This window comes from Xenopus laevis, chromosome 3L, assembly GCF_017654675.1.
Source record: "Xenopus laevis strain J_2021 chromosome 3L, Xenopus_laevis_v10.1, whole genome shotgun sequence".
NCBI classification, from domain to species: Eukaryota; Metazoa; Chordata; class Amphibia; order Anura; family Pipidae; genus Xenopus; species Xenopus laevis.
The window spans coordinates 92,368,190-92,512,368 of NC_054375.1; the positions used below are offsets into that span (position 1 = coordinate 92,368,190).

General features: G+C 37.3%; 6 protein-coding genes and 1 pseudogene across 13 annotated transcripts in view; 6 read left to right on the forward strand and 1 right to left on the reverse strand.

Annotated features, from left to right (window-relative positions):
• The first annotated feature begins 1,266 nt into the window (after window positions 1–1,266).
• Window positions 1,267–17,234, forward strand: ucn3.L (urocortin 3 L homeolog). Its single transcript, XM_018251715.2, has 2 exons — window positions 1,267–1,349; window positions 16,394–17,234. The coding sequence occupies exon 2, from the start codon at window positions 16,409–16,411 to the stop codon at window positions 16,868–16,870; it is 462 nt and encodes a 153-aa protein (XP_018107204.1). The 5' UTR covers window positions 1,267–1,349; window positions 16,394–16,408; the 3' UTR covers window positions 16,871–17,234.
• A 22,925-nt stretch (window positions 17,235–40,159) lies between these two features.
• On the forward strand, window positions 40,160–59,474 carry LOC108710279 (annotated as a pseudogene).
• mest.L (mesoderm specific transcript L homeolog) lies at window positions 58,702–79,018 on the reverse strand. 3 transcript variants are annotated; one of them, XM_041584786.1, is made up of 13 exons: window positions 79,000–79,018; window positions 78,438–78,495; window positions 74,759–74,913; window positions 73,220–73,299; window positions 72,761–72,838; window positions 72,175–72,311; window positions 71,002–71,060; window positions 70,847–70,887; window positions 68,459–68,529; window positions 66,871–66,972; window positions 65,723–65,799; window positions 63,377–63,440; window positions 58,702–59,963 (listed from the first exon to the last, which is right to left on the reverse strand). In XM_041584786.1, the coding sequence occupies exons 3-13, from the start codon at window positions 74,910–74,912 to the stop codon at window positions 59,846–59,848; spliced, it is 981 nt and encodes a 326-aa protein (XP_041440720.1). In that variant the 5' UTR covers window position 74,913; window positions 78,438–78,495; window positions 79,000–79,018; the 3' UTR covers window positions 58,702–59,845.
• Window positions 78,628–85,558, forward strand: LOC121401523 (small lysine-rich protein 1-like). 3 transcript variants are annotated; one of them, XR_005966314.1, is made up of 4 exons: window positions 78,628–79,187; window positions 81,520–81,578; window positions 84,813–84,914; window positions 85,013–85,151. XR_005966314.1 is itself a non-coding variant. In XM_041586595.1 (4 exons), the coding sequence occupies exons 1-4, from the start codon at window positions 79,111–79,113 to the stop codon at window positions 85,045–85,047; spliced, it is 300 nt and encodes a 99-aa protein (XP_041442529.1). In that variant the 5' UTR covers window positions 78,628–79,110; the 3' UTR covers window positions 85,048–85,151. The 3 variants fall into 3 exon arrangements, 2 of the variants coding, with proteins under 2 accessions (XP_041442529.1, XP_041442530.1); XM_041586595.1 differs by lacking the exon at window positions 81,520–81,578 and adding an exon at window positions 81,619–81,704; XM_041586596.1 differs by lacking the exons at window positions 78,628–79,187; window positions 84,813–84,914 and having other exon boundaries at window positions 81,569–81,704; window positions 85,013–85,558.
• A 13,847-nt stretch (window positions 85,559–99,405) lies between these two features.
• cpa1.L (carboxypeptidase A1 L homeolog) lies at window positions 99,406–111,353 on the forward strand. The gene is made up of 11 exons (NM_001095030.2): window positions 99,406–99,482; window positions 100,041–100,122; window positions 100,672–100,806; window positions 102,626–102,730; window positions 103,135–103,236; window positions 103,910–104,008; window positions 105,076–105,186; window positions 106,682–106,772; window positions 108,148–108,347; window positions 108,836–108,920; window positions 110,952–111,353. The coding sequence occupies exons 1-11, from the start codon at window positions 99,418–99,420 to the stop codon at window positions 111,137–111,139; spliced, it is 1,263 nt and encodes a 420-aa protein (NP_001088499.1). The 5' UTR covers window positions 99,406–99,417; the 3' UTR covers window positions 111,140–111,353.
• Window positions 111,354–116,235: 4,882 nt separating this feature from the next.
• Window positions 116,236–136,357, forward strand: cep41.L (centrosomal protein 41kDa L homeolog). The gene is given in 11 exon segments (NM_001097092.1): window positions 116,236–116,384; window positions 118,932–118,995; window positions 123,318–123,365; window positions 125,569–125,630; window positions 126,033–126,108; window positions 127,786–127,936; window positions 129,268–129,431; window positions 129,643–129,710; window positions 131,261–131,375; window positions 131,736–131,951; window positions 135,436–136,357. Coding segments are annotated over 11 exon segments (1,098 nt in total). The 5' UTR covers window positions 116,236–116,351; the 3' UTR covers window positions 135,537–136,357.
• A 2,170-nt stretch (window positions 136,358–138,527) lies between these two features.
• Window positions 138,528–144,179, forward strand: part of tmem209.L (transmembrane protein 209 L homeolog) — an 18,322-nt gene continuing 12,670 nt past the window's right edge. Inside the window, exons 1-6 of one of the 4 annotated variants that reach the window (XM_041585113.1) lie at window positions 138,528–138,641; window positions 139,394–139,543; window positions 139,658–139,716; window positions 140,239–140,370; window positions 140,952–141,190; window positions 143,036–143,240. In XM_041585113.1, coding sequence (XP_041441047.1) covers window positions 139,404–139,543; window positions 139,658–139,716; window positions 140,239–140,370; window positions 140,952–141,190; window positions 143,036–143,240 — 775 coding nt within the window. In that variant the 5' untranslated portion in view covers window positions 138,528–138,641; window positions 139,394–139,403. 4 annotated transcript variants of the gene reach the window in all.

The following is a 144,179-nucleotide window of genomic DNA, read 5'->3' on the forward strand; positions in this document are numbered from 1 at the left end:
TGGCTCACTAATTACTTTATTTAGACCTCAAATTGGGCATGAAACAAAAAAGTCAGAAAATCATTGCAAAAAAAGGAATATAAGCGGATATTGGTGGTCATGGGAAAGTTGATTTGAAATAAGAGTAGGCTAGGGAGAGTTCCCTGAAGACAGCCAGAAACCTCTGGGTGTCCTTTAAGGAGCTGACAGGGCAGGGCCTTGTGGGCCAAAGGGTATAACCTCACAGAGGATGCCTGTTTCTACCCTAGAAGTTCAACAGGGTGAAATCCTGGGTGTATTGTTGCCCACCTGCTAAGCATTTATGTTTCATTTATTCACCTACAATAGTGCAGACAATTAGCACCTGTTTCAATCAGGCACAGCCCCATTGAATCTTATAGTGGATCTTATAATTTTTTCTGCCTTTCTACCTTTAAAATGGCTGCAGGTCTCTGTGCTCTTTTCGGAGCATTTAGGCAACAATACTCATAGCCCCTACCTATCCACCATGTGTAGCTACCATGCTCCAGCTGATATTGCACTCAGCACTGGATTTTCTTTTCCAGCTTAAATTGCAGAGTGCAGCCATGCAGAGTGATGAAAACTGTTTCCCATTTGCTTGAATGGTATTCTGTCTATGGCAGTTAATGATGTCCCTTTCCTTAAAAATAGCGACTGTCTGGGGATGGAAGTTTTAGTCAATGTTATTCTTGCTGAGGGACCTGCAGTCATCACACATACCCTTATGCCATCAATTGGTTCTCTTTACTACTTGCTGTACTAAAAACGTGCCATTTCATCTTTTGTAGTTCTACCTTTTAGCAGTTAGCGATGAAATCACAGAATCACTTTACTGTTGAATAGAAAGATATAGCCCCAATTCCCGGTGCCCAATTTTAGGATTGACTTTTTGTTAAAGTTAAAAGACAGTAGTAGGTATTGAGACAGAATAAGTGTGTCCAACCTGTTGCTATTCATTTAGCCCCCCTTGTAGTTGTCAGCCCAGACTCTAATTGGAAAGACACCTGTTATCCCTGCCTTGTATGTAAGAGATTCCATATTGCAGCACTTTCTGAATGAACTAGGTATCTTTAATCAATGAGGGACTCTTGCATTTTTTTTTATTTCTTCTGAAATCAAATCAGGTATTTGCTAGGAAATTATTAATAGATCCTGTGATCACTACATTTCCTATGTGTACAAGGGGAGCGTTTCCATAGAGAAAATATCAGAGCCCCCTTCCATAAAGAATGAAGGGGGAGTGAGGGAGGGGGAACAGATTTTCAAGTCAGAAGCAAGCTTCCTGATGCGTTCTTTATCCTAAGAGACACAGAGAAGGGAGCTCCATTCATCAGCACTGCCACATTCAGGTGAGTGTTTACATTACTGCTACTTACTCTTCACACCACCTAGACCCACGTTGCTCCCATTCATAATCCTCTTTCTCACCATAGAATATTGAATAACTTGTATTTTTTTGTATCTCCTAAACCACCTATTTTAAAGTTCTGCAATTTATAAATGTGGGATTTATAAGAGTCTAGAGTACTTAACATCCAACAGAAAACAAAATACAAGTGCACATGAAGTCATTCACAAGCTAATTTTTGATAAGCTCTGAGGTGTTAGTCTAAGGCTGCACTGTGAAATAACATTTTATTCTAATAGATTTCATATTTCCAATATCATTAGCAATTGCTAGTCCAGCAGGCAACATTCTGTAATATAGCCAGATTTGTAATTATAATCACAGCAGATTTTGATGCATAGCCACAAGATAAACTGTAACATAATTCATGATCTGAGCACTGTTTTAAAAATAGGCATTTTGGTTTCACTGGAATTTAGTTTGCATTGCTAGAATGAGAGAATTTGTTGGTGTTTGCAGTTGCATAATAAGTTTATTGATTTTGTAGAACTGCAAAGTAGACAAAATTATTGCAATTTCAACATGACTTTTGCTGGTCAGTAAATCAGTGCAGTTAATGTAATGCCTTGCCAATGGATAGATAACTCTGGAGATAATCCTGTGGGGAATTAGACATCATGTGCAGTAATTAATAGTGACTATGAAAACATTAGCATTAGGGGCCATTTAACATGTTGTAAAGTTATAACTTATACAGGCTGCTAATGAAAATTGAATCTGGGAGATGAATCTCGGTAACAGTATAAATTATTCTTTTTTATTCACTGTTAAACATTAATTTTTCATGCACATATGCACAGAACATACAGTTTACAAATGCTGAAGATCGAGAGCAGTATCTAATATTCTCTAGTGATCACAATATTGTTGCAATGTACGTTTATCTGGTAGTGCACCTAAGTAACCAATGAACATGCCACTATAAATAAACTTCAGGTCAATATATGAATGTGTATTAACCCCCTGCAGCAACTGTACTTATGTACATTAATTTTAGCACTCTATAAATGAGGGGAAATTAAAACAAATGCCAGCACAATTCCATCCAGAGAAACTGCTTACTGGGTGGTTATTGGAATTCCATCACATGGAAGTGAGTCATTTTGGATTTGCATATATAATGAACATCGGTTGAAGAAAACTAAATTGCAATGGCTTTCATTTTTGTTTCGCCAAGTTTAGTTAATCATGTCGTGAATTGAATAAAAATGAAGTACAATATGTGCAAAATGTATAACATATTAGGTCTGCTTACTTTGGGTTGAAATTTGCATTGTCCCAAATGTAAGTGCAGGAAGACTAAGCTGTGTGAAAATGTTATAGTTAAGCAGTAACAATAGGGCTCTCCTCTGCCTTGCAACCTTTAGAGACCCCTTTGTATCTAGGGGTGCAAGGGATCCCAAGTTCCATACATCCTCAGCCTTCACTGAATACACCACTGCCAACTGCAAACACAACAAAAGTTTCTGGGGTGTCTTCAGGGAACCCTCCATGGCCTCCACCAGCATATAGTAAATATTTGAGTAAGGGTTTAACAAGTACCCAAACGTTTCTTGCATATGTCTACATATGCCTTTGATAAATGTAAAAGCACCCCAATTACAGCTTTGGGGCTCTGCCTGCATTTTAAGATGTCACCCAAGGTGCTGGGTGCTTTGTCTATGTTTGCACACACAGTACACACTTACAAATGATGATGTTATCTCTTCAACCAAACTGTTTGTTTTTAGAAGACAGAAGTTAGTATTGGTAACTGCAGATCTATTCTAGTTCCCTGCATTTACCTCACTAGCAAGATAAGAAATTTGTATATGTATACATTTTATAACATGGCTTTTATCTGAACAGTTTTCAATCTGTACATAGACCTTAAGCACTTGAAAAAATAATGGAACAGAGTTCCACAGGAACAAATACGAAAATATGTTGTGTTATAGCTGCAAGCTATGGAAAGATGGACATCAGATAGGTTTAACAGGTGCACAGTCAACAGTATCCCCATAGAAGTGCAAAGGAAGGAAGGTGGGAGTGCTGGGTGTAGAGCATAATATTGATAATAAACATTGTTTTTAGGTTTTATTATTGTTTGCAATAATATTTATGTTGAAATTTCATCTGAGGAAGTGGCTTTTTAATATCAATTTGCAAACTCAAGTAAAAGATCCTGAATCGTAAGAGCATCTATTGACCAGCAAATATGGGTTTAATGTACAGAACAGGTATAGAATGCTCGGGACCTGTGGTTTTCCAGATAAAGGATCTTTCTGTAGTTTGGGTCACCATACCTTAAGTCTGCTAAAAAATAATTTAAACATAAAATTAAATAAATAGGATTGTTTTGCCACCAACATGGATTTATGCAGTTAAGTTACCATGAAGAACGAGATAGTATTTTGAATGCAATTCTATAATTACGCTGCCTTAGTGAGCAAGACTGTACCAAAAAGCAGAATACAGCTGAAGAAGATTGTTGATTTTGTGAATGCCAATATAAATTGCATTGTTCGAGTACAGTGTTGTTTAGAATAATGGATAAGCCTGTTCTAGGTTCATTTAATAAGTACCGATTTCCCTCCAATATTCTGGTGTAAATATAATGATATATAAAATATGATTGTTTTGACTAGGAGAAAGATGAAATCTCTAAAAAGTTTCTAGATGCAGAACAAACTGCATTATTTAGAATTCACTTGCATAAAGCCCCGCCCCGCCTGGCATTGGCCTGGATAAAGCTACTGAGAAGTGTATACAATTACTATATTTCCTTTCATATGATATTGCTCTGTTTACAAATTGTCAAAATAAAACAATTCTACTTTCCACAAACTTCCATGGTTTTTGGGGAAACAGAATCTGAAAATGATATAGTAAAATAGTTTTCCATATTTCAATGTAAATTTAATCCCAGTAGTAAATTGTTAGGAGTTCTATATATTTAAATCCCATTACTTCTTTAAGTAATACAGGCACTAAGCATTTAATATCCTTTGCCAAACTGGAGATAGTGTAAGAGTCTAATTGAATGCTGGCATCTCTCAATCCCATATTTACTCCATCAAGTGCTCACCAGTGATGTTCCACCTAACACATTTCACCTACTGGCTTTTAGAAATTGCCATATTAAAGGAACAGCACACACTCTTTATAACAAGCAGGTGGGAGCTTACCCCATGTATTGTGACCTTATGTGCATGAATAATTTGGTGAGGGATAGCCTCCTTTTGTGCTAACCCTCCAAATGTTGATGCCTGTACTTAAAAGTACTATAATATAGTTTGTGAGGCTTCAGTGAGATTGTTCTTATGTTTTATTGTTATATTCTTAGGTCCCCATATATTCCCCATATATTGTGCAAAGTGCAAGAAACAGACATTTTTGGGGGCAAATTGTGGAAATATCCACAGCCTTGGTGTGCCTGCATAATGTGCTTTGAATTGAATGCCACCTGTTTTATCATTCAAGAGAGGTGGGCTGGGGGGGGGATGGAATGTTGATGACACACACAGCCCACATAAAGGACTTATTCTTATCACCTGCCCTCAGGTGTATCCTGATGCTGCACACTTTACTGAGTGTCAGATTTTTCATCCAGAGCTATGTTCAGAGTGCAGCGTCCAGAGGGTGCAAGAGCTTAGAAAATGAGCACTAATAGGCACGCTCTTGGGCCCCTTAGTGCTCTTACACTTGTGCCCCACCGGGGTCTGAAATGATCCCTCATGTACTCTCCGATTCAACTTCCAATTAAATAATTACATCAATCTAAAGTATAACCCTTAACTTCCTCTCTTTTTCTATGCAGAAGTTGGAGTCAGACACCAATAGACACTTACAGTAGGTCAAATACATTATTGATTTCTGCTGCTTTGCCTGGACAATTTATTAGAGCTAACTCTCAAAGACACAAAGACTGCATGTAGAGAGGCAGATTGCTCAGAAAGTGACTGTAAAGATTAAATTATTTAAATTGAATGGTACAGAATATAATTTTTTGTTTAGAAAACTTTTAAATTTATAAGATGATAGTGATTTTTTATTTTCATAATAGTTCTCAATTGAATGTATTTAGTGAAGAGTGCTGGTGGTTATATTGTGAGTATATTAGACAGAAAGCTGCAATGTACATGTACTTCTCTTACATTCTCTGAAAGACATTGTACAATTTATCTTTATTTGCCTTTCTTTGCCATCACCTGTAAACGAAGTTTATAAACCTGGGAGTGAAAAGTCCCATGTAATAGTAGCCAAGTTATCAATGTATGTTGCATTTAATTTGACAACTATGTTTAATAGACCACACCTCCAATTACTAGAAAGCAAGCAGAAGAGATTAATTCAACACAATCATTCAAAATGATTTAATCTACAGAGGAACAGCTATTCTGAATTTAGTGAAGCCTCATAAACCGTCAGTCCTTCACTCCCTCATAATCATTCTTGCTTTTCTAACTTAAACCTTTATCTGCGAACAAAAAATATTTTCAAATATTTAGATCTATAAATTGTATAGCAATGCATGGTGTGCTTCATCCAAAACAACTTTATTAAACGTCCAATCAAGTTAAAGTTAAGTTAAAGGAGAAGGAAAGGTTAAAACTAAGTAAGCCTTATCAGAAAGGTCCACCTAAATACACCAGTAAACCCTCAAAGTAGTGCTGCTCTGAGTCCCCTGTTCTCAGGGCTGCCAGAAGTACCCGACGGCGCACTCGACGGCGCTGTTTACATTCCCGGCGGTCACAGTGAAGATCCAAGATGGCGGCGCCCATGCTGAACACATGGCTGCAGCGTCGCTGCATGAGGATGTCATCACTAGGATTCAAACTACTTTTGATCCTGGGTTCCTGTCCTGCTTTCTCCCAGCCTTGATTCCTGCTCCCAGCCTTGATTCCTGCTTCCAGCCTTGATTCCTGCCCCCAGCCTTGATTCCTGCCCCCAGCCTTGATTCCTGCCCCCAGCCTTGATTCCTGCTTCCAGCCTTGATTCCTGTTCCCTGCCTGTGATTCCTGTTACCAGCCTGTGTTATTGAACTTTGCCTGGACTCTGGACTTTTGCATCTGATCTGCCTGTCCTCGTTAACTCCTGCCTGTGACCACTACTACTGATTCTCCTTAACCCTTCTGATACCGCGACCTTGCTCCCACTAGAGGGCTTCCTCCTTGATCCAGACTACCTCCCTGGAGGGAGCTCCCCGCTCCCTAACGCCTGTCAAAAGAAACACTGCATTTCTTTCCTTCTATTGTGTACACATGGGTTTCTATATCCGACTGTTTTCCGCTTAAACCTCCTTGCCCTGGGCGTGAGCATGCTCAGTTTGCTCCTCTCCCCCCCCACTTACATTCTCTGCTGTAATCTGAGCCCAGAGCTATAAGTGAGCAGGGAGAGATTCAGGTAGGAAGTGATGTCACACCAAGCTAATACTGCAGCTGCTATCCTAAACAAACAGAGAACTTCTAGAGCTTTTTACTTAGGTATGGTAAAACATTCTACAAAATAAAACAGCATTCTAGCTTGCACTATTGCAGCTAATCTATTGGCAATAAATGCCTCCATAGCTTTCCTTCTCCTTTAAGGACAGTGCAGAACTGTAAATATTTTCTCTCTTAGGTTAGTATATGAGCGCATCTATAGCACATGATATATTTGGAACTTATATGCAGTATTCAAAAATACACAATGTACATCAGTTAATTATCTGCTATGCTATAAATATACTACTTGTTATATCATGTTTATATGTAGTACTGGGTGAATTAATTCCACTCTCATCATATTAGTTTACATGAAGTTGTATCTCATTTGTTATCTAACTTATGAAAACTGTGATTCCAGATGCTCTTAATTAGACCCTATTCCAGGAATGTTTATTGATGCAAAGTATTTAGAGTCCAACGGGGGAATGTAATAAAAATCGCTAACGGAAAAACTATTCGCAATGCGAAAAGTTATGCCTTTGCGCGAACAAATTTTGCTTTGTGCGAATTTAATATAGCTTTTGCGAGCCCGGAAACTGTTTAGCGACCACTTCCGACAGTGAAAGACTGTTTGCGAATTTTATAGTTTGCGCCAATGCGCAGTCAATGTAATAAAACTTCTTACTGAAAAAGTCGTTATGTTTGCTCCAGAAGATTACGACACCTTCAAGCACTTCTTATGAGTGCGCAATTAAAATTCGCAATGCGTAATTAAAATTCGCAATGCGCAATTAAAATTCGCAATGCAATAACAGTTTAAGGAACAATATTACATTGCGAGTTGTGGATTTTTAGTCTTATTGGTGCGAATTATTTTGCTCTTTGCGACTTTTATTACATTCCCCTGCAATTGCTTTATCCATATACTGGTGGGAGTGGGAGCAAAGTGTGCTGGGGGAATTTGAATGTACATGCAGGCAGGGGCAGGCTGTTGGGAGCCTCATCTATATAAATACATTACCAATAAATGGAGAGTTTCTATAATAAATACATTAAAAAGGGTTACAAACTAACTAGTCTGAGTAGTCTGTCCATAAATTAAATTAAATTAAATTGACCAGTTGGTTCTTTCTCAATTTCTGCAGCTTGAACATTACTATCACCCTCTTTATTGAGACAGATATTATGTGGAATGCTTGACACCTGGGGGCACATTTACGTAGGGTCGAATATCAAGGGTTAATTAACCCTCGATATTCGACTGCCGAATTGAAATCCTTCGACTTCGAATATCAAAGTCGAAGGATTTAGCGCAATTCGTTCGATTGAACGATCGAAGGAATAATTTCGAAGGATTTTAATCCATTGATCGAAGGATTATCCTTCGATCAGAAAAACCTTGGAAAGCCTATGGGGACCTTCCCCATAGGCTAACATTGGCCTCGGTAGGTTTTAGGTGGCGAACAAGGGGGTCGAAGTTTTTTTTTAAAGAGACAGTACTTCGATTATCGAATGGTCGAATATTCGAACGATTTTTAGTTCGAATTGTTCGATTCGAAGTCGAAGGTCGTAGTCGAAGGTCGAAGTAGCCAATTCGATGGTCGAAGTAGCCAAAAAAAACATTCGAAAATCGAAGTTTTTTTCCTCTATTTTCCTCTATTCCTTCACTCGAGCTTAGTGAATGGTTTCCCTGGTGTTTTGAGGGTACATGGTCTCTCTGTAATTTGGAGCACTGTTCCTGAGGGCAACTAAAGCATTTAAATATTAAAAAAACACAGAAGGAGTTGTTGTAAATGAGTTGGTTGGTATTGTAAGATTCCCACTACTATATAAGATGTATCATACATGCCTCCCTTTCATACTGCAAATCCACTAATCTAACTACTGCTTGGGGAGGTCTTCAGTAAATAGCGCCCACAGTTTTTCTACATTAATCTACATTCCCTATTGTATGTGCTTACAACAGAATCTATCACTCTCATTTAGCAATTCATCAAAATTTCTACAAAAATGTTATTCCAGTTCCATGTTGGACTGTAAAATAAATGGCTTAATTGTAATCCTTACATGTTTATTAACATGTTTATTAATGGCATGCATCACAGAAATAATCCATTACAATTAACTAATTGTGTCATTTAGTAAGGTGTTTGTTATTTTTTCTACACCAGACTAACGGGAATAACACCATTATTTTACACAACATTAAAATCAATAGGGGAAATAAAATATAGAACAGAAAAATTGTTTGCAATGTGAATAAATATCCGTGTTAAGAACAATTTTGTCTTTGCAAGCTTTTTGCAGAACCTTTTGCCCCCCAAGCCACACTAGGATAGGAATAGCGATTCTTGCGCAGTGTATGTGATAAAACTTCTTACTGAAAAACTTTAAAAGTTTTTCGCCACCCTCAAGCACGTCTTAAAGGTTTGCAATGCACAATGAAGATTTGCAATGCAATTTAAAACTAATGAAGAATATTTCATTACAACATGCAAATTTTCATTCTTATTTGTGCGCAAATTTGTTCCCTTTGTGAACAAATAAATGTTTTTATTACATTTCCCCCCATAGTGAACAATCCAGATGGCAAAGAATTTATGGCATGAAAAGTTATACATAAGGCTATTTAAAAAGTAGTGATGCTCATAGTGGTTTTTTGCTCCTTTATTAACTAACACTTCCATGTGAATTTTCCAGTTGCTTGACGGGTGCACAGGTTACGGATAGTTTAAAGTGGTGATGTAAAAATGTTTCTTTGTCTCTACTGTGAAAGTGACTGTCAAAATATTATGTTCAGGGCCGATTTATTAACTTCTAGCTTGATTTTTGCTATGATCACAGTTTCTTATCCTCAATTGCATTTTTTTCTCCATGACCACATACAGGTATTTAAAAAAATATATATTTTACCAGGTTTTAGGTAGGGAGATTTTGAAAATATGTTAGTTGAAGAAAACTGTGATTCTAATTTCTTTCTGATGATCACAGCAAAACAAAAGGTGGGCATACATAAGCAGATCCACTCATTGGGAGAGGTGGGAGATATGATCCAATCATATCGGGCTTATCCAATCATTGAGCCCTAGGGCCCAACGATCTGATCAGAACACCGCGAATGCAGGTGATCAGAGCAAGGATCACATCTAGGAACCTATGTGGTCCTTGAACCCACAGGCCGATTTCTGCCCAGATATTAGTCAGAGGAGCTTGTCAGAGTTCCCATACACTGTCCAATAAGCTGCCGCCTTGGTCTATTGGTAGCTTTTATTGGCCCATGTATGGCTACCTTAATGTTTTTACATTCTAAGGCATCAATAAAAGGGTTTCAGCTCCAGGCATGTAGGAGCACATTCTGGTTCCATACAAATAAGGAATCCTGGAATTACACCCTACTCAAGGCAAATGTAATGTACAGGATTCCCTGTTCCTTAAAATACACTGTACTTCGCTTCCTATTCTGTAACGCAGGGACAACTAGACAAACAAAAGTACTATTCTACATGGCATTTTTAGTGATCATAAATTCGTTTTTTTTTCTCTTTTGACAGCAGGGCCCGAAATCAGTGGAGTACTGCGGTCAAGGGGCCCATTGGCAAAGGGGGTCCCTGAGATTAAAAAACATTATTCGTGTGTTGCAAAAGGGGAGTGTTGATGGGCAGTGCTTGGGTGATAATGGGGTCCAAAAAGAAAGAAAGTTTTGGTGGTATATATAGGGTAAAAATACTTTGTGTTCAATTACCTTGCAGTTGCTATGTGCTGCCACTTTGTTAAACAGTTTTGGTATTTGGGGGATAATAGGGACTTACCATGAGTGGCCAGGGCAGATGATAGGAATGGCCGTGCATACATGGATAATTTTTCTTCATTATGTCCCCATTTTAATTTTTGTCAGGGCCAACTTCTAGGGGGCCCAGGTGACCAGTGGGCTAAAAATTAAATACTGGCAGCCTTGTTTGAAAGTAAGTTAAATCTACATCTATTTCCCTGAGAACTAATGAAACTAAACCAAGCCAACTAGTGAATCTTCCAAATCCCCAAAACTGTATCAAGTCTATACACACAATTTATTATCATTACCCGAGCACAAACATAAATAACAGACAAACATAAACATAGGGATATATAGTGAGGCATGCCATTTTATATGCCACATATGAGCATATATATAGAGATACAGGTTTATTTGGAGGGGTTACACGTAGTTACATATTTAATTTAGGTTTTAAAAAGACCAAGGTCCATCAAGTTCATCCCCTCCCAATGACCTAGGGGCAGATGACCTAGGGGCAGATTTACATATGGTCGAATATCGAGGGTTAATTAACCCTCGATATTTGACTGCCGAATGTAAATCCGTCGACTTCGAATATCGAAGTCGAAGGATTTACCGCAAATAGTTTGATCAAACGAAAAATCATTCGATCGAACGATTAAATCCTTCGAATCGTTCGATTTGAAGGATTTTAATCCATTGATCGAACGATTTTTCTTCGACCAAAAAATTGCTAGGAAGCATATGGGGACCTTCCCCATAGGCTAACATTGCACCTCGGTAGGTTTTAGGTGGCGAAGTAGGGGGTGGAAGTTTTTTTTAAAGACACAGTACTTCGATTATCGAATGGTCGAATATTTGAACGATTTCTAGTTTGAATCATTCGATTCGAAGTCGAAGTCATAGTCGAAGGTTTTTTTTATTCTATTCCTTGCAAAGTAAAGGCTCCCCTCAAAATGGCCCCTCCATATACTCACATATATAAACTATATATACCTATACTAAATTAAATACTAATTAAAATCACAGTAGCCTTAGATATTATGCCTGTTTAAGAAATCATCCAAGCCACTCTTAAAAACATTAATAGAATTTGCCATAACGTCACTACCTGGCAGTGCATTCCACAACCTCACTGATCTCACCTGGAAGAACCACCTACGCTGCTTTAAATGAAAGTTCTGTTTCTCTAGTCTGAAGGGGTTGCTTTTTGTTTTGTGATCTTTTGTATAGGAAAAAAGATATCATGGTTGAACTTGATATAGTGTTGTCTTTATTAAAAATCAAATTATCTATGTATCTATGAATACAGGGGAGTGTGAATTGTCACAAGCTAACAATCAGTATTAATGAGGACACAGAGTGCAACATTCCCTATATATTCATGAGAAAATCAGGTACAAATAGCCGGACCATACTGCCAAGGGTTATCAGTACTCAGTGTTAGAGAGATGTCAAAGCAATATAACTGAAGAGTGTTGTATTAGCTGAAGCGGACTCAAATAATGGCACTACTCAAGCACCAATTAGACTTATTAGAGATAGTAAGTATCACAACCCACTATCATTTCTTAGCTATTCCGATGAACTTATGCTAATACTTTTAGTAGTAAAGCAGTGTATTCCGGCTTAAAAGAAAGAAGTAATGTAAAGCAATTGTGATAATGATGTGGAGCAAGAGTCACTCACTAGTACACAAATACACAAGAGTTATCTAGCAGAGTTATCGAGTATTTTCTGTACAATACACCCTGCTAAATGGTACTCAGTCATGCCATCAGTTATAATTTGTGCTTAGTGGCTTTACGTGTGTTCCTTAATTGATACTTTTTGTTATATTCTATTAAGGTATATATATACAGAACACTATATACAGAACACTGGGAACTGATAAAATCATCAGTAAATATATGCAATCACTGGAATAATGGTGTGAGTTTAATGCCTGGCATGTGACATCTTAAATGAGTAGCACTTAAGGCATTTTAAAGCACGAATTAAGCACACCGATATTAAATAACCAGACAGATTCGAAATAGATCTATAAAACGATTGCTAGTGTGCCCGTTGGGTTGATTTTTTTGGGTTGAAACAATATTGTCACCTCCAGAGATGCACCTTAATGCAACAATTAGTTTTAGTTATTTAGGAGTAAATCGTTTTGCAAATATATTTGCCCCAACATAAGCACTGCACAGTGCATTGTCTAAACTGCCATAACAATAAATATTAATATATTGACCTTTTTCTTGAGTAATGCAGCTTCCAAAATGCCTAAATAGACAGCTTATAGTTATGACATATGTGGGAGTGCAGTCCCCTATTTTTGGTTTGTGCAGAATGATTTCCAAGCTACACCAGTGTAAAACTGTGTTACATCGCTTTTTGCTTAATTATAGAAAGTATTTTAGTTGTAAGAATGTTTAATCAAAGTCTCTGAATTGAGCGTTTGAAGCCTCCACTCCAGTTGGAGACAGCTATTCCTTAGAGAATTCAGTGTAGAGACAAATACATGAATGAATCTCCTTAGTTACTGAAGCCTAACTTCCACTTGCCCTTTGATTCATTATTCATAATATTCAAAATATATTATAAATCATTCCCACTGGAATAACTTGGTTATCCAGATAAGTGTTGGTTAATATAAAAGGTACAAATTCTGTTTTTTTAACAAATAAAATGTCTGTGGCTTTGCTGTTGTTATCAGTATCAGTTCCAGTTACCAGAGATTAAGTTAGATCAAGGTTACACCACCCCCAAGCCATATTTCTTAGTAAATAGGTTTAAATGTTTAGAAAACCAGTCAAATTAACAGCACAGTATATGGTTTTCATAATTTGATGAAATGTAGGCTGCATATGAATTCCTATAATAATGTTTTCCATTTAATCAAACCCTAGGAAACTCTTCTAATACATTTCTAAACATTCAGTATAGTAACTGAAATATAAAAACCCTACATGCAATATCAAAAAGTGATTAGGTTGAAACAGTGTATAGATATCTTTAGATTGGGATATTGTTCCATTGTTTATATCAGAGACATCCATTTTTAGTTGAGGCAGAAGGCTGAGGATTGCGTTTTTTGATACATTTTGACATCTCTGGCATCTCTGATCTCCTCTAATAAAATCACTAACATCCAAGAGATAGAGAAAGATTTTGCCATCCCTAATCACATATTAAAAGATCCAAAATAGATCCAAGTCACTGACAATATAATCATAACCCTTCAGCCTCATGTATAGAACTATTTAGGGTGCAAAAAAAACTCTCACTCTCTGCCATGGGGGTATATTTATCAAAAAGTGAAGTTAGAGATTGCCACAGTCCTCTAGAGTGAAATTCCTCCACTCTGCATTCATTTCTATTTGATTTTGAAAGGCGTATTTATCAAAAGATGAACTTTCACTTTCACCCATTGATAAATACTCTTTTAAAAAAAAACATAGAAATGATTGGAGAGTGGCTGAATTTCCCTCTAGAGGACTGTGGTGATCTGTAACTTCACTTTTTGATAAATATACCACTTGAATGGTGAACTTTTTAAAAGTGGACTTCAAGTAGGAACAAACAACTATTACCATCTATCTATTACCATTAATCCTATGGATTAAGGAAAATATTGTGCTGCGTTGAGTTGGAATACTTAGGGGGGTTATTTATTAAAGTCTGAATTTGTCTCAGTATTTTCTGCTACAAACTCCTATCCAATCCGCTCGGGTTTTTTACGCTTATTTATTATTACATTTTCCCAAAAATTTGCTTTGCGGGTAAAAATCCGGTTTTCACAATTTTTCGGGATTTTCACCCAAAAATTCGGAAGACTTTGGGGGAATTGCACGAAACCCAGAGCACATCAAAAAATCATTGGGACTTCTCCCATTGACTTATATGCAACCTCGACAGGTCTGAGATGCCGGATTTTCTGATTCAGTCTTTTCTCAGGATTTTCTAATTCAGACTTTTCCTCAGGGTTTAATAAATTCTGAAAAATTCATGATTTTTAAAAAGTCTGATTTTAGAACAAAAAAAATACGATTTTTTCATGATTTTTGCATTTAGAGTTTAGTAAATAACCCCCTTAGTCTACCTGTAAATCCAACATGGAGCTGGAATAACACAGCTCCCACACTGTCATTGTAGACAGAGCAGCAATTAAATTGAAATGAAAGCTATGGAATGCAACTTCAGCATGCAGAGACTACTAGAGCAGGTGCTGTGCGGGTTCCCAACTGGATGGCTTAAAGTAAAGGATATTACAATTCTGTATTACAGCAAGGGGCCGATTCACTTACTTCGAGTGAAGGATTCGAAGTAAAAAAACTTCGAATTTCGAAGTGTTTTTTGGGCTACTTCGACCATCGAATGGGCTACTTCGACCTTCGACTACGACTTCGGCTTCGAATCGAAGGATTCGAACTAAAAATCGTTCAACTATTCGACCATTCGATAATTGAAGTACTGTCTCTTTAAAAAAAACTTCGACCCCCTAGTTCGCCATCTAAAACCTACCGAACTCAATGTTAGCCTATGGGGAAGGTCCCTATAGGCTTTCCTAAGTTTTTTTGATCGAAGGATATTCCTTCGATCGTTGGATTAAAATCCTTCGAATCGAACGATTCGAAGGATTTAATCCAACGATCAAAGGAATAATCCTTAGATTGTACTATCTGCGCTAAATCCTTCGACTTCGATATTCGAAGTCGAAGGATTTTAATTCCCAGTCGAATATCGAGGGTTAATTAACCCTAAGTGTCAACTCACATAATGACACAGCAAAACTGACCGTTCATATATATGAATCACTGAAGTGGTCCACCTCTTATTAACTGAACTGTAGGGGGAAAAAAGTGAAACAGGCATCATTTGCTGCACAATTTAATAAACATTCCTCAAATGATTGCATTTGTTTATATAAATCCTAAATGGCACCAAATGCAATTCAAAAAAGCAATAGCTTTTTTAAAGTAGTATGCTTTACATAAAATATAAATTCATGGACAAGCCAACCTTCATAAAACATTTCACACTATCCAAGAAGAAACATAAAGCACTGCAAATTTAAAAAAAAAAAAATGGAATTGCCCCAAAGATATTTCTAAATAATTTTCTTAAGGTCTATATCATTTTAGAAGCTGTGATATTCTTATTGAAATATTCTCATTAACAGACATTCCAAACACATTCCAATAAAATCCAGGACTTTGGTTGAAAAAAAAACAATTTATTGTTAAACTTACCAACTTAAACCAATATGTCTGTCCTCACAGAGCAGATAATTAAACATGCAAAAAATCAGGACTTTTTGACTGATTTACTAAATAGTTCAGTTACCCGTAGTAACCAATAAGATAGTTTCATTTTTCACTGGTAGGTGATGAATATTATTGTCTGAATTTATAGGTAACTGCATTCATGCAATTTAGCACCTACATGAGTAAATGAATACAGGCAATGTAATAATGCTAATGATAACATTTTATTAAGCGTTACTGCTCCTATAAATGTCTTACCACATTTCAGTGCACAAAATACACCCTAGATGGAGACATTTAGCTATGATTCAGAGATCCAGGCAGATGTATAAATGTGTGTAAATAAATGTAAAAAGATTCTACAATAGGTCAAATTGGGGAACAGAGAGGGATTACCTAGCAGATTGTCTTAACACCTGTCTTAATGGCCAATTCATAAATAAGCATCCTGTTAATGACTAAAATAAAGTGGAATTTTACCTTGTGAAAATAATGAATTTATTTTTTCTGATAAAATGGTAATTGTGTTTTTCTTCTGTTTTAGGTGCAGAGTAGAAGAATGCCTCACACTAGGCTTCTCCTGCTGCTGCTCATGCTGTGTATGGCCAGATCCAGTCTTCATTACAAGTTATACAAAGCAGAATCCATCTTCAGCTGCCTGAAAGAGGCCTTAGAGGAGGCCAAGAGTAGAAATATTGAAAATAACTCAGTTCTTAGCAAAAGGGAATATGAATCTGAGCCACGAGAAATCCTGTCCCAGGAGGAAATGGATGAGGAAGATGAGAAAGAGAAAAGGACATTTCCTCCAGCTGCACGCTACAGATACATTTCCCAGCCACAAGTAAAGGGAAGAGTTTACCAAAACAAGGCAAAAAGTGATAGTCGAACCAAATTCACACTTTCACTTGATGTTCCTACCAAACTTATGAATATCATGTTTGACATTGCTAAAGCTAAGAAGATGAATGCAAAAGCAGCAGCCAATGCCCAACTTATGGCACAGATTGGCAGAAGGAAGTAAGGAAGGCCAGGCCCTGTGTGGGCCCGGAAGGAAAATACACGCATTGGCACAGAACTGGTGCACAGCACAGTGATGTGAGAATCCCTTCCATCTCCACACATGGCCATTTTATGGAACTTTTCTTTGTATAGTAAATTGCTATATTTCAGTTCTTCAGAGCTGCATTTGCTTCCCATTTGTCTGTATCCAAGGGTGAAAGTCGATCCTACTTATTTCACCTTTTTTTCATCTTTTCCCTCTTTATCCATCGAGGCTCCACAGATTTTCGATCATGTCATATTTTCTTTATTTTCCTTTGGTGTTTTCCTTTGCAGGGAGATTTAATTGCACAAAATGAAAAGTATTAAAAAAAAGTTTGCATCTCCCACTGTGAAGTTTTTTTTTTTAATTAAAAAAAAAGTAATTTCTGAAAGTAATTTTCTGCATTGTGCTTTCTGGTCTTTTTCAGCCTGTGGGAGACACGCAAACCATAGAGAATCGGTAAAATCGATAAAATTGCTTACAAAAAAATTATGTAAAATTTGCCCAAGGAGGTTTCACATTAGAAACAAATTGAAGCACAGGAATATGAAATATAAAAATATAGGACACGTAAATCAGCTATTACAGATAAAGTATTACTTTTTATTTTACAGAAGTTTTTATTTTCGTTTTGTAGTTTAATGTAAACAAAATATATGTATATCATTTTAAACCCTTTTATTCTGATTATAAAGTGTTTATTAAGTCAAATTCAAAACTTAAATGGGTTGTTCACCTTCCAAACACTTTTTTTAGTTCATCTGTTTGCAGATTGTTCCCCAGAAATAAAGACTTTTTTCAATTACTTTCCATTATTTCTTTTTTACAGTTTTTCCAGAATCTAAGTTTAAAGTTGAATGTCCCTGTCTCTAGTGTTTGAGTCTGGCAGCTCAGTAATTCAGGTACAGACTCTGAACTGTTGCAATTTTGCAACATTTAGTTGAAACATTTCTCAGCAACATCTCTATTAGCAACTATTATATCAATTCTAACAGCTGCCTGTAATGAAACCTAAAGTTTCTGCTCAGCAGTGACAAAGAAAAGAAATGTATCAACTAAATGTATCAATTTAGAATAGTTTACAGGGTCAGCGACCCCCCTACCAGAGCTGCTTTAGAACGTGAAAAATGACACTTTACACTTCAATATTAGAAAAACAGTGACACATAGAAAATAGAAAGTAATTGGAAAAAGTCGTTATTTCTGGTATCTATCTGAAAACAACTAGTTGTTTGAAGGTGAATAAACCCTTTAAATTATTAGTTGAGGTGATGTGCTGTTTCCAATGCACTCTCTTTTTGGCAGCTGAATTCAGACTCTGTTAATACTATTGCTTTAAAAATGTATAAATGAATAGACTTTAGTAGTAATAATAAAACAATCCACCCAGGAATTAGAGAGCGCCAACATATTCCATAGTGCTGTATAATAAATGGGTTTATATAAGGAACATACAGAAGTACATACTGTACATAGCGACCAGTAACTGATACAAAAGGTGCAGAGCGCCCTGCCCAAAGCTTACAATCTAAAAGGAGAAGGGTTTGAGACACAAGGTGTGGGAATGGGCAAGATCAGAAGTAAGTAATGTGACAGATTCAGCATATGGAATTGCATTAGTAGAAAAACTGAATGAGGGTAAGTTTCTCTAAATAAATGTGTAAATCTCTTGAAAGTGCAGTGGTTGGGAGAAATTCAGAATTAATCAAAAATAAATGGCTGCACTGTAAATCCATGTATTATATAGTTAATCACAATATAAATTGCTCTGAAATAGTGTCACCTAAATTTACACAAATGAAAGCAAATCCAAAAATGTGTCACTAAAAGCACTCAAAAAAACATGAAAGCTAATATGCATTTTCCAATCTAATAAAAGTAAAAAAAAATCCATAATTTAGCTCTAAGGTCTTGCATAGGTATGTTTATCCTACATCTCTACTGGAAGAGGTGGCATACAAATGGGGGCATTTTGACAGATCCAGACAAATTTCCTCATACACCGTTACCTCATACAGGCCTTACTGATTTGGTTTGGTTGAACATTAAGGGGCAGATTTATTAACATGTGAGATTAGAACTCACCACAAAAAAATCTCAATCACTTTCTATTCATTCCTATGGGTTTTTTTTAGAAGTGTATTTATCAAATGGTTAAATCTAACTTTCACCCATTGATAAATATGCTTCTAAAAATCCCCTAGGAATTAATAGAAAGAGGGGTGAGTTTTTTACAATGAGTTGTAATCTCACATTTTGGTAAATCTGCCCCTAAGAATTCAGGTCAGAGTTGAAGTCCATCAGTGGGAATAAAAATAGGAAATCTGCATTTACTATTTGGTCTAACAAAAGAGTCAAATGTTTGTAGTGATTAAAACCAAGGTTTGATTACAAATGATCTAAACAGTAATGTTAACAGGTAAAACATATAAGAAAATAATGGGGTTTTTTTAAATGCTGCTAGATACATATATTTAAACATACTACAATCGAAAGCAAGAGACATTAGAAAGGTGTCAAATTAAAATAGCAAGTATGAAGGAAACAAGAATGTGCAGTGCTAACAAATTTACTAAATTAAGATCTAAGGACCTATTTATGAAGCATTAAAGTAGTAACATTTGCTACTGTGAAAAAAAAAACACATTTCAGTAATTTCAGTAATGATTTACATACTATATTGCATATATACTTGTCACTGAAATTACTAAAATAATGATGTAAGAGTCAGAACTATATAGCATTCACCCAAGAATACACAGAGAATGCATATATAAATATATCATCATCATTTACTTATATATCGCCGACAAGATATGCAGTGCTTCATATATATATATATATATATATAGATAGATAGATAGATAGATAGATAGATAGATAGATAGATAGATAGATAGATAGATAGATAGATAGATAGATAGATAGATAGATAGCCTTCAGAATGGATCAGCACACCAGAAAGGCAGGGTGCAAATGCTATTTTGCAAAAATAGTATTTTTGCAAAATACTATGGTTTTTTGCAAACATACAGATGGTCTAGGGCTAGAGTCAGAGTTAAGATTGAGGTGTCAATGAAGTACATTTGATTTTAAATATATTTATTGAGTTTTTTTTCAATAAAACATGCAGTACTTTTTACCAAGACCAAAAATTTTAGTGATTTCTCTTTATGGTGATACCGAGTTTAAATTCAATCGATACTGGTGCATCGAAGTTTACCTTATATTGCTTATTCTCTCTATTAGTGCACAGGAGGTCTTTTTGCTATTGGATTACTTATAAAATCTAAGGGGCTGAATTATCAAAGGTCGAATGTTAGAGTTTCTGTTTACCTCGAATGATCTCGAAACTCAAATGGTATCTTATTTAAGAAAAAAATGTAACTTTTAAAATTCGAACGAATGTTACCGACCCGAAAACTCAAATCGAATTCGACCACAATTTGAACGCAATTCAAATCAAGTTTTTCTCCGAAAAAATCTCAAATGTCAGGAAGGCTATTAACTTCTTCAAATAGGTCAGCAGACCTCTGCCATTAACATCTACATGAACTTGGCAGGCTTTAGGTGGTGACCTATCGAATTTGAGTTACTTCCAGAGTAGGTGAATGATAAATGTCGTATTCGAATTCAGATTGGAGTTGGTGGTTTTAAACTCGAAATTGTGAGTTTAGACCAAAAAAAACCTCGAAAATTCAAATTTACCATTTGAATCTTAGTAAATCTGCTCCATAATGTAATAAGTTAAAAAGTCTAAGAGGCCCATTTACTAATAATCGAATTTCAATTTTTTCCATGAATCTCTAAAAAAATTTAGGTTTTTCTATATTTCTGTAAAACTCTAAAAATGTGCGATTTATGAAATGTAAAAACCACAAACAACTCAAAAAATACAAAAACAAATCATCAGGTAAAAGTTGTCGACATAGGCGGATTTTCATTAAGGCATCATGTCATCATTTTGCACTGAAAATCCTGTGAGATTTCAGATGGGAAATCTTATGATCTGATCTGTGTGTGCCAATCACAGTAAGGGTATAGGTGAGCCCATGACTAAGTGCCCTAAGTGGGTGCGAAACGCGTAGGGCAGATGGAGATGATACACATTTTTATCTTTGTATAAATAAAAATATTTTTTAACTAATCCTTTCTGGTCCAGTGGATCCGTTTGAGTGCCGGTCAGCCCTGTTCCTACTTATCCGAGACTGAGCTTTACCCAGGATGGTTGTTTGTTCTGGGGATCAGGGCCAAGAGACATAGCAGCTGCTAATCCTCCACCTACCTGTCTAGTATGTGCAACTTACATTGCATCTGAACTCATCCTGGCTAAGTGGTTTTTCAAAGGAGTTATTGAAAGGGGTTATTGCCACAAAGCATAATGATCAATGGTCGTTCCATTGAACTATTCAGGTAGGTGTTAGCTGATACTGGGAAGGGTGATGCAGTTGTTATGGTGCCTCTGTGACCAGATGACACTTTCACAGTGTGTTTCAGACAACACCTAGGAGCACATTTACTATTGGTCGAATATCGGGGGTTAATTAACCCTAGATATTCAACCGTCGAAGTAAAATCCTTCGACTTCAAATAACGATTAAATCCTTTGAATCGAACGATTTTCCTTCAATAAAAAAATACTTAGCAAGCTTATGGGGACCTTCCCCATACCTTAACATTGGTGCTCGTGAAGTTTTAAGGGGGCGAAGTAGGTAGTCAAAGTTTTTTTTAAAGAGACAGTACTTCGACTATCGAATGGTCGAATAGTCGAACGATTCTTAGTTCGAATCATTCGATTCAAAGTCGTAGTCGAAGGTCGAAGTAGCCAAAAAAAACTTCGAAATTCAACGTTTTTTTTCCTTCTAATCCTTCACTTGAGCTAAGTAAATGTGCCCCTTACTGTACATGAATAGTTCAATGGAACCATTGTGATTGGATATTGGTTACTGTCTCCTTAAGTGGTTAAAGGTCTTGTATTCTTAGCTGCCTACCAGATAAATATGCCATTATTTCTTACGGGAGTGCTGCCTTCATTTGTATCATAGCTTACACTGCAACATATATGCCTTTAATGTATTTTCCCCTTCCTTTGGATCAGTTAGCAATATCAGTCAGGCTACTTTCCCTTAGTTTTTTTTCAATCACATCTACTGTTATATAGCATTACTTTGAAACTGCATTAAAACTGCAGCCACTGTTTTTTGCAAGGGGACCATAATATATCTGCATTACTCTCTGCATGTAAGATGTCTTATAAATGACAGAGTTAGCATATACCTGGTGTTTTATGTGAAAGTATATCAATAAACACAGTTTCATGTTAAACAACCCAATCATTAGCCCTGGTGGTTTCCTGTAATGTGGATGAACTGAACTTTTTCTATAGTTTTGAAAAGAAAGTGCTATGAATATTCTTTTCAAAATAGTCTGTACTTCATCCATGGCAAGTGGAAAATGACTTAGTATTTAACCATGCAGTCTGTGGGTCCAGAAGTTAGTAGCTCTTAAAGGGGTGGTTCACCTTTAAATTAACTTTCCATATGTTCTAGAGTGGCTAATTCTAAGCACCCTTTCAATTGACCTTCATTATTTATATCTTTTAAATTATTTGCATTTTGCTTCTGACCCTTTCCAGCTTCCAAAGGGGGTCACTGACCCATCTAAAAACTCCGTAAGGCTACAAATGTATTGACATTGCTACTTTTTATTACTCATCTTTCTATTCAGGTCTCTTCTACTCATATCCCAGTCTTTTCAAATTAATGCAAGGTTGCTAGGGAAATTTGGACCCTAACAACCAGATTGCTGAAATTGCAAACTGCAGAGCCACTGAATAAAAAGCTAAATAACTCAAAAACCACAAAAAATAAAACATTAAAACTAATTGCAAACAATCTCAGAATATGATTCTCTACATCATACTAAAAGTTAACTCAAAGGTGAACAACCCCTTTAAGTCAGACCATGTATGGGACAGAATTCAGACTGTAGTGCATTCCAATCCTTCCAGTGTGCTAAGTAGGGATGCACTTAATTCCCTATTTTGGATTCGGCCGAACCCCCGAATCCTTTGCGAAAGATTCGGCCGAATACCGAACCGAATGCAAAATCCATAATTAATTTGCATATGCAAATTAGGGGTTGGAAGGGGGAAAAATATTTTACTTCCTTGTTTTGACAAAAAGACACGCAATTTCCCTACCCGTCCCTAATTTGCACATGCAAATTAGGATTCGGATTCGGTTCGGCAGGGCAGAAGGATTCGGCCAAATCCAAATCCTGCTGAAAAAGGCCGAATCCTGGCCGAATCCTGAACCGAATCCTGGATTCGGTGCATCCCTAGTGCTAAGACAGGTGAATTACAACTTTTGCCAATGCTTATAATATGGGACTGAATCAGCTGTTATATATCAGCTGTTTCTCCGCCAGTGAAAAATCGCTGGTGAAGAAACTGCTGAAGTAACAGTAGACTTAGGGTTGATCCGACGCGACATGACTGTCGGATGCAGACGCAGTATGCAGCGTCTGCATCCAACAGTCGTGTCGCGTCTGATCAACGATGCGACTTTATCCGACATTTCTATCTCTTACCTTATTTCTGTCACATGCGACTTGACGCAGGCGTTTTGTCGCTGCGTGTTGGATCGCGCCGAAAACGTCCATGTAGTCCTACCCTTAGCCTACCCCCAAAAAAATATCCCCAAATACCCCCCAAAAACCCTCCGCCTATGGTTGTCGAGGTCCTTTAATATTCAATGGGAGCTGCGTTGATCCTGTTAGACCATTTTTAATCAATTTAGACGTTTTCTCTTTTTTTTAGCCAGGAATTGTCTGAAAATTATAATTTTTTAGAGGTTTTAGAGGCATTTGTATATTTTTTTTCAGGTTGTTCGACGCTTTTTTTTAATTCGTGCTTTTTAAATTCGGATATTATAATATATTTTCTGACATTCATGGTTTTTGAGAAAGGGAGTTGAGTCATGGTTTCAAAAACCTCTAAAGCTAATAAAATAAGACTGTTGTTAAATAGACATGTTGTCAGTTATTTTTCTTTTGTACCTTTTTTGTTTCCTCTAAGCGACATTCCGATTTTCTGTACTTTGCTGTTGTAATGCTTTACTAAACTTTTCACCTTGTCCAGAACTTACAAGTGATATGGATATTAAAAGAATTTTAAAATGATTCACCTTATCTTCCTAATAAGCAATTTCCTTCAAAGCAATGCAACCTTGAGCAGCAAGCGTGGCTTTCCCTAGGTGATGACAATTTATTTTAAAGTATTACTTGCAGTAAATGACTATATGTAGATAACAAACAGCATTATTTTCAAGTTGAATTAAAAGATATTTTTCTCCCCAACTTTAGAAGACAAAGAACATATGGCAAACTATGAGGAAAGCATGACTGCACATTACCAAGTGAGGAGCTCATGGCAATTTCTGATTTGTAAAAATCTTACTCTTGGACAGTCTGTACAAGTCAGCCAGCTAATCCAGATTGTCATTTTTAGTTTCAACTGAAAAAATATTGGAATCACTAATAGTAAGTGCAAGCATGCATTGAATTATAACATAATAGAACCAAGCATTTTATTGACTTCTAACAGCTTAACATGAAAATGTTCTAAGTTCACCTCAATACTGGAAATGATCTACAGAGAGAGATCTGCAGTTATCAGAAGGAATTTTTAATAAAAGAAACGCTGACTAGATTGGAAAGATGTGATGTCTTCTCAGAATGAAGTAGTGACACCAATAACCTGCCTTGTTTTTGACTTTAAGAACTTGTAATAGGCATGGCTGCAAGTCCTTACAGATGTCACTGCTGAGTAATTAAAAGTTACATCCATCCAGATTCTCAGATAACAGTTTTGACCCCAGTGGAGCTCAGGTTAATGTTGCTGATTCTATAGTAGAATGTAATTAGTTTCCAATGCATGGAGCTCTAATGTGAAATATTAATGCCATTCTTAAATTGCTGTAGTAATCAAGAAAATCACTGAATAGGGATGTTGCGGACTGTTCGCCGGCGAACTTGTTCGCGCGAACATCGGCTGTTCGCGTCCGCCGCAAGTTCGCGAACGTCGGGCGACGTTCGCCAATAGGCGTTCGCGTCAAAATCGTTCGACCATTCGACCATTCGATCGCTAAAATCGAAGGATTTTCGTTCGAATCGAACGATCGAAGCCATTGGATTGAATGAAATCATTCGATCGAATGGCTTCGATCATTCGATTCGAACGAAAATCCTTCGATCGAACGATTAAAATCCTTCGATCGTTCGAATCGAACGATTTTCGGATGTTCGAAGTTCGCGAACTGTTCGCGAACTGTCCGCATTTTTTGCCGGTGTTCGCGAACGGCGTTCGCGAACACATTATCGACGGTTCGCTACATCCCTATCACTGAATATATATATAACATTAGAAATGAGATTTAGAGAATGAAGGTAATGCTGTATGTGGCCTTTTTTTGACACACTCCCATAGAACAAGATCAGACTCCTAACAATAACTGCTTCCTGTGGAAATTCAGTAGACCTGGACCTCTTTGCTTATAGAAAGTCTACACATGCACCGAGTGGAATGTAAAGCGCCTGTGCGTTCCAGCGCATGTAGAACATGAAGCGTGCACGTGCATACTAACACATTGCGTCATGATACTGACATCCGACGCTTAAAGTGATACTGAGACTAAAAAAAACTACTTTTTAAAATATGAATGTACATTATGGGGCAGATTCATTAAGGGTCGAATTTCGAAGTTAAAAATACTTCGAAATTCGACCCTCGAATTGAAATCCTTCGACTTCGAATATCGAAGTCGAAGGATTTAGCGCTAATCCTGCGATCGATCGATCGAACGATTTTAATCCAACGATCGAAGGAAAATCCTTCGATCAAAAAAAGGTTAGCAAACCTATGGGGACCTTCCCCATAGGCTAACATTGACTTCGGTAGGTTTTATCTGCCGAAGTAGGGGGTCGAAGTTTTTTTTAAAGGGAAAGTACTTCGACTATCGAATGGTCGAATAGTCGAACGATTTTTACTTCGATTCGTTCGATTTAGTTCGAATTCGAACGAATTTAACCAATTCGATGGTCGAAGTACCCAAAAAATACTTCGAAATTCGAATTTTTTTCATTCGAATCCTTCACTCGAAGTTAGTGAATCTGCCCCTAAAAGTTACCTATAGTTCATGTTGATCGTTGAGGTTTGTTATTGTTATTTGAAATTTATAAACCTGACTGTTTTGCCAACCTGACTGTCCCATCTCAGCCTGTCAGTTAAAGGAAAACTATACCCCCAAAATGAATACTTAAGCAACAGATAGTTTACATCATATTAAGTGGCATATTAAAGAATCTTACCAAACTGGAATATATATTTAAGTAAATATTGTCCTTTTATATCTCTTGTCTTGAGCCACCATTTCATGATAGTCTGTGTGCTGCCTCAGAGATCACCTGACCAGAAATACTACAACTCTAAGGGGCAGATTTATTAAGGGTCGAATTTCGAAGTGTAAAATACTTCGAAATTCGACCATCGAATTGAAATACTTTGAATTCGAATATCGAAGTCGAAGTATTTTTCACCGATTAAATCGTTCGAACGATTTTACTCCGATGTGTAAAGACTTAGAAAATGTTTTTTTTAAAGGTCCCCATAGGCTAACAAAGCACTTCGGCAGGTTTAATTTGGCGAAGTATTGAAGTCGAAGTTTTTTTAAAGAGACAGTACTTCTATTATTGAATGGTCGAATATTCAAACTATTTTTACTTCGAATCGAATTCGAAGTAAATTTGAAGTCGTAGTATCCTATTCGATGGTCGAAGTATCCAAAAAATTACTTAGAATTTCAAATTTTTTTACTTGGAAAATTCCCTTGAATTCACTTCGACCCTTGATAAATCTGCTCCTAACTGTAACCGGAAAAAGTGTGGAAGCAAAAGACAGAACTCTGTCTGTTAATTGGCTCATGTGACCTAACAATGTAACTATGTTTTGTTTGGTATGTTTGTGTGCACAGTGAATCGTACGCTGCCAGGGGACAGCCCTTATTTTATAGTATGATAGATGTAAAAAAAAAAGAGTTTAATTTCTGGTGTCAGTATCTCTTTAAAGGGGCCAAGCACTATTTTCAAAACGTTGGTTATTGAGTTTTAACTTGTAACCTGGTGTTCCTGTTTTCTTCTGACCTGCTTGTTGTTGACTACTCTTCTGCATTTTCCTCTGTACCGCAATATTTTGCTCTTCGGCCTCTCTTAACTGCTGTGCTTCCTGTCCTAACCCTTGGGTAAGCCTCCAGCTAGTGTGAGGAGCTTGTGGGTCTTAACTCATCTAAGAACTGGCCTGAGAAGTTCACTAATCCACATCAGTGTTGTCCAACTTCTGTGGTACTGAGGGCCTGAATTTTTCTGGCCTACATGGTGGAATAATACTCACATTAATGGTGGTAGCACACCAAAAAAATAAAATGGTTGGTGCTCACACCAGGGATATCACCCATCACTCATATGTGATAAACGTTTGTCATATTAGGATATACCCTTAAATCCACATGCCTCCTCCAACCCCCAGAACATAATTAAACACCTTGGGACCCCCTAACAAGTATTTCCAATATTTAACACTGCAAAGATTGTGATGATAACAGTGACATATTATTTGTTTGAAAGTGCTGTTGAGTGGAGAGTTTTGAAAGTCAGAACATGGATTTCAAAGGTGATAGTTTGGGTAATGCAGAACCAAATAAAAAGATTTTGGCAGATAGGCCAGTAGTAACTACATATGTGGTATATTTAGCAGCCCCACAAATCTCTCTAAAAATTGTTCAGTTGATCAGTTTATTTGGTTGAAATGCTGAAATTATCTCAGCATGACACAAAAGGGCTCATTTATCACATCAACCACAGTTGTGGTCACATGACAGTAGAAACATTGGTTTGTGTACCAATGCTATTCATTAAAAAGACTTATGTGTGAAAATACTGATGGCACATTCATATAGTTGGTTTGATGTTGGTGCGTCCATCCCACCTCCTGTTCTATCCTATTGATGTAGGGAAGCCCTGGAATTATGGCCTCAAACAATCTGGCAATAGTTTCATTATTCAGACTGTGCCAATAGAGCAGCGTTGTGCCTACAGAATCATGTTCAGATGTCATTTTAATGCCAATCACCAGAATGACACCATGACAGTTTTCGCAGCCACAATTATGCTTGAAGGCATAATTGTGATCTCTGAGGCAGCACACAACTATCATGAAATGGTGGTTCATGGCAAGAGATGTAAAAGGGCAATGTTTACTTAAATATATAGACCAGTTTGGTAAGATTCTTTAATATGCCACTTAATATGATATAAACTATCTGTCGTTTAAGTATTCATTTAGAAGTAAAGTTTTCCTTTAAATTCACTCCTTAATGGCACATTGCACACAAAAAATGTTAACGTTTTTATTCTTGCAAAAAAAAATATGTTTGAGAAATATAGGGAATATTTTTGCAAGACACATGACACGAATAAAAGTTCAAATAAATTGTAGTGTGAGAGAAATTTGAAGATAAAAATGTCATGTTAATTGATTTAGAGCAGATTACAGGTATAAAAACAAACAACACAAAAATGGTTGACACCATGAGGGATGACATTTTAATTATCCAAACTACTTTGTTTACAAAAATAACCTTGTGTCTGCTCTGCTCTCCATTCAAGAGGTGATACATTTGTGAATTAAACAGAAATGTAGTTCCAGACAGTAGGTCTACATTTTAATTAGGAAACTAAGCTGGAGGACAAACAACAGTGTTTAATTGCATGAACACCTTTTGCCTTATATGTGTGTCTATTAGGCTGTCAGAAAGCTCCTTACTAATTTTGACAGTTCCAATATCTATTTTCATATTTGCTGTTAAAGAGAACAGGGGCTTGATGTAGATATAAATTACACTTCCTCTTCAGAGAAAAAACTGTACCTTGAAGCAATTTCTATTATGTCTATGGTAGGACAAGTTGTCTGTCCCTATAAACTTCAAAATTCAATCAATGCACACATTTATTGTGCATTTATTGATAATGTGCGTCGGATCTGTTTGTAGATGTGGTCCCGAGATCCGACCACATATATTGGCAGCACTAGGGCCCACGATCGGATCAGCCCAATATCACCCACCTCAATGTGGGCATATTGGGGAGAGATCCACTTGTATGGCGACAGTGACCCCCATTTGAAAGCTGGAAAAAGTCAGAGGAAGATGGCAAATAATTCAAAAGCTAAAAAAAAAAAAAATGACAACCAATTGAAAAGTTGCTTAGAATTGGCCATTCTCTAACATACTTAAAAGGTAACCCCTTTAAAGGGGTGGATCACCTTTAAGTTAACTTTTAGTATATTCTAGAATGGCTAATTCTAAGCAAATTTTCAATTGGTCTTCATTTTTTCTTTTTTTTTTATAGTTTATAGCTATAGTTTTATAGTAATTTGCCAATTTCTTCTGACTCTTTCCAGCTTTCAAGTGGAGGTCACTGACCCCAAATAAAAACAAATGCTCTGTAAGGATACAACTGTATTGTTATTGCTACTTTTTATTACTCATCTTTTCTATTACTCATATTTTCTATTAAACTTTGTAATTCTAAAATAGTGAGTAATAAAATATTATTGATTGTAAAATTCAGTACAGTGGTATTTACTGTAAGTAAACTTAAATGACTGGAATTAGAGTCCTGCGCGGAACCAATTTGTTAAACCCGAACCGACCTGCAACCCGCACCAGGACCTGCAATTCGCATACTTACCCACTTGAACCCGACCCGCAAGTACTTTATCCGCAACCCAATCCACGACCCGATGACCATCAAGAAACAGGAAGTGACATTATTAGAAGTAGGCGTGATAAAAAAAAAGGAGTAAAACAGGAAGTGACATCATTAGAAGTAGGCGTGATCAGAAAAAAGGAGTAAAATTCGTTATTGAGAAGTACACATATATACCATAAAATGTTATAGATATCCAAACAAATAAAAATTCCAATCCTTTGCAGTACATATTTTGAATATCTAGGGCAACAATATATATGAGCATTATCCCATCAACAAACAGCTGCTTGGATTTTTGAGTTCTTATATAGGCACAGGACGACAGGTGATTACCGGATAAATCCAATCGATTAAACATTCTGTGAGTTGTACTTGTGAAAGGATAATATAAGATCAAATAAGTAAATGTAACTTAACCTAGCTCTATGTTTTTAATGGCTCCAGCAGAGATTACCTAGGGGGTTATTTATCAAAGGTCGAATTTTAGATTTTTTTATACCTTGAATGAACTCACAACTCTAATGGTTTATTATTTAGGAAAAAACTGGAGTGGAATAAAACTCGATTCATTTCATGTTGCGAAACCCAAAAACTCGAACATCACAGAGGCTATTAACATTTTTAATGGTTCAAGGGATCTCTGCCATTGACTCCTACATGACCTTGACAGATTTTAGATGGTGTATTTTCACATTCAATCTATTTCCAGGGTCTGGGTATAATCGATCTCGAAAAATTCACATTTTTTTTTACCCGAAAATGGGAGTTTTGACCAAAAAAATCAATCTGAAAACTCGACTTTCGTGGAAAACACAACTTGAACCTTAAAGGAATTGTTCAGTGTAAAAATAAAAACTGGGTAAATAGATAGGCTGTGCAACATAATAAATGTTTCTAATATAGTTAGTTATCCAAAAATGTAATATATAAAGGCTGGAGTGATTCGATGTATAACATGTCAGTCAGAAACTACTTCCTGCTTTTCAGCTCTCTTGGTTTACACTGACTGGTTACCCTGGTTACCAGGCAGTAACCAATCAGAGACTTGAGGGGGGGGGCACATGGGTCATATCTGTTGCTTTTGAATCTGAGCTGAATGCTGAGGAACAATTACAAACTCACTGAACAGAAATGTACCATGTGGCTCCCCCTTCAAGTCGCTGACTAGCTCAGAGTTATAGAGCTGAAAAGCAGGAAGTAGTGTTCTGACTGACATGTTATACATCAAATCACTCCAGCCTTTATACATTACATTTTTGGCTAACTAACTATATTAGAAACATTTTTTATTTTGCACAGCCTATCTATTTACACAGTTTTTATTTTCACACTGAACTGTTCCTTTAATAAATCACACCCTAATATAGTGATGGACTAAAAACCAGTTAGCTCTGCATGGCAAGCTATAGAGAATTAGTTCCTTGAAGGGTTTACATGTTTTACCATGCAGTATGGCATAGAGTATGTCACGTTATTTTTAAGGTAAAGCATCTCAATAAGCAGTGTGTGCATGTGTTCATTTATTGCATGTTTGATTGTTGTTACAGCCTTGAAGGCCTACAACCTAAATATCTGTCTCAAATGACTATGAAGGTTTTCATTCACCCAGGTCATGGCATATCTAGTATAAGTAATTCTAGAGCAACTGGACTTGCTGAGTAATAACTGAAGACATTTCACTACTCATCTGAGCAGCTTCTTCAGTTCAGCTGAAGGATAAACTGAAGAAACTGCTCTGATGACTAGTGAAACGTCTTCAATTATTACTTAGCAAGTCCAGTTGCTCTAGAATTACTTATACTAGATATCTGCCTCAAATGTTATGTCTAATTGGCCAAAGAGACTGATAAAATACAGGTTGTTGTTTTAGGGGCATGACATTCCTTTTCTTAATGTATGTATGTTCCGGCAGAAATATAAAAGAATAAACATATACTACAGTTTAATAGTAGGCATAGTGAGGACATTAGTCCAGACAATTCAACGCACATATATTTTACACACATTGTCATGGTAACCACGGAGTGCGAATCAAAAATACAATAAGAAATTAAAATGCCTAAAGAAATTACTGCTCAATATATTGAAATATACATACTAGGTTTAAGTTGTACACTGACGAGACTAGTGGGCCACATGTTACAATGCATGGCATGTTTTTTAATTAATGCTGTTTTGATGAATTTTGCTATTTTTATATAACCGTAAATTTAGTACATTTACAGTATTTAAAAGTCATGGATGGCTTATACATGGATATATATCAAAACAACAACTAAAATTGCTTTCTCTGTAGTTAATGTGTTTCTGCTTTATGCTAATATGGATAGGTTTGCTATCCAGTAGTAGATTTTTTCATTGTCTTTTGGTCTATTAATTATAATAGTTACATATACAGTTTAACTAAACAAATTGTTTAGTGACATTTCTCAAATAATAATTGTTTCACCTCTTTTCTATGCAGGGTGAACATTTTGGCACAATGGAAGCCACTGTAGCATTTTTTGCCATGACTGGGATTTCAGTAAAGGGTTGGTTTGATTTTGTATTATATGTAGTACGATCTAGCATTTCCTTTAAGCTGAAGGCTTACGGTTAATTTTATATATATATATATATATATATATATATATATATATATATATATATATATATATATATAGTGAATAAAGTACCCCCTCTTGTAAAATATAAGGATATTATAAGTTACCGAGGAGTTTCATGAACATATAAAAACACGAGGCCGGAGACCGAGTGTTTTTATACAGGTCATGGAACTCCGAGGTAACTTCTAATATCCTCATATTTTGCAACTGGGGATACTTTATTATAATACACAAGTTTTAGGGAGTCATGTGACATAAATGACATCAGAACTCACCGTTTATAACTGATGACATCAGAACTCACCGTTTATAAGGATATTATTTACAACATATTCATGGCTTTTGTGTATTCAGAGCCGGGCCAAGGTAGTTTGGCACCCTAGACAAGGACTTCAATCAGCGCCCCCCCCCCCCATTCTGTAGGACCATTTCCCACCTAATCACTTACAATTTTTTTTAAGAAAGAAACACATTAATTAATTAAACTTTTATTTTATATAAATATGTAATGTTAACAAACAAAAATAAAGTACACTGTACTTTACTGGACCAGTGCCAGCCAGCAGCACCCAAAATATTGCCCCCAATCTGTACCTGTGCCAGCAGCATCCATCCAATATATTGCCCCCAATCTGTACCTGTTGTGTTGTGCCAAACAGCTGCAATACCAGTCACCAGCCAGCCAGTCAGTCAGTCAGGACTCAGAAGAGCAAAGAATGCCGCCCAGACCGGTTATGCCACACCCGCACACTGCCTGGGCTGTCTCCGACTCACCAGGCCAGGTCACCACACAGACGTCACCACGCCTGCCGGCGCGCCGCTTACTACAGGCGCATGAATGTGCAATTGCGCATTTGTTTACGTGCGCTCTGAAGAAGCCAGATCCAGCCAGCCAGGGCAAGTAAGAGGGTCGGGGAGATGGGAAGCAGAAAGGAACTCTGCTGGGGGCCTGGGGCAGCCACATTGGAGAACGAAGGAACAGTGCAAGCAGTTCAATTTCAAAATTAAAGAAATAAAACAAATTAAAAAAAATAAAAAAATTAAATTCTTTCTTTTCAAAATTGCGCCCCCCTATGACTGCACCCTAGGCGGGCGCCTACTCTGCCTACCCCTAGTTCCGGCCCTGTGTGTATTATATATATATATATATATATACTGCGCCCAGGCAAGTTGAACCTAGTGATGAGAGTGCCGACTCCCCCAAAGTTCTTATATATATATATAGCAGTAGGGAGGACCGGCACTCACGATAATGAAGTCTCATATGCCTGGGTGCAGTCCTCGGTGAAGTAAAATCTATGGAGATTAGTGATGGGCGAATTTGCGCCGAAACGGCGAAAAATTCACGAAACGGCGCTGGCGTCTCGTTTTTGACGCCGGCGCCCATTTTTCCGACGCCGGCGCCCGTTTTTGACGCCGGCGTCCGTTTTTTCGAAAAAAAAAAACTTTTGACGCCGGAGAATTTTTTCGGCGAATTTTCGCGGGCGTTTCGCGAATTTATTCGCCTGCCGCGAATCGCGCAAATTCGCCGCGAATTCGCGCCTGGCGAATAAATTCGCCCATCACTAATGGAGATGATAGAGATCGCACTCGCAGGTCTTAGAAGAAATAAATGGATTTTTATTTGTGGACAATCGCTGACGTTTCAGCTGATACAACAGCACCTGCTAGACTACCTACCTAAGTCCCAGATGCTAAGGGTGGTCCGCATTGATAGCAGTTGGCAAAAAAGAAAAGGAAGATCTAATGGTGATGTCTAAGAAATTCCTAGAGAGGGGATAACTATCAAAATTGATACACGAGACTATGCAATGGGCCCTAGAATTGGATAGGGATGAAATGCTGTTGGAGCGAACATATGAAAAAATTGATAAAAAACACACTGACGATATTTATTATGTGAGTTGGTATGATGTAGCAGCAAGCTACAGGCTTAAGTGTGTATTGAAACACTGGCCATTGGTTCTAGCTTCCAGAAATTCAATGCTATCCATATGATATTTCAAGGTTAATCTGACTGGACTTGTCGCACTATTCAACTGTTTAACAAATTTTTCTAAGTCCTCAGTCATACCCAACCATAGAAAAAAGACATCATCAATATAGTGCCGATAAAAAGCGCCAAATTGTCTGAACACAGGGTCACTCAATATCATATCCTGCTCATACACATACATGTAAGCATTTGCATACATTGGGGCCACTTTCAAACCCATTGCTGTCCCTGTACGTTGTAGGTAAAATTGCTTTTAATATTGAAGTAGTTTTTATACAGGATAAAAGTTAGTTTGCCATAACATTGGGCAGAGGCCAAGCATAGTCTTGCAGCGTTCAGATGCATGCCTATTGAGCATGTTCCAGAGAGAATACAGGGAAGTGATTTTGATAAGGCTTTACTCCAGAGGGAAGCCTATTGGACCTATGAGTTAGACCGGTGATCCCCAACCAGTAGCTCGTGAGCAACATGTTGCTCTCCAAGCCCTTGGATGTTGCTCCCAGGGGCCTCAAAGCAGGTGCTTATTTTTGAATTCCAAGCATGGAGGCAAGTTTTGGTTGCATAAAAACCATGTGTACTGCAAAACAGAGCCTCAATGTAGGTTGACAATTCACATAGGGGCTACCAAATTGCCAATCACAGCACTTATTTGGCAGCCCAAGAACATTTTTCATGCATGTGTTGCTCCCCAACACTTTTTACTTCTGAATGTTGCTCACGGGTTCAAAAGGTTGGGGATCCCTGAGTTAGACTGTGTGGCACCAAAAGGGTTAAATGGTCAATTGGTGTTGAGCTGCTTTTTTAATTGAAATTAACCATTTTTCGTGATGTATGGACATAAGTAGAAAAGTCAACAAAGTAAAATGAGTATGGAAATGTCTTTAATAAAAAAAAATGACACATTGTTTGCAACAAAATTGCTTTATTGTGTATCTGTCGCTTCTGATAACAATACAATATATACTTTGTATGGATTTACAGGGTATACATGGAAGGAATCTCTTCAAATGGACTTTTTTATGAACATTCACTTATCCCACTCGTTAGTGTCATCTTGTGGTGAGAATGCTAATTACCTGACACTTTGGATTCAATATGTTTACTAAGCTTATTGACTTAATGAGGTTTGATTCACATGTATGACGTCATATCTAGGCACCTTTTTTTTAAATGGCTATGTGTATAAATATGCACCCTTAACACTTGTAATTTATCCTGGATAGAGGCCCAGGAATGGGCCGAAACGTTGGATGCACAAGTATGAATAAACATTAATTTTCTTCACTGAACATTGGAGTGCGGGTTCCTGTCTAATTGCTATATGCTTGAATTTTTTGCGGGCCCTGGCCCAATTGCACCCCCTGCTCCCCCGGTAGTTCCGCCACTGTTTTATTGTAAATGTAATTTTGTATTTATGTCTGTTTTATACTTCTGATTCGTTCACTAGAATGCACTTGGCCACTTAATTTTTCTATTAATGTATTTTTTATAAGATATTTTATCTTTGTATATTTATATACTTCAATGTTTTATGATAGTAATGTTTTTATAAAGCTAGAAAAAAAAAATTTCAATAATTTTTGCAGGATCACTGACACACTGATGACCCACACTTTGGATGATCCATCATTGGTTGTTGTATAATACTTTATTTGCATATCAAATGCTTTATCTATCATTGGTTGTTGGACAATACTTAATTTGCATATCAAATGCAAATTATATTCACCCTTTGCACTGTGTTCCATATGCTTGAGAAAGGGGCGTGACCCCGAAACGTTGCACTTAGCAATAAACACGCAAGGCAGCTTGCTTGCAATTATCCTGTGTGCCTTGGGATTCTTTCTGCTATATGCTTGAATTTTGACCCAGCTCCCATAGTAATTTAAGACTGGATTAGAGTGCGAGCGTTTACCGGTATATATATATATATATATATATATATATATATATATATGTGTGTGTGTGTGTATATATATATATATATATATATATATATATATCCATTACTTGATCATTTTATTTGTAATCAGAATCATTAATATATTTTATTGTGCTTTAAGGAGAGCTTAACTAAAAAAACACTGGGGGTTTCAAATGTTAGATACCCCCATATAATTATAATTGCTTAACTGCTGCCTGTGCTCCTGTAAGCAGAAAACTGCACTGGTCCAAGGTATTTATTTAGAAGCTCTTCCTCTGCTGCCTTTTTTCTGTCTTCTCTTCTCCCGGCCAGGCAGGCACATGCGTAGCAGAGTGAAAAGCCTGACTTTTTGCGTCTAAGCTCAGCTTTCAGCCCAGATGGAAGAAGCGGAAGAAGATGGTGACAATGGACTTCTATAGGAGTACCCCGGGCCGGTGCAGTTTTTAGTGAACAGAACCACCAACCCAGGGCATTATGTAAGCAGTTATAATCACTGGGGGTGCCTAACATTTTGCCCCCCCAATGATTATACATTTTGTTCCCTTTTAAAGCCTTATTATACAATGTTAGTTTTTTTTAACCTTCAGTGATCATCAAGACAAAACAGCTATGATCAAGTGTGCACCTTTGCTACTGCAGCCAATTTCATCAAACATATAAGTTAAGATAGTTTTTTTTTAGCAAGCTACTTATGGTAGTTACATTTCTAGAAAGTCATAGGGTCATACTTTACATACAGGACTTTAAGGCAAGCCTGTACCTGAATGCTGTCTGTAGAATTTTTTTTTTTAAAACATTCTTTTGACTATTACGTCTTTAAATTCATTCAGACTCATCTTCTGTTACTAGAGTTGTCATTTCATATGCTTGCTCCATTCGGTAACAAGTTTGCTTTTCTGCAATTAGCCTAAAAATGTTTTAACAATGTGCTGTTAATGTGGATGGTATGGTAGTTTTTAAATGATTATGATTTCCGTTTTTTTTGTTTTTTAGCAAACTCTGAGAAGGATGTGCTACCTTACTATCAAGGAAATGGCCAATATCTCTCAAGATGTCATTATAGTCACTAGCAGGTTATCTGGACAGTATAATTTTGGTTTACATTTTTTAACAATACTTTCGTTTTTTTTAAATACTTGAGTATTATAAACTTGAGTTTAGAGATCACCAGATGCAAAAGATTTTGAATCACATTAGTTGAGAAGTGAACTTGTGTTTTGTTGACAGTTCCTCTACTCCAATACTGTGTAATTAAAATCTTAAAGGAGGCTTAAAAGAGACATATTGTATAAAAAACAAGAATGTTCCAGTGCATTATACTCCTCTAGATATAGAAGGAATATGCAAAGAAACGTTGTGTTTCAGGCTGATTTGATTAAAAATGTCTTCATCAACCCTTCCCATGGGTTCCTGCACTTGGGTGTGTGGAGGCACTTGGCTATCCCCTCCTATTGTGCTTCTGGCAAGGAGCCTTAGAACACGCTCAGCACTCATTTAAAACAGGGACAGTAACAGATTTGGGGCAGCCAAAACAACAATGTAATATTTTTCAGGCAAAATTAAAATTGGCAGGAACTTTGGAACAGCACCACAAATTATTTTGACTTAAAAAGCCTTTATTATATGCTTAGGGCATTACAGCAACTTTTTAGGCCATGTAAACTTTTATCAAGGTTGATAAAAGGCAGCATGGCCTGAAACATTGCTGTAATGCCCTAAGCATATAATAAAGGCTTTTTAAGTCAAAATAACTTGTGGTGCTGTTCATGGAGAACGTAAACTACTCTGAGAAGATTATACAATTGTCTTGCTGACTACTTGTTTCTAAATTAAAATTGACAACCATACAGTACTTATTATTGCCTACAAGATTAGGTTTTTTTCAATTATGCTATATGTCTACTGGGCTGTGCTGCCGTGGCCTAAACAAGCAGTGTAACATTAGCTTAAATGTGACATTTAGACAGAACCATTTTTCAAGTGGGTTTCAGATCATGTAATTTTTTTGTTCTGCAGTAATTAGGATATTAGAAGTAAAATAAGAAGAGATGTCCTGAATGCCAAATTTAGTCCGATTTCAAAATTATTTTTTTTATACTATTCTGGAGAAGTTGCTACTGATTTTGTATAGGATATGATTATTTTCATAATTTGGCAAACCCTTTCGAGTGAAAACCCCTGCCGGATCTATATATATATATATATATATATATATATATATATATATATATATATATATATATATATATATATATATATATATATATATATATAATATATATCTCCATCCAAATATTGGTTGGGTACGTGCACAGGCCACTGAATTGTCGACTTGATCTTGAGTCAATGTTGGCTTGTGTGTGGCCAGCTTCAAGTGGCAGTATACTTAGTTTTTGTTTTTTAAGATTAGCTCAATGGATTTGGCTAGTGTTTAACCAACTTTTTGACCGTTGCTTCAATTAAGAAATATGTATTTTTTTCCTTATGAGGTAAACACATTTAGTAGACCGCTTAGAAGCCCTCTGTAAATGAGCTTCTTTTTATCTTAAACCTAACAAAGTTGCGGCTGTGAGAAACAGAGGTCCTAAAGTTTCTTAGAGACAGTAGTGATTCAGGCCTAAAAATAACTGTACAGGAGCTCACCATCTTGTATTTTATTAGGAGTGTCAGTGACACACATGTTCAGTGTGGTTTGGGCAGCTATTGAGAATCTAATATTAGGGTTTGTCACAAATTATCAAGCAGAAAATGAGATTCACATGATATAGATTAGCTAATGCTACAGATCTGATACAAATTACACTGAGTTGCTATGTAATGAGAATTTGAATTAATTACTAATCAGCTTTCTATTTTGACTCTTATATTCTTTAAATGTAGTATATTGTGTGTAGGTCCCTAAACTCAGGTAACTGACAGCAGCACAGAGAATGTGCTGTGAATCAGCAGAAAAGAAGATAGGGAGCTACAAGGGCATCTTCAGGGCACAGCTCTTCACTGCTAAAGAACTATGGCCGCCTTGAACTGGTACAGAATCCCAAAATGTAATATGCAAGTTTCTGGCCTATTTCTTTATTAAACTCTAGTTCCCCTTTAACTGAACAGACATTAAAAACAGGGTTATTCTAACCATATAAGGCTACATTAAACACGTAAAATAATATCCCGGTAGTTCCCATTTAAAACCAAGAACTAGCCTTGAAGTGATATGTCAACAACATAAAGAATAGTGCACCTAAACCAGGCATGTCCAAAGTGCAGCCCATTTTCAAATTTACACCGGCCCTCAGCCTCCATCATGAAATTGATAATAATGAGGCCCCCAGCACAGTGTGATCAGGAATCCCATAGCAGTAATATTTGGGCACATTAGTGAAATGATCTGCCACTTGGTCTATACTTCTGCCTGTGTGCTGAAGGTGTTAGCAATAGACACGTACTGGCACGTAGAGAAGCACTGTTTTCGCATACGTCTTTAGGGCTGAAGGTGTCAATAGACGTACTGACGTGCCAGTACAGTGAACTAAAGACGTATGGTGTTGCTACGTTCCAGTGCGTGTTTATTACTAACACCTTCAGCACATAGGCAGCAGTATAGACCAAGTGGCAGATCATTTCACTAATGTGCCCAAATATTACTGCTACGATTACTCGATTCCTGTAATTTAATGTTAATGGTTCAAAGAATGTCGGGCTGAATGGTCGGCCCCCACACATTTTCACCTCACCAAATCTGGCCCTCGTTGCAAAAAGTTTGGGCACCCTGACCTAAATATTACAACAAATTATGTACTTAAGTATCTTTATATGTTATTACAAAAGATTAAGTTAATCAACTTTGTTGCCACAGGGCAGATTTTGGTGCCCTAAGTATATATTTCTCCAATAAACCAATCATTGTTTTATTGTTAGGTTCAATGCAAGTGAATAAAAATCAGATCTGTTTACATTTGTCATAGACCACAATGCTTCAAGAGATAGAGCGATATATGAAACAAGCCATCGTGGATAAAGTTTCCAGTGTTTCCAGCTCTGCACTGGTATCTTCCTTGGTATGTAAAGCAAAGATCTTTGCTAGCTGCTATATCTTTTGGCAAATAAGAATAATATGTTTACAGGCTAGAGCAGTGAAATTATAGACAATTTGTACAGGCTGAAAATTGTTGATGGTTATTTGTTTATTTTTAATTCCAGCATTTGACAAAAATCAGCTATGATGTAGTAAAACGCTGGATTAATAAGGCTCAAGAAGCAGCATCTAGTGATAACATTATGGTACAATTAGGTTTACTGACTAAACATGACTTGTTTCAGTCACTTGTATTTTTTATTACTAACAAAGTCGGGAATATTGCAAACGAGCTCATCTTTAACTTGGACTCTTGGATGGGCTGTAAATAAACACTGTTGAACTGTGAATATAACAGCCATTTCTTTCTTTATTTGATTTTTACACCAATGATATGACACACAGCTGTATATGTTATGGCGTGATATGACAACATCATTATGTATACTATTGATTTTGATAAAGTTTATTGGAGGCTGGAGTAGATAAAGACACCAGAGATCTCATTTTGCATTTTACTACATATCTGCAAACTAATTACAGTGTTCTCAGAAACTGTTCCGAGGTTCCAGGGAACTAGATGTTATGAGCCTCAAGTTAAAGCAGTAGTTACTAAGGAAATATGGGGAGCATAGATCTTTACTAAACAGTATCTCTAATGCTGAAATATGGCTAAATGGCTTTCTACTGGCTTACACAGTATCATGCCCTGGGACTCCTCTACAACCTAAGGAAGAATGATCGCCTAGCGGTCTCCAAGATGCTAAACAAATTGACTAAATCTGGTGTGAAATCCCCATTTTCTTACTGCATGCTAATCCGCATAGCTAGCCGGCTGCTAGAAGAAGGGTAAGCTAACTTTCTGAGAATTCTTATGTTAAAACTTTTGCTTGTATGTGACTTGTTTTAAATATTTTTCCAGTTTTGCAAATAAGATGATCTTTCCATTATTTCTCAAAACAGTTTTTGATTTTTTTGAACTGCATATTTGTTACATTTTGAGCAATGGCACCCAGGTGAGTTACAGGCTATTTCAATTCTGCAATTTTCTGCCCAGAAATGTGGCCCCAAAGAACCCAAAACATCCTCTGCCGAAGGCTAACCATGAAATCACTTGATGCTCATGTCAGTGCCACGCAGTAATTGCCTGTAAATATGTCTGTACTCTTTGTCAGGCAACTATTGCCACCAACATGCACTGGCACAAGTACTTGTCAATAGATTTCAATATAAATAATAAAAGGTTGCTGTTTTGGGTTATTTTTAGGCTACTTAAAATGCATCATTCCTACAGTATTTATGGTTCGTTAGATCAATGGGACAGCGACCCCCAAGCAGCATCTCAGAATTTTTCAGTACTCTCATGGGATGCCAGAGGCTTTAATCCTAGAATTAGGGGTAAACTCCACAGACAATTTTACCTGCGATACCTTTTGTTCGAACACGATGAGACAACTCACAGGCGTCACGTCGGATGCGCCGAATCTAATGTAAGTAATACAGATGTCGCACATAGAATCGGATTGCATCTGACACGACTGTCGAATTAAGATGCAACATGCAGCGGTCGCATCCGACAGTCGTGTCGGATGCAATCAGCTTCTACGTGCGACATTTTTATTACTTACATTAGATTCGGCGCATCCAACGTGATGCCCGCGATTAGTCTCATTGCGTTAGAACAGAAGGTATCGCAGGTAAAATTGCCTGTGGAGTTCTACCCTTGAGCGCTATGTAATTATGGATCGGGTGCAGACATCATATTGCTTCAAGAGACTCATTTACTTGGCCAGATGGTATTGGCTCTACAGAGGAATTGGGTCTTCACACCTATCATTCAAAATATTCCACCTGTTTAAGATGTGTGGCAAACCAGGTGCAGAAAACTCGTAACTGTAAGCCTGGGAAATCGATCTTTGGTCAATAAGTTAGATATTTTTAAACCTGAAAGCCCAAATAGATGGTACAGCCTATTTGTTTATAAATGTTTTAAATATTATACACAGTCTCATAGTTTGGGCAAAGTCTAACCTTATCATTGGGGGATTTTAATATAGTGCCAGACCAGGAAAAGGTCAGACTGACTCCCATGCTTTTGCACACAGAGTTGAGGTGCCGAGCTTGGTGAAGCCTGGTGCTGGAAACACTTTAGTAGAATGCATGCATGAATATTTCCATTGGTAAAAAACAAAAAGAATAGTCTGCAACTGCTGCTGCTTGGTCTCTAACTCTTTTTTAAAGCTTTGCCTAAAAGTTGCTTTAGCTCTTCTTGTGTGCACTGTATTTTTAGTTTAGTTTGTTTTTCATTTCGGCAGGCATAGCAGCCCTCTGTTCGATTATTGAGAGCTGTCTTCAAAACAAACACGAAATTGTAATTTATGAAGCTGCCTCAGCCATTATCCACCTTCCTAACTGCACAGCAAGAGAGCTGGCCCCTGCTGTATCAGGTAAAAGAGCTGCTGTGTTGCAGTGAAATCCATTGATAATTGACTTTTCATCACACAGTGTTTATTGGAAAAATGTGAATAGTGCTTTTCAAATTACAGGCAAGAAATATTGTATCATCAGCAGTATATCTATGAAGAGTTTCATTTATCCAGGTCATGATATACAGTATGTAGTAAAATTAAGTCTAAAGCAACTGGACTTTCTGAGTTTTGAAGAAAATTAATAAAGTCCAGTTGCTTTAGACTTCATTCTACTAGATATTGTATTATCAGCAGGCTGAAGACTTCCCTAAAGATCAAATAGCAGTAAAAATATGCAGTTTAGATATTACAGAAGAAAAATCTATTCGTAATATTGATATACATTTGAAGGTTTATTAAGTGAAATCAATTTGTATAATGATGACTTTTCTTTTCAGTCCTGCAGCTCTTCTGTAGTTCACCCAAACCTGCCCTGAGGTATGCGGCAGTAAGAACACTTAACAAGGTACATTTTTTAATGGGCTTACTTACGTTCATTTCTTGGCATGCTTCTGTTTTTTTTTCATTGTTATAAGTAAACTCCGTTATTTTAGCGTCATAGAGCCATTTGGCATTTAAATTACTAATGAAACATCCATCTGCAGTTACTGCATGTAACTTGGACCTAGAAAATTTGATCACAGATTCCAACCGCAGCATTGCCACATTAGCCATCACAACTCTGCTGAAAACTGGCAGCGAAAGCAGCGTTGATCGTCTCATGAAACAAATCTCCACCTTTGTCTCTGAGATCTCAGATGAGTTTAAAGTAAGGCTGTTTTGAACACTGACATTTTGACCATAAAATACCTCAAAAAAAGTAATTAAAAATATTTATGCATATAGTAATTGTATTCATTTAGAAAATATGGCCATTTTTTAAATTGACAAAATTTGAAGTCTCCAGAAAAATTTTAAAAGTTTTAAATCTGTCCTAGTATAGAGTGTTAAAATTATAACAACACCTTCTGTGCATAACTGCTCGGAATACTGTCTTTTATAGCTGAGCAAGTTCTGCAGAAACAGCACTTTATATTTGTTAGATTTTGGAATGTTGTACCAACAATAAACTTAAACTTAAAGGGATACTGTCATGGGGAAAAAACATTTTTTCAAAATGAATCCGTTAATAGTGCTGCTCCAGCAGAATTCTGCACTGAAATCCATGACTTGGGGCAGCTGGGAAATTGACAATATGTCTAGCCCCATGTCAGATTTCAAAATTGAATATAAAAAAATCTGTTTAGAAATGGATTTCAGTGCAGAATTCTGCTGGAGCAGCACTATTAACTGATTAATTTTGAATAAAATGTTTTTTCCCATGATAGTATCCCTTTAATGATTATACTATATACTTGCAGGTGGTAGTTGTACAAGCAATCAGTGCCTTATGTCAGAAGTACCCACGCAAGCACAGCGTAATGATGACATTCCTTTCCAACATGCTCAGGGACGATGTAAGTATATACTTGTAGTTTGCGAATCTGTCTTGGAGCTACACATGTTTTTTAATCTTAATTTTTTTTCATTGTAGTCCATTTGCTTTTGGATGAGTATGGAATTTATTTTCTCAACTTGAGTCTAAATAAAAAAAACACCTAGTCAGGATTTTTTTTAATCTTCCTTATAATCAGTATTTATAGAAGCCTAAGTAAGGTTAACCTAGAATGAATGTTGTCTGTTTATATCTGCATATACATTTATAAACAATAGACACATTTGCATATGGGCAGTAACCCATGGCAATCAAATATTTGCTTTCATTGTTTAATCTGCAGCTGGCAGAAAAAAAGACAGTTAATGCCCATAGGCAAATTTGCCCAGTCTTTATAAATGTGACTTTTAGCGTAATGGCATATTGTGTGCTTTTGAGCTGACAACTATCACCTGATGTGCTGGAACTTCTATTTCAAAGCCTAAGGGGAAGGGCAGTTTCCCAAAGCCTTTTTGGGTTACTTAAAGAAATACTGCTTGAAGTACCTGAAGTCCCCATATGCCATTTCCCTGATCTGTCACATTGATGCTAACAAATTGATGGTATGTATGTTATAGTGATTCAGAAATGTTAATATGCATTACAAACATATTACATACATTATGTGATTTAATTATTGTATATTTGCAACATCCCTTCTTTTCATTTCTAATGACTGATATTGGAATTCTCTGTCCCAACATAAGGTGTTGGAGGCATATTTATTTATTTTCAAGGTTGAGAAAAGAAACGCAAGCGCCAAAAAAAGAAAAAAACTGTTTACAATTTTGTGTGAATTTTCTCAGACACTACATTACTTAAAGGGTAAATATTGCGAAAATAAAATTTTTATATAACCTTCAGCATACTGATATAAGAAACTTTCTAAATATGATAAATTAAAAATTCTGCATCATTTCTGAAATAATCAAGTTTATTTTCACTATCCCTCTCTCAGCATCTGTTTTTCTTCATACTTCATGCAGGAGTTGGGTATCAAATTGTCATTGACATTTCCAGCACAAACAATATGAAACAAAATAACTGACTGGCACAAACCCTGCATGTAGGGCAACAAGATTTCAGGGTTTTTTAAAGAATGAGCTCTAATGCATCTTCTAGGCAAAACAAGCCCCCCAACTCCTCAAAGGCTGTATTAGACTTAAATATTATTCAAAATCAGACTCCCAACTCCTGCATGAAGAGAGAATGAAGAGAAACAAAGCTGAAAGGAGAAGAGTAACTTAATAATTTCAGAAACAGGTCAGAATATCTATTTATAACATTTCTTATTTTAGTATGATGAAGAATATATTAAATTTTCATTTTCTCCATAGTTCATCTTTAAAAGAACATAACAAAATATTTCTCAGAAAACAAAAGTTGCACACCAGCGAGAATCACACTGTTCCATTCATTTTCAATGAGGGTAAAAATCCTGAATGTTTTATTGAACTGGGAAAATAAATATCCAAATAAAGATGTTGTTCTCTAGTATATTCATTGTTTTCTTGAATCGTGCAAAAAAACTAAAACAACGAACTCTGGCCCCTACTATGTATATTGCCCCTGTGTGGCAAATTCAGTGATATCAATGGACAATCAGTGATAAATGCACAGATCAGAGCATCACTTAGCTAAATCACTGGAGGCCTGGCAAACTGATAATTGAATGCCATCATTTGCTGACCTGGATTTTCAGCCCAGTCAATTATATTTCTAAAAGGATTTGACACTGTATACAATGTGGGATCTGTTTTGAATGTTTGATCCTCTCTGACCGGTTTAGAAACTAAAAATGGGATCCTCTTTCTGCTACACCCAGCATGCGTTGTCCTCTACTGGTTTTTTTTTTTTTTTTTACATTTTATTGTGGATTCAAATGGGGAATCAAGAAGGATTCATGGCATTTTTTTCCTGCAATTTAACAGTACTTTTCTGACTGTCAGGGAAATGTTACTGAATTGAATTGTTAATATTTATCAAAGCATATGTGCCAATTCATCTGAATGTGTCCCAGTGCTGTTCCATGTTGGGACAATTGTCTGAATTGTTACTCTCCATCTGCATGTACATGGGCAAACCAGGCACAGTAATGGGCCTGATTAAAGAGATACTGACACCAGAAATTACACTCTTTTTTACATCTATCATAATATTGGCTTTGAAAGCTACTTATAACTTTGCCATAAAGTATTTGCACAAAGCTTTTACATTACCTGTCTGATGCCCCATGTTCCTGTATGAGGGGCTGCCATATTTGTGCAGCAAGAGTCCATTAGTATTAGAAACCAGGACAGTCAGGTTGGCAAAACAGTCAAGTTTAGAAACATCAACTAACAATAACTTACGAAAACAAACAAAGCAGCAAAAAACGATCAACATTACCTACAGGTAACTTTTAGGGGCCAATTCATTAACTTCGAGTGAAGGATTCGAAGTAAAAAAACTTCGCATTTCGAAGTGTTTTTTTGGCTACTTCGACCATCGAATGGGCTACTTCGACCTTCGGCTATGACTTTGACTTCGAATCGAAAGATTCGAACTAAAAATTGTTCGACTATTCGACCATTCGATAGTCGAAGTACTGTCTCTTTAAGAAAAAACTTCGACCCCCTAGTTCGCCACCTAAAAGCTACCGAACCCAATGTTAGCCTATGGGGAAGGTCCCCATAGGCTTGGCTACGTTTTTTTGGTCGAAGGATGATCCTTCGATCGTTGGATTGAAATCCTTCGAATCGTTCGATTCGAAGGATTTAATTGAAGAATTGAACGATTATTCCTTCGATCATACGATCGCAGTACAAAATCCTTCGACTTCGATATTCGAAGTCGAAGGATTTTCATTCCCAGTCGAATATCGAGGGTTTATTAACCCTCGATATTCAACCCTTGATGAATTTGCCCCATAATGTACATTCATATTTTAAAAATAGTTTTTTAGTGTCATTCACAAATGACTCATTAGTGTTCGCATCTTGCAGCAAAAGGCATAAATTGGCACAAATTATTTTTTCTTGTTTATCTGTACATGATTTGGGGTGTTAGTTGCCAGCCATAGATTTTCTTGCCAGTACGTCATATTGCCAATAGAACTAACCATATTAGTTCTCTTATTTAAGAATCAATAAATGGATTAAAGAAAATTAATTTTCTGGTTAACTGTAGGTAATGCAAAGCAATTTTGAAAGTATTTTCATCACTTGAATATTAATGGAAATAGATTTCTGTGCCATCCAAACAGCCTTCACCTGCAGATATTGCATTAAAGGGAATTACTATGAGGACACAATCGGGGGAATGTAATAAAAGTCGCTAATGGAAAAACTATTCGCAATGCGAAAAGTTATGCCTTTGCGCGAACAAATTTTGCTTTGTGCGAATTTAATATAGCTTTTGCGAGCCCGGAAACTGTTTAGCGACCACTTCCGACAGTGAAAGACCGTTTGCGAATTTTATAGTTTGCGCCAATGCGCAGTCAATGTAATAAAACTTCTTACTGAAAAAGGCGTTATGTTTGCTCCAAAAGATTACAACACCTTCAAGCACTTCTTATGAGTGCGCAATTAAAATTCGCAATGCTCAATTAAAATTCGCAATGCGCAATTAAAATTCGCAATGCAGTAACAGTTTAAGGAACAATATTACATAGCGAGATGTGTATTTTTAGTCTTATTGGTGCGAATTGTTTTTCTCTTTGCGACTTTTATTACATTCCCCTGAATATGTTCTACTTCTGTTTTTTGTGCTTACCTCTACTCTGGTTGCTCTGCCTGAATGATTTCCACTTGCACCTAGCTCAGAATGCAGTCTTATGTATGCTGAACTATACACTCTTATATGCAGGGAGGTTTTGAATACAAACGTGCCATTGTGGACTGCATTATTAGCATTATAGAAGAGAACCAAGACAGCAAGGAATCTGGCCTTGCTCACCTCTGTGAATTTATTGAGGACTGTGAGCACACAGTTCTGGCTACCAAGATTCTGCATCTTTTGGGAAAGGAAGGGCCAAAAACACCCACACCCTCCAAGTACATTTGTTTCATCTTCAATAGGGTGGTGTTAGAGAATGAATATGTCAGAGCAGGTAAGAATAAATACTCAATCTCTCTCCCCCTCCATTTCACTACCCCTCTCTCTCTGTGTCACAGTACTGCACAGTACTGCTGCCATCACATTCTGCAAGTAGAAGAACCAACATTATTGGCTGTCCTAGTGCAAATTTGCCCATTTTTCACAAATGAGCCCCTTCAATTATTGATATACAGTTATGGAAACTGTTATCCAGAATGCTCGACACCTGGGCCTTTCTGGATAATGGATCTTTCTGTAATTTGGATCTTCATACCTTAAGTCTACTAGAAAATCATGTAAATATTAAATAAACCCAATAGGCTGTTTTTCCCCAATGAGGATTAATTATATTTTAGTTTGGATCAAGTACAAAGTACTGTTTTATTATTACAGAGAAAAAGAGAATAATTTTTAAAAAATTGGATTCTTTGGATAAAATGAAGTCTATGGGAGGTTGCCTTTCCATAATTCAGTGCTATCTGGATAACGGGTTTCCAGATAACTGATCCCATACCTGTAGTAAATATAATTAAATAGTAGATATAGTAAACTAAAACTATTTATCGAGATGTTGCAAAGTTGTAACTCTCAAAGTTCTTCCCCTACTTTATTTGAGGTGGGGTTGGAGGGAATTTTAATCTTCAACATCTGGATTGCTGAAGGTTGCCAGCCCCTCCTTTAATCTTTTGAAGACTGAGGCACTTGTTTTCATGTTCAGCTTTTGCTCAAGATTAAAAGATTTTGTGCCCAGGGTGCCACAACATTTAGGTGCAGATTTATCAAAGGTCGAAGTTAAAAAAACTTCGAACTTCGAATTCAAATAAACCAACAGAATGGAGGTTGAAGATTTTCGGGGTCTAAGTGGCCCGAATTTGACCTACTTCGAATTGTACGATTCAAAGTAGCACTGCTTTGATTCAAAGTTTTTTAACTTCGACCTTCGATCTCCCAAACTCCCCCAATTGCCTCCATACAGGTTCTAGGAGGTCCCCCATAGGCTAAAACAGCACTTCGGCAGCTTTTAGGTGGCGAATGTTCGAAGTTTTAAAGAGACAGTACTTCAAAAAAATTCGACCTTCGAATTTTGATGTTTTTTCAACTTTGAATCGAAGTACGACTATTCCCTAGTCGAAGTACTCAAAAAAATAGCTCGAAATTCGAAGTTTTTCACTTCGAAACTTCACCTCGACCTTTAATAAATCTGCCCCTAAGTTTTGTCTCCTCCATACTTTACATTAATATGGTGCATGCTGGCTCTTAGGGGGTGATTTATCAACGCTCAAATTTACATTTTTACAACAATACAAAACTTAAATGTTTGAATTCAGTTGTAAAACATTGGCATCTTAAAACTTGTGGATTTCTGTAGAAGTCAATGGGAGTTGTCCATAATTTAGTGATTTTCTTTTTTTTTCCATTCAAGTTTTTCAAATGTTTTTGAGAGCTTGTATACCCATTGAATGATGGGAAGAATACAAATTTGACGCATTTAGCATTCAAATTTGTTAATAAATAATCAAACATTCGAGTTTGAATTGAAAAAAAACCTCTAAAATTCAAATTTTGATCAATAGACCCGGCTTAAGTATCTTTGCTAATAAAAGATTCTTGGTTTTATTTTCTTTCTTTCCTTGTAGCTGCGGTTAGTGCTTTGGCTAAATTCGGTGCTCAGAATGAATCTCTTCTACCAAGTGTTTTGGTACTTCTTCAAAGGTAACGCATGTTGGCACATTTTATAGGCTAGCATTGTGAAATTATTTATACTATAAGACAACTTGTAGTGGGCTGTTATCAAATATACTCCATGCTTAGAACATGTCAAGGAAAGATATCCAGTGAACCAATGAGCAGGCTGTGACACTAAGGATAACACTGGATCTGGATGGCTATATCCATACTCTATTCTGTTATTTAAAAAATTGATTCCCTAGCTCCTTCCAACAATCACTGTGTATGCACCAAGTACATTGTTGCAATGGTTTATTAATATGTACCGGTACCTTCATGTACAGTTCTCTGCCTGCCTATAATAGGGCAAAAAGGCAGCATTCACTGTGCACAACATTCCATGCTCACTGTCCTCTGCTAGCTTGACTTCAGTTAAATTGATGGCCGCGGAGTTTAATCTGAAAGTCAAGCTAACAGAGGACAGGGAACATGTACAAAGATCTGTGCACATTGATATTAGCCTATTTTAGGGTGGCAGAGGAGTTCTTAATGAAGAGCTATTGTGGAAAGGGCTAGGCATGCATTTTTAAACATCAATTACTAGTTTTTCTGTGGGTTTTGAAATATAAAAAGGAAAAAATAATACTCATGATGTGATTATTGCTCTCTCTGTTTTTTAATAGCCATAGGTCCCTCTAGGAATATGCCTAAACTCTGTATTCTATAGACAATATTATAAGCTTGTGTTCACTGAAATGTCCCATAACACACAGCTAGCCAGGATCTTTATTTCACATTTAAGCACATTTTGCGAAATACTATCATTGTATCAGTCTGCCTACCAAACAGGTGCATGATGGACAGTGATGATGAGGTGCGAGACAGAGCAACATTTTATTTCAATGTGTTAAACCCACACCAGCTATCACTTAATGCTGCCTACATTTTCAATGGTCAGTAGCAAAGTAAAGAAAGATATCATTTGCATTTTCAGAATTTATGTTGCATTTGTAATCATTTTTGTATATTATTTATATTCTGGCATTTTTATAGCGGCAACACATGTGCAGTGTGTTATAGGTTATTCACTTCATTTTGTGATCTTATTACACATGCTTTTTCCCCAACCTATCAAAAGCTTCATGATATTCTAGTTTACAGTGCTTTGTGGCCAGTCTTCACTAGTGAATCTGATTTAACTATTAAAAACATTTAAAGGGGGGACCATTATGAACTTGAAAATTGGACATGAACTGCATCTGATGGAACTAAGGAACTTTATAATTACAATCATTTAAAAAGTCTGCCCTGTTTGTGAAATAATCATATTACTTTTCATTATCCCCAACTTTTCAACCTTTAATTCATCTTTAGGCAGGAGACAACAGGTTAAAGACAACATTGGTAGAAAATGTATCAGGGCAATGTACAGGTATCAGTTTATTTACCTTATAGGCACCCAAGGGCTGACCCTTAAAGCTGCCGCACTAGACAAGGGCCCTCAGGTGCCTATATGGTAAATATGGCCCTGCACCTGACACTGCTGCATGTAGAGAGACAGTATGCTCAGAGGGGATAGCAAATATTAACTTGCTTACTTCATAAATGGTAGAGAATTTTTAACTGATTATATAAACTTTTTTTTTTGCTTCAGTATTATGCTTATATTTTAATTTTTCTTTCTAAATTACACATTGTATCCACATCCAGTTCTTACGTTTCTGGCATGTACAATGTGCCATACATTTCTTACAGGTCTTACAGTTTCTGTCTTTGGGATGGAGAAAGCCTTACACCAGTATACATTAAAATCCTTCAGAGAAACCCTTTGACTTGAAGACTGTTCCTCTCGTCACAGTCCCCTTTTTGGAACAGAAAACTGGTATAGAAAACCATAAATTTTGGCACATAATGTCTGCAGTCATGCTAAAAGCTTTGTTTAAATGACAATACAGTGCTTAAGTTGTCCATAATTGCTCAGATTTGGTTGGAGAGTTTGGCTGATTTCAACTGCCCAAAATTCTAGCTCAGGAATCAGTCAACAGATGATTTGTCCAAACTGAAAATTTAATCTGCCAATGTAACACAATGACAGGTGCTTGGCACATAAGCAGATGAGCTGCAGCTCCTCTTTACTTCCTACATTTTAAACAGAACAATACAATGTGGCCCTCCAATTCTTGCAACATTCATTTCTGGCACAGCTATGCTGATACTGTATATCAACCTTTACAGGTCCCTGTCATCATCCAGTTGATCAGTAAAAATACACTTTTTTTATTTTGATTTTCTATAATCCTGGGAAGCTTTGTTTACTTAGAAGAACCATGAACAATGAAATAGAGCTGCTTAGGATTTAATAGACCAATATTTGCTTTGAGAAGCATCACCCCTAGGTTAAATTTAGTGATTTAACAGATGTGGCAGAATAACTGATTTTTTTATGTATTTTTTGAACCATCATTATTTTAATTATCAGATCTCGCTCCTATGGCTACGAAACAGCCTGAGAAAGCACTACCTGTCTGACAAGACATCTTCCAAGGTGAGATTCAATAGGGGTGTTTGGAGATGTTGTACCAGAAATGCATGTGATGTCTTTTGAGATCCTATTCAGTGTTACACAATTGTAATAATCTGGAACATGTTTGAAATGTTCTGGAATCGTGCTGTTATCTGGGTGCACCCTAGTTTTTAAGAATATTTTTCTAAATCATCCGTTCGAAAGCTTTCATTTTCCTGGTAATGTGTGCGCACCCCCCCCCCCCCCAGGACAATCCCCCTATATTTATTATACATATATTGGCATCAGTAACATGGCGGCACAAAGTATAAATATGTTTCTAGCATTCCTTCCTAAAGCCTAGGGTAACTTAAATTATAAAACTGGAAATAGGTACTTTACTGCAAATATCAGATCATTAAGGATATCTGGAAAGGGAGCACTGCTCCAGAATTCTTCACTCACCATTCTAAATACAAACGCAATTACCCATCTTTTTCAGAACAATTGGCTGTCATTCCGGAATTTTAGAACCTAGGACCCTTGTTTAAGTCTTCTGAACCTGTGCAGCTTACTGAGGCAGAGACTGAATATTTTGTAAGATGTATCAAGCATGTATTTCCAAATCATATTGTGTTCCAGGTAGGTCAGTTCTTTACTTAACCAATTAAAACACAAAGCAGCCAGTTTTTTTCTCACCATGTTTCAAAGAAATTACAGACATTTGTCATGTTGAATAATTCAGTAAGAGATTACAGACATTTGTCATCCTATAAAATAAAGTTGAAGTGTCTCTGCGTCCAGTCCCTGTGTCCGTGGGATTGCGCTACTGCGCATGTGCCCCACGGACCGTCTCTGGCGAATTCGTCCAGTCCCTGTGTCCATCTGTTTTTATAAATGTTTGACTACATATGTTCTAGCGCCTGTTAATTTAACGGGCTTAATGTCTAGTGTTGAATAATTCAGTAAGAGGCTAAATAGTATATAAAGTATATAGGAGGAACCAAACCGTATTGTAGTAGAGCAGGCACTCAAAGAACAATCTTACAAACAAACATATAAAAAGGAGCGTTTGTAAGTAGGTGATTTGGTTTGTGTGTAAATATGTGTACAGTAAATGTTTGAATGATTGAAAATGTTAAATGATTGTTTAAGTGCGCAGCATCACCATAAGATGGCAGTAGTGTCAAGGCTATGGTTCAGAAAGTTCCATGCTGGACAGCAGTGGGTAAGACACATGTATAGGATTTGGAGTAGCACATGAGAGGGGAATGTTACAGTGATGCTCAAGACTAAAGGTATTTAAGAGGGAACACACCCTAGGGTTGAGGAAAACACACACTTGGAAAATAGACCGCATCAGGGATAAGAAAGGTTAAGTACTAGCAGTGCCGGTCCTACTCGGCCGGGCGCCCTAGGCAACCCGGCTAATACTTCGCCCCCGCCGCTTGCGCATGCGCAGAAGGCAATGACACGCGAGTGCGCATGCGCATGCGTAAACTACGTAGAAGTGCGGCCACAGCTAATGAACATAGCGATCCGAGCACGTTTTTTTCGAGAGTGCCGGCATTCTTTAAGTATATATATTATATATATATTATATATATATAAGGATATTAGAAGTAACCTTGGCCTTCAGCCTCTTGCTTTTAAATTGTCATGGAACTCCTCTGTGACTTATAATATCCTTATATTTTACAATAGGGGTACTTTATCCACTATAAATATATTCCCAAATCCAAGGTGCACACCGTTGACTAGGTTTTTTGCCCGGGTGCCAACATAAAGGATATGTAGAACATAAAGCAGGATGCGGCACTCACAGGGACTTGATGCAAAAACAAAAAATCTTTATTGGACTCAACGTTTCAATCCCCCACAGGGATATTCGTCAGGAGCTGTTTTTCTCCTGACGAAGATCCCTGTGGGGGATCGAAAAGATTTTTTGTTTTTGCATCAAGTCCCTGCTTTATGTTCTATATATATATCTATATATACAGTAAATCTATATATATATATATATATTTATATATATATACATACATACACACACACAGGTATGGACCCGTTATCCAGAAAGTTCTGGATTACAGAATAGCTGCCTCCCATAAACTCCATTTTATCTAAATAATCCAAATTTAAAAAACCGATTTCCGTTTTCTCTGTAAGAACAAAACAACACCTTGTATTTGATCCCAACTAAGATATCGTCATTGAAAGCACAAGCAGCCCATGGGGTTTATTTAATTACATGATTTTCTAGCAGACTTAGGTATGAAGATCCAAATTATGGAAAGATCTGTTATCCAGAAAGCCCCAGGTCCTGAACATTCTGGATAACAGGTCCCATACCTGTATTTTTTATACATTTATATATATATATATATATATATATATATATATATATATATATATATATATTTTATTTATTTTTTTCACCATCAATAGTGAAATTAACCAAAGACATTTACTCACTCAAGAATGCATTTTTTTTTCTCTGGGGAACAATTGCTGTTTTACATATATTGTAGCTCTGAGAGGTTTTTTCTTTGTGCAACCTGTAATAAACTGGGAATTGTATATAATAAGCAAATGAGTGTGTACATTACTGGATAAAATAGTGTTGCATTTCTTCAATGTCCTGTACATTTAGTTACACAATGAAGTTTGTGGTCAGAGACTGTGACCCCCAGACTGGTGTTCCTGATGATGAAGGTTACAGTGATGAATACGTGTTATGTATTTGAATCTATATTACTGTCCTGTTTTTTTTTTCTAAATGGGGCACTGATGCATTTTGGATTTACTGAAAAATGGTATCTCTCCTGCTTGATCCCTCCTTTTGTCCTGAAAGATATTTAAGACAGCTTCTCTGCCAGTTTCTTATGGCAAGTTTCTGAGCATATGAGATGAGCTTATGATTCTCAGTTTTTTTGTCCTACAAGTTTCCTGCTGCCAAAATCTAAATACAAATTAGTAAAAAAAAACACCCCTGTAAATGTTATTGATATTTTAGTTGTATGCAGTTTTAAAAACTTTTGCTTACACAATGCCACAATAATTTCTATTTTGTTACTTTGTGCCATACAGTATTCTTAGTGGTGTAGAATAAGTAATGTCATTTAATTCCATATCAGCTTGAAGACCAAGACGTGACTCTGTCAGACCATATACAGAAAGTGCTGAAGCCAAATTTCGGGGTAGCATGGGAAGAAATGGGTGATACATACGAGAAAGAAGAAACATTTGCCCTTAATACAACAAAGACCCTTGAAGGTACGGTTTTTTTTTAATACAGAGACTTGTAATGATAATATGTCTTAAAGGAGAACTAAAGTCTTACTAAAGAAGTAGGCTAGAAATGTTGTTATTATGCTTTGTGCTTGTGCCTAAGGTAACCACAGCCCTTTAGCAGTAAAGATCTGTGTCTCCAAAGATGCCCCAGTAGCTCCTCATCTTCTTTTCTGCTGATTCACTGCACATGCTCTGTGCTGCTGTCACTTACTGAGCTTAGAGACTGACTCAAAATATACAGTACACATAGAATATAAATGTCACAATATAAGGCTGATTAGTAATTAATACAGATACAGGTAATTACTACATGGCAGCTCAGAAACCAGTGTAACTAACATCAGAATTTAATAATCAGCCCTGTAGCATCAGTTTATATTACAGGCCAACCTCATTTTCTGCTTGATAATTTGGGAAAACCCCTAAGCTTATCTTCTCAACAGCTGCTCAGAGCCCACTGAGCATGTGAGTGTCACAGACACTTTCCAAGGTGGTGACCCCCTGTGACAAGTTTGAAGTCCTGGATCATTGCTGCTATTGACAAGCTGAAACTTTAGGCTAGTGCAATAAGTTCACTATATAAAATATGGCATTTTTAGTCCTATTCATTTTTAGGGTTTAGTTCTCCCTTTAACCAAGAGTGACCAATAAATAGGTGGCATTTACTGGTCACCTGTTTAAAAGCAAACACCTTATTAGTTTCTACGGGTTACTGCACATGGGCAAATGTAGTGCTTTCTACTACACATGTAATTCTATTAAAGCAGCATATGCAAAAAAAAAAAAAAAAGCTTTATAGTGGTACCACTGTGACTGTGATGGAGATTTATACTTACTTATGATTTCTGATATACCAACTTGTTTTTTATTGTGCCTACTGCTTTTATTGTATTTTGTACTTGCAGAGAATGGAATGGAATTCTAGGCTGCCTCCAACTGCATTCTAAAACATTGAGCTGCAATATGCATTTTTGCTCCATCAACACTGATATACAAAGAGGTTATTTTGTGACTCCTATCCCCTTCATAGAATCATAGTAGCAGCATAAATTTACTTCTCACCGGCACAAGCAATAGCTCAGTTGTTAAAACTAGCCATTTATGGGGCATGGCACAGAAGAATGGAGCATCACTCAATACATTTCCTTGTAATTTCAGCATCCTGGTAATTTTTAGCGGCAGTCAATATATTGTTCCAGTGATCTACATTTGCCTTCTTGGCTTATGAAAGTGAAGGATTACCTGTCTGTGATTAACCTTAAGGATTTTATTTGATAAAAATAAATAAAGGGCATAACACACTTCAGCAATGAAAAGAAAATGTCTTGGTGTGAAATTTCTAGCCAGGCACTTGATCATTTGTAGGAAATGTATAATTAGTGTTTAGAATGATCTTTTGGTGATGTAGTAACAGGTTTCAACTTTGTGCCAGGGTTAGTATTTCCAAGATATATAAAACATTATCTATTGATATACATTGGGCTAGTGACCATAGTAAACTTAGAATGTCAACTCCTGTTCCTGTGTTTAATGCAGAGGCTGTTAACAACATTATCAAATTCCTGGGAATGCAGCCATGTGAGAGGTCTGACAAGGTGCCAGAAAATAAGAACTCGCACGTGCTTTACTTGTCAGGTAAGTGGCCCAGTTGTTATTCATTCGGACAGCACAAACTATTTTTGACAGTTATCTTGTGTTTTTTGCATGAGGTTAAAAGGCATTTTGCACTTCTGTGTGTTAACCAGCATACAATTCAGGGTATCAAATGAAATCAAGGCAAAGTGAGAGCAAAACATATTCCAATGGTTTGCTAACTTGCTGCTAGTTGGGTGTTTTGCTGATTTTAGCCATATTGCCCAACCATCTGTCCATGTATGGCCAGTCAGGGGGCTAGTTAGATAATCCTGTGATCCGCAGATTGAGTGTAAGATTATCGGTCCTGCCAGACAAGATGTGGCTCTCCCAAGAGGTTTTTGTGGTCCCTGCTAGTGGGGGTATTGCTGTTGGCATCACTGTTGTACTACTACGTGGCTCTGGAAAATGTGGCATCATGGATAGCAAGATCATTTGAAAGCAAGATAAACAGAGTAATTTAACTTTATATTTTAAAGAATATTGAGCCCTTTTTTTTGTTTTGCCATTCATTTAATACCAGCCTTTTGAAAATCGAGGCCAATATCATTCCTGCAGCGACATTGTTTCTAATTTAAACATTTCTATGCAGTGTTAGTCTCCTCTATAAACCTGTTTTGACAATAAAACATTTTGAGACAGAATATGGCATGATTTGTTTTCCCAAAAAAGTATATTAATGTTTATAAAAGAAATTGTAAAAATGTGTTTCTGTTGCCTAGAAAGGGGGAGACACAGGCACCATAGGGACCAAACACCTTCACACTCCATGGAGGTGAGGTCTGCAGTCATCAGCTGCAATTAAAAAGCAATGTCAGCAAATACTAGCAAAGTGTATGTAAATGATTTACCCACAGGAAAGCAGATATGGTAAATAAAAACTTAGATAAAGCTGTCACTAGGCTATTACTGTTATTATAGAGAAATGACCTCACAGGAGAATAAAGTACATAGTATCATAAGTGAAAAGGTTACATATATATTTTTTTTTTTTTCTGAAATTGAAGCTCTTGGCAGGAGGAATTACTCTATTCTCTTGCTTTGAGAATCTTCATCTCCATGGTGCCTATGTCCCTAAATGTAAGCAAAGAAAAAAAATCCTTTCTCCCTGGTTGATTGTGGTCTCAGCAATTAATCAGGATATCAGCACTACATTTTGCACTCCATTGCTCTGAAGCAAAACACATCTGCTCCGTTCTGTACAGGAGTCCAGAACATCTCCAGGATCTGGCTGATTTTCTGGAACAGTTTTAAGAATTGCTGATGTACAGATGTAGTTATAAAATCTTTTCAGTTTATTTCACAAACATTAGATCAACATCTGCCATTAGAAAGTCAATGTTCATTTTACACTAATAACAATCTTGAAAATGTGTCGGATATAAAAGTATTGTAAACGAACGATGTAAACAGGAAGATTATTTTTTGAGTAGGACAGGTGGATCACCATTGGGAAATCACATTGCTGGATACATGTTATTTAGATTAATCTATATATGTCATTTACATAATCACACATCATATAACTACAATTGAATAATTGTATCATTTTTCTATTGTGGACGTGGGGAAAGCTAAATTGCATATCCGTACCAAGTAAACAATGAGATGTAGAAGAATGTGACAACTATTTCTCAGGAAAACACAAATTTTTACATAGTAAGGTTTGACCGTATGCATTTTAGAACACTGTAGGAGCCCTGTTCATGTTGTCTTTTTTTAAAACCCATGTGAAATTGTGATTGTTTTTATAAAAATAATCACTGGCAATGGACAAGTAGTTAAGCATCCATTCATAAAGTAGAAATTGGAGTTCAGAAGTGCTGCCAGACCATTTTCATGTTTATAATGTAGATACTGGTGTTGAGAAGTGCCGACAGCCCTTTTTCACTGCATATATTCTTTTTATTCAGTATTGCTGTAGGTCTGTATGCACACAGTCCAAGAGTCCAGTGCAGAAGAGATTATTTGCATTGCATAACTGCATCCATATCAGCTTAATGGACAATACTTCTTTGCATTTGCAGAGTTCCAGGTCATTACCTAAGATAAGATGTATGAGAGATTCCATGTTGCTCTATAAAAACTGTTAAGCACCCAAATGCTTCTGGTAACACAGCAGACTGCTCATAAAATGGCTAGTGGAGTTAGCCACTAAGGAAGCATATTATAATAAGACCATGGATATGTAATATAAATACAAATAAAGGCCTCTTGATGGGATATAGAACAGCAGTCCCTGAGAGTACATTTTGTCACATGTAGAATTAAGTATCAGTCACAATAGAATCAATTGAGCAATGAGCTGTAATTAAACTGATTTATCATCACATTGCCAAAACTCAGTTGCAAAAGACATCTGGTGAAATTCCATATGAGCCTGGGCAGAATCACAGAATATAAATGCATTTGCCTCTTTCAGAATGAATTAATGAAGTTCAAATAGGCATTTAGGAAACCAGTGGGATCCTCCAGTTGGGGGTAGTGACTAATATGGTCGTCTAGAATAGTGAATGACGATTTTGGAATCATGTTTCTATGGGAAAAAAAAAAGATAACCATTTCAGACAAATGGGAAGTGTTAAAATACAAGGATTTTAAAAATTGACACATTAAGTCAAATACAGCAAAGCTTTCAATGGCATGGATATAGATGCAGGAATACAGGTGTGTCATCAGTTGCTGGACTACAATTTCCAGCATACTTTAAGATATTATCAATTTAAAGGGACGCTGAGAGCTGTAGTCTTAAAGCAGTATTGCACAAAAAAAACTTTTCCCCAGCTCTCCAGGGCCCATGCAGAATAATCCTCCAATGAGAATTCCAGTTGATCTGTCTAAATATGGCTCCATGTTTTTATTCCTGCATTTGGAGTTGGGAACATTAAGCACAGTTTCTCAGCACTAAACAAGTTTGTCCTTTATCCCCATGTTTTATTCCAGTGTGGAATACAACGGCCCCAAAATGGCACAATAATCTCTGTATGTCTGATACAAGCAAAACAAGTGACATAGTGCTGGAAATCAGCATTCACACTAGTCGATTCTCTTGCATCAGTAATTTAATTTTTGGTGAGTTGAATTCTCATTGCTGACTTGGTGTCCATGGGTAATTACTTTTTTTCTCAACTTCTACAGAGAACTAGGGGGCGCAGTGGGACACCTTTATAGTTGGGTTTAGTGTCTCTTTAACATCACATTAACACGAAGGGGGTAGTTACATGTTCTCTGATGCTGACCCTACTGCTGTTTGGGGGTCTGATTCTAAAGTAGTTTGTTTCTATATCAGTGTTCCTTATGATTCTTCAGCATTATTAATGCTTTAAGGAGGTTTTATTACTTTAAATGGAAAATATCAGATAAAAATGCATTTGTGTTTAAAATATGTAATTAGTCATTTAGAAAAGTACAGGGAGAGTTTATTTACATTCTGGAAATGTTCTAATCACTTTCTCTACATCCATGGAAATATTTGTTTTGATTTGCAACCCACCTCACCACCAAGTAACATTTACAGCAAGACCCATTGTTATATTTTTACTGCTGTTAAATGAGAAACAAACCCCTTATTAAAAAAAGCCCTACCCGCACCCCACATAGACCCTCTCCCTCCTCCCCCCTCCAGCCTAGCTGCCCCTAACTTTTTACTTACCCCTTGGCGCAGATTTAGGGATCGGAGTTCAAGGCAGCCATCTTCCGGGTCTTCGGTAATCTGAGAATGAGATCAGTGGAGCGGCGCATGTGCAGTTGGAGAAATTTCCTGGTTTGCATGGAACTGTGCATGCGCTGAAATGGACGGAAATTGCCAAATCGCCAGAAGAAGACACGAAGACCCGGAAGATGGCTGCCGTGAACTCCGAACCCTGAATCTGCACCGAGGGGTAAGTTAGGGGCATTTGCCTGGGGTAGCAGCTAGGCAGGGGGTGAGGAGGGAGGGGAGTCTATGTGGGGTAGGGTTTTTTTAATAAGGGGTTGTTTCTCCTTTAAAGGACAAGGAAAGGCAAAAAAGTAAAATCCCATTTTTACTTTCTTTAATGAAAAAGAAACCTATCTCCAATATACTTTAAATAAAAAATGTGTACCGTTTTTATAAGAAACCTGACTGTATGCAGTGAAATAATTCTCCCTTCATTTACTGCTGTGGATAGGAATTGTCAGATGGTCCCTAACTGCTGAGCAGGGAAACAATCATACTTATGAACAGCAGGGGGAGCCCCCGCCTTACTTCCCAGCCATGCAGAACTCAAGCAGCTTTGTTTATGACGATCCCTAAGCAGCCCAGACCACACAGAGCATGTGCAGGGTCAGGGTCAGGCAAAGATGTTTAACAAAGTTACAAGATGACAGCCCCCTGTGGCCAACTTTGAAAGCATAAATCATTTGTTTGATTAGGCTTTGTGGTGCAGTAAGTTCATGCTTATGTTTAGTATACAAAATACAGCCTTTCTAGCTTTATTCTATTTTAGACTTTCCTTGTCCTTTAAAGGTTGTTTTTTTCCTTATAACATCTATACCTGTTATAAATGCATTTTAGAATCTCAGCTGTCAATCATATATCCTCACCAATACACCGCAGCCATAGCAATTATATATAGTTTCCTTTTTTAATTCTTACATGGTGTTGCTCTCTTCACATTACCCCATCCCTCAAAATGCTTATACTGGTGTAGCCTGTGGCTAGGCATGTGCATCAGATCCTTCTTTCTGCTGCAAACAAAATGGCATCTGCCTGCTTGCTGTGATTGTGAATTCCAAAAGAATGAAGGAAACACATTAAATCAGTGTAAGGAAAGTTTATTTTGCTCAACTAACATAATAGATTAGAATTTTGGAATTATAAAAGAGTTCTAGTGTATTTTGTGGTTTGTTTGCACTATGTTATGTATACATTGGTCTGATTAATTTTTTTACTCTCATAATATGCACCTATTGTAAAGAAAATGCAAAAATGATTTAAAAAACAAAAACCCTCACAAATGCTATGTAGGCTGCACCTCTGGTGGGGAGAACATTTTTACATAATAAGCACTGCCATTTAAAGGAAGACTTTACCCCCAAAATTAATATTTAAGCAACAGATAGTTTATATCATATTACCGTAAGTGGCATATTACCAAACTGGTCTATATATTTAAGTAAGTTTTGTCCTTCTACATTTCTTGCCTTGAACCACCATTTCGTGATGGTCTGTGTGCTGCCTCAGAGATCACCTGACCAGAAATACTTCAACTCTAACTGTAACAGGAAGAAGTGTGGAAGCAAAAGACACAACTCTGTCTGTTAATTGGCTCATGTGACCTAACATGTATGGTTTGCTTGTGTTCACTGTGAATCCTACGAACCCATGATGCGGCTATTTTTTAAAATGGCAATTTTCTATTTATGATTACCCAATGGCACATACTACTAGAAAAGTATATTATTATGAAAATGGTTTATTTACATGAAGCAGGGTTTTACATATGAGCTGTTTTATATAATATCTTTTTATAGAGACCTACATTATTCGGGTGGTATAGTTCTCCTTTAAAGTAATTTGGTAAATATTTCATTTTATAAAGGTGTGGAGCTAATCTGTGGAATGCTTGGGACCAGCTGCATGTTGGTGGTGAAATATGATCAATACTGAAAAGTAATTTAAAACATTATTTAAACTCAATAAGATAGTTTTGGATCCAATAAGGATTTATTATATCTTTATTGTGATCAAGTACAAGGTACTGTATCATTACTTCAAGGAAAAAAAAATTATTTGATTATAATAAAGTCTATGGGAGACCAACTTTCTGTAATTCAGAACTTTCTAGAGAACAGTTTTCCAGATAACGGATCCTATACCTGTACAAGGTAAAAACTGTAAGGCAAATGGCATTCCTGTATTTTGGAGCATTCTTCATAACAAATGCCATACCTACATTGGATACACGGCAATCTATTTGTCTTACTTACTTGTAATGTTCTATAAACTCAGGGTGAGGATTTACAGGATCCAAGGGTCCATAAATAAGATGCACTGTGAATATAAATATATAATATGACTATCATACATGCCAGTAGTATTGTGAAATCAAGACTTTTTAGTATCTGCCTAAAACAAATAATGAATATCACCTGAGAATATTAAGGGGCACATTTACCTAGGGTCGAATATCGAAGGTTAATTAACCGTCGATATTCGACTGCCGAATAAAAATCCTTCGACTTCGAATATCGAAGTCAAAGGATTTTGTGCAATTCGTTCGATCGAACGATCGAAGGAATAATCGTTCGATTGAACGATTAAATCCTTCAAATCGAACGATTATCCTTCGATCAGAAAAACCTTGGAAAGCCTATGGAGACCTTCCCCATAGTCTAACATTGGCCACGGTAGGTTTTAGGTGGCGAACTAGGGGGTCAAAGTAGCCAATTCGATGGTCGAAGTAGCCAAAAAAAACAATCGAAAATCAAAGTTTTTTTCCTCTATTCCTTCACTCGAGGTTAGTGAATGGGCCCCTAAATGTTCTAATGAGATTTTATTACATAAACTGCGAAAACTAGAACTGGAAAGACACAGACATATATTATATCTAAAGTGAACACTTAGCTATCCTAAATACACTTTCTACATAGCAAGATGAATAATACAATCATGTTTTCATGTATTTTATATATTTTAAACCTTAAAAGGACAAACAAAACAACAAAAGGCAAATTCACTGGGGTTGCCAATTATTTACTGAATGAGCAGAGTCAATGATCCTGCCTGAAAATTGGGCAGATATCAGTCATACAGGCCTGTGGGGGGGGGGGGGGGTTAAGAACTATGAGGCACTGCATATGCCTGGTATAATGCCAGCCTGAAAACTGTAAATGTTCTAGGAGACAATCTTTGCATGGATTATTATTTGAAGCTTCTGATGTGTACTGTGGTCTGCTCAACCCCTATAAGGGTATATATAAAAAAAGAACATTGCACAAGTCAGCAGGTCAACAGGTACCAGAGTCTAGAGGCAAGAGTCTAATGCCAAATTGTTTTTTTTTTTTTTTTTTTAAATAAATTGTTTAATTTGATTGCATAAAAATCCATTCTAAAACAAAAATGTTGTTGCATTTATTGCATGTGCTTAAAGGCGAACTATTATTAATATAAGCTGCTTCCTCATACTTAAGCAAGTAATACAGTTAAAAATCCTGCATTGTTTCTGAAATAATCACGGTTATATTCACTATTCCTCTCTCAGCATCTGTTTCTCTTCATTCTGTCTTCATGCAGTAGTTGGGTGTCAGATGGATGATCCAATATATCTTATGGGGGGGCTCCCTTTCCAAGCAGAAGTATTAGAGCTCACTCAGATAACTGATTCCAGTACAAACAAAATATAACAAAATAACTGCCTTTTGCACAAATATTGCACGTAGAGACACAGGATTTGTGGTGATTTTAATAGAGTGAGCTATAATACATCTTCTAGGCAAAAGGAGCCCCCTATAAGATATATTGGATCATTCATCTGACACCCAACTCCTGAATGAAGACAGAATGAGGAGAAACAGATGCTGAGAGAGGGATGGTGAAAATAAACTTGATTATTTCAGAAACGATACAGAATTTTTAATTGATTGTATTTAGAAAGTTTCTTATTTCGGTATGCTGAATCCAAAATTAAGTTTTAATTTTTGTGATAGTTCCCCTTTAAGTCCTTTATTAAGCAGGTCAACAGACGGTGTTGCCTTTAAAAAGATTATCAAGAAGATCAGATTACTCTATCTGCAAATAACATGAGATTATCAACATTGCTGATATAAAGGAACTAGAGACATCTGCTGGAGTGGGATTTTTCTAAGAAGCATGGCTATTAATACCTCACCAAATTCTAAATGACCCTACTGTACAAACAGGCAAAGCAATTCACTTACAATATGTTATATATCGATTCATATTTGGATTCAATAAGATCTAAGGTCACTTCTGGCAATGGCCACAACTACATTGAATGATACGAATATCAATTACTTAGCTATCCTAACATCATGCAGTTTATATCAATTATATCAAAACATTTTAAAATTGTGACTGTCATGATTATTCATATTATTAATAAGTGTTTATAAAGTGCGAACATATTCTTCAGCACTATACAACAGAAGTGTGGAAATCAAACAGATTACATACAAATACTGACAAATACAATGTTAATGAGGGCCATGGTTAGAAGTCCTTACAATTTAGGACCTCTAAATAAGGCTATAATAAATAAAATGACCCAAGAAGAGTGACAAAATAATGTGGACTTTTAGCTGTCAAACACTTACATGGAGCTGATGTATTGATTAATGCTCCAACCCAACGGTCTCTGTACTTCCTACGCTGGTTTATAAACTGTAAAACACTGGAAACACAAGCATTTTAAACAGCCATTTCCACACATTCATATTCACGTACAGGAATTGTCTTCATATATCAATACAATCTGTACAGTAGAACTTCATACATTGAATTTTAAAGAAGATACAGGTCTTTAGCACTGCCTAATGATTTCCATTTAAACATTATATTCACGGCATCCAGAAGTTAAATTATTCAGCCAGGACATGCTCTGCACATAATTCCTATTATGTTTAGGACTTAACAATTGATCAGTAAAAGGGCAAGACTGTAGTGGCTGTTGGTAGAGAGAAGCTGAAGAGTGTACTTAAACCAGTAGGGTACATTAAAGAATATATCATTAGTAAGGTACCAAGAATTGCAGGGGGTACTGTGCAGTTCTATATGCAGCATACCATGATCATGGGACCTGTGCAGTACTGGAGCCGTGAGAGAGGTCACTGCGTAGTGTACAGCAGTCTTTTGGGTCAAACCAACCAACAATGTTAAAAACATAGTGGAAAAACGTCCCAAAAGCAGAGGATAGGGAATGATATGCTGGGCAGGCAGGTGTCTGGATATATTTAACATATATGGGCTTATTTATAAAGCTGTGTAAAAAATGCAACAAAATTTGCTGCATAAAAAACAGCATACTTATCAAGCTATCTACTTATTTTTAGCGACCGCATACCTCCTTGACCAAATCCAGCATAACTGTAATTAGCCGCTTGACAATGCAATGTGAGATATGCAAACATACACAACAATCTATCACAGCTTTTTATATAGCTTTTCCTAAAGTGACTTCTGGCAGACCTACAGTAGCTTGCTGCTTACATTTCCCAATTGACTTTAATGGACTACGTGAGGTCTGAAGTGGTAAACAATAATGGCGTTCAGATAGCGTACAAATCTTGATCACTGTTCACTGTTTATTTTACACAGCTTTTTATGCGTTTTTTTTTTTCTGGTCGATATTGCTTTTACACAGCATAATAAATAGGCAATATAGTGTATAATGTAACATGGATACAAAAGCTGGTGGTGGACAAGTGCAGGGGTTTAAGAACCACCTTAATCCTTTGTACTTTACCTATCTATCACCAGGTTTCCATCATTATTCCTAAGGGCAGTCCACATGTCCCAGTACTCTGCCTCCGAGGGTTGTGTATGAGGGCCAAACACCTCGCTGATTCTGTTGAAAAAAGAAATTATACTGTCAAGAATGATGGTAATAATTTTTTATTACCTCTTGATTACAAACGATGTGCCAAACTGCAAACCTAGGATTCAACTGAATTACAAATCCACTTTAAAGGGTTGGTTCGCCTGTAAATTAGCTTTTAGTATGTTATAGAATGACCAATTTTAAGCAACTTTTCAATTGGTCTTCATTATTTATTTTTTATAGTTTTATATTCACTGACCCCATCTAAAAACAAATGCGATGTAAGGCTTCACATTTATTGTTGTTGTTACTTGTTATTACTCATCTTGCTATTCAGTTCTCCCCTATTTATCTTCCAATCAGTGCATGGTTTCTAGGGTAATTTGGACCCTAGCAACCAGATTGCTGAAAATGCAAACTGGAAAGCTGCTTAATTAAAAAGCTAAATAACTCAAAACCCACAAATACTGAAAAGCAATTGCACATTGTCTCAGAATATCACTCTCAGTGTTCACAAAATGGTGCCTGTCCAAGACTGAAATCATTTAAGTGTAAGTCAAGTTAATTTTGCTTGATAAACATAATAGAAAAGAGTTTGAAATTATTTCTAAGGTTAACAGGTCCTGTTGAAATATGATAAGAGAAGAGCAGGGAGGGTTCAATGCTTCATTGCAGGTATCTGGGCTGATAAGAAGGCCTCTTGCACACGGGTATTTTAATGCATTTCTATTGTATGGCTTCCACAGCAGGCACATTTGACTGACCTGAGTCTCCTCTATGTTTATTGTACTCTGTGTTTATTGTACAGGAACACATGTAAACCCCAAATGCAGATAAACCTGTGCATGTCCACTTTCATCTGCAAACAGTGTTTACATGTACTCCTGTTGTTACAGGCCCCATAGGGTCAGGTCAGTTAACAATGTCCCAGTGTTGTGAATTAGAAAAAAATCATATCATGAGAGTACAGCTTAAATCACCAATGTGTAATATCCCTAAGGCTAGTGCCTCTAGGGGGCTGAAATCGGTCTGCTGAAATACGCAGGCTGAAAATCAGCACCTAACTGGGCATTAGCGCCTTCTCCTGCCTGCACCCGGAACTGTTGTACAGGCACAAACGGCTTACAAAATGCAAGAGTTTGCATTATTGTGCTGAAAACAGGCAAGTGTACCTTCACCCGACCCAACACAACAGTTCTAGGGCATGCAGGAGAGGACACTAACGCATGCCCTATGTGGCACTAGCCTAAAAGGGGTAGGTGGGCTGCAACAGGACACTGCCAGTGAGGAGAACACACAGCATCTCTCAGTATGAAGCAGGTGTGTTAATGTTAAATAAAGTTATGGGAAAGTTTTGGTTTGCTGTATTTAAGTATCACATTTTCTGAGCACAAAAATTTTGTTTGCCTAGTGTTTCCACATTGTCTAACTTACTGTAGAAACAAATGATTTCTAATTATTTATTTAGTTTATGCAACCATGATTGAGCTATAGAGTTACGTATGAGCCATACCCTTTGGTAAAGAAATAAAAGTTCATAAGCCTTGTGAGGATTGGTGAAAATATCCCACCATCTTTGAGCACCTGAAAAGAGCAAATTCAGAATGATACATTGTTATATTATACAGAACATCAATTAAACATTTAGGTCTCTGTACGTACAAGATGTAACAGAAATACAAAACCTCTAATATCTTATATTTTATATTATATTATATGTGTTTCGCTCACACTATAGGTGAACTTATCCAAAAGCGAGTTAGCATTTTTGACACAATTAACAAAAATGGATGCAAAAAATACACGCAAGTATTTTCTGAAACCGCAAATAGATTTAGCAAATGGGCCTATGTGTGTTGATTTTGAAAATCACATCTTTATATAAACTGAGGAAAGGGGCATTTGGATCAAGGCCAAAAAGATTGGCTAATGGGGTTATTTATCAAAGGTCAAATTTTAGAACTGTGAGCTTAGTGGACCTCGAATGAACTCAAAAGAACTCACAACTCGAATGGTTTCTAATTTAAATTCGAATACTTGAATTGATCGAGTTTTCAGTGAAAAAAAACTTGTATCACTGAGTGAAACCCGATGAAAAAACTCGAACATCATCAAGGCTATTAACATCTTCAAATATTTCAAGGGACTTCTGCCATTGAGTCCTACATGACCGTGACAGATTTTAAATGGTGTATTTTCACATTCAAGCTATTTCCAGGGTTGAGGTATAATAAATCTTTAAAAAAAACTATTTTTTTTTTAACCCGAAAAATCTATTTTTGATCAAAAATTTTTGTGGAAAACACAACTCGACCTCTGATTAAAAAAAACCCCTAAGTGTAACATACAAGTAACATGTAAGTGTAACAAAAGGAGAACAGGGGTCTCCATTAAATATGCTGGAGATATGCTAATCGCAACTAATGGCGACTTTTCACACAATCACAATTTCTTTTCCTATAATTTTTTGTTAAAGTGGACCTGTCACCAGGGCTGGACTGAGAATTAAAATAGGCCCTGGCATTTCAGGTACACAGAGGCCCAATCAGCCCACACAGAGGCCCAAACAGCCCCCACCAGCCCACTAAATAGTGACTTTCTATGGCACCCTATAGCAGCCCCTCTGGCATTTGCCAGAACCCACAGATTGCCAGTCCGTGCCTGCCTGTCACCTATTCATAAAAAACTGTCTAATGAAAGTCCTTTGCAAATTGAACATGGAAACCAAATTCTTTTATCAAAACATCCATACCTGTTATAAAGGTGTTTAAATATCTGAGCTGTCAATCAAATTTTACCTGCCCCGCATGTGGGTCAGAGAATTACTTTCACTTTCCATTTAGTAATTTCTAGATGTCCATGCACTCCTCACATTGCCCCTTCCCCCATCACACTTTATAATTGTGTAGGGCATTGCGCATGGTCATTAGGTCCCCCTTTCTGATGCATACACAAGTTTTTGGGGTGATACACAATTTGTCTTTATAACAAATTGTCACAAAATGGCTCCTGCCTGCTTGCTGTGATTGTGTAATTCTAAGATTGATCGAAACAAAATCTAAATAATAAATTTAGTGTAATCAAGTTTATTTTGCTCAACTAACATGATAGAAAACAATTTGGAATTATTTCTTAAGGTGACAGTTCCCCTTTAACTAGGGATGCACCGAATCCAGAATTCGGTTTGGGATTCGGCCAGGATTTGGCCTTTTTCAGCAGGATTCGGATTCGGCCGAATCCTTTTGCCCGGCCTAACCGAATCCGAATTAGCATATGCAAATTAGGGGCGGTGAAGGAAATCACGTGACTTTTTGTCACTAAACAAGGAAGTAAAAAATGTTTTCCCCTTCCCACCCCTAGTGTGCATATGCAAATTAGGATTCGATTCGGTCGAATCTTTTGCGAAGGATTCGGGGGTTCAGCCGATTCCAAAATAGTGGATTCGGTGCATCCCTACCTTTAACATAATGCAATCATGATGAACCCATTTCAGGTTTATAATGATGCATTAATTTTTAAACAAGTTAATAAATCATGAAAGGCCGATAATTGAGGAAGAAAAACACCATTATCAGCTTGCTTGTATGGTGAATATACACTTCCCCATTAACTTCTATTGCATCTTATTTCATTATACATTTATATTTATAGTAAAATTGTGACCACGATTATTAAAAGCCCTATTGTGTACTATGGAGTTCAAGACAGAGAAAATTCTCAACAAACTGATTCTGGCCCATTACTGCTAAACTGGTACTCTTTCTGTGCTATGTAGTAAGGCTACACCACACCAGTGCCATTCCTAATCTCAACTGAATTGGGTTACAAAATGTCTTTATCAACATAGTGCTGTACTGCAAATAAAAAGGAAGTTTCAGATGACATTGAATTGGGGACTTACCTTCTGAATAAGCCTGGGATAGTGTTTCTCTGGGAAGATACCTGTAGGAAAAAAAGTTAATTTTTAAGCCATAATAATAATAATAATAATGTAGTATAAGGCTATACTTTAAATGACATGTATTTTAATTAAAAGCTGTAAACTAAACTACCTACCTCCATTAGAGAGACATAAACTTCCTATATTTATATGTCCTGTTCTTCTGTGATTATACCTAGATTGAATAAACATGAGAAAAAAACATGTAAAAAATATTTTATGATTCACTCTGAAAATTACAGGTACATGCAATTGTTAAGATAATGCAATAATACAAACTGCTTAAAAGGAGTCCAAAAAAAATCTAATGTCAAGCGATGTATGGTACATGCATGGGAAAGTGTCTAAATTATTTCTAATGTAATTATTTTTTTAAAAATAACATTACAGATTGTGTTGCTAGTTTTGTTCTGTGCCAACTGATAGGATGTGAATTACTGGTAATTTAAAGTAATGAAATTATCATCTCAGTGTCCTGTTCAATCACTTGATACTGGACTCCTGGACTGTAGTAGTCACATAACCAAATTTTAGATGTAGCATGTTTCAACACCAGCCCTCCATCAGCTCTTGAACTACAACCCCCAGTACTAAAACTGACAGCCATGCCCAGCAGTAAATATATTTTAATTAAATATTCTAAACTTTCGGGGGTTTCTTTTTCCTGAGGTTTCTTCATGAGAAAACTGAAGCAACATGTATGTTTTCCACCAGCGATTTAAATTATTGCCAGTAGGAAAGCATTTGCAGGAGATCAGTCGCCCACAGAAGAAGAGATTTATCACAGGCGACTAATCTTCTCGTTGGTCTTTTCCCTTGCTTGCAGTTACATTAGGCTAGGGCCACAACGACTGCCTGCATGCGAGTCGAGGTAATGTTTTCACATCGGGAAGGCAGCAGCGGACGAGTGGATTCTCTGCCTGCTTTTCTGCACAGGCCGAGATCCCACTGGTTTGGCCCTAACCTTACTGAACAAGCTTTCTGAAGACAGATACATATGCAGCACAAGTAGAGATAAAAATTAAGCTATCACTGACATCCTCAAGACAGGAAGATGGGCTCAAGCAGTAATAAACCAAAATGTTTACCTCTTTATATGTTCTGAATTTTTAACATAGATTACATTAAAAAAGAAATATGATCTTTTATTGTTGACCAAAACATAACAAAAAATTAAGGTATAATTTAAATGGCCCATTTAGATGTGTAACACATATAATCATTCACAAGGAATTTCACACCAGCCTAGAGTACAGTCCTTACAATGCTTTCCAGAAAATTGATCTGACCTGTGGAGCAGTTCTTGGGCAACTGTATCTCCATAATCATGGGACAGGATGTTTACTTTTTGATCTCTCAGGCCAAGGTGACTAATCATTTCCTCCACAATACTAGCTTGTTCAAAAATAGAGTACCGGTGGAGTCTCTGCAAAATAAAAGTTTACAACTGTACTTATCAATCTCTCCAAGCCTGTTGTATCCTAAAAAAAAATGGTCCTATGAAAATTCCAGAAAAATGGACAGAATCTGTTCCAATATGCATGGTTGTTTTCCAGTTAGGTTTGTAGGGATGTCATTTGCACTGTTGCAATACATGTTAATGATCTTAATTAGAACAGGGAACATATCAACTGCCAATGACATACTGCCATACTCGGATCAGGTTTAGGACCTTTAGACAGCAGCAAACAACTTTAGAGAATTAACACTCAATGCGGTCTACATACAAAGGTCCCATTGAACTAGGCCATACATATACAGATATTGTCATATACAATATTTCATAACATTTTCAGTTCGGGTCATCAAACAATAATGTATTTGCAATTCTGGCATTAACACGAGATAAATTATAAAATCCATGCTCATACTTACTGGCTTGTCACTGAAACCAAACCCTATAAAATCCAGAGCAATCACTCGATGGAATCTCTGGGTAAGACCCTCCCAAATCTGTGGCACAAAGAGAACATACATTACTAATCATATTCACACAGAACTCATCATCAAAAACTATAGGCTAGCTGCATTAAAAAATTACATGAACACTGTACTCATCCTGTTTATGGATTATACAGCTGGAATGACAATGTTAGCCACTTTGTGAAGTGTGTATACATAAGTTGCTTATAATTATTTTTCCTTTTATTACATAAAATCTTCCACTGAGATAACTAATTTTATAAATACATATAGCTAACACTGATTTTACAGCAAGAAAACCAGAGCCTTTATTTTCTTATATTAATGGAAAATAACCCTACATAGATATATGATATATATTTTTAAGTAAAACAGATTATTCTAATAGTAGTGCAGTAAAAAAAAAATCACCTTGTACCAGTCATAGCTTGAGGTTGGAAAGCCATGCAGTAGAATAACAATATCTGAGCTGCCAACAGCCCCCCATGAATCTGTTAAAAATGGAACATTTTTTATCCACATTTTGTAAGCAATGTCTTAAAACTAATGTAACAGAATATAAATGGAAGCTAAAAATGTATGCTGGCCTATCAATGTATTCTCCTTTAGTTAGCTTAACTTCACATCAACTCCTGATCAACTGAGCCTATCACTGTAATACAAAACACGTTAAATTATATATATATATATATAAATGCGGACATAAAAATGCGGACATATTTGAGGGTCAAAGAAAGAAACAAAATAGTAAATGTCAATTAGTAAACCTTCCTGCTTGCTTTCAATTAATCAGATTTTTATAAAAATCCATTATGTAAATAGAAATAATCCCACTTCTATTTTCCCAAACACTTACCATATATAGCCAATATCTTTGCCCATTGCACTACTATAGCCAATACATTTCCCAAACCCAAATATTGAGCTTTCAAAATTGGTTCTCATGAATTCTGGTTCAAAGTAATTACCAAGTACAGGTATAGAATCCATTATCCAGAACCCCGTTATCCAGAAAGTTCAGAATTACGGAAAGGCCATCTCCCGTAGACTATTTTATCCAAATAATCCAAATTTTTAAAAATGATTTCCTTTTTCTCTGTAATAATAAAACAGTACCTTCTACTTGATCCAAACTAAGCTATAGTTTATCCTTATTGGAAGCAGAACCAGCCTATTTGGTTTATTTAATGTTTATATGATTTTCTAGTAGACTTAAGGTATGAAGATCCTAATTATGGAAAGATCCGTTTTCCCGAGCATTCAGGATAATAGGTCCCATACCTGTACAAGAAGGAAATAAGTCTGTAATGCACATATGAAGCCTGCTCCAAGTCACTGCAGATGTCAGAGTAACTGATTGGTCTGCAGTGAGGGGGAGAAGTGACATTAACTGTGACCTCAGAAAAAAGAATTATTTGAGAGGCTTTAAGTTTAAAAATGAGGAATTAGGAGGTGTTCTATTATTACTGTTGAAGTGACCTGTCTGCTGCTTTCATTCTTTTTTTTAGTCACCTTTTCTATTGAAATACTAAGTGTATAGAAATATAGTATAGAAATACTAGGTGGTAGATCTTAATAGCATAGCATAGCATCACTTAAAGTGGTCCCTACATCAGTAAAGTCTGGGCACATTTGATCTAGTAGTATGGCCATCTTCCATGTCCTCTGAACTCATAAATAAATCTGCTTAGTCTGGATGGACATCTAAAAAAACAGTAGCACCCTCATTTTACTTATTCAGGAGACCACAAAAAAATTGTGTAAAATCCGGGAAATTGTAAATAGGAAAATATATTATGGAATGTAAAATTGCGGTTTCACTTTATTTACAAACATAGAATGGTATTTGGACTGCACATAAATTCCTATTTTGTTCTCTGTATTCCTAATAAAGTATCTTGGTTAACAGGTCTTGAGTTAGTTTGAGGAAAAAGTCGATATATATGTCACCTATGTAGAAAATCTTTTGCTCCTGAAAGTTAAAGAATGCCCCTGTTGACCTCCATGTGAAAAGTGCCGGGGAGAAGTTAGGAGGAGGGATGTGCAGATAGACAGCCAGAAAGGGAACAGTCAGCAGTCCAACCTGAATCCACCACTCCTTCATCCTGGAAACAGAACGAAAATGCAGAGCAAATTAGATGAACATGACCTCTGCTACACTATCTGTGCTAATCACTCAAATTACTGTATCATTTATGTAACATCTATTTCATTACACATAAAATATTTAATAGACTTTAGTAAGTCAGGGACAAGTTGCCTTAAATATACAAATAAAACTTTCAACAAGTTGTTCACCATTGAATAAGATTTTAGTATGATGTAGAGCTTTTTATTCAGCAGTTCACCAATTTTAGCAATTTGGTTGCTAGGGTCCAAACTACCCTAGCAATCATGCACTGAATTGAATCAGAGACTTGACAGTGAATAGGAGTGGGTTCTGAATAGAAAGATGAGTGATAAAAAGTAGCAATCGAAGTACTGTCTCTTTAAAAAAAACTTCGACTTCAATACTTCGCCAACTTAAACCTGCCCAATTGCTGTTTAGACCTCCTCCTGTGTGTTTTGCTAAGTTTTTTTTAATTGAAGGATTTTTTGGGAAAATTGTACGATAAAATCGTTCCATTCGAAATACGATCGGAGTACGATCGTTCTACAATCAGAATACAATCGTACGATGTATAAAATCCTCCGACTTCGAATGTCGGAGGATTCTATTCAATGGTCCAATTTCGAAGTTTTTTCTACTTCGAAATTCGACCCTTGATAAATCTGCCCCTTACTGTTAGCTATGCTGCATTGTTAATTAGGGGCACATTTACTAAGCTCGAGTGAAGGATTCGAAGTAAAAAAACTTTGAATTTCGAAGGTATTTATGGGTACTTCGACCATCGAATAGGCTACTATGACCTTTGACTACGACTTCGACTCGAACGATTCTAACTAAAAATCGTTAGACTATTCGACCATTCGATAGTCTCAGTACTGTCTCTTTAAAATAAACTTTGACTACATACTTCGGTAGTTTAAACCTAGCCTATGTTAGCCTATGGGGACCTTCCCCATTACTTTTCTAAGGTTTTTTTGATTGAAGGAAAATCCTTCGATCGATCAATTAAAATCCTTTGAATCATTCGATTTTTTTTACGATTTTTCCTTCGATCGCAGGATTTGCGGTAAATCCTACGAATTCGATATTCAAATTCTTAGGATTTTACCACGAGGGTCGAATTCGAGGGTTTATTAACACTAGATATTCGACCCTTAGTAAATGTGCCCCTTAATGTGTTATGTCCTGCTAACTTTATTTTGCAGTATGATTATTGGATAAGGTATTTTAGCATTTAGTCATGCTGTCGGATCAATTATTTAGTTTTTTCATTAATTTGCACAATTGTATCTGATTTTCTTGCACTTTTATTCATGCAATATTGTGTGTTTCTTAGCTGCAGTTTGGAGTAGCAAGACATCTTTATCCCTGTTGGATTCTTCTGAATGTGCACTCAACAAAAAGCCATATGGCTTTCCAGGGTCTTTGTATATTTAAGGGGCCTCACGATATATAATACACATATAGGCTTTGTTCACAGAAGGTTAACTGGCAGCCGGGAAAATCTATGCTTATTGGGCATCAAACTGTACAGTAGACCACTGGAGTTCATATTCATGATGTTTTATCTTTCTATGTAAGAAATTGGTGAAATAATTGAGACAAATTGCAAATTATTTTCATCATATCTGTCCAAATGGACAATTTTATTTTCATGAAAAGTTCCCTATTAAGCTATAGGTTGAGACTCAAGTAGCTCAGAACTGGGCCCTGTGCTGTTTAAGGTGGGTCTCTCACTATCCATGATGTCCCCTTCTAATAAACTGAAATACTACAAATCAGTAGACTGTAGTAATTAAAAGAAGTGTATATTTGTTATTAAACCAAGTTTTTGGTAGTTGGGTTTATAAAAATGAGTTAAATTTTAATCTAACATCTAGTATGTTATACAGTATAAGCAGTTTTTAGGTTTTATTTGGTTGCTAGGGTCCAAACTACCCTAGCAATCATGCACTGAATTGAATCAGAGACTTGACAGTGAATAGGAGTGGGTTCTGAATAGAAAGATGAGTGATAAAAAGTAGCAATAACAATATATTAGTAGCCACCAAAGCATGTGTTTTAGATGGGGGTCAGTGACCCTCATTTAAAGCTGTAAAGTCAGAATAAAAAAGCAAATAATTAAGAAACTATAAAAAAATAAATCACGAAGGCCAGCAGAAAAGTAGCTTAGAATTGGCCATTCTATAACATACACCTTTAATTGCACATTTATATCAAAAGATCAGTGTAGTGGATTCACATTAAGGTCAGGCCACACTGGGCGTTTTGGGGAGATTTGGTCGCCTGGTGATTAATCGCCTCGTTTTGAGGCGACCAATCTCCCCAAACGCCTTCCCTCACTGCGCCAGCTAAAATGAAAAAACGCACAAAGTTTCCTCGTGAGGCAACTTCGGAAAACGAATCGATGAGTGTGATTAGCGCCAAAGTTTTTTCATTTTAGCCAGCGCAGAGTGAGGGAAGGCGTTTGGGGAGATTGGTTGCTGCAAAAACGAGGCGACTAGTCGCCAGGTGACCAAAACGCCCAGTGTGGCCTGACCCTTAGACTTTATTCTTTATGAGAGATCCATGAATGTCAGTAGCTGTAATTCAATGAGATGGCTTAATCAGTATCATGTTGCAATGGTTTCAGCAGTGACCCAGCACTGGTACAGAAAAATACAGGGTTACTGAAATTAACTCTTAGTACAAAGCTGATTCAGGGACTGTTCCAAAAGATTTTTTCCCCTCTCTTAGGCAAACTGGAGGGGCTTCAGGTTTTTTTGCCTTCCTCTGGATCAACTTTATTGTAACCCTGAAGTCCTAACTCCTCAGATGAAGCATCCAATAATGTGATAGTCATTAGGAGAGAGGAGCTCAGGGGTCATGAAGCACCAGGGTCTAGGGCAGCATTCACACATGTAGCAGATGGCTTACCCCTAAGCACTTGCTATCACTGATTCTCTGGCAGTTAGGAGGGCTCATTTGGGAAAAAAAGGTTGAACTTGATGGACATGAGTATTTTTCAAGCTCATGTTATCTACTATGTTACTGTGTTAGTAGCTCCATGCACAGTGGTTCCAGCAATGAGCCCACTTTCTCATGGCACAGTGGCCCCAGGATTTTTAACACAAACTCCAGCAGTGACTCCCAGCATACCTCTCATCCTCTGTCTCTCTTAAAAATTCCCCCACCATATTGTGGAACTGAAATGAGGCCTTACATGATCTTCTGTAGGCACAGAATTAAACTGGCAAGGGACAGCCTTCACTCTGCATATTTGCACCATATAAATAATAAGCAGGAGCAGGACTGATCATTATGTACATTGTAAAATGTAAAAAAATGCCTGCAACATACTGATTAAAGTACAATGCAGAGATAGTGGTTAATTATTACACAGGACAACTCGGAGGGAAATGGTGGGGTCGGGGAAATAAGTTGTGTATACAGTAAAGGGGAAGGTATGAGCTAAGTGCCATGACAGGGCCTACAATTACTAGACACAACACCTAAGCCCTTCAGAAGCTGCTTACTGACCTGCTCAGCTGGACTTCTCTGTAGTCAGACGGCTGTCAGTTTCTAAGTTACAGACTGTCTGTACAGGAAGAAAAGATGAAAGCACTGAGCCACAATAGGCGGGGCCAGCAATGATTTGCCGAAGCATTACAGCGGGCGTTTCTGGGAGGAGAGGGGCGTGCGAGAAACTGCAGTAGGGATAATTATTGGCTTAACGAGCAAGGGGAGGGGTTTGCAGATACTGTCTACTAGGAAGAGTTAGGGACTGATGGCAAATTTCAATCTTTCATTTTACCATCCGCTCTGAGTTATGGGATGGGATTTACTGTCATTATGTAACTTTAAGACTTCGAAAAATATTTTTTAATAGTCACACTTATTACGTGTTATTGTGCTTGGCAGTTTTAAAAGCCGCACTCAACCTACGCGTTACTCAACGCACAGTACGACTGTAAATTGCTGTGGAGCAACGCTCCGTATTTACTAGATTACACTCTACGTTCTGTACATCCATCGACCTCATACGTGACATAGCTGCGCGCGAGGGTTAGAAAGGACAAAGACGTCTCCTACTGGTCCTTACAGCCCAAGTGGCCATACACTTTGGAAATAAGCACTTCCGTTTCTCCATAGCAACACCGTTATGCGCGCTTTCTCGCGTTTCCATAGTGACTGAGAATGGGTCAGCAGTGATATGAAAGTTTGGTTGCAGGAAACTACCACTGATGGAGATCTGACCCTAAGGGAGTCTTGTTTGTGCGAAGGAATAAGGTAACGCAGCTCTATATTCTTAGGGGCAGATTTATCAAGGGTCGAAGTGAATTTGAGGGAATTTTCGAAGTAAAAAAATTCGAAATAATTTTTTGGATACCTCGACCATTGAATAGGATACTACGACTTCGAATTTACTTCGAAGTAAAAATCGTTCGACTAATCGACCATTCGATAATCGAAGTACTGTCTCTTTAAAAAAAACTTCGACTTCAATACTTCGCCAACTTAAACCTGCCCAATTGCTGTTTAGACCTCCTCCTGTGTGTTTTGCTAAGTTTTTTTTAATTGAAGGATTTTTTGGGAAAATTGTACGATAAAATCGTTCGATTCGAAATACGATCGGAGTACGATCGTTCTACAATCAGAATACAATCGTACGATGTATAAAATCCTCCGACTTCGAATGTCGGAGGATTCTATTCGATGGTCCAATTTCGAAGTTTTTTCTACTTCGAAATTCGACCCTTGATAAATCTGCCCCTTACTGTTAGCTATGCTGCATTGTTAATTAGGGGCACATTTACTAAGCTCGAGTGAAGGATTCGAAGTAAAAAAACTTTGAATTTCGAAGGTATTTATGGGTACTTCGACCATCGAATAGGCTACTATGACCTTTGACTACGACTTCGACTCGAACGATTCTAACTAAAAATCGTTAGACTATTCGACCATTCGATAGTCTCAGTACTGTCTCTTTAAAAAAAACTTTGACTACATACTTCGGTAGTTTAAACCTAGCCTATGTTAGCCTATGGGGACCTTCCCCATTACTTTTCTAAGGTTTTTTTGATTGAAGGAAAATCCTTCGATCGATCAATTAAAATCCTTTGAATCATTCGATTTTTTTTTTACGATTTTTCCTTCGATCGCAGGATTTGCAGTAAATCCTACGAATTCGATATTCAAATTCGTAGGATTTTACCACGAGGGTCGAATTCGAGGGTTTATTAACCCTAGATATTCGACCCTTGGTAAATGTGCCCCTTAATGTGTTATGTCCTGCTAACTTTATTTTGCAGTATGATTATTGGATAAGGTATTTTAGCATTTAGTCATGCTGTCGGATCAATTATTTAGTTTTTTCATTAATTTGCACAATTGTATCTGATTTTCTTGCACTTTTATTCATGCAATATTGTGTGTTTCTTAGCTGCAGTTTGGAGTAGCAAGACATCTTTATCCCTGTTGGATTCTTCTGAATGTGCACTTAACAAAAAGCCATATGGCTTTCCAGGGTCTTTGTATATTTAAGGGGCCTCACGATATATAATACACATATAGGCTTTGTTCACAGAAGGTTAACTGGCAGCCGGGAAAATCTATGCTTATTGGGCATCAAACTGTACAGTAGACCACTGGAGTTCATATTCATGATGTTTTATCTTTCTATGTAAGAAATTGGGTGAAATAATTGAGACAAATTGCAAATTATTTTCATCATATCTGTCCAAATGGACAATTTTATTTTCATGAAAAGTTCCCTATTAAGCTATAGGTTGAGACTCAAGTAGCTCAGAACTGGGCCCTGTGCTGTTTAAGGTGGGTCTCTCACTATCCATGATGTCCCCTTCTAATAAACTGAAATACTACAAATCAGTAGACTGTAGTAATTAAAAGAAGTGTATATTTGTTATTAAACCAAGTTTTTGGTAGTTGGGTTGATAAAAATGAGTTAAATTTTAATCTAACATCTAGTATGTTATACAGTATAAGCAGCTTTTAGGTTTTATTTGGTTGCTAGGGTCCAAACTACCCTAGCAATCATGCACTGAATTGAATCAGAGACTTGACAGTGAATAGGAGTGGGTTCTGAATAGTATAATATATATTATAGTATAAGCAGCTTTTAGGTTTTTTTTAATAGTTTTTGCATTTGCTGTCTTATTCTTTTGCCTCTTTCCAGATTTTACATTAATGATATACTTGGTATACATAATTAGTTAAAGGCCACAATTTTGATTTAGTTGTATTTATGTTAACTTATCTTTTATTTAAGTTAGTTTGTTATACAATTTATGTTTTACTTTTATGTCATAACATCTGTAAAACCAAATAAAAACAATATTTAAAAAAAAGACATGATGATGTTTAGGAGAGCAGCCCCATCTGTGCTTGTAAGAAAAATTTTACTGTCAGCCATTAGGGTACTTTTTTAACAGTCTTTTCTAAAACCGTGGTACGTTGACAATGACTTAAGTAATATGCGGTCTGATTACACTAAAACAAATCTTTCTATATTCCTTTTCTGGCAAACTGTGTTTTTATTAACTTTTATGCTTCTATTGGTCAATTCTAACATTCCTGTGACGTCATCTTTATTTTTATATAGGTCTTACAGACATGGAAATATAATTTAACGTTTAATGGATCTTCAGCTGACTAATAATGGTAATCTTGATAAAAACAATTTTATTTCCATTGTATACAGATGTCTACGCTATACAATTGCAGTCAAATTTCAGTTAAACTGCTCTCTAACTCCATTTATTCTTCTGAAGTCCAAATCACATGCAGGTATGTAATAATCCACTTATAATCAAATAGTATATAGATTCAATTACTTGCTTAATATGAGAGTCCAAAACAGAGGCAATGTGACCATAACTAATGCAGCTTGTTTTACCTCAAGAAGCATGACCTGTTTCAGTCAGGAACTCACAAGGCTCTCTTACAGAAATAAATGGTTTCACTACCTTCCCTTGCCATTTCTAGTTAGTGCTTGCTGACATATATGTGTAGAAAATGTTTTCCAACACAACTCTCTTGAAAAATAAGTGTTGCTTCTTTTATATCAGGTAACTAATCATGAGTGTGAAGCAAGCCTTACACAAGCAATATGTAAAATTAGATTGATCACATATGCTTAAGTGGACAACAATACTAGTTTGAATTTTCAGTGATGCTAGAAATCACATACAATAGAACTTAATACTTGCAAGGCCTAAACAAAGCACACTGCAAATTTACTGGCTGCTGGTCTTAGCCCCAGCATCTCCCTTCCACCGCACCTACCTGAAATGACGGGACACATTGGGAGACCTGGGGGAGGATCAATGGGAGGAGGTGACTGACAAGTGACAACCTATACAACTTTTTAATATCCTCCCAATATCAAGTCTACCTCACACCTACTAAACTGTGTGGATTTGGCAGAAGGGACAATAGCAACTACCACAGGTGTCAGACTGACCAGGCGGACTTCCTTCACATGACCTGGCATTGCCCCCATATACAAAGCTTTTGGAGAGCGGTCACAACATATCTCTCAACACAACTGGCCCTCCTCCCACTGCTGTCCCCTCACTGAGCCGTCAAACGCAAGCACATGAGCCGTCTTGCTAGAGGTCTACAAAATTAAGCAAAAAAGTGTGTAATTTTGAGATGGATGAGGCCCAGAGCTCCCATACTGAAAATGTGTCAAAATCAGGTTAACAATATATTCCCTATGATCAAACTCACATACCTGCCCCGATAAATTTCGATAAAATCTGGCAGCCATGGAAGGAAGGACTAAATATCTTGGGTGATTGAACTTCATCTAATCGATAAAAGTTGAAATGTATGAGATATCTTGAGAATTAACTGTTTGATCTATGGCAATTGTAAGAAACCCCCAGGCGGGACCAATATCCCTTCCCTGACTCCTGTTTTAACCTATGAAAACTAATAAAAATGTATTATGTTTTTTTTTTAAAAAAAAAAAGAAAACAAAGTACACAGTATTTAACTGGAAGAGTTTGATACAGTTGATAATAATATCTGGCCAGTACATAAGCTTCCTTAAGAACTAAAGGGCATATATAGCTCACTTAAAGGCGATCTATCGTGAAAATGAAAATTTAATATAAGCTTCATCTTGCTGAAATTTTGTAAATATAATCAATTAAAAATTCTGTACTTAATAGTCTAGTTAAGTCACTCTCCCCCAACCTGACTCTCTTCATTTTGTCTTCATGCAGTAGGTGGAGTCAGTTTTTGATTGACAGTTAAGTCTAACACATTCTTTGGGGGGTTGCACCCTTAATCTAGGTGCTCACTCTTTAAAAATAAACGGCTCTGATGGAAATCATGTTTCTCTGCCTGCAGGGTGTTTGCCAGAGTCTGTTATTTTGTTACATTTTCTATGTGCTGGAGTTGGTTATTCGAGTTATTCTGCTATAAAAGGGAGCCCCCTAAAAGATGTATTAGACCTACCTGTCAATCAAAATCTGACCCAGACTTCAGCATGAAGAGTGACAGGTTGTGAAGAGTTATATACTAAAGAGTAACTTGATTATTTCTTAAATGGTTCAGAATTTCCAATTTCCATGAAATTTCCATGATTGTATTTAGAAAGTGTCTTTTTTCAGTGAGACGAAGCTTATATTAGATTTTCATTTTCACGATAGATCCCCTTTAAGCTAAAGGGTTAGTGCTAAACTCTCTTTCCAACAGTTTGTGAACTTGACCTTGAAGAGTAGCTATTAGAAAAATTAATACATAACATAAATTGAATCTAATGGAAATAATCTCTCTGAATATATTCATTAAACAATTCTATGCTCTTATCAGCAATCTGTCTCACCATGTAGAAGTCAGTTTCAAATTTTGATTGGTGATTAGTTCTAATACGCCTTTTCAGAGAGAGCTTCCTTTGCCAAGAAGATGTACTATAGTTCACTCTTTAAAAATAACCGACTCCAAACTCCCTCATCTCCACCAGGGACAAAATGGTGCAATTCAAAATTATTCACAGAACATACATCACCCCATTGAGACTTGCCATGGGCAGGAATCCTAACGCAAACTGCTATAAATGCCAAGCCCCAGATACGGGTCTCTTTCATGTGCTATGGGCATGCCGATAATCCATAAGTACTGGACCAACCTGGTCAAATATATAACAACACAGGCTCTACTACCAGGAGCTCTAACCCCTGAGATCTGTTTGACAGGACAGTATATGATCTATCTAGCTCCCCGCATTAAAACTAGAACACTATTAAGATCCCTACTTTTTTATGGAAAAAAAATGACTATGAACCCCGCTCCTCCCACAGTAAAGGCATGGAGTACATTGGTAAACAGTAAACTCCCCATGATAAAACTAACATATATGGCCAGACAACGTCCCCAAAAATTTGATGCGGTGTGGGGCCCCTGGCTCGAAGCCTGCCCAGAGGTAGAAACCTAACATGACACACACAACTGATATTTGATAATCCTCTCAATGGGCTGAAAATGCCGGTTACTGAATTACATAAGTATAATAATGTGATTTATGTTATACTGTACTTTAACGCCTGCACTTAATGCAGTATCTCTGGTTTGTTTTGTTTTGTTGTTGTAAACGTTTAAATAAAAACCTTTAGAAAGATTAAAATAAATAACCGACTCCAACACAAATTCTGTCTCTCTACACGCTGGATGCAAAATTTGTGTTGGAGTAGATTATTTTGAAAGAGTGAGCTGTAATACATCTTCAAGGCACAGGAAGCTCCTGCCCAAAAGATTTATGGGAGCAGGGAAGCTGATTATTTAAAAAAAGAAAAAAAAGAAAAACCAAGAAGTACACATAACTGATTATATGTAGAAAGTTTATTTCCTTGAGGTGACACATATGTTAATATTCCCCTTTTATAGTTCTGCTGTATCAAGATTTATCCATTTTTCCTTTTACTGGAGGAGCTGTCCAATGGGCATCAGGCGTCCGTTGGATCTCATGGACTGAACCATGCTATTTAGGTGAATAATGCAGCTGTAGTGCAGTTTGTACCATTTAAATTACATTCTACCATTTTTTACTATTTTTTAAAGATATTTATCTGTTTCTTGATTTTTAGCCTACCAAAAGTCCCAAAACGAAAGGTCCAGGTAAATCAAGCAGCAAAGGCAAGAAGTCAAAAAAGTCAAAGAAGACTAAAGCACCAAAACCAGAGGTGGATATACTCAGTCCAGCTGCCATGCTCAACGCTTACTATATTTCCCACAATGCTGTGGACTGCCTAAGCTTTCGTGGTTTTACTTGGCCTGGAGAACCAAAGAAGAAAGGAAAAAGAGGAAAGAAAAAATAACTTCACTAGCATGGGCCAAAATGGCATTACATTTTTTTTGCATTGCTGAAAATGCTGTAAATATTTTTGGCCAAAAATGTACTTACAATAGCAGTATTCTGTATTTCCATCATTTATACATTTTTGGTTCCAGCAACCATAAAAATCCATTAGTGTTAATTTATATAATGTATGGCCAGCAGAACCAGTTGTGTCACTTTTATATATTATAATAACCAACCTTCATATCCAGTAACCTATTTGTGTCACCAGTTTTTTTAAAATAAGAAAAGTTGTTTGTATGCAAAGCAAAATGAGAATAAAAGTAATACATCAGGTAAATTGACGAATATTTGGGGGTATATTTCTAAAATGAGCCTACATGAGTAGAGGCTTCCCAGTGACACAAATACCAGTAGCAAGTTTCTGCCTCCTGGTATTAACACATACAATAGAAATGTATTCACATTCTGTAGAGTTCAAAGCCAGTAGCAAAACAACAAGTGTAATATCTTCACTTGGTGTCTCTCTGCATAGTGCTATCATGTACAATAATGCTACAATGTGTTTAATTTCACAACATTTTTGGTTAAATAAGCCCTTATTTAGTGTAAAAGCAAACATCCGGTGCAGGTATTTCAAGGTCTGTACAGGAAATGAGACATTAATCCCTTCCCACCAAGTATGCAGAGACAGGCCAAGCCGGCCGGGTGCCCTAGGCAACCTGGCGGCAAACTCCCAGCCCCTGCTTGGCGCACGTGCGGGCACGATTGCCTGAATGAGCATCACCGACCCACCTACCGTGCATGCGCACATAATTGAGAGAGTGCACTGATAACCCAGGATTGCAGTTATTAAGAGATGTGAGCATCGTATGCAATATGAACTGGTTGATTGTGAAATACCAAAGAAAACTCGAGATGGAAGTGCATAAGATGGTAAGATTAATACTTTAATTATGGGTGTCCAAGAAGGGTTACATGCATTATAGAAATGTAAGGACTACCACAACCTCCCATTGCAGGTCAACTTTTTGGATTGTGAACAAAAATATTCCATTCTAAAAATATTAAACTGATCACTGCATTCTGGAGTGCAAAGGCCAGCAACCCCCCCCCCCCCGGCATAGGCATAGAGGTGGGGCAGGGAATTACTTTCACTTTGCATTCTGCACTACCTAGATGTCATTGCAATCCCCACATTCTCCCCCCCCCCCTCCTCACCATCTCATTGTGTAGCCAGTGCATAGTCATGAGCATCAGGTCCCCCATTCTGGTACATAAACAATATTTTGGCATGATGCAAAGCTTGCCTTAATAACAGTGTTAAGAAAATGGCTGCTGCCTACTTGCTGTTATTGTGAATTCCAAGACAAAAAAAAAACAACAAGATTTAAATACTTTTTAAAGTGCAAGTGAAGTTTATTTTGCTTGACTAACATCATAAAATAGGATTTGGAATTATTTCTTAAGGTGACAGGTCCCCTTTAAGTTGGTATTTCACTTTCATCTGAAAAGAAAGATTGTCTTACCTACCTTCTCAGACACGGATGTACAACAATCATACTCATCTCATCCTCTAGATCCATTGTGGTGTTTGAAGATTTATATTGAGAGATCAAGCTTGTGGGGAAAGGCAAATAATATATTTGTCATTCCATCGGAAGTGAGAAGGGGTCTTCCGGCCACAAAAGCCACCATATCTAAAAGGATGGGCTTAGTGATTAAGATAGTCTACATAGAGCAAATCAGGAGGTGTCTTCAGGAATTACAAGATGTTCTTAAAGGGCAGTGGCAGCATCATGGGCAGCTGAAAAAGCGGTTTCAACAGACAGAATCTGCAGTTGGAAGTCAGCCACAACATTCTTGAGGCATTATAAGATAGATTTGAATTGGGCTGACAAAGTTCAGTTTGCACTTGAAGTTTTGAATGCTTCTGCTGCTATTCAGTAAATATATCTGAAATGCAAATATTATGTGTTCTTCCTCCCCTATGTTAAAAGCTTTTTATATCCCATTTGTTGCTGCCACGGGGAACCCAGGAAAAAGGAGAATTCTTATCATACTTACCGCAATTCTCTTTTTCTGGAGTTCCTCCATGGCAGCAATTAACTCATTTGCTGCTGCCATGGTCGAATTCCAGAGAAAGAGAATTGTTGCTAAGTATGAGAAATTCTCCCTTATAAACAAGTAGAAGCTAGAGTTGACCATTTGATAAAAACACTTTCAAATATCCCATAGGAATAAATATAAAGTGTGAAAGAAAGAGTTTTTTGTCGGAAACTCTGTCACATTTTAATAAATCTGCCCTTAATAGTGTTAATCTAAAGTCTCTCATTTAACAATAGTGTGAATTCTGCCTTAACTCAGAAAACAAGTATTACTTGTTTCTTATTTCTGTTTTTTTTTTTTTTTTGGATCAGCTAGAAGAAATTCATTAGGATTTATGTGAGCCTAAGATTGAAGTTCTTTGGGAGATATGAGTTAATTTCCTGGTGTCATCCAGCATGTAAACCTTTTTATTATACATTTTTTTTTTTTTTAAAATAATCTTTATTCAATTTTCAAGGAAATACAGAAAGCAAAAAAAAAGGCAATGGAAAGAGAAAAAAAAATGACAGTTGGCAATATGACAATATCCAACAAAATGCAGTATAAACAGGGATACACATTACATCAGTACAGTCAGCATATCAAGTCAACATAGCCATAATGGAACAATTGCCCTAAGAAACTTCCCATGCCATGGAAAGAAGAAAGAAAACAAGGGACAGTAAAGATAGAGAGAAAAAAAAGAGAAAGGCAAGGGAGAAAAAACAAAAGAAAAAAAAAAAAAAAAAATATAGTCTCAACTCTTACAGCGAACCATCTCAAAGTAGTAACAGCCGTGGTGGTATACATTGTATAGGCTTGATATAGGTAAGGTGGTATTTAGGTCAAGGGCTGTTTTTTCTAATAAAGGGCGACAGGACTGGAGTCAAATAGTAAGTCCCCTATATCGGAGCCATGGGTCCCAGATCCCATTAAAAGTATCCATCTCGTCACTAGCCAGCATGGTAAGCTTCTCCATCACCATGTAACCATCTAATCTGGACTTAACCAAAGGTATATCAAGAGCAGGTGTTTTCCATGCTTTAGCTATAATTTGTTTGGCGGCCGAAAAAATACGGCATATCAATTTTTTCACATATTTATTACATCCTGTAATTCTGCCGTGAAGCAGCGCCACTGCAGGAAGCTTAGTTAAAGTGAGCCCTGTGATGCTAGTGATCATGGTATAAATACGTGTCCAATATCTAATTGCTTTGGGACAGGACCACCAGACATGTAGGTAAGATCCTACCTGTCCACATCCCCGAAAACAGGTGGGAGATGTAGCAGGATACCATGCGGAAATTTTCTCAGGGACCAGGTACCAACGTGACATAACCTTTTGAGAAGTTTCTTGAATCAAGATACTGGGGGAACATTTAGTTATATCTAGGAACCTATCTAACCAATCATCCTCCTCCAAAGTGACATGAAGCTCCCGTTCCCATTGCCTAATGTATAGTAAGTCCTTTAATGGCTGTTGATTAGCTAACTGATCATAGATTCTGGAAATGGCACCCTTATGTGGGAGTGAATGGAGGCACAATTGTTCAAACATAGTGGGGGGAGGTAAAGAGCGAGATTCATTTCCTATTATGGAAAGGAAATAATGTCTCATCTGGGCATACCGGAATATCTCGGAGGGAGGCATATGATATTTGGCTGTCAAAGTGGGAACATCTATAAACTTATAATTCGGAGTCAGTTGGGCTATCATAGACAAATTGTTCATATGCCACCACTGAAAAGTCGACCCTGCCTGACCAGGAAGAAACTCCGAATTTCGTAACATAGACAGGGCTGGGCGGTAATATGAGGATAACGGGTATTGAGACCGGATACTCCTCCATAGCGACAGAGAGTGGGTCACAGTGGGGGGTAGTGTGAGGTTTGCGTTCCCTTTGGTCCAGATGAGATTGCTAAGTAACAGATTGCCAACCTGCGACTGTTCTATATCTATCCAAAGAGGAGAGTGAGAAGTGACATGCCATTCCGACATCTGGGCCAATTGTGCTGCGATATAATACAGTCGGAAATTTGGGGCCCCAAGTCCTCCCCTACGTCTACTCCTATAAGTCACACTTGCTTTCATCCTGGCTCTTTTACCCCCCCAGATAAATTTCTGACAAGAGGATTGGAGTTTAGTTAGGGTTGTCATAGGAGGGCTTACTGGTAACGTACGGAAAAGATACAGCAACTGTGGAAGGATAGACATCTTTAAGGCATGAATTTTACCAAGCCAAGACAGTTTCATGGATTCCCATGTCCTAAGCGTAGAGAATATTTTCTTAAATACCTTAGGGTAATTAGCAGCAGAAATAGTATTGTAATCCGAAGTTAACAGTATGCCTAAATATTTGATTGTCTTGGGCTGCCATTGGAACTCGAAATTCAGTTCTAGTAATTTTTGAACAGGAGCAGGGAGATTAATGTTCAACGCTTCCGACTTCTGTGAGTTAACTTTCAAACCCGAAATAGAACCGAAATCAGCAAGAATTTTATATAAGTGCGGGAGCGAGGTCATTGGTTTAGTAAGTAACAGCATTATGTCGTCTGCATATAACACACACTTATGGATTATGTCCCCAATTTGCAGACCAAAGATATCTTTATGTAAATGGACATGAATCGCAAGAGGCTCTATAACCAGAGCGAACAGTAGGGGTGAAAGCGGGCACCCCTGACGGGTACCCCTTTGTATTACAAATTTTTCCGAAAGGAATCCCAGATGTCGGACGCAGGCTCTAGGTGTGTGATACAATGCCTTAAGTACATGCAGGAATTCTAAGGGGAAATCGTATGCTTTTAACACCAAAGTTAGATACTGCCAAGAGACCGTGTCGAAGGCCTTTTCCAGGTCCAACGACAGTAACATTGAAGGGATATTCTGTTGTTTGCTATGGTGTACCATATCAATAACTCTACGAATATTATCGGTTACCTGTCTACCAGGAATGAATCCCGCCTGATCTCTCTGTACTAAGGCATGTATAAAGATATTTAGGCGAGTGGCAAATATTTTGGCGATGAGTTTGAGGTCTATATTCAGCAGCGATATAGGACGAAAATTTTTACACAATGTGATGTCTCTATTAGGTTTAGGTATGACCGATATATATGCGAGTTCAGATTCCGCGTCAAACTTTCCCTCCCCAGTCAGCATGTCATTATATAAAGCGGACAGAATGGGGACTAGTGTGGTAGAGTAGGTCCTATAATATTTGGCGGAGAAACCGTCAGGGCCCGGGGCTTTGGCCAGCTTAAGATCTTTGATAGCCTCTGCAATTTCTTCCGACTCTATCGGTTTGGCTAAACTACTCTGCTGCAATTGAGATAGCTTAGGAATAGGGATGCTATCAAGAAACGAGTGGACGGACTGAGGGTTCAAATTCCCCTTCTGCTCATAGAGAGATTTATAGAAGGATGCAAATTCAGCAACAATTTTGGCCGGATTAGCAGTCAAGGCCCCCTCCTTAGTTTTAATCTGTGTAAATGGGGTATGGTGAAATTTATTGTTCAATTTCCTCGCCAACATCGTGTCTGCCTTGTTGGCTTTTTGAAAATATTTTTGCTTTACCCACGACAGCCGTTTAATTTCCTGTTCTGTCATTAACAAGTTCAGTTCCGTTCTCGTTTTCTCAATTTGTTAGCATGTAAACCTTTTTATGTGTATGGCTGCATTTTTTTTAATTTGTATAAGCACTTAAATAACTTTGAATTGTTTACATCATATCAAAGTGATCCTTAAGCTTAAGTATGTACTATTTGAAAGTGCACATTGTTCCATAGTTCGGTTGAATACAAAGTCCATCAAATTCAACCAATCCAAACAAACCTCTGTGTACATATATATACTGTACATATTGGTACAGACCTTTCTACACATACATAAACTATATATACCAATATCTATACTTAGTGTAGATTGTAGCATCACAAAACTTTGGGTATTATGCTTGTTCAAGAAATCATCTAAGTCACCCTTAAAGGCATTAAAATAAAATGCCATCACAACCTCACTGCCTTCACTGTCAAGAGCCACCTGTGTTATACAAACTACCTGTCAAAATTACCCTTCCACTTATCATTCTAAATACCTGTGCTTTTGTGTGTGTGATCATTTACTTATGCAGTACTAAATACTAGTATCATAGCAAATGAGGCATGTTATGTAGAAAGCCCATTTTAGAAGGATGTTGTATATACTTGGGTGTAACTTTTAAACTGGTCAGCAGGTGGCAGCAACCCCAAAGGCTGGTTAAGACTCCCTCTAAAATGTTCTAGTTAAAAGGATGAACCAACAAACCAATATGGAGCAGGCACTCAAGAAAGCAAAACTTCCACCAGGCAAATGTTCGAATGTGAAAAAGTTTTATTGTGTCAAGCAGCCTGACGCGTTTCGTGTTCCAAACACTTAATCACAGCCTATGATTAAGTGTTTGGAACACGAAACGCGTCAGGCTGCTTGACACAATAAAACTTTTTCACATTCGAACATTTGCCTGGTGGAAGTTTTGCCTTCTTGAGTGCCTGCTCCATATTGGTTTGTCGGTTTGTCCGCCCCCTGTGCTGAGGGCTCAGGGCGGTGCACCTGGGCCACTTCCTTGATGTGGTGAGTAACCATTATACTAACAAGAGACCCTACAATACAGAAGCTTCTAGTTAAAAGTATGGTCCAAAGGCTGACCGGCTATACTGACACTATATATTACAAAATATTAATTCTCATTAAAAGTTACCTAGAGGTCATGTTGATAATTTTTCACTGATATTCTGCTTTTGTGTCACTTGAAGTTCCTAAACCTGACTGTTTTGCCAACCTGACTGTCCCTTCTTGACTTGTCAGTTAGAGTTTCTAATGCTAACGCACTCCTGCTGCACAAATATGACAGCCCCCTCATAGAGGAATAGAGTAGTAAGAAAGGTAATGTAAAAGCATCAGGCAAATACTTTTATGTCAAATTATAAATATCATTCAAAGACAGTGTTATGATAGATAAAAGGTTATTTTCTGATGTCAGTATCTCTTTAAGCCCAAAAGGGGGTTAGTGCAATAGTAAACACTTGGTGAAATCTCCTGTTCAGCACATTGTAACAACAAATAAATGGTTTATGGCATCACCACAATATACAATGAAAGCAGAACATTACAGTGAATGGCAAAATTTAGTCACAAGATACAATGATAAACAGCAGACACAGTGAATGCAGGCACCACAAGCACAGAGAGCCAGTGGATTCTGATAAATAATCATATATGCAGAGGCAGTGGGTACTGGTACCCCAAACACATTATACTGTGAGAAGCAGGTGCACTGACACCTAAAGCACATTATTCAGAGAGAGGTTCTGGCATCCCAAGCACATTAGACAATAAAAGGTAGTGTGTATTGGCACCCAAAGTACATTACATAGTAAGAATCAGTGGGAACAAAGCACATTGTATGCAGTGGGCACTGCTTAAACCCCTATAAACTGCATTGTTCTCACTTGTAACACCTCTGTTGTTCACACCCCTAAAGCCTTGTACTGTTCACACTCATACAAACTGATAAAGGGGCACCAGCATTGTGTCCCTCTATGTAGTACATCTTAGAGTGGTTCTGATAGGTTTCCCTGTCTCCTGCTCTGTTCTGCCTTCCCTATGTTCCCTTTGTGTGCCATACTCTGCCTTCCTTATGCTCCTTGTGTGCAGGCCCGGATTTGTGGAGAGGCCACCTAGGCCCAGGCCTAGGGCAGCAGGAATTTAGGGGGGCGGCATGCTGCCCAACCACACCCACATTGGTTCAAAAACACTGGGGATGCTCCGGAGATACAATCATTTTTTAAATTTCCCATGCGCCAATCCCCATTGCTCTTGTCCCCCTGGAGGGGTGCCCACTATGTAAATCCGGCCCTGCTTGTGTGCCATACTCCCTGGTTGTGCCATACACTGTCTTACTTTCCCTGCCCTATGCTCCCTGGATGTGCCATACTCTGCCTGTGTGTGCCATACTCTGCCTGCCCTATGCTTCCTATGTGTGCCATACCTTGCCTGTCCTACTCTGCCTGCCCCATGCTACCTGTGTGTGCCTTACTCTGCCTGCCCTATGCTCCCTGGTTGTGCCATACTATGACTGTGTGTTTCATACTCTGCCTGCCCTACGCTCCCTGTGTGTGCCATACTTTGCCTGTCCTACTCTGCCTGCCTGTGTGCCATACTCTGCCTGCCCTATGCTCCCTGTGTGTGCCATACTCTGCCTGCCCTATGTTCCCTGTGTGTGCCATACTCTGCCTGCCCTATGCTCATTGTATGCCATACTCTGTCTGCCCTATGCTCCCTGTGTGTGCCATACTTTGCCTGTCCTACTCTGCCTGCTCTATGCTACCTGTGTGTGCCATACTCCATGCTACCTGTGTGTGCCATGCTTTGTCTGCCCTATGCTCCATGTGTGTGCCCTGCTCAGCCTGTGGAACATAAGCCTGGTATTTGTTCTGGGGGTTTGTTAGCATTTGAAAATTGTTGTTAGGGCCCCTAAGGTGTTTAATCATGTGCTGGGGGGGGTGCTGTGTTATCCACAGGGGAGGATGATGCATATGGATTTATGGGTATTAATATTACAACTTTTTTCACATATGAAAAAAGTTAAGTGATAAATGATATCTCTGCAGTGAGCACCAACCATTTGGTTTTTTGGTGTGTTACCACCATTAATGTGGACATGGTCTTGTGGTAACATGGGTGTGGTTTAAAGTGGGTGTGTTTTTTTAATTTTCCACACCTATAGTAAATTTCTGTTCTTCCTCTCTTCTGAGTAAAGTATAACACATTTTTAAATTGTAAGCTGTATAGAGCAGGGCACTTTTCACCTCTTTTTTCAGCTATCGGTTGTATTTTTTATGCCATCTGTATATGCGATGTATAAACTAATCTATTATTCAGTGCTGTGGAATATGTTGGTGCATTATACATACATGTTATAATAATAATAAACAGTATACTCTTTGGCTATGGGGTCTGCAACCTTTGGCAGAAAGTAGATGAATCTAAGGCTTTAATTTTAATGGTAATAGTATTGTTTTTACTTATCCTAAGTTTCTGATTATCTCTTATTCATCACATAGTCTATATTCACTGAATCGACCAGACAACATTTTCAATTCCACGTCATTTCAAACCAAAAGTTAAATATTTAAATAAATAAATAAATAAATAATTAACAGCTGCAAATTGTTTATGAATACCACTTTTAAAGAGATGCTGCCTCCAGAAATTAATTTTTTCTAACATAACATAGTCTTTGCATGCTTTTTTATCATTCTGCCATAAAAGTATTTGCACAATGCTTTTACATGACCTATTTGACCAACTATGTTGCTCTATGAGGGGGCTGCCATATTTGTGCAGCAGGAGTCCGTCAGCATTAGAAACTCTAACTGACAGGCTGAGATGGGACAGTCAGGTTGGCAAAACAGTCAGGTTTAGGAACTTCAAATGACAATTACTTACAAAACCAGAACTATCAGTAAAAAAATATCAACATGACCTATAGGTAACTCCTAGGAGTTATTTACTAAATTTATCAAGCCTGAACAATCTCCCATCCACGATTTTACATTATTTATCAATAAAATATCTCGAAAAAGTCGGGTCGGAAATCGAGCAAAACTGAAATCGTATGAATTTACTCCAAAATCTATCGAATTATTTGAATTATCGGGCTAAACCCAGCGCAGACCACAATATCTTCAAATTGGGATAGGGACATCTGTTTTGTAAATAACCCCCTTAATGTACTTTAATATTTTGAAGACTTATCTTATGGGGGCCGATTCACTAACTTCGAGTGAAGGATTCGAAGTAAAAAAACTTCGAATTTCGAAGTGTTTTTTGGGCTACTTCGACCATCGAATGGGCTGCTACGACCTTCGACTACGACTACGAATTCGAATCGAACTATTCAAACTAAAAATCGTTCGACCATTCGATAGTCGAAGTACTGTCTCTTTAAGAAAAAACTTCGACCCCCTAGTTCCCCATCTAAAAGCTACCGAACTCAATGTTAGCCTATGGGGAAGGTCCCCATAGGCTTGCCTAACTTTTTTTGATCGAAGGATATTCCTTCGATCGTTGGATTAAAATCCTTCGAATCGTTCGATTCTAAGGATTTTATCGTTCGATCGAAGGAGTAATCCTTCGATCGTACGATCGCACTATTTGCGCTAAAATCCTTCGACTTCGATCCTTCGAAGTCGAAGGATTTTAATTCCCAGTCGAATATCGAGGGTTAATTAACCCTCGATATTCAACCCTTTGTGAATCGGCCCCTAAGGGGCCGATTCATCAATAGTCGAATATCGAGGGTTAATTAACCCTCGATATTCGACTGGGAACTAAAATCGTTCGACTTCGAATATCAAAGTCGAACGATTTAGCGCTAATCCTACGTTCGATCGATCGAAGGATTTTTCGTTCGATCGAACGATTAAATCGTTCGAATCGAACGATTCGAACGATTTTAATCCAACGATCGAAGGAAAATCCTTCGATCAAAAAAAGGTTAGCAAGCCTATGGGGACCTTCCCCATAGGCTAACATTGACTTCGGTAGCTTTTAGCTGCCGAAGTAGGGGGTCGAAGTTTTTTTTAAAGGGAAAGTACTTCGACTATCGAATGGTCGAATAGTCGAACGATTTTTCGTTCGAATCGTTCGATTTCGTTCGAATTCGAACGAATTTAACCAATTCGATGGTCGAAGTACCCAAAAAATACTTCGAAATTCGAATTTTTTTAATTCGAATCCTTCACTCGAGCTTAGTGAATCGGCCCCTTAGTGTCAGTATCAGTTTAAATCCATTACAAAAGTTTATTAGAAGGTAAGCATTACCTGATGTAACATTTATCATAAAGTCAACCAAAAGAAGTCCTGTTTTGCTCAGTTGTACAGTGTGGGAAACAAACATGTTGTCAGAGCTGTTTAACCAATACTTGTTTTGCACAGATTTTTTACATTTTAAGTTGACCTTGTTAGTGCAGTAAATTAAACAGGCTATTAAAAGAAAAGCAGCTTATTTCTTTTATATCTATCTGCTTTTATATTGCTTAAAGTGAAATATATACACAATTTTCTGTGTTGTATATTCAGTTGGGTTACATACAAAAGTTCATTCAGTTTAGTTATATGCAAAAAATACATAAACATTATCTGAACTTCCAAAAAAATATATATATATATTTTTTTTTTATACAGATATACCTGATTCCACAGATTAAAAGAGAAGCTCTGTCAGACCATTTCCCATCATCCCTTAAACTCACAGTTTAATGCAAACTTACCCATGACTCTTTCCTATGTGAAGTAATGGATTCTGGTACTTGAAGTCCCTCTGCTTCCCATAGTGGGTGGTGCACAAATCCTCTGGAGAGTGGGGGGGGGACCTAATGTCCTACAATTCATCGCTTTACAATAGAAACAATGAAGGACGGGTTGCATTACACTGTAAGCCTAAGGGGGGTTGGAAAATGGTCAATGAAACACAGGCAGACTATCATGGTTTTCTTTCAATCTGTAAAATCAGGTATGTATGTGCAAAGTTGAGATAGTGATTACTGACCTTTTCTACATAAGCCCAACTGAATGTCAAAAAGGGGGGTATACTTTCCTTTTAAGAATTGGTGCATTGGTCTGACCTAGCCATGTGTTTAATCTACAGTATGTTCTACCTAAACTCTAAACAAGAAAGCAAGCCCTTTTTGCATTTTCTGGTTATTTTATTTCCTTTCTAGATTTTTTATAGTACTTTTTGTTCATGAAAATTTTAGTAGATTAAGGGAAGAAAATTATGAGTAGCTAGGCGACAACATAGTGGGATGCACTGGCTTAGTATTTATCTATGTTTATTTCATTAGTAGTAACTGGAAAAACAAGAATTATTGTAGGTTTTTTTTATTCTATATTGAAATAAAAACATGAAAAAGGTTAAAATGGATGCATATTATATACCTAATCAAGAATTCATAAACAGATTAAACAGGGGCGTAACTACAGAGGAAGCAGACCCTGCAGCTGTAGGGGGGCTCAGGAGGTATAGGGGCCACGTGAGGTCCTTATTCATATACAATTTCAATAAATATTGGTAAAACAGGTCAATTACTAGACATTTTGGGGGCCTGAAAGAAATTTGCTTTGTTACGCCACTGAGATTAAATGTAACAAACATAACAGTGATATAATTGCCTCAAAGTTCTCTGTTAAATTTAAAGCCCCTTCGTTTTGTTGAGTCCTTCACTGTGCATGGATGTGTCTCATAAATGTTAACCTTGGTTTTATTTACTGATCACACTTGTATACTACCTGCCCCAGCTGCTTGTTCGTTTCTGCCAACCATAACCTGTAGCCGGGTCTGGACTGAGAATCAAAATAGGCGCTGGCATTCCGGTACACAGAGGCACAAGCAGACCCTCACCAGCACAATAAATTGTGTTTGCAGCAACTTACAGCAGCTCCTCTGGACTTTTCCAGAACCCACATATTGCCAATCTGGTCCTGTCTGTAGCTCAAATGCTGTGTGTATGATGTCCAAATTCCCTTGCATGGACCTATGGTGAAGGACAGAAAGTTCAAGTTCCAAGGCAGCTAGATACAACTACCTCAGAGTAATTGAGGGTGCACACTTCCTTCACTGTTCATAGCAATTAGCCTCTATAGAAAATTCCCAACATGTACTCCTTTTTCTTATGTGGATTAAAACAGTGATGCAGATTTCAAAGCAAATCTGCAAATCTACAAATCATATTTTTATAATGGTTTCTAACTTGACACTCCAGGAACAAAACAAACGCCTTCAAGTGATCAACTGTTTTCTACCTTGTCAAGATATAACAATTATAGATCAGCGCCACAGACTTTGGAAAAAAACATAACCTAGTGCAATATTGTTAATTTTCAGTGCAGTCACCAAAGTGTTACAGTGAGTGGATGTACAGGTGGAAAACACGGGAGAGAAAGATACCAGCAGAACCCATCTCTTTGAATTGCAAAGGTTCACCTACATGATCTGCACTATATGACTGTATTGTATTATATGTGCTCAGAAGTGTGACTTATAAAAAGAGATACCCTGGAGTTGATATTGATATGTTGTTTTGAAATCATCATTTTGGAGATAGCACCTTGTAGAAATCACTATAGCACTTTAAAACACAAACAAAATATCTGTGCATAGACTTTCTATGGTTCAAGACACACACAGATTAGTGTTGTAACACTTTGGTGACTGCACTGAATATTAACAATATTGCACAAGGTTCTGTTATTTGTTTTTTCCATAGCCTGTGGCATGATCTTTAATTGTATCTTGATTTGATGATCCAATGGAGGAACTGTGAAAAAGATCGGCAAAGGAAAAAATTCTAAGGGTCTACTTTTCCTTTAAATCTTGCAAGTATTTGTTGTTTATTGCAATTTTAACTCTGTTTTCTACCTTGTGATGTATGGAATGTATTCCTCGCAATATTACTAATCAGTAGTTGACTATTTTCAGTTTCTCAGAAAGTCATACTGGGCAGCATAACCAAGGAGAATGAATCTTAAGCAAACAAATATTTAACTTATTAACAAATGATGACGTAAGCAACCTTCTAAATAATTTAAACTACAGATACAATGAACAGATTTAGAACTTTGTTTGTATTGACTTAATGTGTAAATGTGATGACATAAGCAACCTTCTAAATAATTTAAACTATAGATACAATGAACAGATTTAGAACTTTGTACTTAATAAATTTGTAGAGGGACAAGACTATTAGCTTTATTGTAGGATATAACATTCTTATAATATGCTCTGCTTCAGAAAAACATTTTAATACTACATAGAAAAGTATTTCAACTGTACATAGTTACAACCACATAGAAGAATTCTGGGTGATAAAACCAGCATGTAAATTTAGCATATTTGGCCAGGTGGTCTGTTCCCTGACTAGTCAAATATGATCAGCAACTGAGAAACTGTACAGGTGCAGGGAAGCCCCAGTGCCCAATCACTGAAATGGATTACTGATGAAATGGATAACCCTGCAGTATAAAATCCTTGCCTTTGCTCTTTGAGTTCTATGTTCTGCAAGATGAAGGGCATACTAGTTTTACTCGCTCTGGTGGCGGCAGCCTCCAGCATGGAGAATTACAGTGGGTAAGTAGTTGTCTGAAGACTTGATTCTTCCTTTTTAGAAAGCATAAAAAATGTTAAAACAATGTAAAACATAAGTATAAAATAGCATGCTATTCTTGGCCCTAAAAAAATGAAAGGATGCATTTATGTTTAAGAAAGTTTATATCCGATGATTTATTTGCCTTCAATGTACAGTATTGACAATGGTATCTGACCCCTTCTGTGGCTGAAGTGGAAGAGATCTGCCATCCCCATGTTGTCCTTTTGTTTGCCTCCCCCAGCTTACCTCTGTAAAGGATACAGAAGGTCTATGTGGGACAGCCTTTACTTTCAGAAGCTTTCTGTTTAATACAAGAACTTGCCATTGTAGCACATATAGCGTATCACTTTTCCTGCTGGGGTGCCACCTGAAATGAAGTGTTCACTTGAGAAGAAACTTCCCCCAATATGTAATTGCTGTGAATGGAGTTTTTTTACTTTTAAACTTACACTCAGTTGGCAGATATAGCATATTGACTGAATATAGTAATTGGATGATTGTGTTTTGTGCTTTCACATCTTTGCCTTATTATTACACAGACAACAAGTCCTCCGAATTTTCCCTACTGACGAGGATCAGGTGAACCTGGTGAGGGCGTTGGAAGATCTGGAACATTTACAGGTAACCACAAACAATCTTACGTACTCCACTCCTGCTCTGGTGGCTACTATATAAAAATACACAAGTAGGCCATTTATTGAGTACATCTGTCAGTGGATCTTTTTGCATTACTCTAATGTATAATACCCATTTGCCACCTCTGATGGTTGCTGTTCTCTTCTATAAGGTAAAAGACCTCTGTTACTAGATTATCAGCATTTGTGATCTTCTTGGCCAACAGTCCAATGATGACTTTCTAGAACTGACCCAATTTTATTGATGTGACTGATTTAACTAACTGTAACTATCTGAATTTGAGCAAGGCATTTAAAGGATCATTCAATAAAGAGGGGCAAGGGGCAAAAAACAAGCACAAAAACCCCACTTACCCTGGCAAATGCACAACCAGCAAGAGTACACCTCGCATTGTATCACTGGTTGATGCAAGTATGTAGTATCATTTGCACCCTTTTAGAGCTAGTATTCCAGTCTCAAGAAAGCCAGTGGAACATCCATTGATAAACTTATTCATAAATGAAATATTTTTCATGTATGTATTTAATGTTTTAGATTGATTTTTGGACAAGCCCCACAAAAGTCCTTCTACCCATTGATATCCGAGTTTCATTCCGCAATCTGCAATCAGTGAAAGTCTACCTGGAATCCAACAATATCCAGTACAGCATCATGATTCACGATGTACAGGTAATCAGGGGTTTCAGTTACTAGGATTTGAAATATCTGTCTGCCCGCAAACATTGGTATGAGCATGGCCCCTTTAGAAATTGAGGTATTTAAAAGGCATAAGTAGGATCAGAAGATCAGTGGTTCTAGAGTATAATTTCCCTACTACTCCATATCCTATGTAAATAAATGTGGTCATATTAGATCAAATTTCTAAGCTGTATTTCTATATCTTAAACTTGTGATAGTACTATACAGTCACAGATTGGATGTGAATGGACCTGTGATGTTTGGGTTTTAACATGTAAGGAAAATAAGGGAAAAAGAACAAAATTTTGTATTTCACAAAGTAAGATTTTTCATTAGGCAGTTATTATATTGTGAATTTTAAATGTGCATAGCTAATTTTAACGCCTGCTTATAGGTTGCATACTCCTTTGGCACAAAAATAAACTGCATACAGCTGCAAACTATACAATTTTTATGTTTGCAACTTTTATTGCATTCTGCCCTATTCCTGGAATGCGTACCTTGCTTATCACTCAAACAATGCAAGTTAATTCTGTTAAAGTTAAAATGAAACAAACATTAACTTTGTTATGAGTAGAGTATTGCTATTCAGATGAAGGCTTGTGTACCTGATATGACTCCCCAAGTTGTGCTTGAAGGCTTGAAGGGGTCCACAGACTTTTTTTTGCTACTGGGATGCTTGGGTCAGCAGTACAGGGAACAGGCAAGTAAGATGAACAAGAAAGCTATATAGAAAATAAGTTATAAATAATCATAAATATAAGATACCACCATTTTACACCTAGTTACAAACAGAAACATCACTGATAATATTTTTTTAAATTATAGTAAAAACCTTACTATACAGGAATGGGATCCATTATCTGGTAACCCGTTATCCATAAAGTTTCAAATTATGGAACGGCAGTCTCCCATACACTCTATTTTATACAAATAATCCACATTTTTTAAAAGGACTTCCTTTTGCTCTGTAATAATAAAACAGTACCTTGTTCTTGATCCAAACTAAAATATAATTAATCCTTACTGGAGGCAAACCCAGCCTATTGGGGTTAGTCAACGTTTACTTGATTTTCTAGGAGACCTAAGGTATGAAGATTTAAATTACAGAAAGATCCAATATCTGGAAAACCCTAGGTCCCAAGCATTCTGGATAACAGATCCCATACCTGTACCACTATAGTACAACTTAGTATATTACTTTTCTCCACTCAGCATTCAATTGAGTTTCAGGCACAAATGTTAACTTTCTTTTTATTTTTAATAATTTAATTATTGCAGCTTATGCTGCAGTACCCATGAGTTACCAGAATAGGAACGTGTATATATATATATATATATATATATATATATATATATATATATAGAACAAGAAGGATCAGCACTCACTGTATTGATGTGAAGAAAAATTAGCTTTTATTTATAAATAAAAGCAAATTTTTCTTCACATCAATACAGTGAGTGCTGATCCTTCTTGTTCTATATATCCTGTATTTGATCGTGCACCACGAACCTGTTTAAAGATCGGAGTGCTGGTACTGCGGGACTACATATATATATATATATATATATATATATATATATATATATATATATATATATATATATATATATATATATATATACTCCAAGAAAGACCAGCAACACCAGGATTTCCGTGTATCAAAGCAAAGTGTATTCAATTATTGCATGAATAGCCGACGTGACGTTTCGGTCCATGCTATATATATATAGTAGTAGTAATTACTAACAAATATTCTCACTGCGGTTAGGATGAAAGTGATGGTTATTTCCATTTTGTTTTATAAAGAGCTTGCTAGATGAAGAGCAAAACGAGATGAGACGTAATCGTGCCACCGAGAACGCAAGGTCAACTGACAGCTTCAATTATGCTACCTATCATACATTTGATGAGGTGACTCAACCATTTCCACATTTTCTCTGTATATACTTGAACTATTGTTACAATGCAGCAACATATGATAATGACATGAGTACAGAGGGATAATAAAAAGCATTGTAGCAACTTGGGACATTTAGGCATTTCTGCAAATGCAGTTTAATAATGTACAGAGTCTGGGATATGCAGACCTTTCCATATATATTAATGCAATACATTAGATTGAATTACAATGAATTGGTACATATACAGTAAAGCATGGTAGAGTTTAGAATTCAAATAGCTTTCTAGCACTTGATAAAGAGTGGATTTTTTTTTCAAAGCAAATATATAAATCCTGTACCTATACAGTACATAGTTTCTGTCCTAATTGCCAAAACCAGCACTGCACTTATGTGAATTTTGTATGCACTTAACAGATCAACGCTTTTATCGATAACTTGGTTAATGAAAATCCAAATTTGGTCAGCAAAATACAGATTGGCTCAAGCTATGAAGGCCGTCCTCTTAATGTTCTGAAGGTAAGGTCACTGTTATTAATGTGTACTATAGGCATATTGTAAAATAATGTACTAGGCACATCCTGGTGATTTTTATCTATTATAATTACTACTACAGACATCACATTAGGTTTCCACAGCCTTGGGCACAGAGATCATGCAACAAAGCTGGATTAGCATACTAAATTATTCATTTTCTACTTGGTTAAGATATTTTCACTTATATAAATGTTTGTTTTCATTTTATCGCTGGGAACATTTTCTTATACCCACTCCGCTACACAAGTCATCTTGTTTAGTTTATCATGTGGGGGTGTTAATAATGTACAGTTAAAGATTACATTACAGTGAGTCTGACACAAAATAAAAAAAAAACTGGCTCAACATGAATTGAGGGATAGAATAAGGTGTATGCCTTTACATAAACAGTAACATTAGGGGGACTAGTGGTTTAAGTACAACAAAAATCCATTTGGGAAATGGTGTTCAAAGCCCTCTGTGGGTTGGCAGGAGGCAGAAAGCGAAAAGCAATAGAATTAGGGGTTATATACCTTGTACCCACTTTAAACTACTTTTCTTATCTAACTAAAATTATCCACACCTACAGCCCAATTCCATTTTCATCTTTCCAAACAAAATACTATCATGTAATTGATTTCCCTGTCTCTGCCATTTTGTTTCTTCCCCTATTTAGTTCAGCACAGGTCCCAACCGTCCAGCTTTTTGGATTGACACTGGTATCCATTCCCGTGAGTGGGTCACTCAGGCCAGCGGTATCTGGTTTGCCAAGAAGGTACAACATCACAATTTGAGCACTTACAGAGTTAAATGTACTTGAAATTAAATATAATCTGAAATATTTGCTGGGAAGACGAGAAAAATCTGAAAAAAATCCTGTAGAACTTTTGTGTAGATTTTGTGTTTATATAATAAGGGCAATGAAATGATTTGCCCTAGACCTCTGATACTATATATATGGTAGTCCTGTTTAATAAATGATAACATGCTTTTTATGTCAGAGATATCTAACCTGTAGCATGTCAGCTGTACATTCCCAGATCCCACCAACAGCTGTTGTGGTCCAACCATATTTGTGAGCAGTAGGTGCTCATCTATGCTTTATGTAATTGTTTCTTTAGTTAGGACCTTCAGTTTTACTGCATGCTGGTCCCTTTTTCTCTAGCTATGGAACCGAAAAGTATTTTCATGTCTTTTAATTTCCTACCTTTTTCACAATATATTGCAAGCTGATAATTATTACTTTGCATGTTGTTTATTACCATATATAACACGGGGAGGCACATTTATCAAGGGTCGAATTTCGAATTCATGTGAGTTTTTTTAAACTCCCATAAGCTCCCATGAACTCGAAATTCGACCAATTGGAATTTATTGTAAAAATCTAATTTTATAAACTCGGGTGAATAGGATCGACCTGAAAACTCAAATCAAATTCTTATTGAATTCGATTTGAGTTTAAAAAACTCGATTTGAGTTTTTTCTGAGAAAAAAATTTGAATGTCAGGGAGGCTGAAAACATCACCAAATTGATCCCTGGACCTCTACCATTGACTTATACAGCAATTCGGCAGGTTTTAGGTGGTGAATAGTCGAATATGAGTTCTTAAAGGACCAGAGTATGATAAATCTCGAAAATTTAATTAAAATTTTTTTAAAAACTCGAATTTGGATATTTCCCAAGTCGAATTTGACAGTTTTGGCCATAAGAAAACACATAGTTCACATAAGCAGAGCCCTTCCTCCCCTCTGCATTATGGACCAGAATTAACTAATTTGGTTATTGCTACAGTTAATTGAGTTTGTTAAAAAAAAAACATATTTCCTCTTCCTTTTTGACAGATTGCAACAGATTATGGGAAAGACGCATCCTTGACAAATACACTCAACAATATTGATATCCTCTTGGAAATTGTAACCAACCCTGATGGCTATGTTTACACTCATAAATCGGTAGGTTAATTTAGTGATGCAATTATAACTATAGCAACCTAAAAGCTTGCCTGCACCACCTGAATATAAATGCATGAGATTACTGTAAACTGCATTCATTTTTTGTGCTTGTGAGGGAGCTATTGATCTTCAGTCACAACTGACACAACATGCCAAACTCAATTGTTGAGTATTGCAAACTTCCATTAGGTTGCTACAGGTGTAAATGTTGACAAATGTTAGCTAACTACAATTTGGGCTGACCTCAGCTTCAGCTCCACTGTGTGTGAGCGCACTAACTCGTAATCTGTGTATTGGTGGAAGGGCTTCCACAACTTGAATGTATTCTAGCTGTCTTTCCACATAACAGCTAGGTCTCTCTTATCTACTTTTCTCTACCACAAACAGCATCAGATTCTCCATTTTGAAAGTCGAATATGCAAGGAAGTTATAATGCAAACTTGAAAGCTTGAATGCACCAGTACTGACATATTAGAGCATTTCTGGGCTGAGAACTACCACTAATGCAGCGTTACATTTTAATCAAGGGTAGGCTGCAGCAGTGTTTTTGGGCATTCTGTGCCAGCGGAATTGATATATGAATAAAAACGCCACTGAAATAGTATCAGCATGAGAAACTAATTTGAGGTATTTTTGAGTGTAATATGAAAGCTGAGAAGTTTAGTTGATGTCTTGCACCACTGCAGCAATGTCACTTTCCAGTGCATGATCCTGGAAAAAGCAAAATGCAGGGTCTAATACATTTTATAAATGGCTTTTAATATTTTATAAATATAAATGGCTAAAAACATCCGCAAAAAGTATGTAGACAGTGATTAATCATTGTGAACATATTAGTGCCCCTTTAAGAAAATAGGCTTTTAGCATCTTACTACATTTCTAAAAGGCCATTTGTCCACTTCATTAACTACTGGTGAGTCTATTCATGTTAATATTATGAGTTAAAACATAAAGGACTCAGTTGCCATGATAGGAAAAGTGCAAAAGCCTATACCATGGGGCAAATTTACTAAAGAGTGAAGTCAGCTTTTCTAGCAAAAATTCGCCAAAAAGACAATTCACAGAGGCATTGCCAATTTACTACAAGGTAAAGAGGACAATTCACTATTGAAAAAGCTCAGCGCTAGATAAGTTTTGCGCCATTTCTCCAGGTGCATTACAAGACCCCCTGCATCTGATGCTCTAATTGAAACATAACAGATACATAGCTGCAGACTTAATATTATGCATTTCCATTCAATTTACTGTATATAACTAAAACAAACTTTACTAAACTTGAGATTTTATTGGAAACCCAATTAAAGCACAAACAAGCAAAAATAGTTTAGGTAAACTTTGTAACCAATGCGCATAGAAGGTACACTTTTATAGATAAATATGACTGCTGGAATAAATATATAACTGCAACGCACAAAAAGACAAGTGATTTACTTGAAACACAATAAGCTATATCCTCATACACTCCAGCATTAACATTTATTTTTCTACTTTGCAGGATCGTATGTGGCGTAAAACCAGATCTCCCAATTCTGGCTCCCTCTGTGTTGGAACTGACCCCAACAGAAACTGGGATGCAGGTTTTGGAGGTAATAATAAAAGCCATGAGTCTCTTGTAAATTATGTTCTTATATATATTTTTGTATACTATTATTAATATAGCACTTATGTACTGTACAGTAGAACAGTAAATTAATAAACAAACAGGTACCATAAATACAAATACAAAGTACCGTTACATTAATGATTTAGAGTCAAAGAGACAAGAGGAAAGAAATTCTTGGGTGATTTACAGACATGAATAGGGGGATATTAAGTGATACAAGTTACAATGGTTGACAGAGTACAGTATAAATGCTAGAACTGGGTCAGATGTTATGCAAGTGCTCCAAGAAGTAGTCTTTGAGTTTATTTCTGAAGAGGAGGGATTCTCTCCAGACAATGTCATTCCAGATGTAAGAAGCAGCAAGACAGAAAAGTTTAAGGCAGGAACCAGCAGTATTAGTGGTACCACCAAGGAGGAGAGGAATACTGGCAGGAGTATTCAATACAGACTGTATTAGGGAGAGATGGGAGTTGTAAAATATCTAATAACTTAGGCCAAAAGATTCACCTTGCTCAAATTTTTGAGATGAAAATTTTCAAATCTTTAAGACAGAGGCGGGCCAAGCTGGCCAGGTGCCCTAGGCAACCCAGCCGGCCACCTTGCCCCCTCTCACATGATCGTGGTCACGTGACATCAGTATGCACGGCGAGTGACATCAGCGCGTGACTTAATCGCACACAACGTATGGGCATGTTTAGGTCCGATGCCTAGCGCAGCATCGGACCTAAATACAGCCCTGGCCACAGAGCGAGAATTCTGTTTTGAATGTGGGGAAGAGGGCCTGGACTAGTTCCGGCCCTGCTTTAAGAAGCCCAAGTTGAGAGCATATTTTCAGTGCAAATGGGAAAATTGCTAAAAATAAGTATAGGACTTAATCTGACAAATCTTCCAACTTTTTTTTTTTTTTTTAAAGTCTCTATTTTTCCTTTCAGGGGAGAGGGGAAAAGGGGAGACAATAAAACAAAAAAAACAAACAAAAACAAACATGGTTCACAATAGGATGTAGGACACCCACTGGCCAGATAGGCTAGTTTAATAGAGGGAATAATTGTTTAAGTTAACCCATTGAATGAAGTGGGGTGTTATTTCCCATCCAGCACATTGTAGTATAATACAGGGGTGTCTTCCAACTTTTAGTTAATTTAAGACTTATCATGAGTTAATTTCTTTTTTAGGGCAGATAGAAGTGCCAAGGAAGAAAGTAACTCAGTAACAACAAAGGAAGTAACTCAGTTGCAGTAGTGCAAATATGCAAAACTGCACGTGAGCCCCAAGGCATCTTTCTTAAAATTACTTTTTTCTTTGCTTTATGAAACCATCTCTTATCAAACTAAATGAATGATAATGATGTTCTCTAGGTCCTGGCTCAAGCTCAAATCCCTGTACTGAAACTTACAGAGGACGTGCTGCCCATTCTGAACCTGAAGTGAAAGCCATTGTGGACTTTGTTAAAAGCCACGGCAACATCAAAGGATTTGTCTCCATTCACAGCTACTCCCAGATGCTTCTCTTCCCATATGGATACACTACTGCCCGAACTCCTGACCACAATGAGCTGGTAAACTACTATAATCCCTAATATATTAGGGATGCACCAAATCCACTATTTGGGATTTGGACAAATCCTTAGTGAAAGATTCAGCCAAATACTGACCCGAATCTGAATCCAAATTTGCATATGCAAATTAGGAGCAGGAAAGGCTTTTTTCGTTGCTTTTTGACGAAAAGTCACATGATTTCCCTTCCTGCAAATGAGGATTCAGATTTAGTTTGGCCAGGCACAAGGATTTGGCCAAATCCGAATCCTGCTACAAAGCTCCTACAGAATCCTGGCCGAATCCCGAACCGAATCCTGGATTCAATGCATCCCTAATATATATATATATATATATATATATATATATATATATATATATATATATATATATATATATATATATATATATATATATATATATATATATATATATATATATATATAGTATTGAAATTCAATTTTAACGTGTGTCAATTAACATATAATTTTATTTTTGTTTTTCAACCTAGAACACTGTGTCAAGGAATGCTGTTAATGCATTGGCCTCACTGTATGGTACATCTTACACCTATGGCAGTATCATTGCTACCATCTGTAAGTTCACTATATATATATATGAACACTTCCTATTTCAATAATCGGATGGATCAACACTTTCATAATCATCCATCCATGTTATATTACACAATTTGATCTTACAACTCAATATCACTGTTTGGATTTGAGTATATATATTTATATAGGAACCTATTAACCAGAATGCTTGGGACATGGAGTTTTCTAGATAATGGGTAATTTGAATCACCATTCCTCAATTATTGGATTAAATCTGAGCCCTTTTCAGTAGGATTCAGACAAATCCAAGAGCCTGCCCAAACCAAATCCAAACCAAAGTGTTAAAATTTGCCACAAATATGGATTCATAATCTTATATTCAAATCAAGGGCGCTGCTGCCATGAGACAACTTGATAACCCGGGCAGTGCCAGTGGTTTACAGGGACAGCAAAAAGTCGCTCCTGGCAACTTTAAGGGCCATGACACACCAGATTAGTCGCCCACGATAAATCTCCTCTTCTGCAGGCGACTAATCTCCTGAAAAATGCTTTCCACCAGTAATAAAGTAAATCACCAGCCCTAAATTGCCTCATGTCATGGGAAAAATTTTTTTTTTCAAAATGAATCAGTTAATAGTGCTGCTCCAGCAGAATTCTGCGCTGAAATCCATTTCTCAAAAGAGAAAATGAATAAATTTTGAAATCTGACATGGGGCTAGACATTTTGTCAATTTCCCAGCTGCTGGTCATGTAACTTGTGCCTGCACTTTAGGAGAGAAATGCTTTCTGGCAGGCTGCTGTTTTTCCTTCTCAATGTAACTGAATGTGTCCACGTGGGACATGGGTTTTTACTATTGAGTGCTGTTCTTAGAACTACCATGCAGCTGTTATCTTGTGTTAGGGAGCTGTTATCTGGTTACCTTCCCATTGTTCTTTTGTTTGGCTGCTGGGGGGGGGAAGGGAGGGGGTGATATCACTCCAACTTGCAGTACAGCAGTAAAGAGTGATTGAAGTTTATCAGAGCACAAGTCACATGACTTGGGGCAGCTGGGAAATTGACAATATGTCTAGCCCGATGTCAGATTTCAAAATTTAATATAAAAAAATCTGTTTGCTCTTTTGAGAAATGGATTTCAGTGCAGAATTCTACTGGAGCAGCACTATTAACTTATTTATTTTGAAAAAAATGTTTTTTCCCATGATAGTATGCCTTTAAGAAAAATGAATCGCCAAATATGTTTTACCACCGGCAATTCACTTTATCACTGGTGGGAGAGCATTTACAGGAGATTTTTTCCATTAACCTAAATCACAATTTTCACTCTTCTAGTGCAGAGAGCACAATTGCCCTCTCTGCACTTATGATGCAGCCCCTCCAATGCTGAAAATTTAAATGTGGCAAGTGAGGGGGGGGCAGCATCAGAAAGACCAACTCAGGACGGCACAGAGCCCTAGATCGTTCTAAACGCCAGCATCATTTGTTTATTTGTGATAGTTTAAGGATACCATTATTCACTTGAAGTTTCAAGTGCGGTAATCAGGGGTGTAACTAGATGCCCATGGGTTCTAATGTTTGTGCCCATAGGGCAAGAGCTCAAAATCATTGCACTAAAGTGCCTGAAACAGCCTTCCATATATTTGAATAAACTTGCTATCAAGTCTGTGGGGGCTGTTTTGGGAGTTTTAACATGGCTTTTTCAGGCCTCAACTTAAAAAGCATCACTTAAAAGTGTCTAAAGTAGCAACACATTCCAGTTCCCTTACAGATTACACATAGAAGAAGAATTATATAAATGAGTGATATGGTTGAATATACTGCTTCTCTTTTAGGAAGCTTTTACAGTTCACTGTATTATTATTTTCCTTATTTTATAGCACTTAAGTATCCTTTAATACTGTAGTTTATATGAACTGTTCCTTATATCTAACCATCTGATTCTTCATATTATGTAATGCAATTAAACCCAATACGTTGGTTTACATGACAATGGGGGGTTCACACCATAAAAAAAGAGTTTTTGTGGGGAAATGAGTCCCTAATATTTAGAGATACATATTTGTGAATTGCAGATCAAGCAAGTGGAGGAACCATTGACTGGACTTACAATCAGGGAATTAAGTACTCCTACAGTTTTGAGCTGCGAGATACTGGCCGATATGGATTTGCACTACCAGCTAACCAAATCATTCCAACCGCAGAGGAGACCTGGCTTGCACTCACCAAGCTGATTGAGCATACCCGTGATAACCTTTATTAAACAGCCTTTACACCTTTTGGAGTAAATAAAGTGCTTTTTCACAAAAATGTGGAGGCACTTATTTTACAATTGTACAAAACAATAATATAGACCCTTTAATGTCAACCCCAAAAAATGTCAGATCCAGATTCTTTAAAGGGGACCTGTCACCTTAAGAAAGAATTCCAAATCCTATTTTGATGTTGGTCAAGCAAAATAAACTTCACTTACACTATAAAAATGATTTACGTTTTGTTTTATGTTTATTTTTGGAATTCATAATCACAGCAAGCAGGCAGCAGCCATTTTGTTAACACTGTTATTAAGGCAAGCTTTGCATCATGTTAATGTGCCAGAATGGGGGGCTGATATCCTAGTCCATGCTGTGGCTAAACAATTAGCATGGTGAGAAGGGAGGGGGGAATGTGGGGAGTGCAGTGACATCTAGGAAGAGCAGAATGGAAAGGGAAAGTAATTTCCTGCCCCACCTCTGTGTAAGGCATAGAGGAGGGGCAGGCAATATATGATTAACAGCTGAGACTTTTAAAAGAGTTAATAACATTTATGGATGTTTTAATAAAAAGAAGAATTTTGGTTTCATGTTTAATTTGAAAAGGACTTTTATTATACAGCTTTTTATGTCTGGGTGACATTTCCCCTTTAAGTCTTCAGTTAAGTCAAAGCAAAAAAATATATATATATATAACTTAAACATGGCAATCACCTATTTAGAGCCACATACCTCCCAACTGTCCCTTTTTCGGAGGGACAGTCCCTCTTTTGACAGCTCAACCCGCAGTCCCTCATTTGTACTGGAAAGTCCCTCTTTTCTCTGCACTGAACAGCCAGAAAAAGAAACAAAGTTTCTCACTTAATTGGCTTTTAGCAGAGAGCCCAGCTAACAGGTGCAAATAAGATACTTTGTAACAATTTTGAGACACAAAAACACAGTTTAGATAAGGAGAAATATTTTCAAACTTTCATAACCTGCCAAATTGTGTAAACCGAACATGGTAATTAGGGGGTGTGGCCACAGAAAGGGGTGTGGTCAAAAAAATTGCTGCGCTACGTGCGGAAAAAAAATGTTGTCCCTCTTTTTACTTCCCAAATGTTGGGAGGAATGGAGCCACTTGAGAGCTTTCCATGAGATGAGTTTCTTCATGAACAGATTCATAGTGGCAAATGGTTTTGTGGCCATTAATAGAATAGTAGAATAGTTGTTGCTACACACATGTAAAAGATAAGCACTGTGGCACTTAGTGATGGTTTCTTCTGTACTAACATGTTTAAGCATACTCCAATTTGTTGCTTCACTGAGGACATATTAAAATGGATATGGGGCTCCAATAGAATAATATAAAAATGCAAATTTTTCTTTCAAACATATTTGTCAATGAATTGTTTCTTATTAACTGATGTCCTGGTGGGCAGTCGCTGAAATTGGGGTGGAAGTTAAGCGGTAGGCCCTTGGGGTCAGGATCACTGATGGGCCCCTGGTACCCCAGTCCAGGGCTGCCACCAGAAACTTTGGGGCCCCATACAAGTTATCTATATGGCCCCCTCTCCATGAACACAAGCATGCAGTGCCAACATTTTTGGCCATGCCCCTTGTGTATGATATTGAATTGATCAATAAACAGTTAGGTAGGTTTCGCTAGGACAAAAGGTTGGACTTGTTGGATGTTTTTTTTTTAAGCCACAACTACTTTTACAAACCGACCAATCGTACTGAAAAGCAGCAGTGTAACTATAGAGGATAGAGACCCTGCAACTGCTGAGGGCCCAGTGGGACTGATAAGTAGCTGCAATACATGTTCATGAAAAATGTCAATTCCAAAATGTTTTTTCTGTGAGGGCCCAATAACTAGTCAGTAGTAGTTTATATAAATAGTTAAACAAATGAATTAATGTGCTAATAAGTCAGACAGTTTATTGGGGGGCTGTGGAATTTACCTTCAATTTTTTAATACACTGGGGGTCAGTGGAGTCTGCCCTAAGTTAAACCTACCCACTTACCTACCCCTGTCACACTGCTCTGCCCTGTCATTGCTTGATACATGTTACTTATGTTTCTTATGTAAAATACATTTTTGCATATATAACATAAGTTTTTGCATAAGTTATATAAATTAAGTAAGTCTATGGGACCCAATGATCTTGCTGTGGGGCCAGTAGATGCACATATAATTCAGTAACTAGATCCCAATTAAACAGCTGATGTTACGCTATAATAAGTAGTTCCTATAAACAGTTAATAAAATTATTAATTTGCTAATAAATCAGTCAGTTTATTGGGGTTAGAGAAATGTACTTAATGGTTTTTAATTCATTGGTGGTCAGTGGAGTTTGCCCCTGCTGCTCCTGTTAAGCTTCTCTGCATTGTCATTGCTTGATACTTAAAGGGATACTGTCATGGGAAAAAATTCTGCACTGAAATCTGTTTCTCAAAAGAGCAAACAGATTTTTTCTATATTTAATTTTGAAATCTGACATGGTGCTAGACATATTGTCAGTTTCCCATCTGCCCCCAGTCATGTGACTTGTGTTCTAATAAACTTCAATCACACTTTACTGCTGTACTGCAAGTTGGAGTGATATAACCCCTCCCCCCCCCCTCAGCAGAACAATGGGAAGGTTAACCAGATAACTACTCCCTGAAACTAGATAACAGCTGCCTGGTAGATCTAAAAACAGCACTCAAGAGTGAAATCCAGTTACATTGAGTAGGAGAAACAACAGCCTGCCAGAAAGCAGTTCTGTCCTAAAGTGCTGGGTCTTTCTGAAAGCTGAAATGACCAGGCAAAATGGCCTGAGATGGCTGCCTACACACCAATATTACAACTAAAATAAAATACACTTGGTGGTTCAGGAATGAAATTTTTTATGGTAGAGTGAATTATTTGCAGTGTAAACAGTGTAATAAAAATGACATCACATGACTGGGGGCAAGTCACATGACTGGGGGCAGCTGGGAAATTGACAAAATGTCTAGCCCCATGTCAGATTTTAAAATTGAATATAAAAAAATCTGTTAGCTCTTTTGAGAAATGGATTTCAGTGCAGAATTCTGCTGGAGTGGCACTATTTTTTATAAAGTAGTTTATAGAACTTTCGCAACACAGCTGGGCCCCCGTTCAGAAGCGGATTTTGCCGGTCCCATTACAAGTGTACCCTCCCTCCCCCTCGATAATGTCACTGCCCCAGTCCAACACTGAATAACTGTAATACAGCCAAGAAAGGGTTACCCATACAACATGTGTAATGGCAGGGTTTGTGCCAATACCATACAAAAGCATATATACAGTACTACTCAAAAATAAATCATGAATCAAAAAAGTTGAAAATCAAATATTAAATAAACCTAAGAAACTTTAACTAACAGTTCACCCCAGTCCCAGGGTGCAAGTCCAGAACAATATATCAAAAAGAGATGTGAGGACCTCCAGTAGTAAAGAAACAATCAGTTAAAAAATTTAAAAAATTTAAAAAATTTATTAGGACATGATAAAACCTAGCGCGTTTTGTGCCTGCTGGGGCACTTACTCATAGGTAACCCATACAATAGACAATATAATACCTCCAAACATTCCTGTTTTTTGCAGGACAGTGGGTCACACACTTTCTACACCGCTCCACTATTACTTTCGGTATGGCAGAACCAGACTACAGAATTCATAGGGAATAGCAGTATTGGCAGCATCAAAGACGTGCTAAAGTCAGTGCGAGAGAGTGTAAGTGATATAGTGCAATACATTACCGCAAAGACTGAAATTACAGCATTAAATTAATTAATTTAAAATTCGAAGCTGTATTTTTTCAATTTATAAATGTCATGACTCCCTGCAGGTGCTGGAGATATTCTGAGCTGTAAATTATTTTAAAATGGCCACCCTCCCCACCCAAGAGCATTCCTGGGTAGGGTTGCCACCTTTTCTGGAAAAAAATAGCGGGCTTCTTATATATTTATCTTTTTTCCCATTAATAACATTGGGATCAACCACCATTTTTACAGGTAATATACCGGCCAGGAGGCAACCCTTTTCCTGGGCAGTGCAATAATCAGCACTGAACCTCAGCATGCCCCCAGTTTGAGGAATTGTTGGGGCACGTACTATGCACAATGGCTTTAGGGTCAGTCCACACAAGCAGATTCGGGGAGATTAGTCGCCCCATCGACAAATCGCCTCTTCTTCGGGGCGACAATCTCCCCGTACTGCCTTCCCCATGCTAAAATGAAAATCGCCTGCGGCAATGCACACGCGGTGCTTCACTTTCCGAAGTCGCCTCACAAGAAGTAGATTGTAGATGGGTAGATTCACAGTAGGGGATTAGAAAAGTGTACCATGGACGCTTGTGCAACACTGAGCCTGTCATGATGCTGGTGCCACAGTGTGTCATGGAATGCTTAGCTCCACTACAATAGAATGTTCTATTACCGCACACCTCCTTCCACTTTTCTGCGTGGGGGTGCTGGTCCTCCGTTGACCTAGCCCGGTCTCCTTACTGCTTTGTAATTTCAAAAAACGGTCCGCACACACCAATATTGCAGTCGGGGATTGTGCCCCTTTTATTAATGCCACCAACAATCAACGTTTCGGGGGGAACACAGCCTCCCTTCTTCAGGAAGATGGGAGGCTGTGTTCCCCCCCGAAACGTTGATTGTTGGTGGCATTAATAAAAGGGGCACAATCCCCGACTGCAATATTGGTGTGTGCGGACCGTTTTTTGAAATTACAATGCTTAGCTCCACAACATGTCACAAAATGGTGGGGTCCACTGTGTCCCTCTTGTGGTGCACTTTTTATGTGTTATGCAGTTCAGGTGTGGCTTTGTAAAATGGGCTTGTTTTTGCAATATCGCTGAAATTATGGAAATATACTACATATTTATAGTTAAATGTCAGGGGCGCATGTACTCGCCAATGGGTATAAAGCCTATACCAAGAGGCCTCACTGTAACGCCCACATATTTTATTCTCCGGGCAGTCAGGCGGGAACTGGCCACTCACTGGATCACAAAGGATTTGGCGTCCCTTGTCGCCTAGCAACCGCAGCGAACTGTCATCAGCATTATTAGCAACGCCTTCTTTTCCAGTCATACACATAGCGATTTGTGTTCGCTACGAAGTCCACCAATAGGGAACGTGATTGTTGGATGCTGCCGTTTGCCGCAAGGGGGGTGGAGGGAAGGGAAGTTGCCGGGCCGCAGTGCTGTATAGTTTTTGAATAAGATCATGTCAGCGAAAAGGAGCATCGGGGATCCAGAGGTAAGAGCTGGGGTCTGGGAATAGTAAAAGGGTTCCTTATGTAGCAAGGCATATCTATTGTTATTCATATGTATTGTTATTCATTCTGCTAATGGCAGTGCAACAGTGCGAGCAGTGAAGGTTGCTTAGATGGGGAGATTGTATGTTGTGGCTTATGGGAAGATGCTATTGCTGGCAGCTCAATTAAATACTTTGTGGCGTTGTGCAAATTTGCCAAATATTCTAAGTAACTCGTGTGTGGGAGAAAGCGTGACGAGAATATCATTAGCCTTTAGCAATTGGAGCTGCTGCTAAGAGGCGCTGTAATGCAAACAAGGGACAAATATTGCCATTTATGGCTACAGGGCCATGTAATGCAAAGAAAGGGCAACATTGCCATTCATTAGAAGAGAATTGCAGTTTCCCTTTAATACCCTTGCAGCTGTTAAGGTGAGTAGGGCAGGGGGAGCTTTTAGGGAGGTTAGTGGGGTCCTGAATGATGAGCAGTTTCAGTTTTGGTGTTTCAGTAGAATTTACCAATTCTCTTGGTGACAAATGCTTGGAATAGCCCTCCATATGCTCCTATAGGAAATTCTTTCACTTGTGAGCATACCTGCAATCCAGGCACTCAAAAAGGCCCTGGATTGCAGGTATACTCACAGGTATACTCACAGGGCCTTTTTAAGGTGCCTGACCTGAAGGTATACACCTTCAGGTCAGGCACCTTAAAAAGGCCCTGTGAGTATACCTGTGAGTATACCTGCAATCCAGGCATTTAAAAATGCCCAGTGAGTATACCTAAGGGTCAGGCACCTTAAAAAGGCCCTAGCCAGCATTTTGAAAAGATAGTCAGTGTTAGGCTGATCCACCATACGGGCAGAAATCCCAGTAGGCGTGTGGCTGTGGCATTGGCAGGGTTGGGTAGCAGTGGGGCCCTGCAGGTCAGGTCCCATTAAGTGGGACAGGACTACAGTATGACACTGGAGATAATCATCATATCCACAAGTGCAGCCCATAGTTTTGGTAAAATATTTATAGTGAATAAAGTACCCCTCTTGTAAAATATAAGGATATTATAAGTTATTTGACCATATAAAAACACAAGCCGAAGGCATCATGTTTTTATACAGGTCATGGAACTCCAAGTTTTACTTCTAAAATCCCATATTTTGCAACAGGGAGCTTTAATTATTATAATACAATACTGGAAGGTGTGTTTAGTCATCTGAGCTGAGAAGAACTGCGCATGCTCAGTAGCCAACAGCCAAAGCAAATTCCTGAGGGAGGGGCTGAGTGGGTTAAAGGAGGAGGAGGAGGAAGAGGAAGGAGAAGTGGTTAAGCGGATGCTGCAGCCTTACTATTAACCTTTTAAAACTGGAGTGGCAAGTATTTAAATGTTTCAGAAAGTCTGTTCGCTAATAAAAAAATTTTGTTGGGGGTTGGTTTACATGTCCTCTAAAGTACAATGGAGAGTGAATAATTGCAGGCTTTCCTGTGTACATACCATGATTGGTTTTTCTGACAAATAACCATTTTAGTCATGATTGAGCACAAGTTCTGAAGCTCTTCAATTGTTTCTTGTTGAGATTTATTATGAGCGCAGAGGTCCCCAGTCTTTCTTAAGGTGGCCATACACGGGCCGATAAAAGCTGCCGACAGACCGAGTCGGCAGCTTATTGGCCCGTGTATGGGGCCCTCCGATGGACTTCCCTGATCGATATCTGCCCGAAAGTCCCTAAAAATCCAGTTGGATCGCGGCCACATCTGTTCGTTTATGAGGTCCCGCGATTCGACCGCCCGTTAGCCATCGTTAGGATCCAATCGTTGGGCCCTAGGGCCCACGATCGGATAAGCCCCATATTGCCCACCTCAATGTGGGCATATTGGGGAGAGATCCGCTCGTTTGGGGACATTGTCAAACGAGCAGATCTCTCCGTGTTTTGCCACCTTAACTCATGAGCCTCAATCAAATGTAAAAAGAGTTGGGGAGCAACACAACCATAATAAAGGGTCCTGGGATGTGATTAGCTACTTGGTAGCCTCTGTGTGGATTGTCAGCCTATAGGTGGCTCTGTTTGTCAGTATACCTTGGTTTTTATTCAACCAAAACTTGGCACAAAGCCAGGGAAAAAATAAGCACCTGCTTTGGGGACACTGGAAGCAACATCCAAGGGGTTGGTGAGCAACATGTTGCTCACGAGCCACTGTTTGGGACCACAGATGTAGATGGTGGACATATGAACCCAGCTAAAAGAGAACAGCAGCAATGCTTACCTAATAGACTTTTGGGCTATGGCAGAGAACATTAATGCACATCACTAAGCAAACCTCTTCAGTAGCTTCAGTTTTCACACTTGCTACAATTCATATGGTACTACGTAAACCTCTGGTTCTGTCCACATATTAACTATAACCTATGGCACGCATAGTGCTTCGTTCTTGTAGCACATCATAGACCCTATTAATATTTATGTTAATTTAATAGTAATATATATCACTGATTTACGCTCTTCTTACTTCTGTGTTCAACAAGCCATGCATTTAAGAAAATGATATTCATCATTTCAGATTTTGAAGAAAAGAATTCCACAGAATCAAAAATACCAGCATGTCAAAACAAGGCTAGATACAGGTCAGTGTCTTTGAAAATGCTAAACTGTGATTAGAGGTTTTGTTTTATTGTGTTTTTGCAAGAGATTTTTTTTTGGCTTGTGGCACTCCTGAGTTTTGAACACTGATGGCATTTTGACCACCTGAGAACACTTGTGTCATAGCCCCTAGGAACTATTGTTCTCACTTTCATGTCGGGCTGAGAAATTACATAAATTATCAAATGTAATTAGCTTATGTGTTGCAGTTTTATTAATACATACAAAATAAAGTCATGAGATAGATTTAAAGGTAAGCTATTACAAAATTATCATTTTGAGATACTTGCCCTTTGGGACATCGATGACTGGTGAGAAACTGAAAAAGGCAATTGTCTCAGACATATACCAGAGACAACACTCAGTTCATAGAAAGCAGCTCTACTGCTGGACCATGGTGAGTTTTCTTATCAGTGCTGCTGCTGTGGATAGAAATAGATAACATACTGGTAAATATAAACGATGTGTGATGTCTGAAGATTATAAAGTGCCAAAACTCTGTATAAGTAGTCAATTTCTGCAACAATTTTAATTGTCGGAAGGGTTATGACATATTACTTGTTCACATCTCCATACATTTAGACCGTAATTACTGCCACAATGTTCAGGACAATTCTTTCAGATTAAGCTCTACATATAATGAAGTTGCTGGACAGAATAGGAATATTATAAATAAAAGCTGGCATGTTTATACCCTGCCTAAAATATAGTGTGATCCATTTAATGTCCTTACATTGCAGCTTCAATGGACTCAGAACTATTGCTAGTTTTCTAGCAAATAGAGATGTTCTGAACCTGGAAATCTGGAAATCGAACAATAATAATTAAGAGGTTAATTGATGTACTAAAAATAATGTTTTCATAGCTTATTTTTTCTTGAATACTTAATATTATTATTTATTCTTGAGTACTTAATATGTTACTACTAATGGAAAGGCACATTGTGCTCTATGGAATTCTTAAAATGTACTGCTTGACTGACACACATTCAAGATCACAATAGTTCTGTTTCAAAGTGACCAGTTACTGTTGCTAGTAATACTGTGTTGCACCAAACATGCAAGTGAATTGTTTCTGATTAAAACCACTGAACATTGACTTTCACACCTTTTACTGATAAAGGGTTTGTTCACATTTGAGTTAAATTTTAGTATGATGTAAAGAGTGATTTTCTGATACAATTTGCAATTGTTTTTTATTTGTGGTTTTTCAGTTATTTTTATTAAGCACAAAACAAAAACTGTGGTACCGTGTTAGCCAGTGGCAAAAATAACAAATAAAAAAACAAACAAATACAAAAAGTATTGTAGAAGTGAAACCTATATTGGCTAACAATAAAAAAAAATACATTGCAAACTTTCGGAGCACCAAGGCCCCTTCCTCAGCCAAAATGTATTTTGTCAGTGACCCCCATTGAAAACTGAAAAGAGAAAGAAGAAGAAGGCAAACAATTAGAAAATAAATAATGAAGAGTTGCTGAAAATTGGCTATTCTATATTATACTAAAGATTAACTTAAAAGTGAATCAACCTTTTAAATGCCTATGTGTTTATATATGGTGAGCATATGCATAATTTGCTCAGAAATTATGTTCCATTCAATAATAACAATAATACTGCATCAATCCAAAGAAGTTAGAAGCAACATGTAACATTCTGCAAAAAGAGTTCCCTTGTCAAGCATGTCTCCAAATCCAGTAGAAAAAGGAACCAACATCACTTCTTTACATTTATGTCATAGAATGTAATGCTCAGGCACATAATCATTGTCTGATGCTATGTGTACCTTTTGGTTGTATTGATCACTGGGTACATGACATACACATGTTGACACATAGGACCAATACCTCATTTTAACTAACAGTCCAATATTCCACTAACAGCAAGTCAGTATTGTTGCTTGTGCCCAATAGATCATCTCGAATAACCGAAATTTGGATCTTCATACCTGAAGTCTAGTAATCATGTAAACATTAAATAAACCCAATAGGCTGGTTTTGCTTTCAATAAGGATTAATTATATCTTAGTTTGGATCAAGTACAAGGTACTGTTTTATTATTACAGAGAAAAAGGAAATAATTTTTAAAAATTTGGATTATTTGGATTAAATTAATCTTTTTATCTGTAATAATAAAACCATGCCTTGTACTTGATGGTAACTAAGCTCCATGGATTCATATTACTGGCAAAACAATCCTATTGGGTTTATTTAATGTTTAAATGTTAATTGACTTATTAGACTTAAGGTATGGTATGGTGATCTAAGTGTAAATCTGGCTCTTGGTGCAGAGCTCTAGTCCAGCACGAGCAAAACCATTAGTGTTCCGAGCATTGTATATTATAAGAAATGAAATCTGCGTTTGTTCTGCATCATTTATTATCATGCTCGGGTAAGTGAAGCCCGTGGAATTACTGTACATGGAAGTACATTTGTGCAAGCTCCATTAGCTGATATTAACATGACAAATAGCTTTAATCTAGGCACAATCCTTCCGCTTTATATATGGCATACACAAAATGAAGTGGTCAATTGTGGCTGCATAAGTCTCATTCTCTGGTTATTTGTTGTCATGAAATGTAGTGTAACATATCTAAATCAACATGCATACTTTGTGGATAATGGTATTGATAATTAATTTTACTACCTATGGCCCATGCTTGCTTGCTCTACTTCCATTTCCTCACAACAGCTATGGTCAGGTTCCCAAACAATGCCGAAAGGACAGACCTCCTGCATTTTTCAAAGACTGTGGGATATGGGTATACTAATAGTAGGAACTATTTGCAAACACCTTAGAGAAGTAAGATAGGTTTAAAACAAAAAAAGTTTGGCACTTATAGATGACCTTTATGGATTCAGAAAAATACTAAGGATCTCATCGTATCAGACAAGATATACGATATCAGCATAAGTACGATAGGCAGAGGTTGTTGTGCAATGAAAACTTAACTGTATGCATAGAAAATGTTTGAAGTACTGGTGAATCTTAAAGGGCATTTAAACAGTTGCTTAAACACAAAAATCTGGCTGTGCAGAGAGCAGCACCAGCTGTGGTAAGTACAGGGCTCTATTGCAGCATGCGCCTGCTTGTGCTCCCTAACTTGGACATGTAAATGACCCATAAGGAAAGATGGGGGATGCCTATATGCCCCCACCCAACACTCATGAATACTGTGTGCACTGTGATCGTGGGGGGGGGGCCTAAGGCCCTTTTGTCATTGCATGTTTGCAGGTCTTTAAATGCAAAAATCAGGGTGGATTGTCCCCTCCCTTAAAGGAACAGTAACATCAAAAAGTGTTTTAAAGTAATGAAAATATAATGCAGTGTTGCCCTGCACTAGTAAAACTACTGTGTTTGCTTAAAAAACACTACTATTGTTTATATAAATAAACTTCTGTGTAGCAATGGGGGCAGCCATTCAAAGGAGAAAAGGCTCAGGTTACACAGCAGATAGCAAATAAGCTTTGTCTGTCTAATGGTGTTATCTGTTATAAATTAGTTAACCTGTGCCATATAGCCGTTTTTCAATTTCCGCCATTGCTCCGCAGCAGCTTGTTAATATGAACTAAAGTAGTGTTTCTGAAGCAAACACACCAGTTTTACTAGTGCAGGGCAACATTACATGATATTTTCATTACTTTAAAGCACTTTCATTTTTTGGTGTTACTGTTCCTTTAAGGTGGCCATACACGCACCAATATTTATGGTACAAAAGATCTATCGTACAATAATCTGTGTATGTGTGGTGGGAGGCAAGGCGACAAATATGGGTAAAAAGCCTTGGATATCGGTCGTCTCGTTAATTGGACAGGACTGTAAATTTTGATCGGGCCTGAACATCATAACGTTAATGCTAAATCATCAGATAGAGCTACAAAAATCTTTTTGTTTTTACCTGCATATCTGACGATTAGGCTCTTAACGTTAGTAGAGTTGGCGAAAGATCTTTCGTACAACCATTGTGTATGGCCACCTTTAGAATAAAGGGATGTAAGATTATCCTTCAGTGGGAATCCTGCCTGCCCTGTAGGATCCTCAGTGGGAGCAGTTGATGCAGTGGGGATGGGGGGCTCATTTTTCAAAAGTATGGGGGTTCCATGTCTATTAAAATTACACTATTATAAAAATGTCCTATAATATCGTAGAGCGGCATACACACACAAATAAGTGATTTTTATCTATGCATGGATGGCTGGCTTTATAGTTTACCTAATATGAGTTTTTCGTGCTGTCATGTTATAGAAGTAACTTCACCTATGGATTGACAGAACGTTCGTTAATTACTACATTGTGTTTCCTTGCAGGTAATAGCATGACTAAGTACATGGAAAGAATAGAAGAAATAAAGAAAAGTAAGTGGGTGTGGTTGCCACTGCATTTTAGGAAAGTACATTTTATGTATGGTGGTTGCTGGTTTGTTCATACACAGTTAGTAGTAAGGCTCTTTCTCTATGTGTGCATTATACATATGTTTCATTTTTTAAAATTGTGCTTTAGTTAAATGTTTGACCACCACCTGTCTTTTCTCAAGATCTCTGTAGTGACCAAAACATTGGTTTAATAAAGTTTTCTAACTGAAGAAGCAGCTTACATAGGGGAAAAACTCTGAGCCTTCCTCCACGTAATGATCTGTGATAAGAAGATCTTTTAAAGCCATTTCCTTTTCTTGAAATCAAGACACTTAATTGGATAGTTTATTGAAATCAGCAGAACGATAGAAATATTTCATACATAAATACATTACAATGCTTCAAAATAAGAGCTTATCACAAACTAGATTTTGACATATTCTGAGCATGTACAATATTTACTGCTTGCTATCTGAGCGTGTTTTGTGCCATGAGCTTGGAATAGCAAATTTACTGGTTATTTCTATAATAAAGAAGCCCAGTTGAAATCCTGAAACCTTATTTTTTTTTTCTCCCCTAATAATCGCTTTTTATACTTTTGCCAAATTCTCTTCTTTAGGGTTCACAAATAATGTTTTGTCACTGCCAAAGAGACAATCCATCCAGGTCTGCTTAAGTTTCCCTTCTTTATTTCTCTGCTATTGTTCAGTACAGGCTTAAGCAAACACACAAGTCTTTGTCTCGTATCATGTGGAGTATAAAATACACTTTTTTTCTTAAGCTCTTAGAATGGGTACTTTTGTACCAGCTGGTAAAGATGCCCTCTATCCACATGAAATCAAACCACTTGGTACAGTAATTCTGCCTATTATATGATCAACTGGGAGGGTACAATGTCTGAGCCAATTCAGATGTGATAAATGCAGAACAATACCTCTGTGTGTCTTCTGGTATTGCATATTGAGAGGCTCCAAACCAGGATTTAGCCCATTTTCATAGTCTCTCAGCCCCGTGAAGTTCTTTGAGATTAAACAGCATAGCAGGATTTACCTTGTTTTCATTCAGTTATCACTACTCACTTCATTATGTCCCAAAGCTCTGAGGAAGCATCTTGTCAGACAGAACCAGGTAAATAACTAATAATCTGTGTGTGTGTATATATATATATATATATATATATATATATATATATATATATATATATATATATATATATATATATATATATATATATATATATATATTTAGCTAAGGGTTGTAGTTCATCAACTGCTGGTGGGGTTGCAATTTGGATAGTCTCATTCAAAGTTTGTTTAGTTAACTTTTAAGGGAGTCATTTTCCCAACATTTTTTGTCTGAAAGTAGTTGATTTCTACTGTTTTCAAGCACAGGCAGCATGTAGAACCATGCTAATAATTCTGGACTATTCTTGTTACATTTCAGCATAATAAGCTCCTTTTCTGTTTGTCAATATAACCACATCAATTTCTCCAAGCATTTCTTGAAATGTATTGGATCTCCATGTACTGTAGTTTTTTTACCATTAAAATGTGACTTTTAACTCCCTTATTTACTTTTCAGTTAACTCTTTAATGGAAAAGTTAAAACTTTAATGCCTTTTGCTAATTTTAAAAATGATTGCTACCTCCTAAGTCTCTTATTCAAATATTTAGCCTCAAGTAAACTGACCATTTTAGGCTGTGTTAGTCAAGAAAGCAAATGTTGCACAGAATTGCACTTTACTTATTTAAGTGTGAATTTCATTCAAGCCTATTGTGCTTCTTTTGTGTTTATGATGTTTAGAAAAGTCTTAAACACTCCTAAAAGACACCCATCACCCCCAAGTCCTTTTATTAAAGTGGAAAAATGTGTTTTTAATACTAATATAATATCCTGGGCAGAACGGTACAGTGTTTTTTGGATTGTGGTTATGTTAAGAATTCCATTGCTAAGGCCATGTTTTAGGATACCTCATTTTAGGGCAGTGGTTCAGAAACTGTAGGGCTAGCCTCCCAAGGGGGGTCCAGAGCAATGGAAGGAGGGGAAGGGAAGGCTGAAGGGAAGGCTGACCAGTTAAGAGTAAAATTTGGGGATGAATCATTGTATCACTGAACTATAGGATTGTTTTAGGCCTCTGCCTTACATATGTTAGTTTATGGTTATTTGTAAATGTATAATTTATTTATGGAAATTATTTCTTTTTCAGATTATAGATACAAAAAAGATGAGCTATTCAAGAGGATCAAAGTTAGCACGTTTGCTCAGCTTGTAAGTGACCATGAGTTATATTTTGGATTGGGTACTAATCAACATATAAGGGCTATGACACATGGGGAGATTTCAGACATTTTAATCTCCAGGGTTTTAAGTAGTCCAGTGTGGAATGCCCTAGTCAGCAGCTATTTTCTTCCAGTGTATGGCAAGCTTTAGATAATACATAATCATGACCCTTAAATTCCTGCAATAAAATCTCAAGCTTTCTGGAAATTATGCATAGTTTCCAAGTTCACGATGAACATGAAGTATTTTTTAATTTGCTTATTTATTTTTTTTAGAAGAAGAATCAAAAATATATACAGTAGTGCACTTCTCCTACTGTTGAAGAAAGCTTTATTTAATTGTTTAATAGGTTATCTCGTAACAAAACTCTTTTGTAATTAATTTTCACAGGTCCTTCAAGTGGCATCCGTATCAGAAGAGAGAGAAAGTGGTGAAATGACTGCTGACGAGCTTCAGAGATTAGAAGGTAATGGATTTAACATTTCTTATTTGTTATTCAATGTATCTGAATAGAAAATTGAATATGGCAATTAAAAGTTTTGACATAGCGAAAACGGAGAAAATCTGATTTCATAACATGAAACACACATGAATTAGAGCTCACTCAAGTAACTGATTCCAGTACAAACAAAATCTAACAAAATGACTGCCTTTTGCACAAATCCTGCATGTAGAGAGATGTCTGGTGATTACAATGAGCTCTAATACATCTTCTAGCAAAAGGAGCCCCCCAATAAGATAATATTGGATTAACTATATTGGACTAACTGTCAATCATTATCTGAAACCCAACTCCTGCATGAAGAGAGAATGAAGAGAAACAGATGCCGAGAGAGGAATAGTGAAGTTGAACTTGAATATTTCAGACACGTTACAAAATTTTTCACTGATTGTATTTAGAAAGTTTCTTATTTCAGTATGCTAAAGCACATATTAAATATTTATTTTCCCAATAGTTCCCTTTAATAAATTATACCCATGTGTCCATTTTGACCCCTTTTTCTACTCCGTTAAATTTGACTTTTGGAGCTGTAACACCTCCTCCTTACTGGGGATCGACACAATGACCAGTGCCACTGACTCATAGTACCAGTAGAGTTACCAGTGGGATATGCAGATGAGGCAGGTGGGGATGAGGCACATTCTGTTTGACATTCCTAGGTTAATATTTTTAATTTCATTGCAGCCTGTTGACCGAGGCTTGGGGAGGCACTGAATTATTCTGCCTGCTAGTGAGGCATAGACAAATGGTTGAGAAAATAAACATTTCCCCCACGTAAATGGTTTTCTCTCAGACTATCTTCTATACAAAATGCAAAAAAATATTTTCATTATAGAGGAGGCTTATGCACCCTTGAAAGCATGCCTATTTCTATTAAAAGAAAAACTGTACCTTCAGAATGAATGCTTGCATTTTCTTTAATGAACATAAACTATTTGACTGCTAGGTTAAAGAATATGCTAATTCTTAAGACATTTTCAAACTGAAAGTCTTAATTAAGGTTTATTAGCCACTGTCTTAGCCCTGCATATGAGAAAATGTATATAGAGGTTTAAAGGAGAAATAAACCCCTTATTAAAAAAAACCCTACCCCCCACCCCACATAGACCCCCTCCCTCCTCCCCCAGCCTAGCTGCTAGCCTGGGCAAATGCCCCTAAATTTTTACTTACCCCTCAGTGCAGATTCAGGGATCGGAGTTCACGGCAGCCATCTTCCAGGTCTTCTGTAATCTGAGAATGAGACCGGTGGAGCGGTGTATGCGCAGTTGGAGCAATTCCCTGGTTTGCGACAACTGCGAATGCGCAGAAATGGACGGAAATTGCCGAACCGCCAGAAGAAGACACGAAGGCCCGGAAGATGGCTGCCGTGAACTCCTATCCCTGAATCTGCATCGAGGGGTAAGTAAAAATTTAGGGGCATTTGCCCAGGGTAGCAGCAGGGTGGGGGTTAAAAATAGTTCTTGAATAATGTCAAGTTCTAGACTGTAGAATGAAGCTTTGAACTTGCCATCACTAAGTAAGGTCCTGTCATAATGGTTATAACTGAAGGATTGTTTCATTTCTATACAGTTTGTGCTTGAAAGTTTGTTTTGATCTGTGATTGCTGTTATTTTCTTTATCTTCTAACATTGTCCTTTTCAGATAATAGCTCTGTGATATCAGATACTGAATTTCTGACAGACCGACCCAATGGTAAAGGCAGCCCGGTCAGTGAATCCAAAAGTCCTGTACAATTTATAGACAGTGAAAGAGGCGAAGAATTCATACAGACATCAAGGTCTACCCTTCAGAGGTTTGCATTATTAACAGTATATTGTAGTCAATGCTGTTCACTAGCCATTTTTTTTTTCATTTGTCTAATAGAAATTTTCTTAATAGACACACTTCTCATTAAAGGAGAGCGAAAGCCTTATAAGAACCCCAGCTCCTTTCACAGGCCTCCCCTCTCTTGCTTTGGTTCCTGTACATTCTAAAAAGCAATTACTGTCTCAACTCCTGCTGGAGATGGCTGGAGATTTAAGCATTTTAGAGTTGATCAGTTGGGACACCCACACATATATTTTTTGCCCCAAACATGTATGTATACATTCCAATAGTCTAGAGTCAGGGTAAGTATGTATCAGCTTTGTACACTCTTGCATACCTCCAAACTGTCCCGTTTTCTGTGGGACAATCACGATTTTGACAGCTCAGCCCGCAGTCCAGAGTTTCTTACTGAACTGTCCCGAATTTCTCTTTGATCTCCTGCACTGATGCCAGAAAAAGATAAGCTTTTGAAACTTAATTAAAATAAGAGGCTTTTTGGCAGTGAGCCCAAAACAGTCAGAAGCAGCACTTAAATATTTTTTAACAATTTAAGATAAGCAAAGAAACAATTGTAACTATTTAAGATAAGCAGGTCTCTTGGGAGAACTGAGACTAACAGTTTAAAGGCAATTCACTTCATTAACAAAACTGTTATAACACATAAAACATTGCACTAAAACTCCCAGAAATCATCATCATTTATTTATATAGCGCTGTCAAGATACGCAGTGCTTTATGTGTTCACATTTTGTAAAATGGACAAAGTAATTAGGGAGAGTAATTAGGGAGTGTGGCCATAAAACGGGCATGGTCAAATCATTTTTCTTTCCGTCTTTTCGTTTTTCAAATGTTATGAGGTATGCTTTGAACTTACTAATAAAGGGTTTGTTTACCTTTGAGTTAACTTTTAGTTTGTAAGAGAGATTTGTTTTTAGAGAGGGTTAGTGACCCCCATGTGAAAGCTGGTAAGAGGGTTAATGACCCCCCATGTGAAAGCTGGAAAGAGTCAGAAGAAGAAGGCAAATAATTAAAAAAGGCATTCTATAACATACTAAAAGTTAATTTAAAGGTTGAACCATCTCTTTAACAAATATTTAGTTTATAATGCACCATTTTATTCCCCAGTGATGTGCAATCAAAAAAAAAGGTATACACTCCAGATTACATTCAACATACTGACCAAAACAAGGGTTAAAGAGGAGCCTGCTCATTAGAATTTACAATCTAAAAATAGCAGACACTATTTCAGTGTAGAATTTGGTTTTGATAATAATTTTGAGATAGCTGTACATAATATAATTGATGTCTTCCCAACAGTGTCATAAGTGGAGTAGGAGAACTGGACCTTGGAAATCAGGCTGACAAAGAAAAGCAATCTTTGCCAAGCTCCAGTGCACTAGACAAGCCCTATGAAGACTGCCCATTTCTACTCCTTGATGTAAGAGACAGAGATTCCTATGATCAGTGCCACATTGTTGGAGGTTAGTGGTATATTACTTATACTTTTGTCTAGCTGTTTACTGTTTTTTTTTTTTTTTTATTGAGGTATGTGAAATACATGTAGACCTTCTTTATTTTCATTATATTTCATTGCTCAAGGCTTCTGATACTGATGTGTTATCAGTTATCTTATTAACTTCTTCTGGGTCTACAAGTGAGTAAGCAAATCATTAAATTTTTTTGTCTTTACAGCCAGGAATTATCCTACTGCAATGCTTGCCAGGACAATGAACCCTTTCACATCTGAAATTCTGGAATATGTATCTTTTTTTATTAACAGTAAAAAAAGTTTTGGCATTACACTTATCACAGATAAAATGTATTTGGGGCTCAAACAATGTAGTGATAAATTCACTTTAGCAACCTTTTTCTGCTTTCTTCTGTGCTTATCTTGTGTCATGATTTATTAATTTTGCTTTTAAGAGTCTTGGTAGTCCAAGGTTTATTAGACTTCACAATAGTGAGCCAGAGGACATTGCTATGTAGCCAAAGGGATCAAAAGGCCACAGCAGAAATGCAGGGTATCCCCCACAAAAACACTTCCATTCACAATTTACGAGTATAGGGTAACCAGCTTATTCTGTGGGGATCTGTTTTTGAGGCCATCAATCTGGGACATGGCACAAGATACAATGGCTGCTTTCTCTCAAAGCACCCATGATGGCCAGCCATTGTAAACACCAGCCTTAAGAATTTTTGTAGTCTGTTATCTGTGGAATCTTAAAATAATGCCTCATCTGATACTGGCAAGGCAGTATATACTGAAGAAAACCATCAATCACAACACACTTGATTCTCAGGGGCATATTTATTAAAAAGTGAAGTTAGAGATTATCACAGTCCATTAGAGTAAAATACCGCCTCTCTCCATTAATTTCTATTGGATTTTTAAAGGCGTATTTATCAAAGGATGAACTTTCACCCCATAGAAATTAATGAAGAGTGGCGGAATTTCACTCTAGAGGACTGTGGTGATCTCTAACTTCACTTTTTGATAAATATACCCCTCAGTTTGTTCCTTGTTGAATGAATACAGACATACAGATTACCCATAAATTGTAAAAACTGTGTTTGACACATACTTCATATTGTTAGGAGGCAACAACAATTACATTTCAGTTACAAAAATTATGCTCCAAAAAGTATTAAAAAATCAATATTTATTCAATACAAAATTAAAAAAAGTAAGCATACTGACCCATTGATGCTCCGCCTTACGCTTTTCATACCCACTGGTACATCATAGTCATAGGCACTGGCCTTATATACGCAGCAGTTGGACGTTATTAGTACTGAAAACAATGCCAATAGCAGATAAGCCCTGTAGAATAAAGTGATCTTAGCACTTAAACAGGTTGATAGAGGTAAAATGTCATTCATGACTCCTGGAAATGTTCAAAAACCTGAAAATCGACAGGTTAGCAGTTTAACCAGAGATTAGCATAACTGCAGCAAACGAGATGTAGAGTCCCTGTGGTTTGTTACTCTGAGTTCCACTGACTCAAAATTCCTGCAGCCAGTGTGTGCATAGAACTGTGTGATGATTGAGGGAGAAATGGCAACCCAATGTCTTTGAAAGAGACTTATTTTTAATGGGGAACGTGAATTTAAATTTTCATTTTTTTTAATGCTATGTCCCCTTCCAAGGAATAATTTATTCTGAGTCTATATGTGAAACTGTATTGTATTAATATCCATTACAGTTTGGTTAGTTTTATTTCTTTTTTTTTAATGAAATCATTTTCCACTTTAAAGTAATGATAAAAGACTATAGTTTGGGTGTTTGTGATCCTTAATGTATCAAACCCAGAGAAATGCTCATGGTAAAATTATTATCCTCTATGATGAAGATGAGAGAATAGCCAGTCAGGCTGCCACCACTATGTGTGAGCGAGGGTTTGAGAATCTGTTCATGTTATCTGGAGGTAAGATTTCAGTAAACAGATTGTGGTACATTGGTAGATGATATTCATACAATATTGTGACCCTCAGCTACAAATGATGTTTCAGTCTTTCTTTCATACACTGGTTTTTCTATATATGATTGATATGATTCAATGGAGCTACTTCATTAAACACAAATTTAAAGAAAAAAAAAATGAAGATATGGTTATGTATAGAAAAATGAAGTAGACTAATACATAAATCAATGTGCAGTTTTCATTTTCTATATGTGTACTATATTAAATACCATGACAAATGTCACAGTACGTAATTGTTATTATCATATATTCCCACTGAATATTTATAACCATTAATATTAAAAACGGTTTTCTTTTGTGTAGGTTTAAAAGTCATATCACAAAAGTTCCCTCAAGGTCTTACAACTGGCTCTTTTCCAAGCACCTGTCTGGCTCCGCCTACCCAGACAAAGTCTGCTCTTAAACGAACACCAAGGGATCCCATTGTACCTGCTGAGAACAAGTGGAGATTTTCATCTCGGGATCTGGAAATTATAGAAAACCATGTAGAAAATATGCTCATGTCAACAAGCACACCCAGTAAGTCAGTCTCCCTCCCTCTCTCCCTCTCTCCCTCTCTCCCTACCTTTCCAACATTTGTTTCCAAAACCAAGGAATACATTTGAACTGAACTGAAGCAACAATCAAAGCACATCACCTGGATATTCAGTGTACTATGTATATCATGACATGCAGCTTTCTCAGTGAGGTTCTCACTAGTGGCTGCCAGCCTCATTAATCACAAAAACAATGGTGCGAACTGACAGATAAACGTTCTAATCATTCATTGAATAAATTCATATCAATATATATGACATAAAAACTATTTTCTGTCAACTGGCTGCTCAAAAATTAGTTATACATGTAGTGCATATTTATTTCAACAGTCCCATCAGGCATTAATCTTGTAGTCCCAAAAGCATCCAGTCATTAAAATTCTTAAATTAAGCAAATAGTTAGAAATACTAAAATCAAACTGTGGCAAAAATTGAGCTCCAGTGAAGGTGGCCATATCTCAGCGATTAGTCGAAATTTACTGAGTGATTCAAATGGTTGTCAATGAGTACCTCAAGTGAGGAGGATTCACACCATCTAACAGGCTTGGTGCTTAACTTATGTTTAAAGCACAGTAGGCACTTTCAGGGTGCTGGGTTATCCTGTATTATTTTGTGGTACAAACAACTAAAGGTGAAGTCTCTGCACACTGTAAGGACTAGCTGTTGTCATATAATGTTATAGTTTGGAAATTAAAAGGGGATACATACCAAGCTAGAGTTTCTTTGTGTTCTCAGGATATTATTCATAAAGCTTTAATAAAAATTAATGGAAACAAGGCTCCAGGGCCTGATGGCATACACCCCTGGGTTCTAAGAGAGCTTAGTTCAGTTTTAGACCAGCCCCTATTTCTGATTTTCTCAGATTCACTTTCATCTGGTATGGTGCCTATGGATTGGAGAAAAGCTGATGTTATTCCAATATTTTAAAAGGGATTACGATCTCAGCCTGGCAGTTATAGGCCAGTAAATATGACATCTGTGGTGGGCAAAATATTTGAAGGATCACATTCAAATTTTTGTCCTAGTGAATGGCATTATGAGCAGCAATCGCCATGGCTTTATGAAGGATATGTCATGTCAGACAAATTTGATTGCTTTTTATGATGTGGTAAGTAAGATTCTGGACAGTGGGGGGCAGTAGACGTGATCTATTTGGATTTTGCCAAAGCGTTTGATACTGTGGCCCACAAACGACTGCTTTCTAAACTAAGGTCTTTTGGGCTTAATGAAGTCGTTTGCACATGGATAGGAAACTGGCTACAGGATCGGGTACAGAGAGTGGTTGTTAATGGTACATTCTCTACTTGGAGAAAGGTTCTTAGTGAGGTCCCCCAGGGTTCAGTATTGGGTCCACTTTTATTTAACTTGTTCATTAATGACTTAGGGGAGGGTGTTGTAAGTAATGTATCGGTGTTTGCATATGACACAAAACTATCCAGCCCAATTAATTCCATCCAGGATGTGGCATCCTTGCAACACGATCTTGACAAACTGGCAATCTGGGCAGCTAAGTGGCAAATGAGATTCAATGTTGATAAATGTAAAGTCATGCACCTGGGATGTAAAAATATCCAAGCCACTTATACCCTTAATGGGACTGCAGCATCAAGGTCAAATAAGGTCTTGAGCTGTATTAAAAGGGGCATAGACTCACGAGAGGAGGGGGTCATTCTTCCACTGTATAGAGCACATTATTGTATTAGAGAGGGTACAGAGAAGGGCAACTAAGCTGGTAAAAGGTATGGAAAATCTGGCCAAATTGGGGATGTTCAAGCTGGAGAAGAGGCGCTTATGGGGAGATATGATAACTATGTATAAATATATAAGGGGATCATATAATAATCTCTCTAATGCTTTAGTTACCAGTAGGTCTTTCCAGCTGACACAAGGTCACCCATTCCGATTAGAAGAAAAGAGGTTCCGCCTAAACATTCAGAAGGGATTTTTTATAGTGAGAGCTGTACAGGCTGATACATTAGATAGCTTTAAGAAGGGGGTTGGATGGCTTTTTAGCAAGTGAGGGAATACAGGGTTATGGGAGATAGCTTATAGTACAAGTTGATCTAGAGACTAGGAGCATAGGGTTATCCATATGTGGGTGATCAGAATGATACCAAACATGACGGGTGTCTCGTGTTCCAGTTCCCTCAGGAAGTAGGTAAGGAATCACTGGCACTCAAAGGGCAGGTGCAGGCAGGGACAATCCCTTACGTTTATTAGCAGAAAATGCAACTTTTCGGGTCAGGCCCCTTTATCAAGCATATAAAGGGGTCAGGCCCCTTTATATGCTTGATAAAGGGGCCTAACCCCAAAACGGGCCAGTGATTCCTTACCTACTTGCTGTTTGAAGGTGCCGACCCCTTCGTCACCGTGCACCGGGCAATCAACACGTATGCCAGGGAGTGCGAGAGGAGCTTCTATCTGAACCAGTTCCCTCAGGAACCATCCCTCCCAATTGATGGGTATAGGCTGGCCCTGTTTGGTATCATTAGGAAGCATGTGATCTCCGCATAACCAATATGTGCGTTATGAGGATGTGAATCCTATGAAAGGAGGAGCTATGGACCTTTCCTATAATCCATATATTTTCCAATCACTGGACCAGCTTTTTTGCCTAAATGGTGTGACTAATTTGTTTCAGAAGGCAGATATGAATAGCACCTTTGCATAATCCCCCTGCAGAAGGGTCTCTTTGTGGACCCAAAACCAAATGTCTCCAGTGTAAAAGGGGTAGTAACACCATATTTTTTAATGCTTAATTCTCTTCAAAACAGCTATAATAATAGGTAAGTCTTACGTCCCCTTGGATTTTTTTAAAATCTTTAGCTTGAATTTGAAAGTACCCCATAGCAGAAAGACGAAAAGGCGATGGCAGCTTGAATTCCTCTTTGCGCTGAACTGGAAGTCAGCTTTGCACTGATGACCAGCCTCTGCCCCTTAAATATATGCTCACATCATTTCCCCCAAAACTGTCTGAAGGAATAGAAACATACATATAAGCTGCAGACACTGAAAAAACGTAGGTGCTTTAGGTTATCGGTAGGAAGCTGACTTCCGGTTCAGAGCACAGAGGAATTCAAGCTGCCATCACCTTTCTCCTATGGGCCACTTTGCATTTCAAATTCAAGCTGAAGATTTGAAAAAAGCCTAGGGAAAGTAAGCCTTATCTATCATAGCTATTTGGGGGGGGGGGGGAATGTGGTATTACTGCTACCTTTAACCCTTTACAGTGCCAGAACAATATTGCTCTGGCATGACACCCATTGCTCACAATTTTGTGTGACAATCTTTGCTTTTAACTTGCTTAAGCTTACCAGATCAATTTGGTACTTCTATTAAATGCAGCTTGCAGGGCTGCAGATAAAATAAAATTGCATCCCTTAATTCTCAAGTGATCTGATAATCTTCGCTTATATCCCAATTCATATTAAATTTTTAAAACTGATCTTTAATTTTTTTTTTTTTAGGCCGCCTCAGGTTGGATTCAAGAAACAGCAAAGTCCCATCGTCTGCCAGCTCAGCCCGGTCTCTAAGTAGCACCAGCTCACACTCGAAGCCTTGGAAATAAGCAAGGGAAGCATTTCCCTAATTAAACCCAAAACTATTTTTCTAACAGCATTGTTTATATTCATGCTCCAGCAGTATTGAACACCTAGACAATAATTCATTAGGACACAACAACATTTGTGAGCAAGTAGGATGTTTACAGAATATTTATAATCACTGTATAGAGGAACAAGTTGAGATGAAATTGTTTTCTTGCAGTGTCTAGAAAGCCTTCTTGTAATTAATGGTCAATGTTTACTGTTAGTATTTTAAAACAGACTTGATGGTTAATAATGAACTTCTGAGATTGTGCGTAGTACAGGGATACAATGATCAATAATAGTTGCTACTTTTCATAAATACATCTGTAAATACCATGATTCTTATTTCATTTAGGTAATACTAATTTATACTTAAGTGTGGTCTAACTTGTTTCAGAGTAACATTTCAACCCCAGCAGAAATTTACCAGCATCATCTCATGCAGCAATTTAAGAAACTATTTTGATATTTTAAAATACAGCACAGCAGCAGTGGCTGTGAATCTATGTGGTTTGCTACTTCTGTTTTAAACATTATCTTTGTGTTTTCCAACACTGTACATATTTATTGAAAATAACAGTGCTGCCTTTTCAGTTTCTTTTCTCTATCACTGCATCCAAATGTCATTGCCATGGTTCTCTACATAACTATAGAATGTAAAACTTTATCCTGTAAAATTGATTTATTCGTAGGTGCTGGATGAACAGATAAACATTAATGTGAATTAAAATATTTTCACCTTATGGCATTATTGGTCTTTTAAGAGACTGTAAAATGATTGAGTAAAGTAACATAAGTTTAACTTACCGTTTTTGTTCTCTTATTTTGCTTCGTTTTATACTGTTAATAATGTATGTTTGGCATTTTTGTGGTTATATTAATATGTGCACATACACATCAAAGTGGCGCCTTGTCCAGTCTAGAGAAATCATTCATCAATATTTCAATTCTCTAATGAAATCCAATGTTTGTGTCACAATACTTGGGAGGATGCATAGACGGGTCCTCTCCTGTGCACGGCTGGTGTGTTCCTTCCAGTTTGACACTCGCATGTGTCTTTTCATTTGGCGCGCTGTGTGACATCATAGTGCTTAGCACGAATTTCAAATATTTAAAGGCACCATGTTCCGGCTACAACTGCACATGCACCAAAGGCTAAAGTGTCAGCGCTCAGTTCACAAAGATCCCGAAGCGACTGATCATTGAGCTCCGCTGCTCTACTCTCCAAATTTAGGTCAGTGTGGCTGGATGGGACACTTGTTCTTGCTGAACACTATGCCGTGAGGAAGCAGGGAGGGATCGCAGTGGAGAAAGCAAATGGGGGCTTTTAGCTGTAGGAGGGTTTAGTTCTCCTTTAAATTTTGTGGGAAAAATGTCCAGACCACAAAAAATGCACAAACCGAAAGCCAGCATCTTGTTCCCTTTAGTGGATGGTTTCTTGTTTCAAGATATAAAGATGCTTTATTTAATCATTTATGCTCAGGGTTACGTCACTAAAGGTATATATGGGCAATACCATTTTTTTCCCTTTTTAGTATTTTATTGTTATGTTTTGATAGATCTGATGCAACATTTATATTCAAAATGGTGTCAAATTATCTGTCGGGAACTTCTTTAAGCAATGTTGGAAACCATGTATGCTGTACTCTTCAGACTAGGATCTGGAATCGGCGGTGGTGGCTGGGGGCCATTGGTTTTCAGGTAGGGTCCAACAGGGTCGGGGCCCACCCTGATTTTTCTCATTGTGTCACTTCTTCAAAGTTACATAATTACTGTGCCATTGCACAGATAATCCCCCTGCAAAATAAACTGCTCATAACAAAACAGCCACAAGAGAGAGTGAAGAAAAGGGGTTGTATACTGGTAATTTATATTTTTTTCTCTAAAATTAGTGGATGCCTGATTAGATGCCAGAGATAGGACTCGTGGAAGTCAGGGGTACTAGTGATCTAGCTACACCACTAGTGTTGCCACCTGGCCGGTAAAAATGTTGCATGATCGCAATGTTACGTATAGGGAAAAACCATAAAAACATAGGATGCCAGGTATTTTTTTTCTAGAAAAGGTGGCAACCCTATACACCGCAGATGAATTAGGACTTGGAAATTCTATTTTTTAATGAGTGCTTGTGTTTTAACAGAAAATTCAATACTTTACAAAAAAAATGCAATAATTTTTATTTTGTGTAAAGGAACAGTAACAAAAACATTGGTATCTTAAAGTAATAAAAATATTATGTACTGTTGCTCAGCCCCTGCACTGGTAAAACTGTGGGCTTGCTACACTACTAGACTCTGAGGAAGCGGCGAGCGTAGAGGCATGAAATGTGTACGTTTTTGCACACCCACTGCCGTATTGTTATCATATTGTGTGTTTTAATAAAGCCGCGTTATTAAGCTTAGCGACTCCGGTGAATATGTGGGCCAGTGCTTGATGCGGGTAAACGATATTGTGAAACACTGACGTTTTCCCTCGGAGTAGGGTTGCCATCTGGCCGGTATTTTACCGGCCTGGCTGGTAAAAATGACGGTTGATCCCAATGTTATTATTAGGGATAAAAGATAAATATAGGAAGGCCGGTATTTTTTTCCAGAAAAGGTGGCAACCCTGATTATAATACACAAGTGTCAGTGAGTCATGTGACAGAAATGACCACTAAACTCTGATGATAACCTATGACATCGCTAAGCACCGTTTATGAGGATATAATTTACAGGATGTTCATGGCTATTGTGTATTACATAACTATAATAGGGTTTCTGAAGCCCAACAACACGATATCCTAATTACTTTAAAACACTATAATTTGTTTGCGTTCCTTAGAAATCAGTAGCTAATACACCCCTTCCTGCTCTGTATAAGTCAATGAAAAGCTAGACAGTAATGAGGCAGGCTATAAGCGGGTTAATAGGCGCTGAACTTTTTTCGGAAACAGCCCATAACAGGCAATACTATTAGAAAGACGCATGGTGATGACGTATGTGCATTTTGTGAGACCGAGGCTTGCAACGCAAAGAATTCCGGTGCTAGAAGAAAGTCACGCTGTAGAGTAGGCGGGAAGGGGCAAGGGGATTGAAGCGTCTAAAGTAGGTAAATAGTGCTGCGACATCGTACAACTCCGAAGGGTTAACAGTCCTTATGTGGGCTGGTTAGGGTCCATCGCGTATCCATATATTATGTAGCTTATTTTCGTGGCTTTCCATCAGTTCATGTTATACAGTGTCAATATGCTGCTGCAGCTCGCGAAAGTATAATAAAACGGTGCCACCTTTTTTAATGGAAATTAAAGTCAGCGAGTTTTTAAAAACATATTTTATCAAAGAAACATCATGGCATATTTAGACCCAGCTGTGTGAGGACTACTGGTTCTCTACGTTTATTCTCGGTTTGCTTAGTATTTGGGTGTTAGGGCTTACTGTTCCTCTGTTCAATGTAACATACAGTACCTCTGTGTCTCTGTCTCTTTTAAGTTGTCTTACATTATACTCCTTTGTATTAAGGCTTTATTCTGTGTAAATATGGGTTACTCTGCTCTAAGGGAATTTTTTTTGTGTTTTGGTGCTCACTTTTGAGTATATTCTGCTGCAACTTGCCATGTAAGATTGATGTACGATTAATTAACTGCAGATATGTAAAACAAAAAAAAAAAGTGCCTAAAGCTCTGCACACAGTTGCTGATAACTGGGCTACAGAACTAGCACTTCTAGGATTAAAGTAGTCCATGGGGGTGCTATCACTGATTAACCTTTCATCACTGCATCTTGTTTCTGTATAAATTCCATGTCTATTTAATATTATGTTAATATGTTGTTTTTATTTACCAACTGTCAATTTTTAGTGATTTAACAATGAAGGCAGAAGAGCAAAGGTCAGCTATGTCCTTCATTGATACAACCATTAAGATGAGAAAGGAGGCTAATGCCAAGAAAGTAGTTTTGGCCTGGGCTCTGCTGAATGTGTCACTGGCAGGAATGATTTACACTGAAATGTAAGTTTGTTTTACAGTCCTATAACTGTATAATTTTAGATTTAGTGCATTTTGGTATGATTTTCAGTAACTCTTTGCAAAATATTTTTCACTGCATTTTGCTTTTGTCTGCAGGACTGGAAAAATGATAAGTACCTACTATAACATTACTTACTGGCCCTTGTGGTACATTGGTAAGTTTTTTGGTTTTTTTCCTCAGCAGAGGTAAAGCGAGCAAAGGTGAAGAACCCCTTTAACACTGCCATTCGAATCTTATAGTTGGGCTGCATGGCTTCTGGCCATATGAAGTTTATCTTTAAAATTAATTTTAATTTTTATCTGGTGCCTGACTGTTAGCTTAATTAAGCTTTAGCATCCAGTTACAATGCCAAGCCTGAGAAAAAATTAAAGTTAATTTTAAAGTTGTATTAGCCTTTAATATGGTGTGCAGTGCTAATGGCAGAGAGATACTAGTGGCATCCTGGGATCCCCATTATTGATTTTTTTGTGACGGTACCAGTTTTGCCTTCAATTGCCTTATGACCCTGAAAAGCAGTGTGGTCAGTTTCTTGTTGTGTGCTAATTATCCATTATACTTTTATATAAATGATATCATATGAAGATGTCTGTTAATCCCTTGGGTGGAGGGGGGTTGACATAAAACTATGGTGAATTAATATTCTAATCTTCTGACATTGTATTTTGTCACCTCTTAGAACTTGCTCTGGCATCCTTATTCAGTTTGAATGCACTGTTTGACTTTTGGAGATATTTCAAATACACAATGGCTTCTCCAAATATAACTTTGAGCCCCTCTCAGCAGAAGCTTCTAGGCGTACCTTATTCATGTAAGTACAAAAATATGTTGATAAGTGCACTATTAAATGTATTTTAGTTTGCCAGATTTTTATCTAACTTTGGTTTATTGAAAGTTTCTAGAATTCAGTTATTTACTATGCTAATTTATCTGTGTAAACAACAGCAGAGTTTTTCATATAGCAATATCCACTATTAGGGATGCACTGAATCCACTATTTGGGATTTGTCCGAATCCCCGAATCCTTGGTGAAAGATTCGGCCGAACTGAATCCGAATCCTAATTTGCATATGCTAATTAGGGGCAGGAAAAGAAAAAGTGTAAAAATCTTCTTTTGTTATGAAAAGTCACATGATTTCCCTACCCGCCCCTAATTTATATATGCAAATTAGGATTTGGTTCGGCCAGACACAAGGATTCGGCCGAATCCTGCTGAAAAAGGCCGAATCCTTGCCAAATCCCGAACTGGATTCGGTGCATCCCTATCCACTATGGATGCTGTTTGAATGAAGCTCAGCTACTTTTACAGGTAAGAGGCTTCACAGCTAGGTAAAGTTGTTGTTACATATTATTTCAATGATCCAATATGTGTTTTTTTTTTTATGTATACAGTGGCCCAGTCTTCTCCACAACGGGATCTGATTCCAAATAAGGTTCCAGGCTCTACATCACCCCCAAGCATGCAGGGACAGAATGTTCTGAGCTACAGTCCTTCTCGGTCTCCTAGCTCCAGTCCAAAATTCTCACCTAGTTGCATTAGTGGTTATAGTCCTCAGATACAGGCTATGCTACCAAACAGTGGTAGTCCCTTCACTTCAGTTGTGTCATACTCCTCTAACAGCTTCCCCAAGGTGAGTGTTGAATGTGTGGGTATTGTAACTAATAAAAAGAACTATATCAGGAATGTATTGCTTGCTATGCTAATTCGCTGATGGCATGCATTATAAAGGACATGCTGGTCCAGACTTGCTTCTAGGCTTGCTTTGGTGGAAACTACATACATACCCTTTTGGAACTAGCAAGACTGTAATGGAATCTCTGCTCTGATATAGGCTCATATTGAATATTAAATATTTGTATAAGCTACATGTGGAAGCAAGGCCAGATATATTTAGCATTTAACTTTCTGCATTAAAGGAATTGTTCAGTTTAAAAATAAAAACTGGGTAAATAGATAGGCTGTGTGGAAAATAAAAAATGTTTCTAATATAGTTAGTTAACCAAAAATGTAATGTATAAAGGCTGGAGTGATTTGATGTATAACAAGTCAGTCAGATCACTACTTCCTGCTTTTCAGCTCTCTTGGTTTACACTGACTGGTTACCCTGGCTACCAGGCAGTAACCAATCAGAGACTTGAGGGGGGAGCCACATGGGTCATATCTGTTGCTTTTGAATCTGAGCTGAATGCTGAGGATCAATTGAAAACTCACTGAACAGAAATGTACCATGTGGCCCCCCTTCAAGTCGCTGACTAGCTCAGAGTTATAGAGCTGAAAAGCAGGAAGTTGGATTTTGGCTGTTTTATTAGACACCCAGTCATTTCAGCCTTTATACATTACATTTTCGGCTAACTAACTATATTAGAAACATTTTTTATTTTACACAGTCTATCTATTTACACTGTTTTTATTTTCACACTGAACTATTCCTTTAAGTGAAAAGTCAGTTTCTTTTTCCAGCACAAAGGCACCATTCCACATTTCCACAGCCATTGTTCAGTGTGCAGATCTGGTCTATTGGTATGTGCCTAACTGTTCTGTCCATGCAGATCTCCCATCTGACCTTTTATCCTTATTCTTTAGATGGTGTGCATATAGGGTTGTTTCTTATTAGCATTTTGGGTTATATAATTTAATTTTTACTTTTTTATTCATGATGAATTATGGCAATTACTTGTACCTAGACTGTTTTATGGTTAATATTGCCTTCTCTATTTTCCAAAACATGAAAGACATTCAACTCATGTGGATGTTTAATGTGTAACCCTAAAAAACATTCTTAAAATATGAATGTACATTAAAAGTTACCTATAGGTCATGTTGATAGTTTTTTTTGCTGAGAGCTTTGTTTATCAAAGTTATTGTTAGTTGTCAGTTAGAGTTTCTAATACTAACTGCACAAATATGGCAGCCCCCTCATACAGGAACATGGGGCATCAGACAGGTAATGTAGAAGCATTGTGCAAATACTTTATGTCAAAGTTATAAGTAGCTTTCAAAGGCAATATTATGACAGATGTAAAAAAAGAGTTTAATTTCTTGTTTTAGTATCTCTTTAAAGCATTGCTTGGGAATTTGTAAATGTTCCATAGTCAAACAATTCTTTTGTAATGGGTCAGAGTATAGATTTACCTGGGTATTTGTGACAATTGTTGTACTTAGTGTAAGCATTATACTGTGTTAATCCCATTTTAATAAATGTATCATCACCTACTGATGAGTGAAATTTTTTGCCAAGTTCCGCCGTGCAAATGAAGCACATAGACTAATGGGTGAAAAAGATTGTTGTGCAATTTGTTGCGCATCAATTATGCCATTTTGGAATATTTGTTGAAATGGGTCAACGGGGTTATTGAATTATAAGATATTCATTGTATATGTTTTGGTTGTTGGCAGTGTATATCTTTTGGTTGTGTTTAGTGCAATAGTGATTTTTTTTTTCTCTCAAAGAAATACATATGTTTATTTTTGGCAGATTATAAATTACAGTCCTTCTTCGAGTTCCCCACAATACCCTAGTAATCTTGGTCCAGTGGAAAGTGGTGGTCTGAGATCTCGCTACCGTTCATCTCCATCTGCCTACAGCTCTCCAACAGATAAAGAGGATTATATGACTGACCTGAAATTGCTAGACACTTTCCTAAGGAGTGAAGAAGAGAAACAGCATCGGGCTCAGCTTGGTATGCTAAGCAGCACTGTAGTCATGTGGAGGGAGCTGGTCGTGGCATGTAGGGGTCCCATCTCCTGCCACCTAATATTGTTATTCATTTAGACTTACAAATTGACGAGTCCCAGTGGGAGTAAGGTGCAGAACAGCCCTATCCCCTGTCTATGCCTGTTCTTGTTTAAATGCCCTTCCTCCTAGTAAATGTAATTTAGAAATGTAGGGGCTTAACGTGTGACGTGCCGAACAGCAATTTAAATTATATGTATACATATCTGAATATCTTTTCTTGTGTAAATATATATTCTGTAAATATATCTTCAGAATCAACCACTTGTATGTAAATCCTAGGAAACTCCATCAGATGGCGCAAATACCTACTGATTCCTGCCCTAGATGTGGCACGGCCTCAGCCAAGTTTTTTCACATGATTTGGTCCTGCCCTCAAACTTACAGATTTTGGTCTAAAGTGATAGAACACCTGGCAAACAATTTAGATTTCCCCAGAGTCACTCCAGCAACATGCCTCCCGGGTGTTCTGGATGAAATAAGCCCACTGAAATGCTCTAGACTTTTATTTTGACTATTAGTTTTCTATGTCAAGAAAACGGTAGCCATGCACTGGATGGGGACCACACCTCCTATGCTGAATGCCTCGAAATTACAAGTCAACAACGTGACCCCTCTGTACAAACTAACATATGAAAACAGGGGATCGCATACCAAATTTGATAAGGTCTGGGGCCCCTGGTGTGATTTAGAGGAGCTTAATAACAACAGAGAGGAACCACCTGCTTAGCAATTGCTTTACAATCTTAATATAGAGCACTGAGATCATTAATGTGAAGCACCGCTCTGTTAACTCCCATTATGGGAAAGAAACAAACAGATAATTTTGCATAATATTAACCATAGAGGTAAAAAACAGTTCTAAAACTCACTTGCACATGTGACC

Excerpts from the sequence above, each read along its gene's own strand:
- LOC121401523 (XM_041586595.1), top strand. The coding sequence starts at position 79,111 with ATGAAAGTTTGGTTGCAGGAAACTACCACTGATGGAGATCTGACCCTA. Across the intron at positions 79,188-81,618 it reads TGTTTGTGCGAAGGAATAAG|ATGTCTACGCTATACAATTG; the intron begins GTAACGCAGCTC and ends CATTGTATACAG. Across the intron at positions 81,705-84,812 it reads GAAGTCCAAATCACATGCAG|TTCTGCTGTATCAAGATTTA; the intron begins GTATGTAATAAT and ends CCCCTTTTATAG.
- mest.L (XM_041584786.1), bottom strand. The coding sequence starts at position 74,912 with ATGAAGGAGTGGTGGATTCAGGTTGGACTGCTGACTGTTCCCTTTCTG. Across the intron at positions 68,530-70,846 it reads ATCCCAGGCTTATTCAGAAG|GTGCTCAAAGATGGTGGGAT; the intron begins GTAAGTCCCCAA and ends TGCTCTTTTCAG. Across the intron at positions 65,800-66,870 it reads GGAAACCTGGTGATAGATAG|TGTTTTACAGTTTATAAACC; the intron begins GTAAAGTACAAA and ends TTGTGTTTCCAG.
- cpa1.L (NM_001095030.2), top strand. The coding sequence starts at position 99,418 with ATGAAGGGCATACTAGTTTTACTCGCTCTGGTGGCGGCAGCCTCCAGC. Across the intron at positions 100,807-102,625 it reads TCATGATTCACGATGTACAG|AGCTTGCTAGATGAAGAGCA; the intron begins GTAATCAGGGGT and ends TGTTTTATAAAG. Across the intron at positions 105,187-106,681 it reads ATGTTTACACTCATAAATCG|GATCGTATGTGGCGTAAAAC; the intron begins GTAGGTTAATTT and ends TCTACTTTGCAG.
- ucn3.L (XM_018251715.2), top strand. The coding sequence starts at position 16,409 with ATGCCTCACACTAGGCTTCTCCTGCTGCTGCTCATGCTGTGTATGGCC.